Below are 114,924 nucleotides of genomic sequence, written 5' to 3'. Positions count from 1 at the left end.
CCTTCAATTAACCTCTTACTAAGAACATTTTCTCTGCTCATACACCTTCAAAAACCCAAACTATTCAGAACATTTTAGGTCCACATGATACAAGGCCCAACCTATCCTTCTAGCCTTATCTCCCAGGGTTCTCCCAATGTGCAAGACGGTAGGCCATACTGGAAAAGATGGATTTTCAAGTTAGATGTCTTGGGTTGGAATAGTGATCCTGTGACTTACTAGCTGTGCATATAATCTCTAGCAAACTACTCAGCTTTCCGGCATAAAGTTTCTTTTTGTAGAGTGGGAATAATAATGCCTACCTCATAGGGTTTGGAGGAGAATGAAATAGAATAAAGCAACCAAAGTACTTCACAAGAGTATCCAATACATAAAAAAAAAAAAAAGAAGAAAAGAAAAGTTTTTGCCTTTGGCTGGGTGCAGTGGCTCACGCCTGTAATCCCAGCACTTTGGGAGGCCAAGGTGGGCGAATCACCTGAGGTCAGGAGTTCAAGACCAGCGTGGCCAACATAGTGAAACTCCGTCTCTATTAAAAATACAAAAATTAGCTGGGAGTGGTGGCATGTGCCTGTAGTCCCAGCTACTTGGGAGGCTGAGGCAGGAGAATCGCTTGAACCAGGGAGGCAGAGGTTGCATTGAGCCAAGATCACACCACTGCACTCCAGCCTGGGCAACAGAGCAAGACCCTACCGCAGAAAAAAAAAAATGTTTGGCCTTAAACTCCCTGACATACCTTAAATTCTGTTTACAGAGGAGTGAATGACATGTCCAGTGCTTGCTCTGGATAATGCCATTGGCTAATCCTACCTTTCAGACCCAGAAAAATCTGAGAGATTGGCTGATGAAGTTACTTCCTGAGGGAGAGGTTCCTGGAGTCAAGTCTAACCAAAAGGGCAGTTACCCGAAGCATCCAAGGATGCATTTGTACAGATGGAAAAAGAGTAGGGTGAAATCATGATAAGCTTCAGATGCTGTGCTGAGTAGATTTCACTGTAAAATCCTAAGGCAAAGCCAAAACACCTCAGAAGAACAAGTGGTTAATCAGAGGCTCAGAGAATCCAAAGAGGTGTGCAGAGCAGAGCAGTCTGGCCTGTGCATTTCAAAACATTGTGGGTAAACTAAGGGCCAGATACTATGCTTGGTCTGGTTCTAGATTCTTCTCCCACACCAGCTGTATAAACCAACAACCTTGGATCAGTCCTGGAATTCTCCTTTTCAACTCCTGCAGAAGGAAGGCAGAACCACTGGAGAAAAGAACCATACAACTGGTGTCACCACAGATTTCAGCCTCTGGTATTTTCAAAGCTGCTTCTCATCTCTTTATGCCCTCGATCCACCTCCTCTCCCATGTACATCAGTGGTTATGACAAAGCTTTATGACTCAAACTCTTACAACATGTGAAGCCTTAGGAAGACACCTTTGAGCATCAAGGATACCAAGCTGTGACACCCTGGGGCAACTTCCCTGGACCATAAGAACAGGTCTGGTCACCCAGCCTCACCCTAAAGGTGGCAGAATGAATCCCCCTATACCTTGTTTAAACCCCAGTCATTGTCAGGAGTTCAAGTCTTTAAGGCCGGATCCTCAGCCTTCCCTCCCCTCTTTCACTAGGCTCTCAAGTCTCCTGCTCTGTGATCAGCAAATTCCTCTATGTCCTCAGCATCTTTTCTGAAACTATCCATCACCCTCTTTGCCTAAATTGAAGACTGGCTCTCCTCTGAGCACACTGCTTTCCAGCCAGCTTCTCACATACAGGCTCCTTTTTTCTCCCCCCACCTCAAGGTAAGAAGGTGACATTGATGTTCTCCTTACTCTCCTTGCTGCCTCCTAATCATTATTGCCATTTCTTCCTGTGGCCATCTCTCCTCCCATGAAGTGCATACTATCTAGCTACACCATCCCCTCCTTCCCATTCTCACTTATCAAGACTTGAGTCGCTGACTCACAGCCTTCTCCTCCTTCAGAACCCTGTCATCATTCTGGATGATTTCAACACCCTGGCCACTCAGCTTCCTTGACTTCATCTTCAAAGACCTTATTCTCCCTCTACCTCACCACCCTGTCATTACCAGAAATTATACTACATCTGAAACTTCAATTTTAAACTTTTTCTCCTGGCTTACTTGCTCAAGTACATCTGTGGGACTGACAACAAAATGAGACCTGAGTAATGAGCCAGCCAGGTAAAGACTTGGTAGGGAGGTCCGATTTAAAAATCGTTTTTGTAGAGACGAGGTCTCACTATGTTGCCGAGAGTAGGGAATAGGTAGAGGGTTCAGGCAGAATCAGCGGCTGTGATGGGATGGGAATGAGCTTTGTGCCTAAGGAACATCAAGAAGTGAGTGTAGAGAAATGCAAATTAAAACCACAGTGTGGTACCATCTCACACCAGTCAGAATGGCTATTATTAAGAAGTCAAAATGGCCAGATGCAGTGGCTCACGCCTGTAATCCCAGCACTTTGGGAGCCCAAGGCAGAAGGATCATGAGGTTAGAAGTTTGAGACCAGCCTGGCCAACATAGTGAAACCCCATCTCTACTAAAAATACAAAAAATAGCTGAGCATGGTGGCGGGCGGCTGTAGTCCCAGCTACTCGGGAGGGTGAGGCAGGAGAATTGCTTGAATCTGGGAGGCAGAGGTTGCAGTGAGCTGAGATCGTGCCACTGCACTCCAGCCTGGACAACAGAGTGAGACTCCGTCTAAAAAAAAAAAAAAAAAAAAAGCCAAAAAACAACAGATGCTGGTGAGGCTGCAGAGAAAAGGGAACGCTTATGCATTGTTGGTGTTCAGTGTATAAGCCCCTGTGGAAATTAGTTCAGCCCCTGTGGAAAACAGTTTGGAGGTTTCTGAAAGAACTTAAAAGAGAACTACTCTTTGACCCAGCAATCCCATTCTGGGCATATATTCAAAGGAAAATAAATCATCCTACTAAAAACACACCTGCACTCATCTGTCCAACCCAGCACTATTCACAATAGCAAAGACACGGAAGCAACCTAGGTGCCCATCAACAGTGGATTGGTTAATGGTAACTTGTGATGTGTAAAATAAAAAAAATATAACCCAGTGGACTGGATAAAGAATATGTGGTACATATACACCAGGGAATACTATGCAGCCATAAAAAGAATGAAATAATTTACTTTGCAGCAACAACGATGCAGTTGGAGGCCATTACCCTAAGCAAATGAACACGGCAACAGAAAACCAAATACCGCATGCTTTCATTTATAAGTGGAAGCTAGACATTGGGTGGTCACAGACAGAAAGATGGCAATGACAGCCACTGGGGACAACTGGGTGGGGGGCAAGGGTTGTAAAACTATTAAGTACTATGCTTGCTACCTGGGTGATGGGATCAGTCATACCTCAAACCTCAGCATTATCCAATATACCTATGAAACAAACCTGTTATATGTACCTCCTGAATCTAAAATAAAAGTTGAAATATATATTTCACACACACACACACACACACACACACACACACACACACACACACAGGCCAGACACGGTGGCTCACACTTGTAATCCCAGCACTTTGGGAGGCCGAGGTGGGCAGATGACCTGAGGTCAGGAGTTCAAGACCAGCCTGGTCAACATGATGAGACCCTGTCTCTACTAAAAGTACAAGAAATTAGCTGGGCATGGTGGTGCATGCCTGTAATCCCAGCTACTCGGGAGGCTGAGGCAGGAGAATTGAACCTAGGAGGTGCAGATTGCGGTGAGCCGAGCTTATGCCACTGCACTCCAGCCTGGGTGACAGAGAGAGACTCTGTCTCCAAAAATAAAAATTAAAAAAAAAAAAAAAAGATATATGTATAAACAAAGAAGAGTGTGTCAGAAGGAGAAGAAGAGGAGATGAGGTCAGAGAGGGTGGCAGGTGTTGGATCAGAAGTGACTTAATAGTTTAAAGTAAGAAGTTTTAATTTGATTGTAAATGTACTTATAAGCTATTGGAGTGCTTTAAATTAGGGGAGTGATATGATCTGATATATATTTTTGAAAACAACAGAGAATGGGGCAAAAATGAAAACAGGATACCACTTAGGAAGCTCTTACAGCAATCAGAGATATTGGTGAGCTGAGCTGGGAGCTGGGGAAAGGTAATTTATATTCTATTTGACTTTTTTTTTTTTTTTTTAAAGTAGTGATGTGGTCTCACTATGTTTCCCAGGCTGGTCTTGAACTCCCAGCCTCATGATCCTCTCGCCTGGGCTTCCCAAAGTGCTGGGATTACAGGCATGAGTCACCACACCTGGCTGGATTTACACTGTGTCTAGATAGGAATCTTTTAGAGCACCTTTTTATTACAAGCAGTTACAGTGAAAAAGAATACCTTTTCCTCCACCAAAGCTTTCACAAAGAAAAAGTGTATCTGTAACCATATGTATACACAAACTAATATATAAATACATATATTTGTGGGGAATGAGAAAACAGGAAGAAATGAGTAAGCCAGTTTATAAGTAAATAATTGGAATATTTTATGAATTAACATTATTTCCTACAATAGGCATGTTTTATAACTATCTTCTTAAAAGAAATAGCATGTTTTACTTGCTTTGGAGTCAACACAAGTCTTGGGGTTAGAGGTTACATTTCCTGAGAAACTAAGAATCTTCAATTTAAAAAACTTCATTAATCAGACAGTACTTACTTTTTATTTATTTATTTTTATTTATTTATTTTTTGAGACAGAGTCTCACTCTGTCGCCCAGGCTGGAGTGCAGTGGCGCGACCCCGGCTCACTGCAACATCCACCTCTCAGGTTCAAGTGATTCTCCTGCCTCAGCCTCCCGAGCAGCTGGGACTATAGGCACGAACTACCATGCTCAGCAAATTTTAGTATTTTTAGTAGACACGGGGTTTCATCGTGTTGGCCAGGGTGGTCTCAAATGCCTGAACTTAAGTGATCTGCCTGCCTCAGCCTCCCAAAGTGCTGGGATTATAGGCGTGAGCCACCGCACCCAACGCTTACTTTTAATTTTAATTTTTATTTATTATTATTATTTTTTGAGATGGAGTTTCACTCTTATTGCCCAGGCTCAAGAGCAATGGCATGATCTCAGCTCACCGCAAACTCTGCCTCCCGGGTCAAGTGATTCTCCTGCCTCAGCCTCCCGAGCATCTGGGATTTCAGGCATGTGCCACCATGCCTGGCTAATTTTGTATTTTTAGTAGAGACGGGGTTTCTCCATGTTGGTCAGGCTGGTCTGGAACTCCCGACCTCAGGTGATCACCCCTGCCTCGGCCTCCCAAAGTGCTGGGATTACAGGTGTGAGCAATCGTGCCTGGCCTTTACTTTTTATTTTTAAATTATTAAGATTATTATAGGGCCAGGCACGGTGGCTCTCGCCTATAATCCCAGCACTTTGGGAGGTTGAGGCAAGTGGATCACGAGGTCAGGAGTTCAAGACCAGCTTGGTCAAGAAGGTGAAACCCCGTCTCTACTAAAAATACAAAAATTAGCTGGGTGTGATAGTCCCAGCTACTTGGGAGGCTGAGGCAGGAGAATTGCTTGAACCTGGGGGGCAGAGGTTGCAGTGAGCCGAGATTGCGCCATTGCACTCCACCCTGGGCAATGGAGTGAGACTCCATCTCAAAAAAAAAAAAAAAAAAGACCTCAAGTGATCCGCCCACCTTGCCCTTCCAAAGTGCCAGGATTACAGGCGTGAGCCACCACGCCTGGCCATATTTTTTTTTTTTTTTTTTTTTTTTGAGATGGAGTCTCGCTCTGTCGCCCAGGCTGGAGTGCAGTAGCGCGATCTCAGCTCACTGCAAGCTCCACCTCCTGGGTTTACGCCATTCTCCTGCCTCAGCCTCCCAAGTAGCTGGGACTACAGGCGCAGGCCACCTCGCCCGGCTAGTTTTTTTGTATTTTGTAGTAGAGACGGGGTTTCACCGTGTTAGTCAGGATGGTTTCGATCTTCTGACCTCGTGATCCGCCCGTCTCGGCCTCCCAAAGTGCTGGGATTACAGGCTTGAGCCACCGTGCCCGGCCAATATTTTTAAATTTTTAAATATTTCCCACACAACATAGATGTATCAAGTATCCATATTTGTTATTCTATATTTCACTTCTCACAGACTTTCTAATTTCACAGGTGGTATCAGTAGAGATGAATATTAGTAAATTTAGGATTTCTTTTTTTTTTTTGAGATGGAGTCTTGCTCTTGTTGCTCAGGCTGAAGTGCAGTGGCACAATCTCAGCTCACTGCAACCTCTGCCTTCTGGGTTCAAGCAATTCTCTTGCCTTAGCCTTCCAAGTAACTGGGACTATAGGTGCCTGCCACCACACCTGGTTAATTTTTATATTTTTAGTAGAGACGGGTTTTCACTGTGTTGGCCAGGCTGGTCTCAAACTCCTGACCTCTGGTGATCTGCCCACCTTGGCCTCCCAAAGTGCTGGGATTACAGGCGTGAGCCACCATGCCCAGCCAGGGTATCTTTTGGAAGTACCACTGAAGACATTTTCTGATGGATGGAATGAGGGAGTTAAGGAAAAGGTATTATCATCTTCATTTTCAGGATGAGGAAAGTGAGGCTCATTAAGATGCCCACCATCATACCCTAATACCTACCAGAGTCAGGATTCCTATGGACGTCAGGCTCTGAAGCTCCTATTTTTCTATACTGGAATCCTAGGAGCAGTGAGGTTGGTCAGGTAAAAGCCTATTTCACATCAGAGAATTTACCCTCTAGGGTTTTCATAGAGCACATTCCTCTATCCTACCCTGAGTGAAAAGAACCACTTGTTGACTGCTTACAGGTTTCATCAAAGTGAGTTTACAAAAGTAATAATAAAAAAAATTAAATTCACAGTCAATGATGATAATTGTTATTTTGAGGTTTCTTCTTTTTAAAATAGAGATGAGGTCTTGTTATGTTGCTCAGGCTGGTCTTGAACTCCTGTCCTCAAGCAGTCCTCCTGTCTCGGCCTCCCAGTCCTGAAGTTCTGGAATTACAGGCGTGACCGATGTGAGGTCTCCCTCCCTCCCTGACTTCTTTCCTCCCTCCCTTCTTCTCTTTTTTGTTTTTGTTTTTGTTTTGAGACAGGATCTGGCTCTGTCACTCAGGCTGGAGTACAGTGGCACACGTCTCAATCTCTTGTACTGAAGCAATCCTCCAACCTCAGCCTCCCTCTCAAGTAGCTGGGACCACAGGTGCACACTACCACACCTGGCTAATTTTTAATTTTTTCTCATAGAGATGAGGTCTCACTATGTTGCCCACGCTGGTCCTTCAACTCCTGGACTCAAGCGATCCTCCTGCTTCAGCTGAGATTACAAGTAGGAACCATTGTACCGGGTCCATTTGAAGTTTCCTAACCCCTATTCTATAGTTAACTGATCCTGATGCTTTGAGCACTGTGAATAAGCACTCAGTAATTTATTCATCAAAACAGTTATAGCACCAACCATGTGTAAGGAATTGTGCTGGGCAGGGGACACTTCATTGGGGCTTTTGGATTTCTGAGTTTGTGGGAAGTGCAAAATGACTTAACACAAATAATATTCAATTATTAAATTTCAAGTTCCTGTTCTGCTTCATTGCCCTTTTCATGTGGGTCTCTGTGCCTTCCCAAACCATTTATTTTGGTTTTAGATGTTGCTTGAAATTGATGATAGGGAAAGACATATGGAATGCAGATGCTAAATGCTGTGTAACAGTTGGTGAAGGAAAAGGTGAGAATCTTAGAGTGGGGAGGATGACTTTTTAAAAAAGAAAATGTGGCCGGGCGCGGTGGCTCAAGCCTGTAATCCCAGCACTTTGGGAGGCCGAGACGGGCGGATCACGAGGTCAGGAGATCGAGACCATCCTGGCTAACATGGTGAAACCCCGTCTCTACTACAAAATACAAAAAACCTAGCCGGGTGAGGTGGCGGGCACCTGTAGTCCCAGCTACTCGAGAGGACTGGAGTAGGCTGGAGAACGGGGTAAACCCAGGAGGGGGAGCTTGCAGTGAGCTGAGATCCGGCCACTGCACTCCAGCCTGGGTGACAGAGCAAGACTCTATCTAAAAAAAAAAAAAAAAAAAAAAAAAAAGGTGAGAAACTACAGAACAGAGGAAGCATAATAATGAGAAATGATGACCCAAGGAAAGGGAGTAAAAGCACTATTCCTTTTGCTAAATAAACGGTTGGTATACGAGAAAAGTGAGAAAGAGTAAGATCATTATGTGTGGAAAAGGGAGACATTAGAAATGATTATGGAGGAAGGAGGGTCTGAGGAGTCGTAAACATGGGTTGTATAAGGAGTCAAGGCATTTGTTCTTTCCCCTACAATAGTCTCTGGGTTGACCCTTGAAAATTAAGGGTAATTGTGCCTCGTCTCTAAATCCTGAAAACCTCCCTCCCTGCCACCCCACTTTTTTTTTTTTTTTTTTTTTTGAGACAGGGTCTTGTTTTGTTGCCCAGGCTGGAGTGTAGTGACAAGATCATAGCTCACTGCTGCCTCAACTTCCCGTGCTCAAGCAATCCTCCCACCTTACCCTCCTGAATAGCTGGGACTACAGGTGTGTGCCACCATGCCTGGCTAATTAAAAAAAGAAAGTTTTATCCTCCATGACATCTGAATAAAATTGTTTTAGAGACAAGGTCTCACTATGTTGCTCCTTTTTTTTATTTAGATAAAATTGACATATTACTAAACATTTTAAAGTGGACAGTTACTGCATTTAGTGCATTCACAATGCTGTGCAGCCATCAGCATGCTCTAGTTTCACCTTCCCTTTCATTTATTAGGAAAGCTTGTATTCAAATCTTCTTTAATCCCATAGGATGCCACTTCATCCAAACTCCTGTTCCACTATTCCATCATTTCTGCTAGAACACAGTCCCCAAAATGTCCATTATTCTAATCCCTGTCACTCTCATGCTAGATATTGTCCATCATGAAACCAGATGAGGGGCCAGAACAACTTTTCCTGGTTTATTCCTGTGAGAAGAGAAGTGATAGAGAACGTTGTCAAAATGATTCATTTCATGACTTCTCAGATGTAGCTTATGTGGACCCAAGCAGATGCCTTGGATATTAAGAGCTGAATATGGGTATTGACCAGAATAGATTCTATCATTCAGCTGGACCAAACCATTCTTCCCAGCTTGTCAGTCACCACTCATACTATGAGTAATCTTGTGTAGGAACCACACAGCTTCTGCCCCCACTATGCCACTAAAACCGCTCTCTTGAAAATCAGAATCTATCTGTCTGTCTGTCTATCTATCTATCTATCTATCTATCTATCTATCTATCTATCTATCTATCTATCTGTCAGTCTATCCATCTATCTATGTATCTAATCTATCTACCTTAGAGATGGGGGTCTCAATATGTTGCCCAGGCTGGATTTGAACTCCTGGGCTCAAGCAATCCTCCTGCCTCAGCCTCCTGAGAAGCTGGGACTACAGGCACATGCCATTATGGACCAGCTAGCCGTGACCTTTCCATAAGCCCCTGAGGTATGGGGATTGTTTCCTAGAGAAGTTAGCTATCCCTAACTATTCATTTGAATAGGCAATGTACAGTGTCTGCCAAATTTCCCTATGCAAGCTTTCTCTGTTAAGGATACTCAAAAGGAGTCTTAAGAGAAGAATCTTGGTGATACCTAAGTCTTGCAACTCTGAGGAAAGGGATTAGTAGGGAAACTAAAGGGCTGACATTCATATCCAAGCATTCAGTAATAAATCATTGTGGGCCTAGTGCTCAGATCTTTTTTGTGGGGCGGGGACGGAGTCTCGCTCTGTCGCCTAGGCTGGAGTGCAGTGGCGTGATCTCGGCTCACTGAAACCTCTGCCTCCCGGGTTCAAGCAATTCTCTGCCTGAGCCTCCCAAGTAGCTGGGATTACAGGCGCCCGCCACCACACCTGGCTAGTTTTTGTATTTTTAGATGTATTTAGAGATGGGGTTTCACCATCTTGGCCAGGCTGGTCTTGAACTCCTGACTTAGCAATCCACCCACCTCGGCCTCCCAAAGTGCTGGGATTACAGGCGTGAGCCACCATGCCCGGCTCAGATCTTATTTTCTAATATAGTTCCACATTAAAGAAATAGCAATCCAGGACTCCTCAGAGAAATTGCTGATTCTGGGGCTGGGGCATGGAAAGTACAAGATGAATCTGGAGCATCCTATTTTGGAGACATGCTGAAAAAGACACAGGAGCCAACTTGAAAGGGTATCCATGACTAAATCTGGAAAATTCAAGTTCCAAAATAATTAAGGACAGTAATGAATTATAAACCATTGAAAAAAGTAGTAGTCCATAAGTCTGTATCATTAATAGATAACTAAAAAACCAACTAACTAAATAAGAGACAAGGGAGGATTGGTACAGGCAAAACACAATAGATGCTAAATCTAGAGGAAAACGTTTAAAGAGGAGCCAGATATTTGCATTGTCTAAGATGTATCCCCATAGATTGCTCATTAATTACAAGGAAAAAATAGTAAATGCACTGTGAGAAATCAGATACTTTGACAAAGTAATCAAAATTACTATCTCCAGTGAAGGACAGAGAGACATTATGTGCCTTCGGATATAATATCCTGAGGGCACAATATCATACATGAAGTATTCTGGCCAGAAATGGATAACCTGAATCTAATCATAAGTAAACATCAGACAAACATAAACAACAAACCTAAAATGAGGATATCCTAAAATGAATAACTTTTTTTTTTTTTTTTTTGAGACGGAGTCTTGCTCTGTCGCCCAGGCTGGAGTGCAGTGGCCGGATCTCAGCTCACTGCAAGCTCCACGTCCCGGGTCTACGCCATTCTCCTGCCTCAGCCTCTCGAGTAGCTGGGACTACAGGCGCCCGCCACCTCGTCCGGCTAGTTTTTTGTGGTATTTTTTAGTAGAGACGGGGTTTCACCGTATTAGCCAGGCTGGTCTCGATCTCCTGACCTCGTGATCCGCCCATCTCGGCCTCCCAAAGTGCTGGGATTACAGGCTTGAGCCACCGCGCCCGGCCTTTTTTTTTTTTTTTTTTTTTGAAACGAAGTCTCGCTCTGTTGTCAGGCTGGAGTGCAGTGGCGCCATCTTGGCTCGCTGCAAGCTCTGCCTCCGGGTTCACGCCATTCTCCTTCCTCAGCCTCCCGAGTAGCTGGGCCTACAGGCGCCCGCCACCACGCCCAGCTAATTTCTTTTTGTATTTATGGTAGAGACAGGATTTCACCGTGTTAGCCAGGATGGTCTCAATCTCCTGACCTGGTGATCCACCCGCCTCGGCCTCCCAAAGTGCTGGGATTACAGGCGTGAGCCACCGCGCCCGGCTGTGAAGAACATTTTATTACCCTTTTACCAGAAAAAGGCCTGTATTCTTCAAAAATATCAAAGACAAAGAAAAGCTGAGGAACTGTGCCAGATTAAAGAACACTAAAGAGACATGACAATTAAATGTACTATATGATCCTAAACTGAATCTTGTGCTGGAAAAGAAAAAAATGCTAAAAAAGATGTTATTGGATCAACTGACAACATCTGGAACATGGATGGTAAAGTGTTACAGCAATGTTAAATTTCCTGGAGTCAATAATTGTATGTATTTTGTTTATATAAGATAATGTACTTATTAGGATATTCAAGTATTATGTGGTAAACGAGCATGATGCATGCAATTTACTTTCAACTGCTCAGAAAAAAAAAATGTATGTGGGCCGGGTGTGGTGGCTCACACCTATAATCCTAGCATTTTGGGAGGCCAAGGTGGGTGGATTGCCTGAGCTCACGAGTTCGAGACCAGCCTGGGCAACACGGCGAAACCCCGTCTCTACTAAAATACAAAAAAATTAGCCGGGTGTGGCGGTGGGCACCTGTAATCCCAGCTACTCAGGAGGCTGAGACAGGAGAATCACTTAAACCCAGGAGACGGAGGTTGCAGTGAGCCAAGATCGCGCCACTGCACTCCAGCCTGGGTGACAGAGTGAGACTGTCAAAAAACAAACAAACAAAAAAGCATGTATGTGTGTAATAGAACTCTATCTATCTATAACTGCAAATGATAAAGCAAAAGGGGCAAGATGTTAATAATCTGGGTAACAGGTATATGGGTCCTCTTTTTGTCACTCTTGCAACATATCTGTATGTTTAACATTATTTCCAAATAAAAAGTATCCTGGGTTCTGGATTTGAAAAAAAATCATTGAAGTTCTCCTCCTGTTGGCTCAAGGGACTCTTCTGCTTTTTATCCTTTACTGCAGACCTTCACGCTAATCTGGTTTTCCCAGTTTCACAACCTGTTGATTTCTATTTAAATTCTCTTTTTTTCCTAGCCCCTAGGATTCATAATTTGTTTGAAGAGTTTGCCTAGCTTCATGGTTCAGTTTGTCTCAAGACACAGCCTTCTCGTCAGCTTCTCCTATTTGGTCTTAAGCACTGCCACTCTTGGGCAAGTGACTTCTTGCCTGCAACACTGAATCTAGGCTCTAGGTCCTAGAAGGATGTCAGACCCTGAATGAGACTTGAATGCTTCCAATTGCTAACTGCTCCATCTCCCTCTCCAGCTGCTCTGTCTTTGTTTAGGAGGATATATTTCACATATCTGCCCCTTTCTCGCCTTCTTTCTTGTTTAATCAAACCCTCATCATAGTTTTCTGATTAGGATCCCTTTCTCCAGTCTTTACCCACTCCAGCCAGCTATCTTCCTTCACCATCACTAGTTCTCTCTCACATTACCCATCTGAATAAACTTTTTTTTTGAGACAGAGTCTCGCTGTGTTTGCCCAGGCTAAAGTGCAATGGCACGATCTTGGCTCACTGCAACCTTTGCCTCCCGGGTTCAAGAGATTCTCCTGCCTCAGCTTTCTGAGTAGCTGGGATTACAAGCATATGCCACCACATCCGGCTAATTTTTGTATTTGTAGTAGAGACGGGGTTTCACCATGTTGGCCAGGCTGGTCTCGAACTCCTGACCTCCAGTGATCTGCCACCTTGGCTTCCCAAAGTGCTGGGATTACAGGCATGAGCCACTGTGCCTGGCCACCTGTGCGAATAAACTTCTAACAGCTCTACATTGCCTTTCAAAGTCTGACTCAATTTACCTTATTACTTCTATATCCTGCCACTTCTCTGCTTAACTGTAAGCTCCTTCAGGGAACAGACCATGCCTTTTCTTCTGTGTCTCCTTAATTTCTTTTTTCTTTTTCTTTTTTTTTTTTTTTTTTGAGACGGAGTCTCACTCTGTCGCCCAGGCTGGAGTGCAATGGTGCGATCTTGGCTCACAGCAGCCTCCACCTCCTGGGTTCCAGTGATTGTCCTACCTTAGCCTCCCGGGTAGCTGGGATTACAGGCATGCACCACTACACCTGGCTAATGTTTGCATTTTTAGTGGAGATGGGGTTTCACCATGTTGGCCAGGCTGGTCTCAAACTCCTGACCTCAGGTGATCTACCCGCCTTGGCCTCCCAAAGTGCTGGGATTACAGGCATGAGCCACAACACCCAGCCCCTTAATTTCTTATATAGTGCCTGGCACACAGAAGATGCTCTGTAAATAGTTACTGAATGGACAAATGATGAAACTTTGAAACTTCTTTGACCTTACTATGCTCAAATATCACTTCTGATGTTCTTCTCCGACTCTCTCGCTTATCTTATATATGTCTGCACACGTTTTTGCCTCAATAGACTGTAAGGTGCCTGAGGGAAAAGACCATGCCTTATTCATCTGTCTCATGCATACCTGACCCAGTGTCTAGAAGAGTGTATAGCACAGAGCAGGCACACAGCAGTTTGCTGGATGAATGAATGAATGATACTAAAGAGGAGAAAATACAGACTTTAAGAAGCTCCCCGTATAGTGAGAAAGACTGAGGACCTAAAAGCAATGAAAATAGAGGTTAACAAGTATAAATAAAGAAGGTACAGGTTAATTTAAGTAATCAGATGATGATGTAGAATTCAAATAAAATGAGTCAATCAGCAAAGGTTCCCGAGAGGTGAATTCTGAGAGATATTTGAAAAGAGGAAAGGGACATGCCTTGAGAGAGCAGGAGTTTAGGAACATGTCAGAGAGTTAGGTTGAACGAAGGCATGATAAACAGTGTGTTTGAAGCTTACATTTTGAGCAGGATCTGTTATACCCAGACCACAGGTTTCTGCCTTTTTTTCTGGCTCATCAAGCAGGCACGTTTACCCACTCTTTTTGTCTTCATATTTCCCAGGTTGGCCCAACGCGAGGACTTTAAGTTCTTTAAGTAGTTGAAGGAAGTTTCTGTGAAAATATGCAAACAAAACTGCCTTGTGGGATCGAACATTTTTGGTAACCCTACTTCTCTAGGGAAATAAACTTCCCTGTTCCAGATAAAATGGAACTGCTCCCCGTGTTGTTAAGCCAGAGAGAAAGTCAAATGACTTCCCTTAAAAGGTACTTTAGCACATTTTACAAAAATTATAGGTTTTTTTGGTGTGTGTATGTTATGGGGATCCAAGGAAATCAAAGATGTTAATGAGTGAGATCTGAGAAACAAAACTTGATAGTAGAATTTTGTCTTAGCCACATCTGCCCTTCTCTTCAGAGAGTATATGCAAATACCGATGGTGCCGGACAGTCACTTTCTAGGGCTCAGATCACTGCTGCCTCTAGCACTTGTGGGATGGAAAAAATGAAGAGATTACAGTTGCCTTAAAAATGTCCCCCACTTCAGGAATCTGAATATTTTACACAGCAGGAGATATATCGGAAGTCCTACAGAATCTCTTGATTTTGGGAGGTCGCAACTGCTTTTCCATTAGGATAACCTAATTTTCAGTGTCCTTTTTCTCAGAATGTTGTGCCAACGCGTTCTGTTTCCTAAATACCCAGCCTTACTTCCTTCTGGTAGAGGCAAGAAAATTATGCTAGCATTCGCTCACTGCATGTTTTGAGCGTTTAAGTTCAGATTACAGCTATTCTCTCTCTTCCTAATGTAAACACAGGTTCCCAAGGCGGCAATGGGAGACTCCCCTAAGGGGCTCTTGACGTACAGGGAGACTTCCAGATAGGGTACACAGATGTCACATTGCTAGAACGTCTCTAGACGGCAACGAAACATTAAAACCTAACCTGAGGTAATCCCTCACCGGCAGTGGAGCTCCTCTGCTAGGCACTGTCTTCCTGTACACTGCCCAGGCTCTGGGGGTGTCACACTAGACTGGTGATGTCACACTAGCTGGGATGACATTTTACAGTTGGATCCCCTACCACTGCCAGGCACCTTTAAATCACCGCGGAGTCTACGGTGCGGAGGGGGCGGGAAGCCCAGCCCCCGCACTCGATCCACGCTGGCTCCCCACGGAGGCCCACCCACTCCCACTGCGATCAGTACTATGCGGTCGTCCTAGAGAGTCCATTCATCTGCACTTCCGCCTCAGTAGGTGTCATGGCGCGGGGCGGGTGAATAGTTCCGGCGAGGCGGGGCCGTCCGGGTTGAGGGGCGGCCGCTCGGCGTTCCGCTCGTCGGGTCTGGCGACAACGGCGGCTGCGGAGCAAGGGGCCCGGCGGTAGCCCCGGACGGCAGCAGGAAGCCGAGGCGGGAGCGCGCGGGGCTGAGGCGGCGGCGGCGGCGGCGGGAAGGGGCTGGGTGGTGGAGCGGGCGGGAGGCTGAGAAGGCTCCCCCTGCGGGACGGGCGCGGGGACGGCTCCGGGGGGCGGGGGCCGGGGCCCGGGCCGGCTCGCGCGGGGGGTATGATGACCCGGCGGCGGGGCCCCAGATCTCGTCTCCTCCGCCGCCTCCTCACGGCAGCCCCAGCTCGCGGCTGAGAACCAGACACACCGGCGGTGAGTGGGGACCAGCAGCAGGGGGCCTCGGCGGGGAGGGACTTCCCCTCAGCTCCCCGAGGCGGGGCCGGCCGCCGGCTCTCTTGGGGCGCCCAGCCTGCGGGGGGCGCCTTCCTCAGAGGGCCCCTGCCCGGGACCGGGCGCCGCGTCCTGCGGCCCGGCGGCTCGCGGCCGCTGAGGGGATTGCGTTCCCAGGAAGGTGGGCAGGCTCTGGGCTGTTTTTCGGGACAACTCCCCCTGCCTCCTGCCACTTCTCGCCTGGGCGTGTTGTCCTTAAGTGACAGGGGACCGCCTTGCGTCTTCTCACTCGGCCGGTTTTTCCCCGGCTGTCGTGGCAGGTTCTCAGTGTGTGGCTTGTGCGTGTGTATTTCACAGCTCCGCTTATCACCATGATTTTGGGTTATTTGTGCTGTTTGGGACCAGGAAGCCGTGCCTGGAGCGGACGACAGTGGGATGGGTGTGGAAGCTTTTCTGCGTCTTCGCTGATGTTCTGTAGTCGTTAGGCTTGTAATTTGTAATGACGGTGGAGACTAGGTGAGACCAGCCCACCTAATGTATATCTGTGCAAGGCAGATCTAGAGGTCTGGCCCAAAAGGAAACTTTTGCTGTCACCACTTTCAAAGCTTTCGTTAAAAAAACAAAAAAGGAAAGGTGGAGAAACAACCAAAATTCTGGTAAGACCCACACTGTTCACAGGTCTGTGGGGAAGAGTCCCCTTTTTGTGCCTAGCAACCAAGACCTGGAGTTCTGTCTCCAGGAGGGTTGGTCTAACCTCCAGTTTGTTGTGGTGACGAGCAGCGAGCAATGGCCTGTGTTTATGCTGGGCGAGCTTTCTTTCCTGCTTAGGGAGGGGAGTTGAGGATGGGAGGATGGGGGTAGGGAAGAGGGGGAAAACACCCCCAGGCTCCAGTAAGTCTTGTCTTTACTTAACCACTGATTCTGTTGTAGGTAGACTCATTTAGAGGCAGTCCTAGATGCTCTTTCTTGTCTATTAGTGACACTTTGGGAATTCTCAGTAATTGCATCAAAATAATACTTTCAGCTATAGACTCTCTGTCCCAATCTGTCCTTTATCTTGTTTCTTAGTAACTGGTGAAAACAGCAGTGTGGCTTCCTGCTCCTGATGAAATGGGGTTAAATTAAGTGGCTGATGCCCTCAGCAAACCTACAATTTTCCTTTTGTTTGTGTAAAGCTATTTTTGATTTCTGGTCTGTAGGGTTTTTGGGTTTTTTTTTTGTTTTTTGTTTTGTAAGATTATAGAGAATGCAAACCATTACTAGGTTTTTAAATATAGAAGCCTAAAGCTTTCTATAAAACATTTTAAAATCTAACAAATCATTTGACTTAATTTTCATTATTCATCTGGTGATTTTGGATCTTTACATGCAATTATCTCAGGGTTCTGTGTTATAATGCTGGTATGATGAAGGGTGTCATTGACTTTTAAGATACTGTTCCTGGCTTGAAGGATATTTTAGTAAAGTACTTGCGGTTGGAACTGGAGGCAGCCAAGCCAGTAAAGCATCTTAGAATAAAATGGTGAATGAGATCTTATAAATATACTGACTCTGGTTGGCAAGTAGAACTTTTGCTGGTGATACCTTCATAAATAGTTTATCCTATCTCTCGACACTGTAGTTTTGTGGATTTTAGAGCAAGTTTGTTGGTAACTTGAGAGTTCAAACCAAACCAGAACTTCCTTCTAAAAGAAAAAGATAATCTCAAAGTTCACAATTCTTTGGAAAATAGACTTCTTTCATTCTCTGCTTTTGTTTTTATAAGCAGAGCTCCATCAATGATTTGTTGGTACAAATCAGTGAGTCATACCGGCCTTGTGAAGTTCTTACACTTGGAACTTGTGCAGCTTGTTATATATTGTAACTGGTCTTGTAATTTGAAGTAATTTTGCAAACATGAGCTGCTTGATCTGCCACCTGCATGAGGTATAACAGCAGTCTGTATTTTTTAGGTCTTTTAAAAAAAAGTTTACTATTATTCCTCCCGTTTTCTTCCCTTCCTCTCCCTTCGTGCCATTCTGAACACAAGTCATCAAGATTATTTTCCTTTGAGTACCACTTCAACAATCACTGGTTTGTCTTTTGGTTCCTTTTGTTTTTGTTCCTGATCTTCCTTTTAGTTGTTGGAACCCAGCTCCTAAATGCCTAATATATTCCTGTAGTGCGTAATTTGGCACTTCAGAAATTTATATCCTGTTTTCATATTTTTCTTTCTTTTTCATGTGTTTTATCATTTCAGCAACATTTTAAGTTCTTTGAAGGTAAGGAAACTGACATTTCTTTTAGATTCTTTAAGGGTACCTGGTACAGTGCTTTCCCAGAGTGCTTAAGGAAAAGGAATGAGAAGACCTGGATTCTTTGCCAGCATTGCTACTCATTAGCTCTGGGTAAAACTCGTTTGGCCTTTTTGGATCTGCTTTTTTTTTTTTTTTTTAATTTGAGACAGGGTCTTACTTTGTCACCCAGGCTGGAGTACCATGGTGGGTTCAGGCTGGAGTGCCGTGGTGGGTTCAAGTGATTCTCATACTTTTGCCTCCTGAGTAGCTAGGACTACAGGCACTACAGGCACGCACCACCATGCCTGGCTAATATTTGTATTTTTAGTAGAGATGGGTTTTTGCCATATTGGCCTGGCTGGTCTCGAACTCCTGACCTCAAGTGATCCACCTGCCTCGGCCTCCCAAAGTGCTGGGATTACAGGCATGAGCCACCATGCCTGGCCTGGATTGCCTTTTTCTCATCTTGGAATTAGGGGGTTTTAGCATCTTTTAAGGTCCCTTTTATCTGTAAGAGTTCCAGTACTTTTTTGCCAGTGTCTTCTGCTCCAGTTAAATATATCTCCTTACTCTACACAGCTTTTTATTTTTCCACATCCTTTGGCGTACTAGCATAGCAAAAGTCATCTCATTCTTCTGAAAGAGCCTCCTCCATCTTCCATTCTCCAAACTGCTATTGCCTTACTTAAGTCCCGTTTTCCTTCAGCTTTTGCTGGCATATTGTTTATATTTCATATTCGTCTCTGCTTTGTTAATTTTAACTTTTTTTATCCTGGAAGCTCCTCAAGGTATAGTTTTCTTAATTCTAAACTTTATAGACCTATAGACCGTCATGTGCAGGTACTAAAATATGGTACCTTTTTACTAAATACAAAGCACTTTTTTTTTTTTTTGGGATGGAGTCTCGCTCTGTTGCCCAGGCTGGAGTGCAGTAGCATGATCTCGGCTCACTGCAAGCTCCGCCTCCCGGGTTCATGCCATTCTCCTGCCTCATCCTCCCAAGTAGCTGGGACTACAGGCGCCTGCCACCACACCCGGCTAATTTTTGTATTTTTAGTAGAGATGGGATTTCACCGTGTTAGCCAGGATAGTCTTGATCTCCTGACCTCATGATCTGCCCGCCTCAGCCTCCCAAACTGTTGGGATTACAGGCGTGAACTACCACGCCTGGCCAAGCACTTTTCTTTTGTTCTGTTGCCATAGTCATTCCAAATAAATCTCAGTGAACTATTGATTTTGATACAAAGCAACAGCCTCTGCCACATTGAAGAAGTAAGCTTTAAGTACAGACTAGAAGGGTAAGTGAAAGTTAGGAAAAGAAAAGTCTAAGGGGGAAAATGAACTTCAGAGAGGAAACGTGTTGAAGGAACTAGGGCCAGAGAAGGCAAGGCATATTGTGGGAACCCAGAGAGACTTGGTAGTATTGGAAGAGAAAGTTCCTGGGGAAAAGCGCAGATGAAACAAGGCTATGCAAGTAATCATGGTCCAGATCTTGCAAGGCCTGGTAATCCAAAATAGGAATTTTTTGGTCTTCTTCCTAAGTTTTTAAGTGGGGGACAGATACACTTTTTTTTTTTTTTTTTTTTCCAGCTGTGCATTTTTAAAGCTTCAGTTGAAAGGTGAATAATGAATTGGGAGAGGGGAGCTTAGAAAAGGGGCTTGAGGATAGCATCATGGCTCACACCTGTAATCCCAGCACTTTTGGAGGCTGAGGTAGGTGGACCACTTGAGCCTAGGAGTTTGAGACCAGCCTGAGCAACATGGTGAAACCCTATCTCTACAAAAAATACAAAAAAATTAGCGGGGCGTGGTGGCATGTGCTGGTAGTCCCAGTTACTCTGGAGGCTGAGGTAGGAGAGTGGATTGAGCCCTGGAGGTCAAGGCTGCAGTGAACGAACCATGATCATGTACTGCACTCCAGTCTGGGTGACAGAATCTCAAATAAAGGGGGCAAGTTGAAAGTACAGTTTGGAGGAAACCAGTTAAGCTGTTTAAGTATGGAATTGTGCAGTAGAGGTGGAGAAAACTTAGGAGAGTAGAGAGGTGTTTGTTGGAAATAATTTTCTTCCCAAACTTGTCTCACTTTGGTTTTACAGAAGGTGTACTCTTATCATCTGTAAAAATATGTATCAGAGTATGTGATCGACAGTATGTACACCTGTGTTCATGTCATCTGAGGATAAGTGCTAGAACAAGAAATCAATATATAGTACAGTTTTTAGGTCATTTGGCTAACCGTTAAATTGTATGAAGGAGGCAAAGATGACATTGAGCAAAAGCAACAGGAATTTATTACTGGTGTGTCAGGAAAAAGGTTACTGAGGGGTAAGGACAAATCAATGGAAAATGATTACCTTGGTTGTCATATCCAACTGTTCCATTCAGGGTTATAATATTTGGATGATTTTAATAAGATTATCTACCTATAGTGCTTATAGTGTGGAGCACCCAGTAAACGATGTTAAATGAATGTGACCATGCCAGGGAGTGGGAAAGTTGTTAATCTGTTTTTGAAAGCCTTGGATTCTAGCAATTATCTTTTAGCAATAAATACAAGTACCAATGGCCTTTTGCCCATCATTGCTAATTTGGTATTAATGCACTGGGCAAATTTATCATTATATTGAGATGACTAAGTCCTTGGAAAGTCAGGTTTGAAATGTAAAGACTTCATTCATTGCTGGAGTCAAAAGGTGCAGCATTTTCAAGAAGTCAAAAATAGCTTTTTATGCCAGGTACGGTGGTTCACACCTGTAATCTCAGTATTGTGGGAGGCCAAGGCAGGGGGATTGCTTTGGAGCAGGAGTTTGACACCAGCCTGGGTAACATAGTAAGACCTCATCTCTGAAAAAAAAAAAAAAAATTAGCCAAATGCGGCATATGCTTGTAGAAATTAGCTAAGCGTCCTGGTGTATGCCTGTAGTCCTAGCTACTTGGATAGCTGAAGCAGAGGATTGCTTGAGCCCAGGAGTTCGAGGTTACAGTGAGCTGTGATTACACCACTGCATTTCGGCCTCAATGACAGTAGCGAGAACCTGTCTCAAAAAAAATAAAAATAATAAAATAAATAAATAAATAAATAAATAGCTTTTTAAAAAAAAAAAACCAAAAACTTTTAGGTTCAGGGGTACATGTGCAGGTTTGTTACATAGGTATGTCACAGGGGTTTGGTGTACAGATTATTTTGTCATCCAGGTAATAAGCATAGTGCCTGACAGGTATTTTTTCTGATCCTCTCCCTTCTCCCACCCTCCACCCTGAAGTAGGCCCTAGGCCCCAGTGTCTGTGGTTGACCTCTTTGTGTCCATGTGTTCTTGTTCTTTAGCTCCCACTTATAAGTGAGAACAGGCAGTACTTGATTTTCTGTTCCTGTGTTTGTTTAGGATAGTGGCCCTCCAGCTTCATCCATGTTGCCTGTTGCTGCAAACGACATGATCTCCTTTTTTATGGTTGCATAGTATTCCATGGTGTATATGTACCACATTTTCTTTAGTCTACCGTTGATGGGCATTTAGGTTGAATTTCATGTCTTTGCTATTGTGAATAGTGCTGCAGTGAACATGTGCTTGTGTCTTTATGGTAGAATGATTTATATTCCTTTGGGTATATACCCAGTGATGGGATTGCTGGATCTAATGGTAATTCTGTTTTAAATTCTTTGAGGAATTGCCACACTGCTTTTCACAACGGGTGAACTAATTTATACTCCCACCAGCAGTATAATTGTTCCCTTATCTTCACAATCTTGCCAGCATCTGTTATTTTTTGACTTCTTAGTAATATTCATTCCGACTGGTGTGAGATGGTATCTCATTTTAGTTTTGATTTGCATTTCTCTAATGATTAGTGATGTTGAACAATTTTTCATACGCTTGTTGACTGCAAATGTGTCAAAAATAGCGTTTTAATTTATTGGGTTGCTATTCACATTGAATTAAAAATATCTGTAATTTGCCTCATAGATTCTGATATATAGTAAGTTTTCCACAGGTGTTAATTCTGTTTTTGTTGTTGTTTGAAAGCTCTCCACCTAGGAAGAGACTTGCCCCCCGACTTGCAAAGGCAGGTTTGATGGAACATAGTATCTTTATCCTGTGTCTAGAAATTGCTATTTTAGCTGAATTTCAGAGTAGAATATAAATAAGAGTCTGTTGGTTTTTCTAGGCCATTGTGATTCTGTATTTTCTTCTCACCTTGTGTTAATTGAGGTCAGAATGAGTCTCAGCCACATTGTAAGAGCCCTGGTGGTCCGATACTGACTTTTTGTACGTCACACCCTTGCTGTGGGGAAGACCAGTGAAAGAATTCTGAGTTGTCCTTTCGCTTTGGGTGAACTAAATTTGTCCTTATGGATAAAGATTATAATCATTTAATATTAAAACATTCTGAAAAACGTCCTAGAACTTGTGCTTTTTTCAATGCGCAGTGTGAAGATCTGAAATCATAAGTAATCTTTTATTATGTTTTTTGGGTAAAAAGTTGGCAATAATGTTAGTCTGCTAAATGCAAAATTTTAGAGTATCTAGTTACAAATACTTGTTTTTTTTTTTTTTTTTTTGAGACGAGTCTCGCTCTGTCACCCAGGCTGGAATGCAATGGCATGATCTCGGCTCACTACAACCTCTGCCTCCCAGGTTCAAGTGATTCTCCTGCGTCAGCCTCCTGAGTAGCTGGGATTACAAGTGCACGCCACCACGCCCAGCTCATTTTTGTATTTTTAGTAGAGATGGCATTTCACCATGTTGGTCAGATTGGTCTCAAACTCCTGACCTCATGATCTGCCTTCCTTAGCCTCCCAAAATGAATACATTTTTAAAAATTTGGTATTTCATGAATTCTTTTCAGTATTATTACTTTTATGACCCCCCTATTCCTAGACAGTTGCTGCAAACTGCAAATTTTCTATTTAGATTCTTTCACTACTTTCAGTTACATAGAAGTCATGTTTATGTTTTTTGATAGATCGTTAAAATTAGCAGGTGAACAATATTAACATTGTTAATGGAAAACAAATTTAGAAAATTTGCTTCCTTTTGTTGTTCAACAGGTTGGCTTAATTTTATGACAAGAAATACTTATATTTTAATAGGTGCATTTTGTAAAGGAGCTACTTGGTTTCAGATTTTTCTTTTATTATGTTTGGTATTTCAGTGAAGTAGATAGAACAAGATGATTTGTAAATTCAGTCTCACAGTTAAATTGTACTGACCTTAACTTTTAATTTGTACTTTTTTTCCTCTTCAAAGTTTATGTAAATTATGGAAACTCTTAAAGTAAATCTCAACTGGGTTTTAGAAATTGAAGGCAGAGGATTTGTTCTTTCCAGCTGACTAGTCCAGTGCAGGTGGTTTCTAGTTGTATTCAGGCACAAAGAAATGCACATACTGCCTTTTGATGTTCTGTAACATCCTTTGTCATGTTTCCTTCCTTTCTTGTTGTGTGTGTTTATTCTGTTGTGATTAGTAACGTTATACTATATGGATTGGAGTAGAGACCTCCCCCATGACTCAAGGACCACACAGATAAAAGGGAGGGAAGACATTAAAAAAAACAAAACCAAGGACCAAGCATTTGAAGATACTGCATTTGAATATGAGTGGTAGGGAGTTGTATTTAATAGATAGGAGATTGGTAGGCAGGGGTCAAGTAATTCATCCAACAGATATTGAGTATGTATATATTGTCAGTCTGTAGTAGGCTTTGGTGGTATAAGAGAAGAGCAAGACAGAGATGGTACATGTCCTAGAGCTTATACTGTAGTTGGGAATGTAGCATTAAAGAAATGCTTTCAAGTTAACAGGGTGCTGTGGGAATGCATGGTAGGGGCAGGGGATGATCATAGGGAGCATTTCTGCATGTGGCAGAGGTGACAGAGGGCAGTTTTCGCAGCAGAAAGTCTTAAACATATTTAGAGGGCCTGGAGGTGAGTGGCCTTCCAAGAACTAAAGAAAGAAGGGCAGTGTGGCCAGAATGAGGGTTGGGGGAAGGGAATCAAAGTGGGGAGGTGTTGGAAGGCAGCAAGCAGATTTTGGAGTGCATTTTAAGGCAGGTTGAGACAGTTTTTTTTTTTTTTTTTTTTTTTTTGAGACAGAATCTAGCTCTGTTGCCCAGGCTAGAGTGCAATGGAGTGATCACAACTCACTGTAGCCTCAATGTCCCAGACTCAGATGATTTTCCTGCTTCAGCATCCTGAGTAGGTGGGACCACAGGCATGTGCCACTTATACTTGGCTTTTTTTTTTTTTTTTTTCTAGTAGAGATGGAGTCTCCCCATGTTGCCCTGACTGGTCTTGAATTCCTGGGGCTCAAGTGATCCTTCCACCTTGGGCTCCTAAAGTGCCAGGATTACAGGCATGAGCCACTGTGCCTGGCCTAATTTTTCTTTTCTTTTCTTTTTTTCTTTCTTTCTTTTTTTTTTTTTTAATGTTAATGCTTCCCAGGCTGATCTTGAACTTCTGAGCTCAAGTGATCCTCCTGCCTGGGCCTCCCAAAGTGCGGGAATTACAGGCATGAGCGACTATGGCCAGCCAAGTTGAGTATCTTGGACTTTATCTCCAAAGCAATGAGAAACCCTGGGCGAAGGGGAAGCAAGATGGTTAAGAAGAGAGAGCGGTTATCCGATTTGCATTGTTTAAAAGCAAAGATCTATTAAGTGGATTAAAGGAGATTAGTTTGGAAGCTACTGTCAGTTTGAACTAGAATGGTGCCAATAAGGTTAGGGGAAAAGGGCTGATTTGAAATATACTTAGGAGGTGGGGGGCAGTGGCTCACACCTGTAATCCCAGCACTTTGGGAGGCTGAGCGGGGTGGATCACCTGAGCTCAGGAGTTTGAGACCACCCAGGCAACATGGTGAAAACCCATCTCTACTAAAAATACAAAAAAATTAACCGGGTATGGTGGCGCACGCCTCTAGTCCCAGCTACTTGGGAGGCTGAGGCAGGAGAATCGCTTGAGCTCCAGAGGCGAAGGTTACAGCGAGCCGAGATTGTGCCACTGCACTCCAGCCTGGGCTACAGAGTGAGACTCTGTCTCAAAAAAAAAAAATAAATAAAATAAAGAAATAAAAGAAATATACTTGGGAGATGAAATGGATAAGATAGAGATTAGATGTGGAGGAATAAGGGAGAGGAATGAGTCGGGATAATAGTATTAAATATGTGTTAGACACTATCACTTTACAGGTATTGAATCATTTAATTCTCAGAACAACCCCATGAGGTAGGTATTGCTATCACCATTGTGTAGCTGAGGAAACAGACATCCTTGATTTTTTTCTTTTTTTTTTTTGAGAAAGGGTGTCATTCTTTCACCCTGGCTGGAGTGCAGTGGCACGATCACAGCTCACTGCAGCCTCTACCTCTGGGCTCAGGTGATCCTCTCACTTCTGCCTTCTGAGTAGCTAGGACTACAGGCATGTGCCACCATGCCTGGCTAATTTTTTTTGTTTGCTTTTTGTTGTTGTTGTGTGTGTGTGTGTTTGTTTTAGAGATGGTTTCACCATGCTGCCCAGGCTGGAGCTCCCTGATTTCTGGCTTGAGGCACTGGATGTGTAATGGCATCTCATAATTAAGATAGAAAACTGAAGGTGGGGTGGAGGCTCATTGGTTTAATTCTGAATGTATTGAATATGAGGTATTTATAAAATATCCAAGTTGCAGTGTTAAGTAGTCATTTGGATATCGGGTTTGGAGTTCAAAGCGAGAGAATTCTGGGTTAGAGATAGAGATTTTAGTCTTTTGCAGATGACTAATTCTGAGGAGTAATTATTAAAAAGGGGGAAAGTGTAGAGCAAGGAAAGAGGGATTACTATAGAGCCCCAAGGCATATGAAATCGGATGGTTGAAAATGGAGAAGATAAATATGAAATGGCTTGTATGCTATGTCAGATGTTTGGACTTTATTCTGAAAAGATAGCTTTCAGTTTAATCTTTGGGCATATTGAGCTGGAAGTGTCTGTGGGATATTCAGGGACAGAAAGCTGGACTATTATTTATCCTTTCCTCATATTTTTCTGCTAACTTTCCTTAGTTCTTCAGAATATACTCCCTAGCTTTCTCATCATCCTGGTTACTTTTTTTTTTTTCAATTTTAGTATTTTTATACTAGAGACAGGGTCTCACTATGTTGCCTAGGCTGGTCTTGAACTACTCAGCTCAGGAGATCCTCCTGCCTTGGCCTCCCAAAGTGCTGGAATTAAAGGCTTGAGCCACTGTGCCTGGCCCATGCTGGTTACTTTTTTCTCTTAAAATGTGGTAGACAGTTGAATGCATTTTATGTATGACTTGAGCAGTGTGGATAATCTTCACTTTGTCCAGCAGGTTCTGTACACTGTTTCTATGAATATAGGCCCAGATTGAATTAGTTTTTGAGGAGAACATTATTACATCATGTTTCTTTTATCAAGTAAAAGTGTGTGTGTATACGTTTTAAACCTAAGCCTTGTATCTCTTATCCTTGTGGTTTAATTCCTCCTTTCTCTCAATGTAGGTATGGCATCACAGCTGCAAGTGTTTTCGCCCCCATCAGTGTCGTCGAGTGCCTTCTGCAGTGCGAAGAAACTGAAAATAGAGCCCTCTGGCTGGGATGTTTCAGGACAGAGTAGCAACGACAAATATTATACCCACAGCAAAACCCTCCCAGCCACACAAGGGCAAGCCAACTCCTCTCACCAGGTAGCAAATTTCAGCATCCCTGCTTACGACCAGGGCCTCCTCCTCCCAGCTCCTGCAGTGGAGCATATTGTTGTAACAGCCGCTGATAGCTCGGGCAGTGCTGCTACATCAACCTTCCAAAGCAGCCAGTCCCTGACTCACAGAAGCAACGTTTCTTTGCTTGAGCCCTATCAAAAATGTGGATTGAAACGAAAAAGTGAGGAAGTTGACAGCAACGGTAGTGTGCAGATCATAGAAGAACATCCCCCTCTCATGCTGCAAAACAGGACTGTGGTGGGTGCTGCTGCCACAACCACCACTGTGACCACAAAGAGTAGCAGTTCCAGTGGAGAAGGGGATTACCAGCTGGTCCAGCATGAGATCCTTTGCTCTATGACCAATAGCTATGAAGTCTTGGAGTTCCTAGGCCGGGGGACATTTGGACAGGTGGCTAAGTGCTGGAAGAGGAGCACCAAGGAAATTGTGGCTATTAAAATCTTGAAGAACCACCCCTCCTATGCCAGACAGGGGCAGATTGAAGTGAGCATCCTTTCCCGCCTAAGCAGTGAAAATGCTGATGAATATAATTTTGTCCGTTCATACGAGTGCTTTCAGCATAAGAATCACACCTGCCTTGTTTTTGAGATGTTGGAGCAGAACTTATATGATTTTCTAAAGCAAAACAAATTTAGCCCACTGCCACTCAAGTACATCAGACCAATCTTGCAGCAGGTGGCCACAGCCTTGATGAAGCTCAAGAGTCTTGGTCTGATCCACGCCGACCTTAAGCCTGAAAACATCATGCTGGTTGATCCAGTTCGCCAACCCTACCGAGTGAAGGTCATTGACTTTGGTTCTGCTAGTCATGTTTCCAAAGCTGTGTGCTCAACCTACTTACAGTCACGTTACTACAGGCAAGTGGCAAATGCTGAAAATTGTATCTTAGGCTAGAGTTCTGTCCTTATATTTAACATATACCCCATAGCCTACATATAGCAGTGAATTTGTTTATAGATTCTGAGATAGAAATAGGATATGTTTTAGCTCATTCTGTGTGTGTGGCATTCCTATATATGACATTTTCTTATTTCTGAAATTTTATCTAGCATTGGAAAAATTAACTCAGTCTGATTCTGAAAGTTGTTACTAGTTGAATTATACTACCACCTGGTTCTTTTCTTTATTATCATTATACCTCATTTTCCCATTTTATTTATTTAATTTATTTATTTATTTTGAGACGGAGTCGCGCTCTGTTGCCCAGGCTGGAGTGCAGTGGCACAATCTCGGGTCACTGCAAGCTCCGCCTCCCGGGTTCACGCCATTCTCCTGCCTCAGCTTCCTTGAATAGCTGGGACCACAGGCACCCACCACCATGCCCGGCTAATTTTTTTGTATTTTTAGTAGAGACGGGGTTTCACCATGTTAGCCAGGATGGTCTCGATCTCCTGACCTTGTGATCTACCTGCCTCCGCCTCCGCCTCCCAAAGATCTGGGATTATAGGCGTGAACCACCGCACCCGGCCTATTTATTTATTTTTTTGAGATGGAGTTTCACTCGCCACCCAGGCTGAGTGCAGTGGTGTGATAATGGCTCACTCAGCCTCCACCTCCTGGGTTCAAGTGATTTCTCCTGCTACTCCTGTCCCGAGTAGCTGGGACTACAGGTGCCTGCTACCATGCCTGGCTAATTTTTTTATATTTAATAGAGATGAGGTTTCACCATGTTGACCAGGCTGGTTTCAAACTCCTGACCTCGGGTAATCTGCCTGCCTTGGCCTCCCAGTGATTACAGGCAGGAGCTACCATGCCCAGCCATTTTCCCGTTTTAAAGAGTCTTGAAATATACAAAGATATTTATTTATTTGTAATGAATCTGAGCATATGCTGCTGTTTTTCCGAAGCTCTTACCTTGGCAGGTAAAATAACTTGGGAATAACTCCAGCTTTAACTCTAGTAACATTTTATTCTTTTACATTTTCTTCTGTAGTAGCATGAATTGGATTAGATGATTGCTACAGTCTCTTCCTGTCTTAACATTCTCTAAATACTTTGAACTTATTGGGTTATCCTAGAATGGCCTTGACCCAAGTACCTTACACTTTAATGATATATATTTCTAGATTGATACTTTTAATGTAGTTACCGTTTTAACATATAATAATTATTGGGACAGTATGTAAATGCTGATATATATACTTTTGTCTATATCATAACCAAGGCTTTTAAAATGTGCTTTTTGTCAGCACCCATTTACTTACTTGCCTAGTTATTAATTTTAAGGAATCTAATACTTAGTTTTAATGGCCGTACATTAAATACAAATCATGTAAGCATCCAATCAAGAAGTGAAATAATAAACAAAAACATAGATAACCTATAAAATATGTTTATAAGGAGCTATACATGCCAGATACCTGTAATAAAATTTGAGGAAATAGAAATTCTGAATTAATAATTTTATATTATGTGTGAAAATAATATGAAGATAATTTAACCCATGCAAGGACTCAGAAAAAAATGTCATCTACATGTTTACTTTTTTAAAAACATTGTGGTAAGATCTTTGTAATAGGAAGTTTACAATTTTAACCATTTGGTACCACTCAGTATGTTAAGGATATTCACAGTGTTGTGTAACCATCACCACTATTTCCAAATGTTTTCATCACCCAAAACAGAAATTCTAACCATTAAGCAATAACTCCCTATTCTCCCTTCTTCCTACCACTGGTAATCTTGATTTGACTTTCTGTCTCTATGAATTTGCCTATTCTAGATACTCCTTGTAAGTGGAATCATACAATATATGTCTTTTTGTGTCTAGTTTATTTCACTTAGCATAATATTTTTGAGGCTGATCCATGCTGTAACGTGTATCAGAACTTCATTCCTTTTATGGCTGTATAATATTCCATTGTTTGTATATACCACATTTTGTTTATCCATTCATCTGTTGGTAGATATTTGGGTTGTTGCTACCTTTAGGCTGTTGTGAATAATGCCACTATGAACATTGGTGTACAAGTATCCTAGTCCCCATTTTCAGTTCTTTTGGGTATATAACTAGGAGTGGAATTGCTGGGTCACATGATAATTCTATGTTTAACTTTTTGCAGAATTACCAAACTATTTTCCACAGAGGCTGCACCGTTTTACACTCCCACCAGCAGTGGATGAACATTCCAGATTTCTCCACATTTTCTCTAACATTTGTTATTTTTTTTTTTATTTAAAAAAAATTGTTTGTTTATTTTTACAGAGACAGGGGCTCCCTCTATTGCTCATGCTGGAGTGCAGTGGTGCGATCATAGTTCATTGTAGCCTCCAACTCCTGGGCTTGAGCAATGCTCCCTCCTCAGCCTCTCAAGTAGGTAGGACTAGTCACACTCCACCATACCTGGCTAATTACTATTATTTTACTTTTTGTGGAGATGGGGTTTTGAGGGTCTCATTTTGTTGCCCAACCCGGTCTCAAACTACTGGCCTCAAGCCATCCTCCTGCCTCAGTCTCCCAAAGTTCTGGGATTACAGGCATGAACTACCACTCCTGGCCTTGTTTTGGTTTTTAAATAATAGCCATGCTTTTTTTTTTTTTTTTTTGAGCTGGAGTTTCACTCTTGTTACCTAGGCTGGAGTGCAGTGGTGTGATCGCGGCTCACTGTAGCCTCTGCCTCCCGAGATTCTCCTGCCTCAGCCTTCCGGGTAGCTGGGACCACGCGGGCACCTGCCACCACACCCAGCTAATTTTTGTATTTTTAGTAGAGATGGGGTTTTACCATGTTGGCCAGGCTGGTCTCGAACTCCTGACCTCAGGTGATCTGCCCTTGGCCTCCCAAAGTGCTGGGATTATAGGCGTGAGCCACTGCGCCTGGCCAATAATAGCCTTTTTTTTTTTTTTTTTTTTTTTTGAGATGGAGTCTTGCTCTGTTGCCAGGCTGGAGTGCAGTGGCACGATATGGGCTCACTGCAACCTCCACCTCCCAGGTTCAAGCAGTCCTGCCTCAGCCTCCCGAGTAGCTGGGACTATCGGTGCCACCATGCCCAGCTAATTTTTGTATTTTTAGTAGAGACAGGATTTCACCATGTTGGCCGGGATGGTCTTGATCTCTTGCCCTTGTGATGCACCGGCCTCAGCCTCCCGAAGTGCTGGGATTACAGGCATGAGCCACTGGGCCCAGCCAATAATAGCCATTCTTATGGGTGTGAAGTGGTATCTCACTGTGGTTTTGATTTGTATTTCCCTAATGATTAATGATGTTGAACATTTGTTTTATTTTGTTTTGTTTTGAGACAGAGTCCCACTTTGTCATCCAGGCTGGGGTGCAGTGGTGCGATCATGGCTTACTGCAGCCTTGACATCTCAGGCTCAAGCAGTCTTCCCACCTTAGCCTTTCGGTAGCTGGGACTATGGGCATGCACCCCCACACCTGACTAGTTTTTTGTAGTTTTAGTAGAGACAGGGTTTCACCGTGTTGCCCAGGCTGGTCTCAAACTCATAGGCTCAAGTGATATGCCCGCCTCAGTAACCCAAAGTGCTGGGATTACAGACATGAGCCACCATGCCCAGCCCGGCATTTTTTTATGTGTCTGACATTTGTATATCTTCTTTGGAGAAATGTCTATTTAAGTCCTTTCCTCGTTTATTGAATTGGGCTTTTTGTTGTTGAGTTGTATAGTCTATATACTAAATTTTCATCTATTCCTTGGGTTGCCTTTTTACCTGTTGATAGTGTTTGACACGGAAAAGTTTTTAACTTTGGTGAAGTGCAGTTTGTCTACTTTTTCTTTTGTTGCTTGTGCTTTTGGTGACTTACCCAAGAAGTCATTGTTAAATCAAAATCATACAGATTTTCCACTGTTTCCTGCTAAGAGTTTTATAGTTTTAGCTCTTTTATTTCAGTTTTTGATTCTTTGTTGATTTTTGTCTATGGTCCAAGTTACAAATCCAGTGTAATTCTTTGGCATGTGACTATTCAGTTCTTCAAACACCATTTGCTGAAAAGACTGTCCTTTCTGCATTGGGTGGTTTTGGCACACTTGTTGGAATCATTTGAACATATATACAAATAATTCTTATCTTCTATTGCTTTCCCATTTTCAGTTTTGGGCTGTCTATTCCATTAATCTATGTATGTCTGTATGCCAGTACCACACTGTTTTGATTATTGTAGCTTAGTAGTAAGTTTGAAATCAGGAAGTGTGAGACCTCCAACTTTATTCTTTTTCAAGATTGTTTTGGCTATTTGGGGTCTTTGAGAGTCCATATAAATTTTAGGATGGGTTTTTCTATTTTATACAAAAATCATAATTACTTTTTATTAAGGATAGCATTGAATCTGTAGATTGCTTTGGGTAGTGTTGACAGCTTAATATTAAGTCAGTCCATCCTTATTTCTTTATATCTTTTTACAGTTTTTTTTTTTTTTTTTTTTTTTTTTTTGAGATGGAGTCTTGCTCTGTCGCCCAGGCTGGAGTGCAGTGGCCGGATCTCAGCTCACTGCAAGCTCCACCTCCCAGGTTTACGCCATTCTCCTGCCTCAGCCTCCCGAGTAGCTGGGACTACAGGCGCCCGCCACCTCGCCCGGCTAGTTTTTTGTATTTTTTAGTAGAGACGGGGTTTCACCGGGTTAGCCAGGATGGTCTCGATCTCCTGACCTTGTGATCCGCCCGTCTCGGCCTCCCAAAGTGCTGGGATTACAGGCTTGAGCCACCGCGCCCGGCCTTTTTACAGTTTTATAAAACTGGTGATTTTTACTTGAGGTGAGGTAAAGAAACTCTTAGAGCCTTCGTTTTCTGGTTTTATGCTGCCCTAGGCAACCTTGGCTAACTTTAAGAATCTCATCTCCATTTATTTATTTATGCCTTGGGAGATTTAAGTTCCAACTACATTTGCTTTTTAATACTCTCCTTTGAGCAGTCTCACCACCAGCCACACCCACATACATATATATAGCATACTCTACTGGTGAACTGAAGAGTTCAGCACAGCATCCCATTTTGAGTCCTCAGGAGGGACTAGGCAGACCACAGCTGAAGGAGGAAGGCTGATCAGCTTTTCCTTTCTGTCTTCACTGTGTGTACAGGTGTTCTTTAAGTACTTGTTTGCCCTGTCAAAGACAAAGTGCATTCTCTTGTGATAACAGAGTAGTTTTTAAATTGAAAAAGAGAGAGCAATAGGAGATAAATATTTTTTGACTTTGTTATAATTGGGGCATGTTAATACAAAATAAAACGAATTATTTGACTGCTTAGCTTTCTGTAATATGTAATTCTTTTGAATAATTTTCAATGTTAGGTTGCTGATCTTTGTATTTTTTTATCCTTTTAATTTAAGCTGTCAATTGATTCATTTTGGTTTTTTTTTTATAGAAACTACAATTTTCAAATCGTCAAAGTTACCTTCGACAAAGCTTTCTTTAAATTCACTGCATTATAGTTGTTGAGTGTAATTTTAAGTGGAGCTAAGTTTGCCTCTTAAAAACAGGAGTTCATTCTGTGTGTTACTGAGTAATTACTCTGTATACTGAAGTTCAGTACCCAGGGCTTGACTGTGTTTAGGATTTAACATGAGTGTTCTGTTGTGTCACAGTAATACTTGATAATGAGCCTAAGGCAGATGGAATAGCAGCTCAGGCATTCCTTCTTTATCACTAGTTTTATCCGCAATGGTCCTCTTAAGCTTCTTTCATGTTGCTTTGTTGCTGTATTAGAGACCATTAAGTCCTCACCCTTCTGTCTTTCAAAAAACCTCTGTGAAATCCTTTTGGCTGGTGAAGCATTCTGACTCCAAAGCTAGTCCTCCTCTTACCCTCCTTTTTAGTTTACATTGCATTGTCTTTCTGATAACTTGCCAAAGTATCAGCTCACATAAATTTGCCACCTCGCTGTGTCCATTGGTCCTGGGCATGGCTAAATGATTCAGGCAGTGGAAATAATATACTTTATTCTCTGGCTCACTGTAAATGTGCACAGACTCCAAGCAAAGCTCCTGTCTTTGGGGCTTGAGTTTTAGAGACAAAGGTTTGCCATGCTTACAAGCTGAATGTTTTTCCCTACTGAACTAGCCAGCCTTTATTTCAAGCTGAATCACTTTGTTACTTATGGAAGGAAAAGGTCTAGAGAAGGAGAATGTATCTTCCATTTATCCTAGACAAACAAATAATCTAATTTCCTCTGACAGTCAAACTATAGTTTCACCTAAGCCACTGATGCAGGAAGTTAGGTTTTAAGTAACCTCTGTAATCTGGTAAGTAAGTAGGTTTGATGTCTCTGAGATAGGAAGAAAGAAATGAGAATGTTCATGGAAATAATCAGTGATTTGTGTTAAATGATTCTAACCTTAGCTTGCTCTGGGTGCCAGTGAAATTAACCTCAACAATGTTGGTTGGAAGAATTTTTCAACTTAAAGAAGTTTGAAGCTGGGGAACCAAAAGGCAGGGATTGTTGTTTCTATCACTTAACTGTAATAACTAAAGCCTGTTTAGTATTTGTTTTTTAAGGATGGGATGTGTTTCAGAGAGGAGACTTGCCGTCTTCAAAGCACAATCAATGCCATTTTCCTACTGAAGTGAACACGGCCAGTTTTAAACAGTTTCTTTCACTTTCCTGTGCTTCTGTAGATAACCTTTTTTACTGCCCAGTTGTTAGAATGTTAAAGCTGGAAAGGGACCTGGAAGAGTAATTATCTAACTCCGCTTCCTTATTATACAAATGAGGTAGAACCAGAATTTTACTTGTCTATAGAGTTTATACTGAGGGATTAAGAAATAATGAGGCCAACAGGAAAGATGTAATGAAAATAATTCTAATAATTATAATCTGGATGCACAGTTTAAAGTATTCAGTTCTTAGAGATGAACCTGCCCTAGTGATGCCTTACTGTTCAGTAAAGTAGAAAATAACTTGTCTTTTTGCTTCGTAGAGTTTGGGTAAGTCTAACATTTATAGGCCCAAATAATACAAAGCCCTCAATGAACTAAGCAGCCTTACTGGTTTTTTGTTTATTTTTGAGACAGGGTCTCAGGCTGGAGTGCAGTGGTGCAATCATGGCTCACTGCAGCCGTGACCTCCTGGGCTCAAGTGATCCTCCCACCTCAGCTTCCCGAGTAGCTAGAACTACAGGCACGCACCACCATACCTGGCTAATTAAAAAAATTTTTTTGGTAGAGATTGGGTCTTGCTGTGTTGCCCAGGCTGGTCTCAAACTCCTGCTTAAGTGTTCCTCCTGCCTTGGCTTCCCAGAGTGCTGGGATTATAGGTGTGAACTGCCGTTTCTGGCTGTATATATATATATATATATATATTTTTTTTTTTTAACTGCTTTCCTTTTTTGTTTTTCCTTTTGCTATTTGCCTTTTTATAAGGTGGATATGGTAGAGTTGCTGTTTTGACTGAGCTTTTGCTGGAAATCCTTAACTGCTTTTGTCACTCCAAAAGCAGGGTGAGACCAAATGAAAAAACTTTCAGCCAATCTTCAGTTTGTTTTTAAAAAACGGGACTTGGGGGCTGTGGGAAGTGATATTTTCCTTAATTTCCCAGAAAACTTTAAGCTCTAGACAGTTATATTATTGCTACTTCCCCCCTACCCCCCGACGCAGTTTCTCTCTTACACCCAGTCTGGAGTGAATTTATGTAATCTCGACTCACTGCAACCTCCACCCCCTCAGGTTCAAGCAATTCTCCTGCCTCAGCCTCCGGAGTAGCTGGGATTACAGGCACCTGCCACCACACCCAGCTAATTTTTGTATTTTTAGTAGAGACTGGGTTTCACCATGTTGGCCAGGCTGGATTTGAACTCCTGACCTCAGTCTATCCACCCATCTCGGCCTCCCATAGTGCTAGGATTACAGGCGTGAGCCACTGCGCCTGGCCTATTATTGCTGCCTTTTAAAAAAGGAAGTTATAGAGTGGCCTGGCCATTCTTTGTGACCTGCCTTTTGGACTTTAAAATGTCTTTCTAGTATGGTAAGAATAGCAAAATCAATATGCTGCCCTCCAATTGATGCTTTGGAATGTTCTAAACCCAGTTTTTATTTTGGCACATAGCCAGTTGTGCTCCCCCTGCCAGCTATTTTTGGCACTGTCATGAACTTGGAAATTAATGATTCTGCTCACTAGGAGTAGAAAATTTTGTTCCTTTTCAATTTTAGAAAAGCTTTTATGTTGTTTCTGGGTAGTCTTACTCACTAGCTTATTAATGCGCTTGTCAAACTTGTGCAGTGTTAAAAACATGCCCTTATGGTTGAGATTTCATTGAACTCTGAAATTCCATCAGTAATATGTGCTTTTAGCCACCTGTAACAGGAATATCACTTTTGAGGGTTACTTCTTCTCTTTTTTCTTTTCTTTTTTTGAGACAGAGTCTTACTCTGTCACCCAGGCTGGAATGCAGTGGCAGGCACCATGTTGGCTTACTGTAACCTCCGTCCTGGGTTCAAGCAATTCTCCTGCCTCAGCCTCCTGAGTAACTGGGATTACAGGCACCCGTCACCACACCTGGCTAATTTTTTATATTTTTAGTAGAGATGGGGTTTCACCATGTTGGCCAGGCTGGTCTGAAACTCCTGACCTCAAGTGATCCACCCGCCTTGGCCTCCCAAAGTGCTGGGATTACAGGCGTGAGCCACCACACCTGGCCAGTTATTTCTTTGGTAAACAAAACCACAGTTCAAATTAAATACTACAAAAACTGATGATATTGGTTGTTCCATCCATAGCTGTTAAAAAGTGTAAGCCTGAAGAGGCTTGGGTTGACTGCTATTTCTGTTTAAGGATCAGAAAAGCTTTCAGGCCCTGTGGAGTCCCCAGATTTACTATTTTCTAAGGGCCACTATTTATGTATAAATACTAGGGGGGAATTTTTTTTTCTTTCCTTCTATGCCTAGTTTGCTTAGATGGGGAGGGATATTCTTATTTAGGGAAATTATATTCTCCATGCTTAATCCTTGCCTTCCTTCCCTCAACCCCCTGCACATATACACAAAGCAACAATAAGCACATATCACTTGAAAGTAGTTTGAGAAACCTAAGTATTCTGTGAGGGGACATGGCCAGTTAGATGGTTCTTCATGGAGAGATCTGTTTTCCATTTAACTCCTGTTACATGAGGAATCTGGATCTGGATCTGGATCTGGAATGTCCTTATAGATTGTAATTCCATGACTTGTAAGAAGGAAAGGAAATTCTTTGGAGAAGATGATCAAGTGCCTAAGAGCCGAAATCTTGGATCCAGATAGCTTGAGTACCATCCTTTTTCTTTTGTTGAGACGGAGTCTTGCTCTGTTGCCCAGGATGGAGTGCAGTGGCACGATCTCAACTCACTGCAACTTACGCCTGCCGAGTTTAAGTAATTCTCCTGCCTCAGCCTCCAAGTAGTTGGGATTACAGCCGCCCGCCATCATGCCCAGCTAATTTTTGTATTTTTAGTAGAGATGGAGTTTCACCATGTTGACCAGGCTGTTCTTGAACTCCTGACCTCAAGCAGTCCACTCACCTTGGCCTCCGAAAGTGCTGGGATTACAGGCGTGAGCCACTGCGCTGGCCAAGGGCACCATCTTTTAGTAGTTGTATAGCCTTCAGCAAGTTGCTTTAACCTCTTGGTGCCCAGTTTCTTCATCTGTAAAATGGAGAATAATATTTTTATTACATAGAATCTAAGGTGCCATTGATTATAAGATACAACATTATTTTTGTATCACTTAAAAAAGGAAAAGCACTGCCATTAAACTAAAATATACCATCATTTGTAAGAATCTTAATTTCAGAGGTGCTGAAATGTAAAAAGATGTGTATCTTAGAATTGATGACGTATAATAATAATACTTTGATAGGATTGTTGTAAGGATTAAGTGACTCAACATTTATAAAGAACTTAGAACAGTACATGGCACACAATAGGCACTATTTATGTGTCATTTATTATTATTGTTATTAGTATTTACCTATTATTTTCTTTTTGAACCTACTTATTGCTTAATTACTCACAGTTTGACAATTGCCCTTGTATTCCACCATGTCAAGTATAAATTTATATATATGAGTATGTACTTTTACTTATTGAGAAACAGTGTAATGCATAATATACTCAACTCTGGAGCCAGACTGCAGGGATTCAAGTCCTAGCTCTGCCACTTATTTGACTGTGACTCTAGGCCAATAACTTAATATTTCTTTTTCTCAATTTCTTTTTATACAATGGGGATAATTCTATTTTAGTTGTGTTCATGTATATAAAGGTCTGAGTTTATGGATTACCTTAGTCATCTTTTTAAGGTTCCCTAGTGTTTTATTTCTCACTTGGACTGTTAATGAAAATGAATATTTCTAAAAAGCACACTGAAAGTTCAGAGTCTTAAAATAATGGTAATATAATAATGTTATTATATCTAACACCTATTAGTATTTACCATGTGCCATGCACTGGTGTAAAAGCTTTCATATATTTATTTAAGCTTCACAACAACTCTTGTGTGGTGGGAACTCTTACTGTCACCATTTTATAGATGAGGAACCTGAGGCACAGAGATATCAAGTAATACACCCACAACTGTTAAATGATGGTACTAGGATTCAAACCCTGACAGTCTGGCTCTAGAGAGTGTGCTGTCAACACCATGTCTCTTCAGAAGGCCTTTCTTATTTTTTTTTTTTTCCAGAAGGCATTTCTGTCATGAGGAGTTATTTATTGACCAGGGTTTTTTTTTTTTTTTTCGCTCTGTCGCCCACGCAGGAGTGTAGTTGTGTGATCTTGGCTCACTGCAACCTCTACCTCCTGGGTTCAAGCGATTCTTTTGTCTCAGCCTTCTGAGTAGCTGGTATTACAGGCGCCCACCACCATGCCTGGCTAATTTTTTTATTTTTAGTAGATTCGGGGTTCTGCCGTATTGGCCAAGCTGGTCTCGAACTCCTGACCTCAGGTGATCCGCCCGCTTCAGCTTCCCAAAGTGCTGGGATTACAGGCATGAGCCACTGTGCCCAGCTGACCAGGTCTTTTAATTGATTTTGTGTGTGTGTGTATGTGTGTGTGTGATTGAAAAGTTTCTAGGAATAATAATAAAAAAGACCTATTATCCCTTATCTGTGATTGCAAAATTCAGAAAGCTCTCATAAATGAAAATTGTTCTTTAAGTTTGGTACAAATTCATTTAATTGGCAAGGCCTGACTTGAACCATTGTAAAGCTATTTGAAGTCTTTATTTAACCAATTTAGTATGACTGTTCCATGTTTTGTTGCAGAAATATTAATGTGTTTGATTATAGGGCACTGCACTGAACTCCACTGGGATTATTATATAATATGTACTTTGTGTTCTGCATTACCTTTCTGAAATTCAAAATATTCTGTATTCCAAAACACATCTGGCCCTGAGTTTCAGATGATAGATTGTATACCAAAGATTTTTTTCCATTTCATTGAATAAATATTCCTTTAGCTAATACTAAAACAGGACTTAGTCATGTAGTTAATTTTCCCAAATAATGTTTATTTTTTTATCTGATATTTTTTGTTTTTGCTAGAGCTCCTGAAATTATTCTTGGGTTACCATTTTGTGAAGCTATTGATATGTGGTCACTGGGCTGTGTGATAGCTGAGCTGTTCCTGGGATGGCCTCTTTATCCTGGTGCTTCAGAATATGATCAGGTAAAAGTGTTTATTTGGATGGAAATAGAATGCAAGTAGTTACTTGTGAAATAGATTCTAGAGAAAGAGAAGTACTAAGTACTACTGAAGTATTTAGATAATAGGGAAAGAGTAGTCCAATTACTACTAAAGAACTTTTTAAAGAATAGTAGAATTTTCTCTTCCTGCCTTTTAGGCTAAAGTATGTTTGCAATTCTATAATAAAAAAAAGAATTTTATTTTATATTACTTAAGGTTGATACTTTGCTAGATCTGTAATGATTTATTAGAGACTTAACTTTCATTAACTAATGTGCTTTGTGAGTTAGGAAAGTAGAGTAAGGATGAGGAACTGGAATTTTAAGAGAAATTCTACTTACTCAGAGCTATTATAATTTTCCTTTACACATGATACAGTGAAGTACTTTCTTCAGACTGAAACACTTTAGGTCCCAGAAGCTGTGACATACTGGGTCTCTAAGATAGGATTTAGAAAGGAAATCATCTGAGTTGTAGTAATAGATGATCTGTATCTCAAAATAGACAAACTTTAGGAGATACACTATAATTTCCTAAGGAATTTGTCCATTAAGGGAAAATGTTTTACCGTGGAAGTAAATTGTGAGTTCTCATTTCTTGTTATTTTTTTTCTTTTTGTTTTTTTTGAGATGGAGTCTTGTTCTGTCACCCAGGCTGGAGTGCAATGGTGCGATCTCGGCTCACTGCAACCTCTGCCTCCCTGGTTCAAGCAATTCTCCTGCCTCAGCCTCCCGAGTAGCTGGGATTACAGGTGCCCCCCCGTCACGACCAGCTAATTTTTGTATTTTTTAGTAGAGACGGGGTTTCACCATGTTGGCCAGGCTGGTCTTGAACTCCTGACTTCAGGTGATCTGCCGGCCTTAGCCTCCCAAAGTGTTGGGATTACAGGTGTGACCACTGTGCCCAGCCTTCTTCTTATTTTTAAAAAATGTTTCTACCCTTTATGATGTGAGCTCCTTGAGGGTAGAGATTGTTTCATATCACTGGTATATCCTCAGCTCCTAACACTATGTCTGGTACACAGTCAGTACACAAGTTTTTTTTTGTTTGTTTTTAAGTTTTTATTTTTTTAGAGACAGTCTTGCTCAGTCACCCAGGCTGGCATGTAGGTGTGGTCATAGCTTACTGTAGCCTCTGGCTCCTGGGCTTAAACGATCCTCTCACCTCAGCCTCCCAGATAGATGGGACTACAGGTGCATGCCACCTTGCTTGGCTAATTCTTTTATTTTTTGTAGAATTGGGGATCTTGCTATATCAGCCTAGGGTGGTCTCAAACTCCCGGTCTCAAGCTATTCTCCTGCCTTGTCCTCCCAAAGTACTGGGATTACAGGTGTGAGCCCCCATGCCTGGTCTATATTGTCAAATATCTTTACATGTCCATAAATATACTTCTACCTTATTTACAATGTCTGCGTGGTATTTTGGTTTCCAGTTATAGGATTTAGAAAGGAAGTTATCTGAGTTGTAGTAGATTCCACAGATTTGAAGTATTAGAAGTCCACAGGAAAAGCAAAGATTATAGCCAAAATTTTCAAAACTGGATTTCCTTGTAAACAATGGATACAGTAGCTGTGGATGGGTTAGTATATATAGGTATTTACAGATAAATTTCAGTTGTATTGATTAAAGAATTGATTTCTTCTTTTGCCTAAAGTTAATAATGTTTTAGTGTAAAAGTCTTTAATAATTTCCCTTTTCACTTCAAATAGATGTTTAATGGTTTTGATGTTTCAGATTCGTTATATTTCACAAACACAAGGCTTGCCAGCTGAATATCTTCTCAGTGCCGGAACAAAAACAACCAGGTTTTTCAACAGAGATCCTAATTTGGGGTACCCACTGTGGAGGCTTAAGGTCTGTCTTCCCTACTATGCTTACGATTCCTGTACTCCACCCCTCATTCCCCAACTTTGAATTCAAAGTTTATTAAATTCTTCAGGTAGTGGAGGGACAGGAGAGGGGGAAACATTTTGAAAAATTATTTCTTTGTACCTGTTTGGCCTTATCCTCGGTTGAAAAACAAAACATTAAGTGCTAGTTCAGTTGGCTGAGGTTATTTTGTATGTGTTCAATCCGCAGCTGATAGAAAGTTTGGAGAGTAGTGCTCACCATTAAGTGATAGAACTGGAGACATTTAGTAATGACTGATTTTTAGAGAATTCTCAATGAACGTGATAAAATCACATAATTTTCTAACTGCCCACATTCAAGACTTCTGTATTTTTTCTTGAAACAAATACCTGCTTTTTACTTCTGAGTAATTTGACTAACTCTGTGACTGTGCCTCTAATCCTGTTGAACAGTTAGCGTTTGAGATATCAATTCATTTCAAAGTAGCTTTAAGAGAACAATGGTAGTGTCCCTTTTTACCTGACATTCTTCAGGAACTGTGCTGTATCATTACTTGCATGTTTATTTTATCACTGTTGAAAGGGTAGCTAGATATCAAGGTCACATCTGTCCACTGGAAGATTTTCTGATTGTGAATTACTTTCATGTTTTCCATCTATGGTTGGCAGGGTGACCACACTTGTCTCTTGTATTCTGGCTTTAGTTTTGAATAAAATGTGAAAATAACATACAGATGGAATTTAAGGAGGAGAATCTTTATTTTATAGACACCTGAAGAACATGAACTGGAGACTGGAATAAAATCAAAAGAAGCCCGGAAGTACATTTTTAATTGCTTAGATGACATGGCTCAGGTGAGTGCAGAAAGTTTCAGAAAGTCAGACATTTATTTTTAAGCAGAGACACACTTTTCTTGATTATACTGAAGACAAATTTAATGTTATCTTTCTAGTATTTGTTTTCAGTTTTTATAAAAAATGCATTAATATTCTGCCATGTATTAAAGGAACATTTAAATCCTAACCAAGTATATTTTTAGAATTACATATTTCTCTCTTGCTTTGCTTAACTGGTCTTGTTACATAGCAGTGTTTTAAAATATTATTGAAAGTTTCTTGTCCCATTTTCTCAAATACTTAAGAGCTATATTTATTGAGCACCTATTATGTTACAAACTCTGAACTCTTCACACTTACTTAATTTTTTCAACAGTAGAAACTTTTATATTTAGGTAGTAACAATCACTATTGCTTAACTACTTGTTCCAATTTTTTTTTTTTTTTTTTTTTTTGAGACAGAGTCTCATTCTATTGCCCAGGCTGGAGTGCGGTGGCATAATCTCAGCTCACTGCAACCTCTGCCTCCCGGGTTCAAGCGATTCTCCTGCCTCAGCCTCCCAAGTAGCTGGAATTACAGACATGTGTCACCATGCCCAGCTCATTTTTGTATTTTTTTAGTAGAGACGGGGTTTTGCCACGTTGGCCAGGCTGGGCCTCAAACTCCTGACCTCAGGTGATCCACCTGCCTTGGCTTCCCAAAGTGCTGGGATTACAGGCATGAGCCACCATGCCCAGCCCCCAAATTTTTAATGACAAGAAATTGTTTAGCTTTCTTCTACCACTAAATTTAGATGAAGATTTTAATTAAGCAGCATAAAAAGAGCTTCCTCCTGTGAAAATGATTACACTTTCATAAAAAGAATTTCCCCAGGTTTCTCTTTTGATCATAGTTTGGAGGGAAACACACACATAGTTTGGAGGGAAAGCAGCTATGTAGTGTCAGTGCTAAAGGTTAAGTGAAGAAGTATAATTCTGAATTTTCTTTGGAAGGTGAATATGTCCACAGACCTAGAGGGAACAGATATGTTGGCAGAGAAGGCAGACCGAAGAGAATATATTGATCTTTTAAAGAAAATGCTCACAATTGATGCAGATAAGAGAATTACCCCTCTAAAAACTCTTAACCATCAGTTTGTGACAATGACTCACCTTTTGGATTTTCCACATAGCAATCAGTGAGTATGGAATATTCTGGGGCTTTTGCCATGTGGTTCTTTGTTGAGTTATGCCTTAATAATAGCACTATCAAATGAGCCAGCCACTTTGGTGCTTATAAATCTGGCTCAGCAGTGCTTTTCTTTCTCATTGAAACTTCATAAGATAAAAATTAGATGTGTATTTTTCTTCCCTATGATTACACAGATTCTTGATTTATTTTATCTGAAAGTGATTGGGGAAAAAAAACTTTGATCCATGTTCATCTTGAGTTATTTGCTGTTTAAATCTCAGCGTTCATTTAATGAATCTTTAATCTCTTTTTCAGTGTTAAGTCTTGTTTTCAGAACATGGAGATCTGCAAGCGGAGGGTTCACATGTATGATACAGTGAGTCAGATCAAGAGTCCTTTCACTACACATGTTGCTCCAAATACAAGCACAAATCTAACCATGAGCTTCAGCAATCAGCTCAATACAGTGCACAATCAGGTATTCAGTAAATAATTTTGGAAACTCAAGCTTAAATGGGATAGAAACTAGTAAAAATACAGGGCAAGGTAAAGAACCAATTTTTGTTTTGGTGGTCTTGTTGCTTCTTAGAAATTCTCTACTTGACAAAAGTTGATGGAAAACAGGGTAGACTGATAATACGTACCAGGCACAGGCTAACTAAAGTTAAATATAAAGGCCTAATCCATGCCCTCATATGTTCAGCATCATCAAACAAATGGAGTCTGACTATTGTACTACTTACCGCTGTTAGTTGTACTAACTTTAGCCAAATGACTTTCTCCTTGTTAGGAGAAGGATTTTATATCTCTTGTTACTGTATTGAAAGGTTTCCAATCATTAACTTTCAGGGTGGTTTTGCATTTGTTTGCTGGCCAGTGATATTTACATTTAGGTTTGTTTCTGAAGATGTAAGCTTCCCAATTTCTTGACTGGGTGTCCTTTTTTAATGGAAGAGCCTACGAGATTTGGTGAGATCTTCCATCTGGCAATTTTTGTTCAGAAGTAGTTGGGGTTTGTGTAGCCACAGCCAGCATAGAACTATTTTTTTTTTTATTTGCTTATTTGACCTTGTAATATGCCTTCGATTTAGGGACTGGGAAAGTTTCTTAAGCAGAGAGTTATTTCAGAGGCAGCTAACATTACATTTTAAAACATTATTCTAAGTTTTTCTGGATAAATTCTCTATATGTAAAATTATTGTGTCTCTACTTAATACAAGTGTACAAATATAATCCTTTTGTTTTTAGGCCAGTGTTCTAGCTTCCAGTTCTACTGCAGCAGCTGCTACTCTTTCTCTGGCTAATTCAGATGTCTCGCTACTAAACTACCAGTCAGCTTTGTACCCATCATCTGCCGCACCAGTTCCTGGAGTTGCCCAGCAGGGTGTTTCCTTGCAGCCTGGAACCACCCAGATTTGCACTCAGACAGATCCATTCCAACAGACATTTATAGTATGTCCACCTGCGTTTCAAAGTAAGTGGGGAAACTCCTGTATCATATGGTATTGTATCAGACCTTCCTGCTTCAGGCAGCTCTAGTTGTTTAGTTCTGATCTTTACAAGTTTAAACTCTGTCTCTGATGATGAAGGTAACTAAAATTGGGTGATATCACAAAATGGGTTTTCCCTTTTTACATTGGCTATTTATCTAATTATGATGCTATCTGATGCATTATAACAGCTCAATTTATGTTTCCTTAATTGAATTGCCTCACACCAGTTTTCTTGCCCATTGAGTCCTTGTGTCAGTGTCATATGTCTTGTATAAGCATGTATCTGTCAATATGCAAAATCTATACAACTTGAAAAAAATTCGTTGTAAGCAGAATTGCTAAATATTGGATCCTATTTCCTGTATCATTCTATTATAAAAATTATGTTCCCAATAAAAAGTGATTTTATTGTAAAATGTAAATACCATGTTTAAGAATGTGGAAATGTCTTAAATTACTTAAGGATAGAAAAATCATTATTTACTGAACTAAAAAATCCTACAGGCTGAGGTGCTTGTGTGGGGCAGGCATTAAGATTATCTTCTTCAAGCTTATGAATCATACAGTTTCTTTTTTTTTTTTTTTTTGAGACGGAGTCTCGCTGTGTCTCCCAGGCTGGAGTGCAGTGGCCTGATCTCGGCTCACTGCAAGCTCCGCCTCCCGGGTTCACGCCGTTCTCCCGCCTCAGCCTCCCAAGTAGCTGAGACTACAGGCGCCCGCCACCACGCCCGGCTAGTTTTTTGTATTTTTAGTAGAGACGGGGTTTCACCATGTTAGCCAGGATAGTCTCGATCTCCTGACCTCGTGATCCACCCGCCTCGGCCTCCCAAAGTGCTGGGATTACAGGCTTGAGCCACCGCGCCCGGCCGCAGGTAGCATTTTTGCCTTTTTACATCAATTACTTACTGACTATGACTCTCTTGTTTGTTTGGTTTCTGACAGAGTTGGAGCAAGCAGAAGGAAAAGAGGGGCTAGGGAAGTCTGAAAGATTACCAGGAGGACAGGAGAGCAATAGCGATGTAAACCAGGGAGAAACCACAGGGAGAGCGGAGGAACAGATTCAAAATCCGTAAATGCACATTTAGCCTAACTTACCAAATTATTTTCTGCATATGCTTCATAATAGTAAATTCTGTAGTTGGGGTTGTCGTATGTTGAGTGATTCTTCCACTGAGCTTAGTAGATTAGCCACTTTTTTCACTACTTTTTCCAAAGAGTTTCATTGGAACAATTTTCAAATGTGGGACCCTGAAGTTTTCTGCTTCTTCTGAGATGATAAGAGATGAAGCAGAAGAACTTTTGAGTTCCTTTAACAAAACAAAATGTAAACTAAAGAAGTTAGAGGGGAAAAGTGGGATAACCCTTTTTACTATAATTAGGTAAGTATAAATTTTGACATTTTTCCTATCTAGGAAGTATAAATAACCTGAGGAGCTAGTAGAGCGTATTTAAAATTTTCCAAATGAAAAGGGAGTTTTAAAATTAAGGTGATGATGATGATGCCTGATATGTATTATTATATGCCAGATAATGTTCTAACTGCTTTTACATGTATTAATTTATCTTCACTAACAATTCTAGGAGGTAGGGTAATGTCATTATCTCCAATTTATAGATGAGAATTTTGAGCATGGTTCCTTCGTGTGCCCAAAGTCCTATAACTAATAATTGCAGAACCATGATTTGAACCCAGGCAGGGGAGTTCATAGCTTCTGTATTTTGAAGTGTTATTCCTCATTGCCCCTCAGTTCCCAGCCACCACTATTTGCTCATTTCTGTGCAGCAATGGTCTATTCCAGGTTGCCCACTTTTCTTGGGCCATCTGTTTTTTTACAAGATGCCTATACTTACAGGAGGATAGATCCTCATCAGTTAGGCAGTTTATTCTTTCCATACTTCACTGGTTCTTTATTTAAAGGACTATGTTCAATAAAACAAAATAATAACAAAAAATGAAACTATAATCCTTTTTAGGTCAGGAGCCAGGGAGAACCTTCCAACAGTGTTGCCTTTTGTTAAATTCTTTGTTCCCACTTTTGGGCTCAGCCTAAAGTACAATAGCAGTCTAATACATTAGAGTCACATTTGTAGGTCAGTACTATAAATACTACTTTCTATACTATCCTGGTTGGCCAAAATAGATACACATTTTGCTTAGTAGTAACTATTATTCTGTAATTTTGTCACTTTTGCTTTATCACCTTGGGGGCCATAGATGAACTTCTGAAGTAAACATTTCCTCCTAAATTTTACCAATTTGTAGGAGGCTATTATTATACAATACCAATGTCTTGTAGTTAGGCATGTATCCATGTCCTACTTTAGGCAAGAATTTTGTGTGGCTTAGCCTTATTAGATAACATTGCCTAATGAAGCATGGCTGGCAACTTTTTAATCTTGATATATGAATTTGTTACTTTTTATTTTTGTACAAGTAGAACTTAAAAGGATATTGTTAGTGTTTTAATTCCGATTTTACTATGCCCTCTTATTTTGTACATTGCTGGATTGTATTTTTCTTCATGACAGCCTGTTATTAAATTACTCATAAATTACTGAAGTGGAAAATTAGAAGACTGACTTGCTGAAAACAGCAGTATTAGGTCTATGAGTTATGCTTATTTGATACCTCCATAGCAATATTAAGAGAAATTAGTTGGTGATAGTTGAGAAAATGTCACTGAAGGAGTCTTTAATTAAAATCTTTATATCCTTACTTAACAAAATTGCAGATATTAGTGAGTTGGAAGTATAAAAGAAACTTAAATTCTTTATATTGCAAGTTTTGATAAAGTACAGAAGCAACTGAAGACTCTCAAGTCTTGGCAAAAAGAATTGTCTTTAGTTGTGCTTTTCCCCAGAAGGAGATCTGTTTGTAGGAAAGATTTATTCAACATTTGTTCTAAGAGCATAATGAATAAAAAAGAAGACATGATCATTGTTATAAAGGCACTGTTACAAAGAAGAATTCTTGATTTTCTTAGCTGTCCATTAACTACAAAAGAGCCCTATTAGATGTCAATGACAAGAGTAGATTTCTAAAATAAGTAGAAGAAAGTTTCTATAAACCAGAATGTCTGCTTTTAAAATATTCTTATCCTAGGCATAATTTTTTCAGTTCATGCCTGGTTAAGGATAAAATATATGTCTGATTTATGGACTAGGTTATATTTTTTGAGGAATGGGGAAAAATGTAAATAAAAAGGTAACTTAGATTATAAATTATTGAGCTTTTCATAATATTTTCTCATTCTCTAAAAGTTATATTTAAGCCTTTGCTTTTAAAGATTAGAGTTTTAAAATCAAGTTTTTTTTCCCCTAGTGGATTAAAAAGTGAATAATGCTGGGCGCAGTGGCTGACACCTGTAATCCCAGCACTTTGGGAGGCCAAGGTGGGCAGATCACGAGGTCAAGAGTTCGAGACCAGCCTGGCCAACATGGTGAAACCCTGTCTCTACTAAAAATACAAAAATTAGACGGGCGTGGTGGCACACGCCTGTAGTCCCAGCTACTTGGGAGGCTGTGGCAGAAGAATCGCTTGAACCTGGGAGGCAGAGGTTGCAGTGAGCCCAGATCACGCCTCTGCACTCCAGCCTGGGTGACAGAGCGAGACTCTGCCTCAAAAAAAAAAAAAAAAACAAAAAGAAAAAGTGAATGTAATTTACTAAGTGAAGGCTTGTTTTTGCCTGTACTGTTAATGGAGATGGGATGAATATTGTGTTTTAAATTTTGTAGTGTAAAAAAAATTTAGAATTCCTTTAAGCCAACCCTCACTATATCAAACATCTTTCTATTAAAAAACTGAGGGGAACAGTCTCCCTTTTCTTAACTTCCAAGACTTCTGTGAATGAAACTTCTTTATTTTAAGTGTCTAGGACTAAAATCTGAATAGTGGATTATTTGAACAGAAAAGCTGAAAACAAAATAATCTAAAACAGTACTCCCAGACCCAGCAAAACTATTTCACTGTGATGCTGTTTTCAACAGCTGGACTACAAGCAACAGCAAAGCATTCTGGATTCCCTGTGAGGATGGATAATGCTGTACCAATTGTACCCCAGGCACCAGCTGCTCAGCCACTACAGATTCAGTCAGGAGTTCTTACGCAGGTAAAAGCTAGAGCAATGTGGATACTCAGTATTGCTAAACACTGTTGAGATTCAGATATTTTGTCCTAGAAAATGGCATTTCGTTTGACTCTAAGATCTTTCTTGGTCATGATTCAGTGGACTTAAAATGAAACATCTCTATGGAACAATATACTCATTCCTAACACTATTGCAAGTGTGCCATCGTCTTCCCTAGACTTGCAGGGAAAAATATCCAGACATTCTTGAGAAATGGTCTTCTGAGTAAGTTTAGTTTAATTTTGCGGGATGAAGTGTTTTTTTTTTGTTGTTGTTTTTTAAATGTTGGAGCTCATATAAAGATAAGTATATATGCAGCATTTTGATTCTAAAATATAAGGTTCCACTTTTGCACCCTTTGTGTCCCTTTTGCTCACTCTTAGAATATCACAGTTGAGAGGCTGGATCACATCAGGATGCCCCTTCATGTATTACATTCCTTCATTCTTTGTGTTTAACCAGACTGTAGAAAGCTTTAAAACTTTATGCTTGCTATGGAACATTCGACTAAGATGATAGAGAAAATAGTGAAGTATTTAAATAGCAACAAACAGTATATTTTATATTTTATATATAAATGTTTGTGGCCTATGACACATAGGAAATTCTCAAATCCAAAAACCCTATTTTGTGAACAGGAGGAAGAATTCTTAATAAATGTCTTTGTTTCATAGAACTGATGCCCTGAATCTAGCCCAAGGAGGATTCCTATATTTCTTTGTTTTAGGCCATTGGCATTTGACTTTGTGGGCCAGTGCTGTACAAAGTTGAAGGGGGGAAGTCGTGTTTGGTATATGCATTTTAGGTGCTATCAAATTACTGTTCATTGTCAGTAATAACTGGGGGGAATGAGAACCCTTCTGAATCCAGATGTCCTGCCTCCGTGTTTGTTTCACTCACCTGCCTAATCTACGTTTCAGGGAAGCTGTACACCACTAATGGTAGCAACTCTCCACCCTCAAGTAGCCACCATCACACCGCAGTATGCGGTGCCCTTTACTCTGAGCTGCGCAGCCGGCCGGCCGGCGCTGGTTGAACAGACTGCTGCTGTACTGGTAATTCCCCTCACTTGATTGTGTTACTAACGGAGTTTCTTTGGTTTCTTTCTTTTTTGTTTTTTCCTGTTTGTTTTTGTTCTGTTTTTTTCTGGTTTTTTTCAAAAAAAATTTTTAGCTTAGTCTTTGCAGAGGGCATGGAAGCATGTGCCATCTTGTGGCTGTGTTCTTGCTACATCTTTTAATGTCTCATTGTTTTCCTCCCCAACATTTGCTGTAGCACTGTCTGACTGATGGTTATATGGCTCTGTAAGGAGCCAGATCCCATGATTCTTCTTTGCCAGCCTAGTGTGATAAAAGCTCTCAATATAGCCTCAGAAGAGCTTCAACACTGTTACTTGTTTTCTGCCTTATCTTTTACCCTCTGACCCTTGAGCATGAAGGAAGTGGCCTTTAATTTGGCTCAGCTACAGGTACCCGGATGGCCAAAATTGAACTCCTTGGCAAGGTAGCTTTCTCCTTTTTTTGCTGTTTTAAGGTTCTAAAACTTTTCTGCACGTGGAAATGCTTAAGATGCTCTTAATTTATTATCAGTTGATATTAACCATCTTTCTATGGGCACATGAAGATAGCTCTTTTTGCCACTCATGATCAGTGGCAGCTTATATCTTACATTTAAAGATATTCCCTTTAGAATGTAGATCATATTGGAGGTCATATTGTTGGTTGAAATTAAAAGTGAACACATTTTTAGGAGTTTTGGGAAGAATTAATTATTTTACAAATAGGTCTTTATACAAAGGTTGAAAGTATGGCCAACAAACTATGCAAATACATATGCAAATACAATATCTTTGTTATTAAAAGTCACGGGGAATAGTTACTTAATATAGCTGCAGTTGTAGTATTGGGCTTAGAGACAGAAAAAACAAACAAGACTTTGAGGTGTGTTTCAGGATTTGTAACCTTAAGAGTGATTTTTTGGATGTGTTTTGGTTTATTTGGGGAGTTAGAATTATTTATTGGATATCCAGCATTTTATCATTTGAAATTTAAAATTAGGTAAGCATCCAAAAACCTGAAAGGCACTATTGAATCCTGTTATTTCTCTGTTTTCAAAGTTGCTTTAAATTTCTTTTGTTGTTTCTTAAGTATTCATGTGAGTGAAAACACTTCCAGAAACATACTTTGGTTGGAATTTGGTTTTCAGTTTAAAAGTCTTTGTCACTTCCACATTAATTTTCTTGTGAGCATAAAACCTGAGTGTGAGGGAGTCAGATATATTTCCAACTCGATTGATCGAAGCCGCTGGTTTTAACTCACTCATCTGTAGTTTCGAGGTTGGAATGCTAGTTGACACTTCTCCTTTGCTGCTTCTCTTAAGTTTGCACTAGCCATTTGCTAAGCTTTGCATATTTTTGTTCTTCCTCTGTCAAAACAGTTCGTCGCTTGGAACGCCAGATTTCTGCCTCACATTGGAATGTTATTTCTTGCTTTGTATTAAACTACATGCTTTGTCTTGTGCAGGTGTTGGCTTATGGAAAGACGCATGGTGTGACTTAACATACTTCTTTTATTTTTTGTTTTGTTTTGTTTTGTTTTAAATTCTGCTTATGGTAGCAGACGTGTTTGCGGTTTCTCTGCTTTGAAGGCTTCTTGTTTGGAACCAGTATTTGTAACAAGTGGATCTGTTACTTGCAGAAATATTTTTAAAACAGTGTGTTGATGGCCTTGCAATTTGAAATTCAAGAAACAGAACCATATGTACCCAGGCATTGTAGGTAATCGTACTGCAGAATTCAAGTTTAAAAAGGAAACTTCCAAATCTGTTTCCATTTTTTTTTCAAAAAATGCCAGAATTTCTGTGAGGAAGAAGTACAGAAAACATTTGTTGCTCAGTTTATTGCAAGTGACATGGCTTTTTAAAAACTAGAAATCATGCTTTCTTGTAGTGATTAGTTTTTATGTGGAAATATTCCTGCAAATGATACATAAAAACATATTTTAGGTAACTATTAGAAACAAAGTATGGTGCTTTCTGCATCTATTTCACAAAGATCTTACTTTTAGCCTTATTTTGAAATTCTATTATGTGGCTATAAATGATGAGGTTAGCTTTTTCTTGCTGGCGTAAGATTTTTTTCCCAAAAGGATTAGGCCTTTGGTCATCCACATCTGGCTCCATTTTCTAAGTACTACCCTTTGAAAAAAGGGAACAGCTCTGCCCTTTGTTTTATGGGTTGAATTGATCTGATATCTTATCTGATTGGCAGTCAGATTAAAAAATTTTTAATCTCCAGGGAGTCCTCTTAAGTCTTTCTACGGATATATTTTAGAATTGTTGCAAAAATGAAACTCCAGCATTTAACCAGCTCTTATCTCTGAACCTTCAGACTCCTTTTCTCTACAGTATAATAGAAGCTCTTAACCGCAGGGATCTTCTTTTCTTTAATACCAGGGTGGTCAGGTTATGGGGGTGAGTGAAAGAAAGCAGTATGTTTTCTTTCCCCATTCATAAGACTTGTAGCTTTGAGCCCCTCTGACTTTTCTTTTTTAATCTCTGCAAGTTAACAATCTACAAGCAGCATCTTTTAAGATATGAATTTTTCTTTCTTTAAAAAAACAGAAGAAAAAGCCAAGAATGAATCAAGTCTGGATGTTTTTTGTGTGTGTTTCCTTACAGCAGGCGTGGCCTGGAGGGACTCAGCAAATTCTCCTGCCTTCAACTTGGCAACAGTTGCCTGGGGTAGCTCTACACAACTCTGTCCAGCCCACAGCAATGATTCCAGAGGCCATGGGGAGTGGCCAGCAGCTAGCCGACTGGAGGCAAGTGTCCTGTGTTACTCTGGGAGATTTGTAAGGGCAGATCCCATAGGGTGGGAGCACTTGATAATAAGGAGAGACTAGTAAGAAAATAAGGAAAATTTGACTCTGTTGGAATCCTTTAAGAACCCATATCAGGCTAGGAGACGGTGTTATAAGAAAACTCTGAATATAGGAAAGCAATAGGTTCTTAAGAATCATTTCTTCCAGATTTTTTAAAGAGAGTCTTAAGTGATTAGAAACCATACAGTGAGATCCTAAAGCCTGATAATCTAGGTCCCCAACTTTATTTTTTATAATGAAAATCCTTTTTTCTTTTTTTTAATTTTTAATTTTTGTGGTTACATAGTAGGTATGTATGTTTATGGGGTACATGAGATATTTTGACACAGGCATGCAATGTGAAATAAGCACATCATGGAGAATGGGGTGTCCATCCCCTCAAGCATTTATCCTTTGAGTTACAAACAATCCAGTTACACTCTTTAAGTCATTTTAAAATGTACAATTAAGTTATTACTGACTGTAATCACCTATTGTGTTATTAAATAATAGGTCTTATTCTTTTTGTGTGTGTGTGTGCCCATTAACCATCCCTACCTCCTCACTAACCCTCCACTACTCTTACCAGCCTCTGGTAACCATCCTACTCTCTATGTCCATGAATTAAATTGTTTTGATTTTTAGATCCCATAAATAAGTGAGAACATGTGGTTTGTCTTTCTGTGTCTGGTTTATTTCACTTAACATAATGAACTTGAGTTCCATCCATGTTGTTGCAAATGACAGGATCTCATTCTTTTTGTGGCTGAATAGCACTCCATTGTGTATATGTACCACATTTTCTTTATCCATTCATCTGTTGATGGACACTTAGGCTTCTTCCAGATCTTACTGTGAACAGTGCTGCAACATAGGAGTGCAGCTATCTCTTTGATATACTTATTTCCTTTCTTTTGGGTATATACCCAGCAGTGGGATTGCTGGATCGTATGGTAGCTCAATTTTTAGTTTTTATAGGAGCCTCCAAACTGTTCTCCATAATAGTTGTACTAACTTACATTCCTACTGTGTACAGTTGTTCCCTTTTCTCCATATCCTTGGCAGCGTTTATTATTGCTTGTCTTTTGGATATAAGCCATTTTAACTGGGGTGAGATAATATCTTATTGCAGTTTTGATCTGCATTTCTCTAATGATCAGAGATGTTGAGCACCTTTTCATATGCCTGTTTGTCATTTGTAAGTTATCTTATGGAAAATGTCTATTCAAATATTTTGCCCATTTTTTGATCGTATTATTAGATTTTTTTTCCATAGAGTTGTTTGAGCTGCTTACATATTCTGGTTATGAATCCCTTATCAGATGGTAGGTACTCAACTTTAAAAAAATAAAATGCAGCTGCATTTTGGCTAATTGCTTTTGATATCTGTTTGGTCCTGATTCTTCAGTGGTTTTGGAATTCACTCTTCTCTCTTTCTTTCTGTTGGTACAGGAATGCCCACTCTCATGGCAACCAGTACAGCACTATCATGCAGCAGCCATCCTTGCTGACTAACCATGTGACACTGGCCACTGCTCAGCCTCTGAATGTTGGTGTTGCCCATGTTGTCAGACAACAGCAATCCAGTTCCCTCCCTTCGAAGAAGAATAAGCAGTCAGCTCCAGTCTCTTCCAAGTGAGTCTGTGTTACAGCTGATAGTTAAAACTGTGCCAATTTGAGAGATATGTTGCCTTGCATTTGGAATATTTTATAGACATATCATATAGATATGAAGCAGCAGGTAGCTGCCAAATTGAGAAAGAGCAAATCATTTCATCTGCACATGTACACCAGGTGTGTCCTGGTTATGATGGTCCTTTCTCTCTGCTGCCACTTTGAATCTGGGGCATTTTATGATGCTTTTATTTTACTTTACAGAGTGAAATTTAGTCCTGGGATAAAGGACTTATAAAAGTAAAATGTCTTGTATTTTGGTGTTCTTGTCCCTGAAACTCTTGCCAGCATGGTGCTTATTTTCATTGGAACTTGTATAGTTAAATGTATTTGCTTAATGATTATGTAAAAAGGAATCAACGAGTAAATTGGAAAGCAGTCTGGGGAAAAGATGTACAATTTGGAAGGCCAAGAACTGAATCATCTTTCCATGTGAACTTTTCCTACAGGTCCTCTCTAGATGTTCTGCCTTCCCAAGTCTATTCTCTGGTTGGGAGCAGTCCCCTCCGCACCACATCTTCTTATAATTCCTTAGTCCCTGTCCAAGATCAGCATCAGCCCATCATCATTCCAGATACTCCCAGCCCTCCTGTGAGTGTCATCACTATCCGAAGTGACACTGATGAGGAAGAGGACAACAAATACAAGCCCAGTAGGTAAGATAAGTGAATGGTTCCTGGCTCTGTTGGTCTTAGACTGTTGGCTTCAGGCAAGTGGGCCCAGTTTGGCCTGTGAAAGAAAGGACCAGCAGGGCACGGTGGCTCACGCCTGTAATCCCAGCACTTTGGGAGGTTGAGGCCAGAAGATCACCTGAGGTCAGGAGTTCAAGACCAGCCTGGCCAACATGGCAACACCCTATCTCTACTCAACATACAAAAATTAGCAGGCCGTGGTAGCACATGTTTGTATCCCAGCTACTCGGGAGGCTGAGGCAGGAGAATCACTTGAACCCAGGAGGCAGAGGTTGCAGTGAGCTGAGATCGTGCCACTGTACTCCAGCCTGAGTGACAGAGTAAGACTGCATCCCCTTCCACCCCTATCCCAAAAAAAAGGGCCGAAGAAAAAGGTATTTTGGAAGCATAGCCTTCGATGGGGCTTTTGGTGTTGGGCATACAGAAGAGGGAATGACCTCTTGCTTTTACCTAAGAAGGTAGGATTCACACGTGAAAGTAACTTAGGAGACTTTACAGAGTCATACATAAATGAAGTTTAAGTGAACTTGGAAGAGAAAATTTAGAATGAATTTAGAGCCTGTTAGTTCAAAAGGACCAATTGTAAGATGGTAGAAGCAATATACAGGAAGTGTTAGAGGTGTGGACTCTGAAGTCATTCTGTCCTGGGTCTGAATCCTGTCTTCACCACTCATCACTTCTTGTGTGACCCTGGGCAAGTTCCTCATCTCCATATTCCTTAGTTCCCTCATTTGCAAAATGGTGTTAATAGTACCTACTTCATAGGATTGTTGTAAGGATTCAGTGAGATGTATGTAGAGCATGAGAGTAGTGCTTGATACATAAGTACTCAGAAGTTAACTGCTGCTAATATTACCGTTATTATTACCATCTTTATCATCATTGTTATCATGGGAGAACCAGAGACAGATCATCTAAGAAACATTGCTTAAAAGGGCAATTGAAGCTCGGTATGGTGGCTCATGCCTGTAATCCTAGCACTTTGGGAGGCCAAAGCGGGAAATCACTTGAGCCCAGGAATTTGAGACCAGCCTGGGAAACATCATGAGATCTCATCACTACAAAAGATAAAAACAGTTGGGCATGGTGGTACACACCTGTAGTCCCAGCTACTTGGGAGGCTAAGATGGGAGGATAGCTTGAGCCCAGGAGGTTGAGGTTGCAGCGAACTGTGATCACTCCACTGCACTCTAGCCTGGGTGACAGAACAAGACCCTGTCACACACACAAAAAAGAACAATTCAATTTTCATGTATTTTTCTTTTCCTCAGCTCTAGCCTGAAGCCAAGGTCTAATGTCATCAGTTATGTCACTGTCAATGATTCTCCAGACTCTGACTCTTCTTTGAGCAGCCCTTATTCCACTGATACCCTGAGTGCTCTCCGAGGCAATAGTGGACCCGTTTTGGAGGGGCCTGGCAGAGTTGTGGCAGATGGCACTGGCACCCGCACCATCATTGTGCCTCCACTGAAAACTCAGCTTGGTGACTGCACTGTAGCAACCCAGGCCTCAGGTAAGTAATATCTTCACAACTTGAGTTGAATTCTCCTTTGATGTGTGTATGCTTAAATATTTTGCCATAATCCACTTATGTTAGTGGTAGAGACCAGTGGTGTAGACATTCTTAAAGAGTCCTTAATTCAGAAATCAGTTCCCTGCACAATGTGAAATTATTTTTGGCCATCACTTTATCTTCCTGTGTTTATTTTGCTTGGATTAATGCACAAATGAGATTGTAGTCTCAGAAACACATTCAGTGCTGATGGGAGAAAGCAGACAAGACCTGTGATATTGCCAGAAGTATTAGGCAATTAGGTTTGCCATAGATGATTTGAATTTGGCAATCGAGATGTAGACAGGACTTGATAATACTGAAAATGACTACAAAAGTGTTTTGGAAAACAGTTATATTCTTAAGATTTTTTTTCTCACCCAGTGTCATAGCAGTGATGCTTTTGTTGGTTTTATTACCAACCCAATTACTTCCATCTTCTTTGCTCTGATAGATACTGGACTTAGGCTCCCTGGTTCAGTTATTGTGTTAGTTGGGTAATAGCTGCAGTAACAAATCCTAGATTTTTGTAGCATAACATAGTACAAATTTACTTCTCTCTCATATAACTTCTTGGTACAAGTGTTTGATTCCTGAGCATCCAGTCAGAAGGAGAAAGTTTGAAGGAGGCACACACATGTTTTAATCTCTTTAGCCTGGATATAAGTGGAAATAGTGAATACTTCTCACATGGCCCCACCTAGATGCAAGTGAGCCAGGCAATGTAGTCTTGTCAAGGTAGCTGCTTTTCAGTGACAACTTCATACCAAGAAAGGGGTTGGTGAAGTTTAGGTATCAACATAAACCTGGGCCATACCTGTAAAAATTATGTTTTATTGTGTATTATCTTACTGCCATAGACGTAAACAGGGTTATAATTTGAGGGTATTGTGTTACGCCTCTGTGTGATTCTTTTCAGAAGTAGACAGTTGTCCCATTGCAGACAAGGGAGAGAGCTTCCTGATGCCAGGCGACTGAACAGAATTATTAGGACCTCCATGCGCTCTTGGGTCCAGAGAATATAGGCTATCACATGAAACACTGAATAGATGCTCTGGTTTTCCTAATGGGAACACAGAAGCAAGCAAAATTTCACATTCAGCTGTCCTGTAATTTCTTAGAATTTGAAGCCAGTTAAGTGCCCAAGATATAAGTTTGCCTTCTTTTAAACCCTCTTGACACTTTAATATCCTAAGAATTACCAATAGCTTTCTCAGCTTCATATTGTCATTTCTGTGCTTGTTTAATCCCTTCCTACATAAAACTATAAACTCTTAGAGAGAGGGACGGTGTCTTAGCATATTTGTATTTCCAGTCCTTCCTTGTATATAACAATATTATACTATTGTATATAATCAATATTATAATATTTATAATATTGATTTAAGTGAACAAATCTCCTATGTGGAGATTTGTGCCAAGACAGAAAAGAAATGGGTGATACAGGTTATTTTCTTCTGGGGTAAATAGAATTGAGGAATTAAGACATACATGAGACCTTAACGCTTGCAAACTGCATACAAATGTGGACTAATTAATATGATGCCATCTGAGGTTAGCTCAGTGATGTCTACTCATAACTATTAAGCTTGATGCTTTTTTAGGTCTCCTGAGCAATAAGACCAAGCCAGTAGCTTCAGTGAGTGGGCAGTCATCTGGATGCTGTATCACCCCCACAGGGTATCGAGCTCAACGCGGGGGGACCGGTGCAGCACAGCCACTCAACCTTAGCCAGGTAAGCGCTACGGGCTACTGCCTTCTCTTTGGGCCTTGCACTGTTGTTACTTTCTGGAGAACCCTGCTTCTGGCTGGATGCTGAATAAAGCCAAATGAAGCCCCTTTTGTGTCAAACAATTTTGTGTTCTATGGCTTACGTCGTACCGCATGTGCTGCATCTCATCATTCACTTTTTGTGTTTGGGATGTACATTCTAGGTTTTCCATCAAACCTCCCTAAGTCTACCATGGAAGGTTAGAGAAACGTCTGGGATTTAGAAAGAGCGTGGGAAGTTTAACCATGTCAGTGATAGGCGTATGCTTTGAGACCAGATTCTCTTTATCCCTCAGGCCATAAGTAAGCTGATCCTTACCTTGTTTACTTGAGTCAAGAGACTGAAAAGCTCACTGGCCACCAAATTCAACTGGTTTTAGGTCCTGCTTGTTGCTGAAGTCTGGGATTTGGGACTTCCCCACTCTCCGAACATCCCCTGCCCCAACCCACCCTTCTACTTCTCTCATTACTTTATTTGTGTTCATTCTTAGAGGCTAAAATTCAAGTGCTTGTATGATGTCCACCAGTAGTGAGAAAGTTCAATATGAGAGAGAGAGTGTGAGAGCACATGCAAGTGAAAATGTAAGTTTGAGTTAGTGTATGTATTTTAGGCTCCACATTTCAAGAGGGGTATGAAGAACTTAGAGGAGAAGAACAAAAGAAAGCAATGGTAAGAAATAAAGGTTAGGAAAAATTCAAATTTACTGATGCCAGAATAGGGTGAGTTGAGTCACCAGTTATTAAATTGCAGGAGTGGGGAACCCTGTGATCTCTTGATTCTCCCTCTTCCTGTCATACTTATAAGCAAACTGCTGTTACCTGAGCCAGGTTAGGATCTATCTTGCTAAGAGGCAGAGGGAGGGGTGGCTGATTTCTGACAGCATTCAATGCCAGTCTGGGAGATTATGTGTTATACCCATTCGGAAACAGTACAAGTCAGGACCTGAGCTCTTAACTTGGCCTTTCGTGCCCTGAACCAGAGTGACCTCAAGATTCCTCACTTCCTTCTTTCTTCCAGAACCAGCAGTCATCGGCGGCTCCAACCTCGCAGGAGAGAAGCAGCAACCCAGCCCCCCGCAGGCAGCAGGCGTTTGTGGCCCCTCTCTCCCAAGCCCCCTACACCTTCCAGCACGGCAGCCCACTACACTCGACGGGGCACCCACACCTTGCCCCAGCCCCTGCTCACCTGCCAAGCCAGGCTCATCTGTATACGTATGCTGCCCCCACTTCTGCTGCTGCACTGGGCTCAACCAGCTCCATTGCTCATCTTTTCTCCCCACAGGGTTCCTCAAGGCATGCTGCAGCCTATACCACTCACCCTAGCACTTTGGTGCACCAGGTCCCTGTCAGTGTTGGGCCCAGCCTCCTCACTTCTGCCAGCGTGGCCCCTGCTCAGTACCAACACCAGTTTGCCACTCAGTCGTACATTGGGTCTTCCCGAGGCTCAACAATTTACACTGGATACCCGCTGAGTCCTACCAAGATCAGCCAGTATTCCTACTTATAGTTGGTGAGCATGAGGGAGGAGGAGTCATGGCTACCTTCTTCTGGCCCTGAGTTCTTAATATTGGGCTATGGTGAGATCCTCCTTTACCCTCTTGAAACTTCTTAGCCAGCAACTTGTTCTGCAGGGGCCCACTGAAGCAGAAAGTTTTTCTCTGGGGGAACCTGTCTCAGTGTTGACTGCATTGTTGTAGTCTCCCAAAGTTTGCCCTATTTTTAAATTCTTTATTTTTGTGACAGCAATTTTGGTACTTGGAAGAGTTCAGATGCCCATCTTCTGCAGTTACCAAGGAAGAGAGATTGTTGTGAAGTTACCCTCTGAAAAATATTTTGTCTCTCTGACTTGATTTCTATAAATGCTTTTAAAAACAAGTGAAGCCCCTCTTTATTTCATTTTGTGTTATTGTGATTGCTGGTTAGGAAAAATGCTGATAGAAGGAGTTGAAATCTGATGACAAGAAAAGAAAAATCATTACTTTTTGTTTGTTTATAAACTCAGACTTACTTGCCTATTTTACTTTAAAAGCAGCTTACACAAGTCTGTATTTTTACTATCAGGCATTTCTCCTCAAAATCTCATCTTCGTTTATTGGACATTTAAACTTACAGAGTTTCAGTTTTGTTTTAATGTCATATTATACTTAATGGGTAATTGTTATTTTTGCAAAACTGGTTATGTATTACTCTATGTTACTATTGGGATTCTCTCAATTGCTCCTGTGTGTGTTATAAAGTAGTGTTTAAAAGGCAGCTCACCATTTGCTGGTAACTTAATGTGAGAGAATCCATATCTATGTGAAAACACCAAGTATTCTTTTTAAATGAAGTACCATGAATTCTTTTTTAAATTATTTTTTAAAAGTCTTTCTCTCTCTGATTCAGCTTAAATTTTTTTATTGTAAAAGCCATTAAGGTGGTTATTATTATATGGTGGTGGTTGTTTTATTATATGCAAAATCTCTGTCTCTTATGAGATACTGGCATTGATGAGCTTTGCCTAAAGATTAGTATGAATTTTCAATATTACACCTCTGTGTTTTGCTCATCTCTCCCTTCTGTTTTATGTGATTTGTTTGGGGAGAAAGCTAAAAAAACCTGAAACCAGATAAGAACATTTCTTGTGTATAGCTTTTATACTTTAAAGTAGCTTCCTTTGTATGCCAGCAGCAAATTGAATGCTCTCTTATTAAGACTTATACAATAAGTGCATGTAGGAATTGCAAAAAATATTTTAAAAATTTATTACTGAATTTAAAAATATTTTAGAAGTTTTGTAATGGTGGTGTTTTAATATTTTACATAATTAAATATGTACATATTGATTAGAAAAATATAACAAGCAATTTTTCCTGCTAACCCAAAATGTTATTTGTAATCAAATGTGTAGTGATTACACTTGAATTGTGTACTTAGTGTGTATGTGATCCTCCAGTGTTATCCGGGAGATGGATTGATGTCCCCGTTGTATTTAAACCAAAATGAACTGATACTTGTTGGAATGTATGTGAACTAATTGCAAGTATATTAGAGCATATTACTGTAGTGCTGAATGAGCAGGGGCATTGCCTGCAAGGAGAGGAGACCCTTGGAATTGTTTTGCACAGGTGTGTCTGGTGAGGAGTTTTTCAGTGTGTGTCTCTTCCTTCCCTTTCTCCCTCCTTCCCTTATTGTAGTGCCTTATATGATAATGTAGTGGTTAATAGAGTTTACAGTGAGCTTGCCTTAGGATGGACCAGCAAGCCCCCGGGGACCCTAAGTTGTTCACGGGATTTATCAGAACAGGATTAGTAGCTGTGTTGTGTAAATGCATCGTTCTCAGTTTCCCTGCCAACATTGAAAAATAAAAACAGCAGCTTTTCTCCTTTACCACCACCTCTACCCCTTTCCATTTTGGATTCTCAGCTGAGTTCTCACAGAAGCATTTTCCCCATGTGGCTCTCTCACTGTGCATTGCTACCTTGCTTCTGTGAGAATTCAGGAAGCAGGTGAGAGGAGTCAAGCCAATATTAAATATGCATTCTTTTAAAGTATGTGCAATCACTTTTAGAATGAATTTTTTTTTTCCTTTTCCCATGTGGCAGTCCTTCCTGCAAATAGTTGACATTCCTAGTAAAATATTTGCTTGTTGAAAAAACATAGATGAGTTTATACCAAAGAGCCTATTGTATTGCTTACCATGTCCCCACACTATGAGGAGGAGTTTTGTGGTGCCGCTGGTGACAAGGAGCTCACAGAAAGGTTTCTTAGCTGGTGAAGAATATAGAGAAGGAACCAAAGCCTGTTGAGTCATTGAGGCTTTTGAGGTTTCTTTTTTAACAGCTTGTAGAGTCTTGGGGCCCTTCAAGCTGTGAAATTGTCCTGGTACTCTCAGCTCCTGCACGGATCTGGGTCAAGTAGAAGGTACTGGGGATGGGGACATTCCTGCCCATAAAGGATTTGGGGAAAGAAGGTTAATCCTAAAATACAGGTGTGTTCCATCTGAATTGAAAATGATATATTTGAGATATAATTTTAGGACTGGTTCTATGTAGATAGAGATGGTGTCAAGGAGGTGCAGGATGGAGATGGGAGATTTCATAGAGCCTGGTCAGCCAGCTCTGTACCAGGTTGAACACCGAGGAGCTGTCAAAGTATTTGGAGTTTCTTCATTGTAAGGAGTAAGGGCTTCCAAGATGGGGCAGGTAGTCAGTACAGCCTACCAGGAACATGTTGTGTTTTCTTTATTTTTAAAAATCATTATATTGAGTTGTGTTTTCAGCACTATATTGGTCAAGATAGCCAAGCAGTTTGTATAATTTCTGTCACTAGTGTCATACAGTTTTCTGGTCAACATGTGTGATCTTTGTGTCTCCTTTTTGCCAAGCACATTCTGATTTTCTTGTTGGAACACAGGTCTGGTTTCTAAAGGACAAATTTTTTTGTTCCTTGTCTTTTTTCTATAAGGGACAAGATTTGTTGTTTTTGTAAGAAATGAGATGCAGGAAACAAAACCAAACCACATTCCTTCCCCTAGTCCAATAAGCAGATACCACTTAAGATAGGAGTCTAAACTCCACAGAAAAGGATAATACCAAGAGCTTGTATTGTTACGTTAATCACTTGACTAGCAGTGTGTGGCTTTAAAAACTTTTAGAGATTTTTCAGTCTTAGTGTGCAAACTGGCATTTCCGATTTTCCAACATAAAAATCCACCTGTGTCTGCTGAATGTGTATGTATGTGCTCAATGTGGCTTTAGATTCTGTCCCTGGGGCTTAACATTGTTGGCCCTGACAGGAAGGGAGGAAGCCTGGTGAATTTAGTGAGCAGCTGGCCTGGGTCACAGTGACCTGACCTCAAACCAGCTTAAGGCTTTAAGTCCTCTCTCTGAACTTGCATTTCCAGCTTCTTCCTTTCCAGGTGAGAGAAGAAGCGGGGAAGGGTTCAGTGTAGCCACTCTGGGTTCATAGGGACACTTGGTCACTCCAGAGTTTTTAATAGCTCCCAGGAGGTGATATTATTTTCAGTGCTCAGCTGAAATACCAACCCCAGGAATAAGAACTCCGTTTCAAACAGTTCTGGCCATTCTGAGCCTGCTTTTGTGATTGCTCATCCATTGTCCTCCACTAGAGGGGCTAAGCTTGACTGCCCTTGGCCAGGCAAGCACAGTAATGTGTGTTTTATTCAGCATTATTATGCAAAAATTCACTAGTTGAGATGGTTTGTTTTAGGATAGGAAATGAAATTGCCTCTCAGTGACAGGAGTGGCCCGAGCCTGCTTCCTATTTTGATTTTTTTTTTTTAAACTGATAGATGGTGCAGCATGTCTACATGGTTGTTTGTTGCTAAACTTTATATAATGTGTGGTTTCAATTCAGCTTGAAAAATAATCTCACTACATGTAGCAGTACATTATATGTACATTATATGTAATGTTAGTATTTCTGCTTTGAATCCTTGATATTGCAATGGAATTCCTACTTTATTAAATGTATTTGATATGCTAGTTATTGTGTGTGATTTAAACTCTTTTTGCTTTCTCCCTTTTTTTGGTTGTGCGCTTTCTTTTACAACAAGCCTCTAGAAACAGATAGTTTCTGAGAATTACTGAGCTATGTTTGTAATGCAGATGTACTTAGGGAGTATGTAAAATAATCATTTTAACAAAAGAAATAGATATTTAAAATTTAATACTAACTATGGGAAAAGGGTCCATTGTGTAAAACATAGTTTATCTTTGGATTCAATGTTTGTCTTTGGTTTTACAAAGTAGCTTGTATTTTCAGTATTTTCTACATAATATGGTAAAATGTAGAGCAATTGTAATGCATCAATAAAATGGGTAAATTTTCTGAATCGTGGCTGTTTTTGACTTCTGTTATAGGATATAAAGGGGATCAATAAATGACGTCTTTGAAAGTGGCTAAGCATATTATATTTGAACATCAGTAGAGTACTAGAGACAATTTCATTCTTCATACAAATCTCCATACTGGAAATGAACAGGGTTTGGCAGGGAATACTTCCCAAGAATGCAGTGTCCAGGGCCCTTACTTCACATCATCTGGATCTGACACTTGAAAGAGGTAGAAGACATCTGAGACAGGCTAATTAAGCTTTGTTTCCTAGTGTATTTTGCCAAATAGCAGTAGCAGAATGAAAAGATGAGTCACCACAGGAAGCTGCTATTTTTCCCCTCCTTTCAAGCTGTACCGTTAAGAGTCATGGTCCTTTTTAGAGAAGGAACCTCTCTGTCAGATTCTCTTGATTCTAAAGTGAGTAGAATTTCTCCCGATAAAGAAATAGGGGGTTGTTTGGATCAACGACTGCAGGTCTCTGAGTAAATGCTCTCTTTGATTTTTCTTTTTTTTTTTGACCTGTGTGTCAGGCCATGTCTACCTTATGGTGGCCATTAATTCATTTCGGATGCTCCTGCAGCCTTAGTTGGGGTATGGAAATGAGAAACACTCAGAAATACCCTTTTGGACCCCAACCGAGAGAAATAACCAACAGTCTTTTCTCCCAGTAGTAAGGGGGTCAGAATACACTGATTTAGACTGCAACAACATACATATATGTATATGTATTTCAGATTCCGCCCCCCCCCCCGCAATAAATGAATGTATAGTAAATTAATGTGAACTCATTGAACACTCCTCAGTTTTGGTGAGAGAATATACCTGGCCTCTTTCAAGCAAAGGAAAGCCATGAAAAACAGCGCTGCTCTCAGCCTTACTTCCAGACAATCAAGAGTTAATTTACTAACTTCTCAGTGACCTCTTTTTTTTTTTTTTTAAATCTCAGTTATATTTTCTTCTTGGGCTAAATCAGAGAGATATTTGCATAGCCAATCCAAGCCTATCCAAAGTAGTAATTGGATAGTCTTGGGGGAAATCTGCATTTTAGTGGTGAAAACCCCTGTAAATTCAATATATTTGGCTTTTGTGGAAAATTTTCCTCGTGGGGTGAGTCTAAGCCTTAGTTTCTATATTAATCATGAGAGATGACACTAGGTGCTTAGCACAAGGTGGCGCCAATGAGCTTTAGAATAAGTTGGGCTTGACCACTTGGGCCTTTTTTTTTCCTGCTTCCTCCCCTCAAATCTCACCTCCCCAGCTTCGAGCTTCTACTGAACAAGGCTGAAAACAACCCACTCATTGCAGGGAAGGGAAGGATTAATGAAAGATGTTAGTTTCTTAAGAAGTCAGCACTGGTGAAACTTTCCTGAAACAGGAATGGCGTTTGCTGAGTTTTCTCTGGGGTCTCTGCTTCCTGCAGCTAGCTTTCCTGCTTGACTGCCCAGAGGCCTCTGCCTTTGGGTTTCCATCTCTTTCCCCTCCAGGGGAGCCTACAGCCTAGGCGGGAGGTGGTTAAGGCTTCTGGCTGCTGTGCAATGGGGCCATCTGTGTTTGATCAATCCTGGCGGAAAGGAGGGGGTGGGGATTGTAAAGAGACTGAAAGCATTCCAGAGTAGTGAGAGAGACCCAGAGATCAGAAAGAGAGAAGGCACCGCCCCCACCCCGCCTCCAAAGCTAACCCTCAGGCTTGAGGGGAAGAGGCCGACTGTAAGTTCCTTCTACTCTGGCACCACTCTCCCGGCTGCCATGGGGCCCAGCACCCCTCTCCTCATCTTCTTCCTTTTGTCATGGTCGGGACCCCTTCAAGGACAGCAGCACCACCTGGTGGAGTACATGGAACGCCGACTAGCTGCTTTAGAGGTGAGGGACCCCCTTCTAGCCCAGCCTAGAAGGATTCCAGGTCTATTGGTTCAACCAGTTTGTTAGGGATCTGGGGATAACAAGAAAGGGCTCTGTAAGACTCTACAGAAAATTCTCCCTTAATAAGAGGACCTTCAGAATGACAAGCCCTCCTCTTTCCCCACATAGAAGAATTCCAAAGCAAATAGACTTTTGCGTTTTAACTCTGGGATTAGACAGAATAAGGGGGCAGAGTGGAAACGAGAACCAAGATTGTGGGGCTGCATCTCCGGAGAAGCTGATGATTCTGTTGAAGTTGGAGTTTCCCAGGGAATCTATAATTTCCTGTCTTTTTAACAGGTTGAGATCTGTAGCATTTTAGTTCCCAGAGGATAATTGCTAAGGGAGCAGAGACCTCTTCACACCTTCATGCGCTTAGACCTGCCTAGAGGCTCAGGTGACTCAGTGGCACTGCTCACAGAGAACGCGGGCTGGAGGACATGGAGTCGGAGTAGGGGCCTAGGTGAATCTCAGTTAGGCTCTTTACACATTTAGCACCTCTGCACATCTGGTTTCCTTTTCTGCAGGAATGGAAGGGGATATTGAAGCCTGGCTGAGTTTTCTCTTTTTTTCCCATTCCTGACTCCCGAGTTGGGCCTCTCCCTGCCTGGGAGTTGTAACCCTGCAGCCTCCCTCCTGATCCCCCATCCCTTCAGGAACGGCTGGCCCAGTGCCAGGACCAGAGTAGTCGGCATGCTGCTGAGCTGCGGGACTTCAAGAACAAGATGCTGCCACTGCTGGAGGTGGCAGAGAAGGAGCGGGAGGCACTCAGAACTGAGGCTGACACCATCTCCGGGAGAGTGGATCGTCTGGAGCGGGAGGTGGACTATCTGGAGACCCAGAACCCAGCTCTGCCCTGTGTAGAGTTTGATGAGAAGGTGACTGGAGGCCCTGGGACCAAAGGCAAGGGAAGAAGAAATGAGAAGTATGATATGGTGACAGGTAAATGATCTAAAAGCAGGCCCCTAAATCTCTCAGAACTGATACTCTTCCTTCCTAGCTTCTTACTCTTTTTTTCTCTTTGTCCCAGTCCATTGTGGCTCTGTCTTCTGGAATCTGTTTCAGGGAAACCTCTGTAATGCCAGGTCTATTAAGGAGAGGTTCTGGGGATCCAGGCCGCTGTGGTACCCGCTCTTTCTCAATTCTCCCTAAGAGTGGAGGCATCCACTGGGCAAATGCTCACTATTCTCCAGATCGCCCACCCTGGGGGAGTTCCTGCTGGAGGCATCTAATTCTTGCCTCTATTTCCTTTTCCTGTGCTTTTCTCATCAGACTGTGGCTACACAATCTCTCAAGTGAGATCAATGAAGATTCTGAAGCGATTTGGTGGCCCAGCTGGTCTGTGGACCAAGGATCCACTGGGGCAAACAGAGAAGATCTACGTGTTAGATGGGACACAGAATGACACAGCCTTTGTCTTCCCAAGGCTGCGTGACTTCACCCTTGCCATGGCTGCCCGGAAAGCTTCCCGAGTCCGGGTGCCCTTTCCCTGGGTAGGCACAGGGCAGCTGGTATATGGTGGCTTTCTTTATTTTGCCCGGAGGCCTCCTGGAAGACCTGGCGGGGGTGGTGAGCTGGAGAACACTTTGCAGCTCATCAAATTCCACCTGGCAAACCGGACAGTGGTGGACAGCTCAGTATTCCCAGCAGAGGGGTTGATTCCCCCATACGGCCTGACAGCAGACACCTACATCGACCTGGCAGCTGATGAGGAAGGTCTTTGGGCTGTCTATGCCACCCGAGAGGATGACAGGCACTTGTGTCTGGCCAAGTTAGATCCACAGACACTGGACACAGAGCAGCAGTGGGACACACCATGTCCCAGAGAGAATGCTGAGGCTGCCTTTGTCATCTGTGGGACCCTCTATGTCGTCTACAACACCCGTCCTGCCAGTCGGGCCCGCATCCAGTGCTCCTTTGATGCCAGCGGCACCCTGACCCCTGAACGGGCAGCACTCCCTTATTTTCCCCGCAGATACGGTGCCCATGCCAGCCTCCGCTATAATCCCCGAGAACGCCAGCTCTATGCCTGGGATGATGGCTACCAGATTGTCTATAAGCTGGAGATGAGGAAGAAAGAGGAGGAGGTTTGAGGAGCTAACCTTGTTTTTTGCATCTTTCTTGCTCCCATACATTTATATTATATCCCCACTAAATTTCCTGTTCCTCATTCTTCAAATGTGGGCCAGTTGTGGCTCAAATCCTCTACATTTTTAGCCAATGGCAATCAAATTCTTGCAGCTCCTTTGTTTCATACAGAACTCCAGATCCTGAGTAATCCTTGTAGAGCTCAAAGAGTCAAAACCCTCAATGTTCCCTCCTGCTCTCCTGCCCCACGTCAACAAATTTCAGACTAAGATGACCCAGACCCGGAGCACTGACCTTGTATGGGGGCAGGCCCCAGGAGCAGGCAGCAGTGTTCTTGCCCTCAGAGTGACTTGGGGAGGGAGAAATAGGAGGAGACGTCCAGCTCTGCCCTCTCTTCCTCACTCCTCCCTTCAGTGTCCTGAGGAACAGGACTTTCTCCACAGTTTTGTATTGCAACATTTTGCATTAAAAGGAAAATCCACTACTCCTCTCCTGTGTGTGTTTGGGTAGCCCTCAGATCCAACTTCCCCCTGACCATCCATTTTCTCCCTCCCAACCCATCCGCACTCCTTGAGCCATATTAAGGACTTGGCTGGGCTCACTTTGCTGAGGAAGAGTTTACAGTGAGGCGCCTGGGGGAAGCGGCAGAATCCCGCCACTTTAGGAGGCTGGGCGAAAGGTCTCCTTCCACACCCACTGCCATCCGCAGCAGCCAATCCACAGCAGCCATCCCAGAACCTCAGTGGCACCGTGCCTCTCACTGTGAGACACTGGGGCCCAGGGCAGAGCTTCCAATTCCGATTCTCAGAGGATTTTGAAGTACAAAATGGATGTTAGTTGCATTGCAGTCTAGGGTGGAAACCAGAGCCCTGAATGCCTGCCTGTGTTTTTAGTAAGAACTGAAGTTTCTCCTCTAAAGCGGACTCTGCCCCGCACCCCAGACCTCTCCACTCCCACCTCCAGCGTTGCGCTCCTGCAGGGCCAGGTTGCACAATCGTTCTTGGTCTACACTGCTCTGATTTTCCTGCTGCCACAGCGTCTGCGGTTTGGGCAGGGAGGAGGGGCAGTGACCGTGTCCCAGATGTTGGCCTTACCCGGTCCGCAGCCTATTCCTGCTTTCCTCTTCTCCACCCACATCACCCTCACCTACCCACTCCAGCCCTGAACCTGGCCGGAACCCGTCAGGACTTCTGGAAACTTAACCCTCTCTGGCCCATACCCTGGCCTCTGGGGTTGGATTGTAGAGGGTAATCTGGGGAAGGGAGAAGGGAGAGGAGGAGGAAGGCTCCGGGCTTTGGACTCCAGTCTCCAGGAATCTGCTGATTTCTGCACCAGGCTCCCACCCGGGCCTCACCCTCACTGCTTCGTGCTCAGCGTGCAGGGGCAAGGCTGGCTGATGGGCAGGATCCACTGCTTTTATGAGGAGTCCACCTCAGGCAGCCCTGGGGGTCCTCTTGGTTATTTGCCCTAGCCAAGTGCGGGGAAGGGGCACAGCCTTCTCCCCAAAGCACAGCCTGCCTTCCCGCCCCAGGTGGGGTGGCTCCGTCAGGGCCCTGTGAGCCTCCCTTTGTCTTTTTTTCTTTTCTCCTCAGGCAGAGCTGCTCCAGATGTAGGTTGATGAGGAAGGGGAAAGAAAGACAGTGAAGCACCTCACAAAGGCGCTATTGTAGGGAGCCCGGGGCAGGCAGGGGCTCTCTCCCATTCAATTCTCTTCTAATGTGGGGCTGGCAACAGTAATCACCACCTGTCAGCCCACGGAAGGGTCTGCCCACGGAACAGCTGGCTGCGGCGCACGTGGTGCACAGGGAGGGGCTGAGGGGGAAGGGCATTCTGAGCGCAGGCCTGGAGAATGGGTCCTGGGCCACAGGGCTGGCAGCGCAGCGTGGGGACTGTGGGTGCCCCAGGTGGAAGGAAGGGGAGCTTGTCTGCTCCCTGGCGTGACTGTGTGTTGTGGGTGAGGGGTGCTTGTGTGTGGCAGAGGTCCCTGTCTGCTCCCTGGTGTGACTGTGGGGTTGGTGGGGGTGGGGGGCACTGACAGTGTGTAGTAGAGGTGCTTGTCGTCTCCCTAGTGTGACTGTATGTGTATGTGTGCCCGCGTGTGGCAGGGGAGCTTGTCTGCTAGCTGTGTAGCTGTGTGTGACGGGAGGCTGTAGGGTCGGGTTGTGTCTCTGGAGTGACCTTGTTAGAGCACCAAACACCAGGAGCTGCTCTGATGCCCTTGATGAGAGCATAACCTGAGACTCCGGGTGCATAAGTGATGTCAAGGAACGTGTATTTGAAGTACATTCTTAACGCCTTGTCACTTCCATGAAAACCAGGTAACCAGCTTCTTCCGCGTTACATGTGTGTGCTCGTCTTTGTGGCATCTATCTTTGCCTGATTCCACCTCCATGAGAAAGAAAAAAAAAGCAAAAAGCATCTTTTCTTTTTTTTAGGCTTACAATTTCTCTGGAAAAGTTCATTCAGGCTTTTCTGAAAGGGCAGAAATCTCTGGGGCCTTGTCATTTATTACTTTTCTCTTCTTTCTTTTTGGCTTCTGTGCAACAGCTAGTGCTATTTTGGAAGAATTTTGGAAGGTGAGTAGAACTGTGTGGGCGGATCCAGCGAACTGTCCAAATTCATTAAACGAAATTATCTGCTGCTTCAGGAGACAGCACCAGTGGCTAAATCCTATCATCCACAAGTAGCCTCAGAACCACCTCAGACCCTCCACAACCCATCACTTGGCAGAAATAGGTTATGACCTCTGATTTGGTTGAACGAAAGACAGTGGAAGGCAAAGGGCCTAGGAGAGGAGAGGGGTTAAAAGCCCAAAGAGAAGTCCCACATATGCCCCAGTGCCTGGCCCTGATACAGTAAACACCCAAGGATGGGGATGTGGGAAGGGCACCAAGAACCAGGAGGGGCTGCTGTGGTGGAGGCAGCTGTCTGCTAGGTCTTAGGTCCAGATGTTGCTTCTCCTTCACAAGGCAGTATTGAGAGGGTTCCCCTCTCCACCACACTGGGCCTCAGGGTTTCCTGCTTTACCTCCTAAGCTCCCCTCTTTGTTCTCAATATCCTCTCTTCTCCAGTGCTGGTCTCAGCATCTGCCTGCCAGAGAATCCAAAGTGTTTGTCTTGTTCATTCTAATCAAGGAAGCTGAGCCAGTGTTGTGAGCGCCCTGGATGGTGGAGAGGGACAGGGCAGAGATGGACAGGATGAAGTTGTTGATTCAGCTGTCAGTGTTTCTTCTGGGATGGGCTCTGAGCTAAACAGAAACCAAGCCCTCCTTTTCCTCCTCCTCCAGTCTCAGATTTTCTGGGCCTCTTCTCATCTCTCCTTGAACAGGCACCCCTTCCCTGAGGCTCCTGGGGGCCTCCCCTTCCACTGCTCCCCACTCCTCTACCTGGTTTAGAGGAAAGCATGCGCATTTTGAGAGCTGCTGAGACTGTCCTGGTATTTCTCAGGGCCTTCAAGATAGGTCTCTTGAGGGCCTGCTGCCCAGCCTCTCTGTGTCTGCCTTTGCAGTGTAGTGTGGTCTCTGGTCCAGGAGAACTTTTCTATTTCTCCGGCTGGAGAGCAGGGGCTGTCCTGTGGCCTTAGCTCCTGTTGGCAGCTGTGGCCTCCACAGGCCCTGTGGACCCCTCAGCCTGGCTGGCGAGCTTTCCTTTGCCTGGTCTTTAACTTCTGCTTTTACAATGCAGAGCTTAAAAGATTAAATCTTTATTTCTGGATTTAATAACTCCACAGAATTATAAATGTGGAAGCCAATGTATTACTTTAAAGGGCAGAATGAGAAACTAAAAGTGCAAAACTCTCAGCACTGTCTCCCCAGAACTTGGGTTCTGACCATGCCTGTAACCGGATACCTCTCCAGGACTGCTCGGTAGGGAAGACCCTAACCCAGTGGTGCTAGAGGAATTAGAGGAATTAAAGGCACACACACAGAAATACAGAGGTGTGGAGTGGGAAACCAGGGGCCTCACAGCCTTCAGAGCTGAGAGCCTCGAACAGAGATTTACCCACATATTTATTAACAGCAAGCCAGTGATAAGCATTGTTTCTATAGACTATAGATTAACAAAGTATTCCTTATGGGAACCAAAGGGATGGGCTCAAATAAAGGGATGGTTTGGGCTAGTTATCTGCAGCAGGAGCATATCCTTAAGGCACAGATCGCTCATGCTATTGTTTGTGGTTTAAGAATTCCTTTAAGTGGTTTTCCGCCCTGGGTGGGCCAGGTGTTCCTTGCCCTCATTCCGGTAAACCCACAACCTTCCAGCATGGATGTCATGGCCATCACAAACATGTCACAGTGCTGCAGAGATTTTGTTTATGGCCAGTTTTGGGGCCAGTTTATGGCCAGATTTTGGGGGGCCTGTTCCCAACACAGGTCATTCCTGCATGACCTCTGGGGGTCTACCCAGCTCACATTCCCCCTTCTCTGAGATGAGACAACTTTACTCCCTGGCCATAGTGGTATGCCCAGAGGGGAACACATCAGACTCCCTCCTGGGGAGTTAAAACTGCAGGTCAGAGATGTTAGATCTTAGGAAGTGTGTGAAGGCATCTTTGCCCTGCTACCCAGAGGCAGTGAAAGCCCGACTGGAGGGGAAAGGATGAGGTGGACCCCAGGGAGAAGCTGTAACAGAAGGGAGGAGGCTGCTGACCTGGGCCTGGGTTCTGGCCCTTTCCCTAGCCATCAATCCTGAGGTCACAGCACACTTCTGGCTCTTGGGTTCTGCAAAGTGCCTGTAAGTTAATATGAGTGGATTTCTGTTTCCCAAAACCCAAAGGCGGTTCCTCATCTTTACCTTCCCCACCAGAAAAATCCCCTATTCCCTGGACTGCTAGGCAAATGGCCTTGGCCCTGTAGTCAGGAGTGTCCAGTCTTTTGGCTTCCCTGGGTCACACTGGAAGAAAAATTGTCTTAGACCACACATAAAATACACTAAGGATAGCTGATGAGCTAAAAAAAAAAAAAAAAAAAAAAAAAACCGAAACAAACAAAAAAAATTGCATAAAAGCCCTCATGATGTTTTAAGAAAGTTTACAAATTTGTGTTGGGCTGCATTTAAAGCCATCTGGGCCACATGTGGCCCACGGGCCGGGGGTTGGACAAGCTTGCTGTAGAGTGTTCTTCCCTGCACATGACCTAGAAGACTCACTAGAATAATGAAAGAATCTCCCCAAAGCCTGGCCCCAATCATTCTACCAAGTCACACCTCCTCCACGACACCTTCCAGATGACCTAGTCAGTTCCACATTCCTGTTCTGTTCATTCGTGGGCTGCCGTCTCCTCCCATCAGAGCCTGTAGCACAGCGTTCTTAGAGGTAAACTTATGTATTAGAAAGAGCATCAACTCTGGGGTCAGAGCCTCTGGGATCAGAGTCTGGCTCTGCCACTTACCAAAGTTATTTAAGGCCTCATCTATAAAATAATATCTACCCAATAGGATTGTTGCCATGAGGATTAAGGATGAAATATGCAGATTCTTCAGTGGGGCACGCAATCAGTGTGTGGTAGCCCTGAAACCCCACTTCCTTTGAGAGGATTTTTTGGCCCTTTCTACTCCCAATCACACAGGTCAGGACCGTTTGCTGTGGACCCCTGTTCACCCCCAGGCATAGCCCACTTGGAGCCCGTAATGCTCTGTGCTGTTTACTCATGTTGGTGTCGCCAGGGTTGAACACAGAGCCTGACTCATCATTATTGTTGAATGTATAAATGCTATATATATCCATGCTCCTCCATCAGGCTGTGAACCCTGGGAACCCTGAGCATGTCTGTCTCCTAACTCAGGACCTTGCTCAGGAGTGGCACATTGCCAGCAAGCAGTACATGTTCTTGGTGGCATTTTTCAAGTCAGTTGGTGTATTAGTCTGTTCTCACGCTGCTAATAAAGACATACCTGAGACTGGGTAATTTATAAAGGAAGGGGTTTTAATTGACTCACAGTTCCACATGGCTGAGGAGGCCTCACAATCATGGCAGAAGAGCAAGGGATGTCTTATGTGGAGGCAGGAAAGAAATTTGTGCAGGGGAACTCCCACTTATAAAACCGTCAGATCTCATGAGACCTATTCATTCCCACAAGAACAGTATTGGGGAAATCATGCCCATGATTCAATTTTCTCCACCTGGCCCCGCCCTTGACACGTGGGGATTATTACAATTCAAGGTGAGATTTGGGTGGAGATGCATTTAAACCATATCAGTTGGACAAAGACAAGATACAGATAAAAACTGAAAACATGCACCTTTCAATTGCAGAAGGCATTGGCCTTCCCACATGATTGCAATTCGAACATCTAAGGGGAAACTCAAGCTAGGCCAGGACCTTTATGCCCTGAGGCCACAGGGGAGGAGGGTAATAAAACTGCGGGAGGTAGTGGAAGGCCTAGGTGTTCAGCACCCGGCTCATAGCAAGGGTCCTGGAGTGGTTGAACCTGTGTTTGCACCCCAGCCTGGCCACTTGCCAGAGTGTGATGTGGTGCAAGTTACTCCACCTCTGTGAGCCTGGTTTCTTCATCTATGGAATGGTTTTAATAGTACTCACTTCACAGATTGCCGTGAGCATTAAATGAAATAATCTATATAAAGCAGTGATCCCGGTATCTGGCACACAATAGGCGCTCAATATATATATTATTATTATTATTGTTACTAATGTTATCATCATTGCATAAGTCTTTTCAGTTAGCAAAGTGCTCTCACATATTTTCTGTCCTTTGATTTGCACAATAATCCCATGAGATGAGCAGGTATCAGAAACCTGAGGATTATAGAGATGAAATGATTCCTCTAAGGCCACATAACTGATAAGTATTGGAGCTGGAACTTATGCTACAGAGGCCATGTGGAGGAGTGTGAAGAGCTGGAGCTCTGAACTCAAGTTGCCTTCAAATCCTTGCTCTGCCACTTGCTAGCAATGTAATCCTGTGCAAACATGCCCTGCCTCAGAGACTTGTGAGGAATGGATGAACTAGTGAATTAGTCCATTCCTACACTGCTATAAAGAACTACCTGAGACTGGGCAATTGAAGAAAAAAGGTTTAATTGACTCACAGTTCCCCAGGCTGTACAGGAAACATGGCTAGGAGGCCTCCAGAAACTTACAATCATGGCAGAAGGGTAAAGGGGAAGCAGGAAAGTCTCACATGGCTAGCAAGAGGAAGAGAGAGCCAAGGGGGATGCGCTACACACTTTTAAACAACCAGATCTCACAAGAACTCACTCACTCTCATGAGAATAGCAAGGAGGAGATCTGCCCCCATGATCCAATCACCTCCCAGCAGGTCTTCTCTCAACACTGGGGATTACGATTCAACAGAGATTTGGGTAGGGACCAGAGCCAAACCATATCAGCTAATGTTTATAAAATATCTAGCAGAGCATCTAGAAGAATAGATGTTCAATAAATGTTCATTCCTAGGCCCATGACTCTTGCTATTTTATTTTTTTGGGGCCGGGGACAGGTTCTCACTCTGTCACCCAGGTTGGAGTGAGATCTTGGGTCACTGCAACCTCTACCTCCCAGGCGCAAGTCATCCTCTCACCTCAGCCGGGACCAAAGGCACACACCACCACAACTGGCTAATTTGACTCTTGCTATCTTGATGTGGAACAGCATGCCAGCGATCATCTCTGCTTGGCATTATAAACCATTTATCTTGACCCAGTGACCCTTCTGCTCCTTCCTTCTCCATTGGTACACTGTTCTGTAGGAAGACGTGGCACCTGTTTCCCACCACAGATCTCTGTGTTATCAGTAACAGCAGGGTTGACAGGTGCCCTGCACCAGCCATGAGGGAAGAAAGTAAGGTGCACCAAGACATCCTCCTTCTCTGTGCCTGGACCACCACTCCCAGCAGTGATATGTGTGTGTGTGTGTGTGTGTGTGTGTGTGTGTATGTGTGTGCAAGAGAGAGCGAGAGAGAGAGAGAGAGAGACATTGTGCTCCAAAGCCGCATTTTTCCTTCAATCACATTTTCTCTCAAAGATATTTTAGTTGTTCAGCCTGTGTCCCTAGAATTCATCATTATTAACTTTTTGAACTTACCTTGCTGTGGATTTTGACAGATCCTTCGGTGCCATTTTGGTGCACTTCATCTTATGGGTATTTATTACTGTCCAATTTCACATAGTTTTGGTTTTGTAGCTGGTGAATTTTGTGTTCTAGACCTGTAAATCCATGCAGTTGTCAAATGCATGAGCTGTTCTCTATCTATTCTTATTGTCCTTTTGCGGGAAGGAAGATAGTGTGGAAAGAGCATGGATGGGAGTAAGATGAACTTTCTATTTCTATGTAATTGGTCCACATGCTGACTGTCCTGACTCTGCTCCTCATTGACCATGTGACCTTGAACAAGATGCTAACCCCTCTGTGCCTCAGTTTGCTCATTTGCAAAACAGGATTATATTATCTGGATTATCATTGCCTAGGATCATTGCAGTTCAAGCCCTAATGCATAAAGCATTCAGAACTTCTGGCAAGGACTCTTAGGAATCATGTCCTTTGGCTTCCTCTTCTTACAACAGGAGAAACTGAAGCTCAGAGAGCGTTTTGAGGGTGGGGGCCATGCCTTATCCATCTTTCTATACCCAGGATCCAGACACAGTTAGGTGCATACTGGGTATCCAACAGATATTTTGTAAATCAGTTGTGTGACCAGCTCCCAGTGACATATCTGTAATTTAGCCCCTCTTGATGACTCAGAGTGATTATCCACATCAATCACTATACTGTGCATCCTGCCAGGATGCCTTTGGAACCAATTATGCTATATAGAATGTGGCCATTATGCTTTTCTACTTATGTTTCCTGCTCTCTTCTCCCTCGCTGTCAGCTGTCAGTTCTCCCTGTAGTCACTGAATCCACTTTAAGAAACCTCTGTCACTGTTTTGAATGGGCTGTCCACTGTAGTCTGGGCAGAATAGCAGTAAAAGGACTTTGAAAGATTTAAGTTTAGCACACATAGCAGGTACCTTTATTGGAGTCACAAGGATTATGGCGGAGTAGACCACAGACTAGAATCACTGACTTTTTAAAAAATTTCTTTTTTTAAAATTATACTTTATGTTCTAGGGTACATGTGTACAACGTGCAGGTTTGTTACATATGTACACATGTGCCATGTTGGTGTGCTGCACCCATTAACTCGTCATTTACATTAGGTATATCTCCTAATGCTATCCCTCCCCACTCCCCTGACCCCACAACAGGCCCCAGTGTATGATGTTCCCCTTCCTGTGTCCAAGTGTTCTCATTGTTCAATTCCCACCTGTGAGTGAGAACATGCGGTGTTTGGTTTTCTGTTCTTGCGATAGTTTGCTGAGAATGATGGTTTCCAGCTGCATCCATGTCCCTACAAAGGACATGAACTCATCCTTTTTAATGGCTGCATAGTATTCCATGGTGTATATGTGCCACATTTTCTTAATCCAGTCTATCATTGATGGACATTTGGGTTGGTTCTAAGTCTTTGCTATTGTGAATAGTGCCGCAATAAACATCATACGTGTGCATGTGTCTTTATAGCAGCATGATCTATAATCCTTTGGATGTATACCCAGTAATGGGATGACTGGGTCAAATGGTATTTCTAGTTCTAGATCCTTGAGGAATCACCACACTGTCTTCCACAATGGCTGAACTAGTTTACAGTCCCACCAACAGTGTAAAAATGTTCCTATTTCTCCACATCCTCTCCAGCACCTGTTGTTTCCTGACTTTTTAATGATTGCCATTCTAACAGGTATGAGATGGTATCTCATTGTGGTTTTGATTTGCATTTCTCTGATGAGTAGTGATGATGAGCATTTTTTCATGTGTCTGTTGGCTGCATGAGTGTCTTCTTTTGAGAAGTGTCTGTTCATATCCTTTGCACACTTTTTGATGGGGTTGTTTTTTTCTTGTATATTTGTTTGAGTTCTTTGTAGGTTCTGGATATTAGCCCTTTGTCAGATGAGTAGATTGCAAAAATTTTCTCCCATTCTGTAGGTTGCCTGTTTACTCTGATGGTAGTTTCTTTTGCTGTACAGAAGCTCTTTAGTTTAATTAGATCCCATTTGTCAATTTTGGCTTTTGTTGCCATTGCTTTTGGTGTTTTAGACATGAAGTCCTTGCCCATGCCTATGTCCTGAATGGTATTACCTAGGTTTTCTTCTAGGGTTTTTATGGTTTTAGGTCTAACATTTAAGTCTCTAGTCGATTGAGTCTTATTTCTAAGAGCTCCCAGTTAATTCTCTGGATCTAGGCTGTGCTGTATTTTTCAGTTTCCTTGATCCTCTGGTCTTTTGCCCGTAAATGAAGAACATCTGGCTCCCAAAACTGATCCTGAAGCTTTAGACTGTACTTCATATGTGTCCTCAGCCCCTTCCAGATGGTTCATGATTCTGGAATTCATTGTGTGGGAGTGTAAGTCTCTTTGTAAGTCTCTAAGGACTTGCTTTATGAATCTGGGTGCTCCTGTATTGGGTGCATATATATTTAGGAGTTAGTTCTTCTTGTTGAATTGATCCTTTTACCATTATGTCACAGCCTGCTTTGTCTCTTTTGATCTTTGTTGATTTAAAGTCTGTTTTATCAGAGACTAGGATTGCAATCCCTGCCTTTTTTTTGTTTTCCATTTGCTTGGTAGATCTTCCTCCATCCCTTTATTTTGAGCCTACATGTGTCTCTGCACATGAGATGGGTCTCCTGAATACAGCAAACTGATGAGTCTTGACTCTTCATCCAATTTGCCAGTCTGTGTCTTTTAATTGGAGCATTTAGCCTATTTACATTTAAGGTTAATATTGTTATGTGTGAACTTGATCCTGTCATTATGATGTTAGCTGGTACCGGTTATTCCTTTCTATGTTTAGTGTTTCCTTCAGGAGCTCTTGTAGGGCAGGCCTGGTGGTGACAAAATCTCTCAGTATTTGCTTGTCTGTAAAGGATTTTATTTCTCCTTCACTTATGAAACTTAGTTTGGTTGGACATGAAGTTCTGGGTTGAAAATTCTTTTCTTTAAGAATGTTGAATATTGTCCCCCACTCTCTTCTGGCTTGTAGAGTTTCTGCTGAGAGATCCACTGTTAGTCTGATGGGCTTCCCTTTGTGGGTAACTTGACCTTTCTCTCTGGCTGCCTTTAACATTTTTTCCTTCATTTCAACTTTGGTGAATCTGACAGTTATGTGTCTTAGAGTTGCTCTTCTCGAGGAGTATCTTTGTGGCATTATCTGTATTTCCTGAATTTGAATGTTGGCCTGCCTTGCTAGGTTGGGGAAGTTCTCCTGGATAATATCCTGCAGAGTGTTTTCCATCTTGGTTCCATTCTTTCCATCACTTTTGGGTACACCAATCAGATGTAGATTTGGTCTTTTCACATAGTCCCATATTTCTTGGAGGCTTTGTTCATTTCTTTTGACTCTTTTTTCCCTAAACTTGTCTTCTTGCTTCATTTCATTCATTTGATCTTCAATCACTGATACTCTTTCTTCCAGTTGATCAAGTTGGTTGCTGGAGCTTGTGCATTTGTCATGTAGTTCTCGTGTCATGGTTTTCATCTCTATCAGGTCGTTTAAGGACTTCTCTGCTTTGGTTATTCTAGTTAGTCATTTGTCAAATCTTTCTTCAAGGTTTTTAGTTTCTTTCTGCTGGGTTCGTAATTCCTCCTTTAGCTCGGAGAAGTTTGATTGTCTGAAGCCTTCTTCTCTCAACTCGTCAAAGTCATTCTCCGTCCAGCTTTGTTCCATTGCTGGTGAGGAGCTGCATTCCTTTGGAGGGTGAGAGGCACTCTGACTTTTAGAATTTCCAGGTTTTCTGCACTGCTTTTCCCCCATCTTTGTGGTTTTATCTGCCTTTGGTGTTTGATGATGGTGATGTACAGATGGGGTTTTGGTGTGGATGTCCTTTCTGTTTTTATTTTTCCTTCTAACAGTCAGGACCCTCAGCTGCAGGTCTGTTGGAGTTTGCTCAAGGTCCACTCCAGACCCTGTTTGCCTGGGTATTAGCAGCGAAGGCTGCAGAAGAGTGAATATTGCTGAACAGCAAATGTTGCTGTCTGATCATTCCTCTGGAAGCTTTGTCTCAGAGGTGTACCTGGCCATGTGAGGTGTGAGGTGTCAGTCTGCCCCTAGTGGGGGATGTCTCCCAGTTAGGCTACTCAGGGCTCAGGGACCCACTTAAGCAGACAGTCTGTCCATTCTCAGATCTCAAACTCAGTGCTGGGAGAATCCCTGCTCTCTTCAAAGCTGTCAGACAGGGACATTTACATCTGCAGAGGTTTCTGCTGCCTTTTGTTTAGCTATGCCCTGTCCCCAGCAGTGGAGTCTACAGAGGCAGGCAGGCCTCCTTGAGCTGTGGTGGGCTCCACCCAGTTCGAGCTTCCTGGCCACTTTGTTTACCTACTTAAGCCTCAGCAATGGCTGGCGCCCCTCCCCCAGCCTCCCTGAGGCCTTGCAGTTAGATCTCAGACTGCTGTGCTAGCAATGAGGGAGGCTCTGTGGGTGTGGGATCCTCTGAGTTAGGCGCGGGATGTAGTCTCCTGGTGTGCCATTTGCTAAGACCCTTGGTAAAGTGCAGTATTAGGGTGGGAGTGAATCGATTTTCCAGGGGTTGTGTGTCACGGTTTCCCTTGGCTAGGAAAGGGAATTCCCTTCCCCCTTGTGCTTCCTGGGTGAGGTGATGCCTTGCCCTGCTTTGGCTCTTGCTTTTTGGGCTGCACCCACTGTCCTACACCCACTGTCTGACACGTCCCAGTGAGATGAACCCGGTACCTCAGTTGGAAATGCAGCAATCATTCATCTTCTGTGTCACTCATGCTGGGAGCTAAAGGCTGGAGCTATTCCTATTCGGCCTTCTTGGCGCCACCCCTAATCATTGACTATTTTAAGCTGGAAGAGGTCTCACAGTCATCTGGTCTGACCTCTTTAAGTCATGCAACTATATCCTAACTCATGCCCCTGTCCAGTTCCTTCTATGCATGGGGTTAGTTTACTCAGTGACTTGTGAAGCAGGTGCATGTTTTATGCAGGTAATGGTTGATAAAGTCATGGCTCCACCCTTTGGAATTTCTACCCAGTGATCTGGATTCTTAAGCAATTTTCCTCTCAGGACAGAGGAGGTACACATACATAGATGGGAGTTTCTCCTGATTGCTAATTATGACCTAGTAACTTCCCTCTTTTTCTCCTCTGTGTTCTCTCTAGCCCTTTTTAGTCCTGATTGAGGTGAAATACTTTTTTACAGCCATATATTACTTAGAGATCTAGGGGAAACTCTAATAATGTAAACTGAAAACACTCATGGATAATTAAGTAGGGGAGGGGTGACAGAGAGAAATGGTAATTCTATCACTGGATTTCAAATTGAGATAAGAGTGATTCCATTTAAATCAAACTTCAATATTCACTCAAAAGCCTGTAAATTTCAGATTTATTGGCCATAAATTGTGATTTATGTCTTATGGGTTTTTAATGAGGGCAAATGAGGCAGAGAAGTGCTCTTATTGATTCATGGTCTGGAAAGGATCTGGCTGACTTATGCTCTCTCTGAGGGCCAAGTAGTTGAAGGGCATGGAGCAGAGGTCCAAGGTTGAAGTTGTAGTTCAGCTATTTTCTGCTTGTGTGATCTCAGTTTCCTCATCTGTAAGATAGTAATGATATTAATATCTCCCTCACGGGGTGGTGTGATGACTAAATGAGATGATGCATGTGAATGTGGTTTGTAAATCATAAGCTACCCAAATCAAATGCCAGCTGCTCTCATTATTGATTTAATACCTAGCATTGACTGTCTAGTGTCTGTGCTGGGTTTTGGGCAGCCAAGGAATGGGGTTGGCCAGCAGCCTGTCTGGCAAGGAAGAGCAGAAGGATGTGTGCAAAAGAAAAGTCTTTCTCCTTTCCCACAGGTAAACGCCATCCTTAAGTAAATATTATTTCCATGACTCTTTTTTTTTTTTAAATTTAAGACAGGGCCTCTCTATGTTGCCCAAGCTGGTCTCAAACTCCTGACTCAAGCAATCCCCTTCAGTCTCCCAGAGTGCTAGCACTATAAGCATGAGCCACCAGGCTCAGCCCCCATGACTTAAAAAAACATGTTTGTTGTGTATATCTTTACCAATACAATTTATATAATTATTTTGTATGTTTAAAAAAATTCACATCATTTATGCAGTAAAAATTGCCACATTATTTTTGAGCTTGCCCAGGATGACACATACTGCTGTGGCTCACTATTTTAACCATCTGTATATGAATAAGCCTACTTCCCTACTGCTGGTCAGTTTGGTTGTTGCCATCTCTCACTGCTTGAAATAGTGCTGAGCAAATGACCTCATCCATGTTTCCCATGCCCATGTGAGAGAGTCCCTCTAAAACCCCTAGAAGTGGAAGCTACTGCTGTGTTACTGGTGTGTCTGTCCTCTGGACATTGCTATAAGACTTTCCAAAGTGAATGTGCCACTCTGTATCCCTGATTCCTCATGGCCCATTAATACCTAGTGTTACCACGTGTGTTGATTTTTGCCAGCCTGATGAGTCTAATGTGGTATCTTATTATTATGTTAATGATCATGTGGAAGAATTTTTAGGGTAAAGGAAACATTTTAATATTTTTTCTGGGAGTGATATCAGTAAGATGGCTGGCTGGTGATGCCTAGCATTCATCCCCTTCACACAAAAGCACTAAGGCAATGAATAAACAGCTAAGATCTGACCAGAGTGTTGAAGAGAGTGGAGACGGGAAATCCAGGAGGGCAGCATGGAGGCACCCTGCCTCTGTAGCCTCACCTTCTGTATCTGAATCAGATCTGTCTGGAGTCAGGCAGGACTTTCCATTATGAGGGAAAGTGAAGCAGAAGATCTCCACTAGCCCCTGTTGCTGCTACAAACATTTATAATCCTTACTGCAGGAGAATCCCACAGTCCTCATAGGCCCTAGACCTGGTTTGGAGAGCTGCCAGGAACTCAGGCGGCTGCATCACCTAAGCTTAGGAGCACAAGGTGTACACTTCCCACCCCTCACCCACCACCGTCTGTGAGACAAGCTGCTGCAGCACAGTGCCATCCTGAGACCTCAGCCAACCTTTAGAGTACATCCTCTTCTGGGGGCCGAAAGCCACTGCACCTGCCCAGCACTGGGGCTCCATCTTTATTCCGCCAAACCGACATGGTTGGCTAAATGGCACAGCATCAGCTGCGTGGAGCCCGGGCTGTGATGCTGGTCCTGCACAGCAGGGAAACCAGACCCTCAGTCCCATTTCCAGCTGGAGAAACAGTCTGGCGATCCTGCTCAGAGTGAAATCCCCCTTGAACTAGCCAAGCTGCTGCATGCCCTCCCTCAAGCAGAAGAGGCCTCCAAGCCTCCAAGCAACTGAGAGACCCCTGGGCCAGCAGAGTGGCTACACACCCATGCACAAGGCCTGAGAAACAGCCCCACAGAGCTCCCCACCGCATGCAGATATGTCCCTCTGCTGCCAAATGGTCCTGTGCCCCCAGTAAAGGCCTGAGAAACAGTCCCACAGGGTGCCCCTGGTGTGCACATCCCCAGGCTAGCCAAACACCCAAGAGCCCACACCATGGACCTGAGAAGCAGCTCCATAGGTCGCCCCCAGCACACGTGCATCCAGGCAAGCTGAGAAGAAATGTGATCATGACCTGGGCTTGAGAAATAGCCCTGTGGGCTGCCCCTGGCAGACATACCCCCAGGCTAGCTGAGCAGCTCTGCACCTGCATCCTGAGCCTAATAAACGGCTCTGTGAGTTGCCCCCAGCAAACATCCCCCCAGGCCAACCAAGAAGCTGTGCAGTTGTGTTCTGGGCCTGAGAAATAGCCCTGCAGGCTGCTCCTGGCAGACATGTCCACAGACTGGCTGAGCAACTATGTGCCTATGCTTCCAGCCAGAGTAACAGCTCAATGGCCCAAACCTCAGTGAGCAAGACCTCAAGTTGGTCAACCCACCATGTGCACACAAGCACCCCTAACTTGAGAAACAGACTGGCAAGACCACCTGTGGCAAAGCTGCACCACCATTGCAGCTTAAGCCGCTGAGCAACTTGCAAACACCACAGTGTGAATTACAGCTGAAGAAACTACATGGAATCTACACTACTGCATCCACCTAGAATCAAGGCCAACATACTACACTGAACTGACACCCCAAGACCCATTCTTATGAATAAGTCTTCCCCTACAAAACCTACTCCATAAAATTGAAAGAGGCAACTTTTCCACCAAATGCATAGAAATCAATGTAGGGACACATCCAATACAAAAAAGAAAGGAAACGTGACACCTCCAAAGGAAAATAATAATTCTCTAGTAAAAATCCGAATCACAAGGAAATATATGAAATGCTAGAAAAAGCCGGGCGCAGTGGCTCACGCCTGTAATCCCAGCACTTTGGGAGGCCGAGGCGGGCGGATCACAAGGTCAGGAGATCGAGACCATGGTGAAACCCCTCTCTACTAAAAATACAAAAAATTAGCCGGGTGCGGTTGTGGGCGCCTGTAGTCCCAGCTACTCGGGAGGCTGAGGCAGGAGAATGGCGTGAACCCGGGAGGCGGAGCTTGCAGTGAGCCGAGATTGCGCCACTGCACTCCAGCCTGGGCGACAGAGCGAGACTCCATCTCAAAAAAAAAAAAAAAAAAAGAAATGCTAGAAAAAGCTTTCAAAATAATCATCTTAAGGAAACTCAATGAGATACAGGATTCAGATACACAATTTAATGAAATCAGGAAAACAATTCATGATGTGAATGAGAAATTTAACAGAGACAGATATAAAATGAATCAAATGGAAATTCTAGAATAATTCAATAAATGAAATAAAAAATACAATTGAGAGTTTCGAAAACAGACTAGACCAAGCAGAAGAAAGAATGTCTGAACTTGAAGGCAGGCCTTTTGAAATAACACAGGCGGATGGAACAAAAAAGAATAATGAATTATAAAGAATGAAGAGACTTGGTGTGGTGGCTCACGCCTACAATCCCAGAACTTTGGGAAGCCTAGGTGGGTGGATCACTTGAGGTCAGAAGTTCAAGACCAGCCTGGCCAACATGGTGAAACCCCATCTCTACTATAAATACAAAAAGCAGCCAGGTGTGGCAGTACATGCCTGTAATCCCAGCTATTTGGGAAGCTGAGGCATGAGGATTGCTTGAACCTGGGAGGCAGAGGTTGCAGTGAACCAAGATCATGCCACTGCACTCTTGCCTGGGTGACAGAGTGAGACTCCAGTCTCAAAAAAAAAAAAAAAATTCCTACAGGGTTTACAGGACATCACCAAGCAAACAAAATTTTATGTAATGGGTGTTCCAGAAGGAGAAGAGAAGGGAAAAGGTGAGGAAAACGTATTTAATGAATTCATAGCAGAAAATTTTCCAAGTCTTGGGAGAGAGATGGACATCCAAGTCCAGAAAGCTCAAAGAACCCCCGAATATATTCAACCCAAACAGGTCCTCTCCAAGGCACATTATAGTAAAATTGTCAAAAGTCAAAAACAAAGAAAGAATTCTAAAAGCACCAAGAGAAAAGCATCAAGTCAGTTATAAAAGAATCCCCATCAGACAAACAGTGGATTTCTCAGTAGAAACCTTACAGGCCAAGAGAGAATGGGATGATATATTCAAAGTACTAAGAGAGAAGAACTAGACAGCCAAGAATATTATACCCAGCAAAGCTATTCTTCAGAAATGAAGGAGAAATAAAAATCTTTCACAGATAAGCAAAAACTAAGGGAATTCATCACTACCAGACTGGCCTTATAAGAAATGCTCAAGGGAGTCTTACATCAAGTGAAAAGATGATAACCACTATCATGAAAACATGTGAAATTCTAAACTCACTGGTAGAGTTGATACACAAAACAGAAAAAGAATGGAGTCAAACTGTATCACTACCAGCCAAGCATGGTGGCTCACATTTGTAATCCCAGCACTTTGGGAGGCTGAGGCAGGAGGATTGCTTGAGACCAGGAGTTCAAGACCAACTTGCACAACATAGTGAGACACTATCTTAACAAACAAAAAAATAAAAATAAAAATAAGAGAAAGAAAAAGAAAGGAAAAATTAGCCAGGCATGGTGGCACACACCTGTGGTCCCAACTACTCAGGAGGCTGAGGTGAGAGGATTGCTTGAGCCCAGGGAGTGTAGGCTACAGTGAGCCATGATTGTGCTACAGGTCTCCAGCCTGGACAACAGAGCAAGACCCTGTCTCAAAAACAAAGAAACAACAACAACAAAACCCTTATATTACAGAAAACCACCCAATTGTAAAAATAAATAATAAGACAGGAAATAAGGAACAAAATTTGCAAAAAATAACCAGAAAACAATCAATAAAATGACAGGAGTAAGTCATCAGCTATCAATACTAACTTTAAATGTATATGGATTAAATTCCCTGTTTAAAAGATATGGATTGGTTGAATAAATTTAAAAAAGCAAGACCCAACTATATTCTGCTTACAAGAAACTCACCTCACCTGTGAAGACACACAGAGACTGAAAGTGAAGAGATGGAAAAAGGTATTCTGTATAACTGGAAACCAAAACCAAGCAGAAGTAGTTATAATTATATCAGACAAAATAGGCTTCAAGTGAAAAGATGTAAAAAGGGGCAAATAATGCCAAAGGAATCAATTCAGCAAGAGAATATAAAAATTACTATATATGCATCCAACAGCAGAGCACCCAGATATATAAAGCAAATGTTATTAAATCTAAAGAGAGAGGTAAAGCCCAGTACAACAGTAGCTGGGGACTTCAACACTCCACTCTCAGCATCAGACAAATTATCTAGACAAAAAGTCAATGAAGAAACATTGAATTTAAACTTCACCATAGACCAAATGGACCTAACAGACATTTACAGAATATTTCGCTCAACAGCTGCTGAATACATATTCTTTACATCAGTACACGGAACATTCTCCAGGATTGACCATATGTTAGGACACAAAACAAGTCTCAAACATTTTTTTAAAATTGAAATCATATCAACTATCTTATCTTACCACAATGAAATAAAACTAGACATTGATAACAAGAGCGACTTTTGAAACTATGCAAGTACATGAAAATTAAAGTACATGCTCCTGAAATGAATGAGGAAATGAAAAATTAAATTTAAAAATTCCTTGAAACAAATGAAAATTGAAACACAATATACCAAAACCAATGGGACACACAAAAGCAGTATTAAGAGGCAAGTTTATAGCAATAAATACCTACATTAAAAGACTACAAAAATTTCAAATGAGCAATCTAACAATGCACCTCAAGGAACTAGGCAAGCAAGAACAAACCAAACTCATAATTAGTAGAGAAAAAGAAATAATAGGCCAGGTACAGTGGCTCGTGCCTATAATCCCAGCACTTTGGGAGGCTGAGGTGGGTGGATCACCTGAGGTCAGGAGTTTGAGACAACCCTGGCCAACATGGTAAAACCCCGTTTCTATTAAAAATACAAAAGTTAGCCAAGTGTGGTGGTGCATGCCTGTAATCTCAGCTACTTGGGAAGTGGAGGAACGAGAATCTTCTGAACCTAGGATGCAGAGGTTACAGCGACCTGAGATCGCTCCACTGCACTCCAGCCTGGGTGACAGAGTGAGACTCTGTCTAAAAGAATTTAAAAAAAAAGAAATAATAATGATCAATGCAGGAATAAATAAAATTGAGACTAAAAAAATTTTTGTTCAACATAACAAAAATTTGGCTTTAGCTGAGCATGGTGGCTCATACCTGTAATCTTTCCCCACTTGGGAGGCTAAGGTGAGAGGATCACTTGAGGCCAGGAGTTCAAGACCAGCCTGGGCAATATAGTGAAACCTCATTTCGAAAACAGTGTGATTTTTTGAAAGATAAACAAAACAGACAAGCCATTAGCTAGACTAAGAAAAAAAGAGAAGACCCAAATAAATATCATGAAAAACAAAAAAGGAGATGCTGCAACAGATACCACAGACATACAAAGGATCATTAGAGATTATGATGAATAGCTACACACCAATAAATTAGACAACCTAGAAGAAATGGATAAATTCCTGGACACATACAACCTACTCAGATTGAACCAAGAAGAAACAGAAAACTTGAACAGACCAATAACAAGTAATGAGATTAAACCAGTAATTAAAAAGCCTGCCAAGAAAGAAAAGTCCAGGACTGGATGGCTGCACCACTGAATTCTATGGAATCTTTAAAGAAGAATTAATACCAATTCTCAAATTATTCCAAAAATTGAACCAGCCAGAATTCTTCCTAATCATTCTATGAGGTTAACATAACTCTGATACCAACACCAGACAATCATAGAACAAAAAAAGAAAACTTTTTTTTTTTGAAGGGAAAAGGTAGGAGCTAGGCAGAGACTAAAGATGTAATGGAGAAAGAGAATGAAAGGAGCCTGCTTAGGAGGAGGGAGGAAGAGGAGGAAGGAGAAAGGACAAGGCTTCTCAGATCTCAGAGCACGGGGACAGATAGCAAGTGGAAATGGAGTTTACGTCAGAACGAATCCCAGTCTTGTTGAGAAGGGAATAGTAAATGACCTGCAGAGGGCAAGAGGATGGGAAATGGCTCAGAGTCTGAAGAGAGAAGAGCAGGACGCGAATTTGGTGTGACGCCAGCAAGGGATCACTAAAATATGGCAGAGAGGAAGTGACGAGCCGCCTGAATCTGCAGTGCACCCACAGCCAGTCTTCTCATTGCCAGCATCTCCGTTTCCTCTTCCTTCTGGACAATATTTGTCAACGACTAACAACTAGCAGCTGCTTACTTTTTTGAGTCCTTACTATGTGCACTTGATAGGTATCTTCCCAATTCACAACTACTTGTAATTGCACGATAGGTCTGAAGCAAAAAAGAGTTAAGGATGTTGGTTGGTGTAAGTTTTCCATAAGTAGGTACCATGTGGTGTGGCTGCTCAAAATGATGATACTTTTTAGGCTGCCTTAGTAGGAGCACATTAGTGTGAAGGAAAGGAAACAGTCCTGTGTTATTCTGCTCTGGTCAGGCCAAAGAAACAATGTTCTTTCCTGTCCTAGGTAAGGGTGATAATCATAACTGCCACTCTTCATTAGGCACCTATATGTGCCAGGCTCCCATGAGATGCTTGCATGCATTCTTTTTAATCGCCAAAACAATCCCAAGATGTAGATAATACGATCTTCATTTTATAAATAAGAAAACTTAGCCTCTAGGAGTTTCAGTTACATGCCAATGTTCTTAGAGAGAGGAGAAAAATAACACCTACTAAAGAAAGACCTAAGGAATCAGAGTGCTATCTTCAAGCAGCAGAAAGGCCATCGTAAGCCAAGAGAACAGTACTCGTTTGATTAGGCCATAAAAGGTAGAAATAGGCTCAATGGATGTAAGTCACACAAAAAGAAGTTCCATTTAACAAAAGGAAGAACAGTCAGCGATATGACAAAATGTTTTGTGTTACCTTTGGTGGTAGTGAGCTCCCTGTTACTGGAGGTGTTCAAGCAAAGGTTGAATGAATGTTGGGCAAAGCTGTACAGAGAATGCAAGCATTAGATGAGGAGTAAAACTAGACGCCCTTCACGATATTTTCCAACGTTCAAATTTTGTTCCATTTTTTAGCAATATAAAAAAGAAGTCAGGTCAAAAAGGGAAGAGGTTCAAAGACACCAGAATGGCTGGCCATGTGGCAGTACTCCACTTGCTGCATTTAGAAAATGAGAGGGATTCTTCTGGCTATTGGGATGAGGAGTAGAAGTGAGGCTCTGCCTCATTCCGCCCACCCCTAGCCTGGCTTCAGGTGAAGTCTCCAGGAGAAGTTAGAGACAGAAGTTTAGGGTGCGCGTTTCTGCCTAAGCAATTCTGCATCAATTTTTCACCAACTCAGGCTCAGGCAGGTGGCTGGCTATGGTTTGAATCTGATTTGTTTGCATTTCTGTGGCAGGCAGCTGCTGTGACTGGTTGCAAAGGGAGAGATTTGTTTTGCCCCTAATTTAATCCAAGGGTTAGGTAATGAGTTTGCTCCCCCTTAGACGAGGGAAATCAACATGCTTCTTCCAATCTTATCTGTGCTTTCTTATTAGCAGGAGGGCTGCTCTGTGGACCTTGTTAGATCTCCAATGCATGTGATCACTACTCAGGGGTGATTTACTGTACTCCTGATATTAAAAACCTCTGAGTGAGACAAGAGAAATGAATAATGCTCTGTAGTGAATTTATTAATGAATTTTCTTTCTGCTCCCAAAGAGAAGAAATTGGAAAAAAAGAATGTTGGATCAGAGAAAGACCATAATTCTCTGCAAGTCAGGGTTCTTGATGATTCTGGAGAGAAAATAATCAGAAATCTTTTTTTTTTTTTTTTTTTTTTTTCCTAAATCCCATATTCCATTCTAGTTAGGGACTGTCATTAATTTCAGGGTAGAAGACGGTCTGGCATCTTTCCAATATTCTTAAAATAGAATAAATAGGCAGCCACCTCAAAAAAAAATAATAATAAGAGGTTTTGATCTAGGGTTTAAGTAATCTGGGCTGGTTTCTGATTTGTATATATATATAATAAAGTATGCCCCTGTTCCCAAGGTTGATTTCCGGGAAGCTGAATTCATGAAGAGTGAAACTGCTCAGTGACAGGTGAGGAGGCAGAGGGACTTCCTGTCAACTCCTCCGGGTGTGTACCTGTCTATAAACCCTCACCTGCTGGGTCAGGGTATCTTGCTCCAAACTAGTGACCAGGGCCAGCTTCCTGGGCATGTGGTCTGTGCAGGTGCCCAGAACCCTACACCTAGAAGGGGCTGAGCTTAGTTTAATGTTCTTCTGTTGCTGTCTTGAAATTCTTAATTTTTGAAAAAAGGACTCCTTATTTCCATTTGCACAGGGCCTGGGAATTATGTAGCCAGCCCTGCCAGTTGATCTTTCATTGTCAATGGCTCTGTCTTGCATTCATCTGCCCTTTCCCAACTCTGGCCTTTTCTCAGGGGCAAAGCGATGTTTGCCCTAAAAGCATCCGTATCATGTAAAAGTATGCGTCTGTCTTTTAGGAAGACAATTTATTGCTTTTTATCCCCTCATTAGAGAAGTGATACAGGTAAATTGTAGGAAATTTGAAAAGTACGAAGAAGAAAAAAATTATCCATACACCCACCACACAATGATATATCTTTCCAGTCTTTTAATACATACTTCTGTTTTGTTCTGGCTTTATATCGTTGGAAATATCAGAAATAATGTTTGGGAAAATGCTTTTTAAAGATTACTAACATAGCATGAGAATTTCCCCCATATCATAATTTTTTTCTTCAAAAGTTTTTTTGTTGTTGGCTACATAGCATTCCACTGCACAAAAATGCCATCATTAACTCAAATGATCCCTTCTTTTTGGGCCATTTACGTTTACTACAAATAACACTCTAAAGATAACACTTATATATGTTAAAAAGCCAAAAAAAAAAAAAAAAGGACGATGTATTTAGTTGTTTATTTATTTTATTATTCATTTTTTGAGGAATGACCAGTGTTTATTGGGCTCAGACCAGGAGTCCAGGGGTCTTGAGGACCTCTGTGTATCTGTCAGTTTTTTTCACATTCTTTGCCGCCTGTTTCTGTGGCCTCAAGAGCTGTTTTTCCTTCCCGCAGTAAATCCTGGCCTTTTCCTTCCTCTCCTCCTGCAGGTGGCTGTCGTGAGCTGGGCGCCCCAGGCAGGCAAACTTTCTTGTAGGCTTTAGACACACCACCTGGAGGGCCGCAGGAACCACCCTCAGCTGTTTCCTGTTGCAGGGCCGTGGGATCCCAGCGCACGCGTTGAGGCGGTCCTGGGAGGCTTGGCCTCGCGCGGTCCAGGCTGGATAGATGGGGGCCCGGGAAGGGTTGGTGTTCATCCACCTATGGAGGAAGGCCAGGTACTTTACCTTGTTTCTGTAGAAATTGCCAGAAAAGGGCCAACATGGTGAAACCCCGTCTCTACTGAAAACACAAAAATTAGTGGGGCGTGGTGGCGGGCGCCTGTAATCCCAGGAGGCTGAGGCAGGAGAATGGCGTGAACCCGGGAGGTGGAGGTTGCAGTGAGCTGACATCATGCCACTGCACTCCAACCTGGGTGACAGCGAAACTCCGTCTCAAAAAACCAACCAAACAAACAGAAATTGCCAGAAATGCTGATGCCCTCACTGTGCACGACCCCCACCCTCCAGTCCAACACTGCCTGCTTAACCACATGGCCCCCACGTCCCCAGAAGTGGCCTCGGCCTCAAGCCTACCAGGACCTGCCCCCCCACCCCTACGCCATTTTCGACAGTCACTTGGGGAAGCAAAACAGATTATTTTGGGGTGGTTGAATTCCTAGAAGTAAGAACTTAGACATACATTGCAAATTTGCCCTCTGGAAAACCCTTACAATTTACAGTGGCTACGGAAGGAAGGAGGTGGGCGAAGGAGACATGGAGGAAAAGTTCCGCTTGGTGCTTTGGGCTCTGTGGGCAACAGTCGACTTTCTCTTTCTTTCAGTACTGGCTGGGGTGCACTGCAGTGATTTAGAGCAGAACTGGCTCTTCCACAATCCAAAACTCTTTCCTGGAAGTGGTGTGTGTCCCTGGCGCTCTCCTGTCCCCACCAGCGCTGAGGCGGGTGGTCGGGGGAGCTCCCAGGAGCCGCCTTCACATTCAGTCTCTGCAGGATCACAGCACTGATGCCCCTGCAAAGTTGCCACTGGGAACATTTTAGTGTGCTAAGCTTGGTTTAATGTCACCGTACTCTTTCCAAAGTCTCCCGAGGGGAGAAGAACAGCATTCCAAGCGTGACAGTCTCTAGTGAGGGTCTCTCATGAGGAGAGAGAGCCGCAGAGGAGGCCCTTCCTTGCTCCTGGGCAGCTGCTATGTCTCCCAGATTCATTCCGAATGTCCGTGATCCCTGCGTTCGCAGAATGAGTCTGCTAGTGGCTGTCATGATCATTTAGACTTTTATTTAGGCTTTTGTGATGGGGGGATGTGAGCAGTTGGTCTGTTTACTACGGAGGCCTTGGCCTATCTCTGTGGGAGGAGCTACTATATGCTGCTGGTGGGGCAGGAGCTCTCCAGATCTCTTTGAAACCCAAGTTGCAAAATCTCTGGATGTTTCCACTCTGGGTCTGTGGCCTGGGTGACTCCCAGAGACTGGCTTGTGCTAGTGGGGAGAGGAGATGGGAGGAGTGTGTTGGGGGAGGCTGGATTGAGAAGTGGCATTTACAGACCAGCTGTGCAGCAGACCCCAAGGGGTCCTCAGCCCTTGCAAGGCTTCCTTTGACCCTGTGGTCTGGGGCAGGGAAGGAGGAGGGCCAGGGGTTCTCTTTACTTAGCTACCCCAGTTTTTCTTTGCTTTGGATGACCTTCTCTTGATGTGATGAATTTCCCATGTGCTAGAGATACACAATTTTTTAATTCCACCGTTTTCCTCGAACTTCTTTCTGCCTCTGCTCACGAGCCTTCCTCTTGCTATAGTCCCACTCCCCTCCATCTTGTGCAAGGCACTGCTGGCTCCAGGGCTCATGTGGGAGGTCTCGCACACACACAGGTTGGACCCACACCAGGCTAGAGCCACCAGGGTCAAACCACTGGCCTTTTGGCTCCTCCTCACATGTTCCCCTCCCACTTCCCCTACCCCAATCCCCATGGGAAGAACAAAAATCTCTGGTCTCTGCAGCCCACTGTGAAGAATGTCATCTGGAGGGAAGCCACACTGCCAGCAAAGGAAGTGGCCTCCTGCCTTCCTCCGCCTATGGTTCTGCCCCAAGTCAACTTAGTAAACAAAAACTTCTTAGATTGGAGTCTGTGGACGCAGTCTTATGTTCTGCTAGTTCTCCAAGAATTGCTGGAATTTCGACTTTTAAATTTTATGATAAGCTTTACAGAAACTCGTACCATTTATAAAGACAAAACTTAAGTCTGTGTTTTTGCATGTATATTCCCTAGGATCCTATGAAAATTTTTCTCCTTCAAAAGGGACTGAATTTTAGACAAGTTTGAGAAATACTGCACAGTGCGTCCAATGATAACAACAGCCTTTGTTGAGCCCGTAATCAACGGTAAACCCTGTGCAGTGGCTCCTTTCGCTCCTCCAGTAGCTGGACATCCCCATTTTCCAAAAAAAGGAGAGCAAAGCTAAGAGACGAAATGACTGGCCAGTACTACACAGGCCAGGAGGCCAAGATGCAAATACCAGTCTGATACCAAAGCCCATACTCTTAATTTTATAAGGCTCTCCCTGTGGGAGGCATTGTTCTAGGCAGTGTAGGGATGAGAGTGGAATGTGGTTGTAAAAATTAGCTCCAATATTCCTGGTCAGTTAGTTTGTAACCCGCAAGAGGATAGAACACATATACACATGTAACTAATAAAGATTGGACTGTGACTACTGCTGGAAACCAAGTGCAAGGAAGTGCTTAGGAACAGAGGAAAAGACAAGGTTTAGCTTAATGGATTGGATTCGAAGAGGGTAGGATCACTCAGTTTTAAAACTAACATTTGATTGAGCTTCTATTTTGTGCAAGGAATTGTGCTGAGCACTGTCCTGCCTTCAAAGAGCTCTACTAGAGCAGACAGATGAATGAATGGACAATGACATATGCACAGGATAGGGAACCTCCTGGCGGGAGATGTTCTCCTCTCCACCTCAGGGTAGTTAGGGAAGCACTTGAGCAGTAGCAGAGAGAGAAGGCATATTAGTTCATTCTCGTGTTGCTATAAAGAAATACCTAAGGCTGGGTATGTACAAAGAAAAGTGGGTTAATTGGCTCACAGTTCTGCAGACTGTACAGGAAGCATAGCACTGGCATCTGCTCAGCTTCGGGTGAGGCCTCAGGAAGCTTTCAATCATGGCAGAAGGCAAAGGGGGAGCTGGCATCTCACATAGCAAGAATGGGAACAAGAGAGAGTGTGAAGTGGGGAGGTGTCACATACTTTTAAACAACCAGATTTTGTGTGAACTCACTCCTCACTAAGGGGGTGGTATTAAGTCATTCATGAGGGATCTGACATCGTGATCCAAACACCTCCTCCAAGGCCCCACCTTCAATGCTGGGAATTACATTTCAACATGAGCTTTACCAGGACACAGATCCAAACCATATTAGAGGGGAAAGGGGACATATGCTGAGTGCAGAGGAAACAGCTGGAATAAAAAGGGAGTGAGAGGCTGTGGGCCGCACAGGGAATTAAAATCAGTTCTACATTACGCAGGGCAGGGGGCATTGCATGGGTAGAGGCTGTAGAAAAGTGAAGGAGATAGGCCTAAGTGCAAATCACAAAGTCTTGAAACTTTAATGGGGAAATAGGCAGTTTCTGGCAACCTGTTGAAGGCATGAAGAATAGGAATTATAAAAATTTAACAGGCTGGGCAGACACCTCAGGGAGGCCGGATAGGAGGTTCTTGCGGTAATGCAGGTGAGAAATGGGGAGGTCTTAGTTAAGGCTTCTTATTGCACTCATGGTAAAGGCCCAGAGCCATTCCAAGGACCTATCAGGCCCCACACAGGCTGACCTGTTGTCTCCAGCTAGTCTTCTCTGGCTCAGCTACACTGATCCTTAAACATGCCAGCCATGCCGATCTCAAGGCCTTTGTGCCTCTCTCTGGAATGTCTCCTTTCCAGGGAAGTCTTTCTAGCCATTTCATTTAAAGTGGTCCCCTACCCTCAATTCCCTGTTCCATTTCCATGTTGTAGTTTTCTCCATCCACCTCACTATAGCTTTTACTTCTCTGTTTATTTTCTGTCTCCTTCCAGTAGAATGGAAGCCCCTTGAGGGCAGGTATGTGTCTGTCTTGGTCACTGCTGTCTCACCAGGTGCCTTCAGCCTGGCACATAGTAAGTATCTATAAATATTGGCTAAATGAGTGAATTATTGAATTTCATAGGTGAAAAAAAATCCACAAAGGCAGGAGTAGTAGCAGTGGGGTTGAAAACAGTGAAGAGGTAGGGAGAAATTTAGCAGGGATCGTGGATGACAGGACATGGGATTGCTGAATGTGGGGGGAAGAGAGAGAGGAGTAAAGGGTTACTCTTAGGTGTCTGAGCGCCAGCATATGGTCAGTGTGGGGCCATTTCAGCAGCTAGGAGACTGGTTTGAACTATGTCCAGCTGGGTGTGGTGTCTCTTGCATGTAATCCCAGCACTTTGGGAGGCTAAGGTAGAAGCATTGTTTGAGCTCAGGAGTTCAAAGCCAGCCTGGGCAACATAGTGAGACTCCATCTCTAGTTAAAAAAGAATAGCTAGGCATGGTGACATGCACCTGTAGTCCCAGCTACTCAGGAGGCTGATGTGGGAGAATTGCTTGAGCTTAAGAGATTGACACTGCAGTGAGCTATGATCATACCACTGCAGTGAGCTATGATAGTACCAGCCTCAAAAAAAAAAAAAAAAAAAAAAAGAAAAGAAAAAAGAAAAAAGTGATATCCTTTCTCAACAAAACCAAGAACAAGTGAGATCCTGTCTCAACAAAACCAAAAACAAAAAACAAACTGCATCTGGAGGATCCCTGGGAATTTCCTGGAGCCACTTTGGGGGACCATCAAAGGGAAGAAGGGTCGAGCTGAGGAACCAGGCTCCAGTCAGAGAAAATCAGTGTTTATTTTGTTTTTGGTTTTCTTGTTTTGGTTTGGTTTAATTTTTAAGTCACTGAGATGAGAAATTATAATAACTTATAGTTATTGTGTTCTTACAATGTTCTGGATATTAGGCTAAGTATTTAAAACTAGATCTTCTCTTTTCCTCTTTATGACAGTTCTATAAGGGTGACACTATTATCCTCTTTCTACAGCCCAGGAAACTGAGGTAGAAGAGAGATCAAGTGACTTTTCTAAGGTCACAGAATTAGTAAGTGAAAAGTAGTGCAATTCCTGAATCCACCAGCTAAAGAGAGAAAATAGACAATGTGTGGTCTGGTAGAGAACAGAGTATTATCCTTATTACTGATGATAGCTGTGTCACTCAGTTTTCATACTTCTATAAAGATACTACCTGAGACTGCATAATTTATAAAAAGGATGTTTAATGGACTCACTGTTCTGCATGGCTGGGGAAGCCTCAGGAAACTTACAATCTTAGCAGAAGGAGAAGGGGGAGCAAGGCACGTCTTACATGGCCACTGGACAGAGACAGAGAGCAAAGGGAAAGTGCTACTTTTAAGACCATCAGATCTCACGAGAACTCACTATCAGAAGAACAGGATAGGGGAAACCACCCCCATAATCCAATCACCTCCCACCAGGTCCCTCCCTCAACACTGGGGATTACAATTCGAGATGAGATTTGGGTAGGGACATAGAGCCAAACCATGTCAACAGCTCTCACATCTAGAGCAAATTGAGGTTGTTAATGTCCATCCCAGAAACCAAGGTGAACAGGCTCTCAGGGTTGGTGCCTGTCTGGTTTCCAGCCAGTTGGACTCCAGCAGGAGCACCCTGCTCAGGTAGGCCCTTCTGACAGGTAATGAAATGTCACAGCAGAAAGAAGAACTCCCTGCCCCCCCGCAAGTGTGCATGAGGGTGTGCTCCTGTCGAAAGTGTGGTGCTGAGCGGGGAGAGTTACCAAAGATGGAGAACAGTGGCTTGAAACCAATAAAAACCAGCTGCTGGGAGAAACACTCACCGGTTTTTGAAGATATTAAACAAAGGACCTAAACTAGGAGACGGCAGACAAAATCGTCAAAAAGAAGTTTGTCCACTGGGGACTGTGGGGAGCCCCTGCCCCATCTGAAGGGTAGCTGCTGCCCTGGGCCAGCCAGTTTTTGCCACCAGGGAATGTCGGCTCAAGGTTGCTTCATTCTTCAATTTTTTTTGAAAGCCAGAAATCTGGATTTTTGTGCAAAATCATCTGACTTTTAAACGTTGTCAAAACTCTTCAAACCCTATGTGGTCCAAACCAGAAACCTCACAGGGCTCCATCTGGCCTGCACGCCTTTGTTTGTGTCCACTGACAAGGGAATCTTAACCTCTTTGGGCCTTGAGAATCTGATGAAAATGTTCAGGCATTTTCTGGGGAAAAGAAATGCCTGAACAAACACACAATTTTGAGTATCATTTCTGGATGTCTCTGTGCCCCTGGAATCACCCTTTTGTAAAGGTAAGAGGGCTTCCGAGTAAACCTGAGGTCTGGGAAGGTACAAGCTGACAAGGGTATCTGGGTTTGTCCCATATCTGAATGAGACAGTGGTGTTTGTTGGAGTCAATATGTCCACATCTGTGTGCTTATGAGTCCCACTTTGTACCCACCTTTCCTTGGCAGTCTTGGTTAATTCCCTCTGCATCAGTAAGGTTGGACAGGGAAGCAGAAAAGAGGCCCAAGAGGCCTGGATACTGGTCTGGAGGGGGCAGAAGAGCAGGTATGAAGGCAGTGAGGGAGGCTGGATGTGTGTGGGAGCGGTATTTTGAGCTAGACTTTGAAAGGTTGGTAGAATTAAAAAAGAAAGAAAATCTTTTTCTGCTCTTGGGCAAGGAGGAGGGGCATGGATTTAAAGTTGGAGTGTCCTAAATGCCAAGACTGTCTGCATCTAGGACAGGTATTACATGCAAGAGGCTCACCTTCCAGCCAAGCTCCTGCACTTTCACAGGAGGCTGACAGCCTATCTCCAGCCCAGCCTATTAAAGAATAAGGCTGCCTTTAATTGGTAACAGGGAGGAGCTGAACCCCATGTACTTGTCAGCATAACACTGAGCTCCCTGCAGCTCAAAATTTACCAAATGCTTGGTTGCAAAAAATAGCATTAATAGAGATAAAAGACATGCATTCCCACCATTCCTCTAGATTCCATTAGTCTTATTCACAGATAAGTCAGACCTTCAGAGAGCTGAACATATGGTTTTGGCCTCTGGCTGGCTAGCTCTATTGAACAAGGCTGAGCAGTTATGTCACTGGCCTCTCTCTTTATGTACTTATCATTAAGAGAATTAAGGATGAGGTTCAGTGTGTCAGGCAAATTTCCACTTTTTGAATACTTGCGTGGCAACCTCCCAGATAGCCCCCAGCGATCCTTGCCTCTTAGTAAGTCATGCCTTTGTGTAGTCACCTCCCATATAGAATAGGGCTGACCTGTGGAGCTATAAGATAAACCAGACATGATGGAATGTGACTTCTCAATCTAGGTCATGAAAGGAATTGTGGCTTCCACCATGTTCTTTCCTAAACTGCCCACTCAGGAGGAAGTCAGCTGCCATGTTGTGAAGACACTCAAATAGCACAACAGAGAGGTCTATGTGGTGAAGAACTGAGGCCACCTGCTAACAGCCAGCAATAACTTGCCAGTCGTGTGTGTGAGCCATCTTAGAAGCACATCCTTCAGCTCCAACTGTTGTCAGCTTTCTTGGGATATCACTTTCATATTTCTAAATAACAAGCTTATATTGCTACTTTTTTCTGTTTTAGACATTGTCTATTGATTTTCCACTTTTCCATTTTTGTAGTAACACAAATTACCACAAAACTTAGTAGATTAAAACAATAAACATTTATTATCTCTCACAGTCACTTTCTTCATCTCCTCTCAATCTGATCAACATATGTATTGATTTACAGTCACATGCCACATAACAGTGTTTTGGTCAATGATGAACCACACAGATGACAGTGGTCCCATAAGATTGTAATGAAGCTGAAAAATTCCTGTTGCCTAATGAGGTCAGAGTACAACGCATTACTCACGTGTTTGTGGTGATGCTGGTGTAAACAAACCTGCTGCCCTGCCAGTCATGTAAACGTCTAGCACATACAATTACATACAGTATGTAATACTTGATAGTGATAATAAATGTGTTACTGGCTTATGTATTTACTATGATTTTAATCATTGTTTTAGAGTATACTCCTTCTACCTATTTAAAAAAAGTTAACAGTAAAACAGCTTCACTTCAGACAGGTCCTTCAGTAGGTATTCCAGAAGGCGGCTTTGGTATCATAGGAGATGATAGCTCCATGTGTTCTATTCCCCCTAAAGACCTTCCAGCGGGACAAGACGTGCAGGAGGAAGTGACTTTGATGATCCTGATCCTGTGTAGACCTAGGCTAATGTGTTTGTGTCTAAGTTTTTATTTAAAAAGTTTAGAAAATAAAAATATTTAGAATTTTTTAAGTAGAAGAAAGCTTATAGAATAAGAATATAAAGGAAATATTTTGTACAGCTGTGCAATATGTTTGTTTTAAGCTGTTATTTTAAAAGACTCAAAAAGTTAAAAAAATTTAAAAAGTGTATAAAGTAAAAACTTACAGTAAGCTAAGGGTAATTTATTACTGAAGAAAGAAAATTTTAGAATAAATTTGGCATAGCCCAAGTGTACAGTGTTTCTAATCCTTGTAGGGTACAGTAATGTCCTAGGTCTTCACATTCACTCACCGCTCACACCCTGACCCAGAGCAACTTCCGGTCCTGCAAGCTCCAGTCATGGTAAGGGCCCTATACAGGTGTACAGTTTTTATCTTTTATGCCATACCTTCACTTTACAGTTTCTACATTTAGATATGTTTAGATCCCCGAATACCATAGTGTTACAATTGCCTGCAGCACTCGGTATGGCAACATGCAGTACAGGTTTGTAGCCCAGGTGTGTGGTAGGCTGTACCATCTAGCTTTGTGTAAGTACACTCTGTGATGTGTGCACAATGACGTAATCCCTTTTTATCTTTATGACCCCCTTGTCAACTCTCGAATCCCCTTTTGAATGAGGAGGAGCATAAGTACATGAGTTTTAGCCAAGGTAGTCAAAAGCTGGCATATCAAGGAATTGAACACAAGGCAAAACTCTTGAGAAGAAGGCAAGAATCAGAAGTCAGCAATGAAAGAAAAATCCCACAAACCAAAGGAGCATGGATGAGTTAAAAATGTAGAGGTGGATCCAGAGCTGGAAACAGGGGAAAGTTGGAACTGGTTTAGACTCTAGGGAAGCCAGCACTTTCCCCATAAGCTGGTGGGGCTTGTCAGCTTGCTTCGTGGTTCAGCGGAGGCATTGGGTTCTGAGGGGTGTTGAAGCCACTCGTGTCCTACCATAGGCTGGACTCCTTTTTCCTCTCCCCATCCCTGCTGGCTCTAGGCACCCCGTCCTGCTTCTCAGGGCACCTCACTGCTCTTGTCGTCAATGGAGGAAGTTAGGGAGAGAGGAAATGAGGTAAAGAATGAAGTGAAATTAGCTTTACAGTAATCTCATTAACAGATGCCAGTCTCATTTTACAGGGAGTATAGAGCTATGTATGGAATATTATTTTAAGAAAGCTGGAAAATGCATTGCACCCAGGGGAGGAGGTGTCCCTTCTTCAGTCCATGTGGATTCCTTCAGCTGTGCACTTTCCTCCATCCTCATATCTTTCATATCTCTCCTTTGCTAGGACCCCCTTCCATCAAATTTCCCTTCTCTTCTACATCTTCAATCTCTTCCTCTCTCCTAAATCCTTTCCTCCGTATCTACTCAAGATATTCTCATCCTTTAACAATTTCTTCCTTGATTTCTCTAGTTCTGTCTTCTTCCTTCCTTTTACAGACAGCTCTCCTGAAAGTTCCCTGCACCCACAGCTTCTCCTTTCTCTGTTTCTCACTCCGCGGTGGTGTGGGTGCACTCCCTATTGTTACCAGTAGCCTTTTGGTTGCTCTACTCAACTCAGTCTTGATGTTACTTATTTGCACTATCTGCTGACCCCTGCTTCCTCCTTCTTGAAATGGTTCTTTTCTTTGATTTCCATGATTCACTTCTTGTTTTTTGAGACAGTGTCTCACTCTGTCACTCATACTAGAGTGCAGTGGTATGATCTTGGCTTACTGCTGCCTTGAACCCTTGGGCTCAAGCGATCCTCCTGCCTCAGCCTCCTGAGTAGCCGAGACTGCAGGTGTGTGTCACCACATCTGGCTAGTTAAAAAAAAGTATATATACACATATTGCAGAGACAGAATCTTGTTATGGTTCCTAGGTTGGTCTCAAACTCCTGACCTCAAAAGATCCTCCTGCCTTGGCCTCCCACAGCCCTGGGATTACAAGTATGAACCACCACACTGGTCTCACTTATTCTTAATTTCATCTCTTCTGGTCTTTTCTTTCCTTTTTTTCTGCGGGTTACAATTCCATTGCCCGTCCCCTAAATGCATGGTTCATTCTTGAACCTCTCCTCTTTTCATCCTCTAAATGTTTCCAGATGTATCATCTCTTTCTGTGCTTTATATGGCAATGCTGCCAAATATAGATATTTCTGACCAGGGCCCTCTACCGAATTGTGTATGTGTGCACAACCACCTTCTGCATCTCTGACCCTTTACCCAAGGCTGTCCCTCTTCCTGGATGTCATTTTCTGGAGAACGGCATGGTCAGCTACTTTGATTTCTGAGTCAGGAACCTGGACATTATCTTTGACCCTCTCTTACCCCTTCTCTACTCCATGTCCAGTCAGACACTAGTCAACATAACCCTGGACTCTACTTCTTACTGTCTCACAGGCTCAGTCTCCTCTCTCCATCCCCACAGCCACTGCCTTAGTTCAGGCCTCCAGTGCTCATGCAACCTCCTGAATGGCCTCTCCCACACCAAGATTCTCTCCATTAACCCATCTCCACATTGCGGCCATGTTGGCTATTAAAGACACATATCTGGGTATGATGTTCTCCTGGGTAAAAACCACTTGGCTCCCCTGCATTTAGGGAATCTGTAAAGTCCCTGTCTTGGTCCTGAAGGCCTTTCAGAGTGGGCTGCATCTCTGGCCTCAGCCTCCCCAGGTCCCTGCTGTGGGACAGTCCATGTTAGCCTGTACTGAGCTGCTTGCTGCTTTATGTGTCAGTGCTGTTGAATTTGCTGTTTCCTATACCTAAAGCACATCCCTACCTTCTTCACCAGATTGACCCATATGCATACTTCAGCACAGCTCAAGCATCCTTCTTCCAGTCTACGCTGACACAGCCTCCTCCCTCTCCCCCAGGCTGGGCGAGGGACCTTTCCTCTAGGTTCCTTTGTCCTTACCTCTGTCAGACACTATCATACCACACTGTGATCATTTGTTTTCTTGTCTGTAAACAAAGGCAGGACTTTTTTTGGGGGGAGGCTTATAATACTGGTACTCTGCACAGTTTGGCCTATTGTAGATGTTCAACCAATGTTTATTGATTTATATTTTTCGAGACAGGGACTCCCTCTGTCACTCAGGCTGGAGTGCAGTGGTGCGATCATGGCTCACTGCAACCTCAAATTCCTGGACTCAAGCGATCTTCCTACTTCAGCCTCCCAAGCGGCTGGATCACAAGCGTGAGCTGCCATGTCTGGCTAATTCTTTCACTTTTTGTAGAGAGGGATCTCTCTACGTTGCCCAGGTTGGTCTCAAACTCCTGGGCTCAAGCAATCCTCCTTCCTTGTCCTCCCAAAGTGCTAGGATTACAGGCATGAGCCACTGCGTCAGGACCCAACCAACATTTGTTGAACAAATGAATCAAGGAATGACTAAGAAGGTGTTGTCAGTTCTCTTACTTCACAAAGCTGATGCATAATAAAAACAAACATTTTTCTTGGATCTCAGGTACACAGAATTATTCCACCCTTCATCTCATGTCACAGTGTCACCATTGGTCCATGCAAGAACTCTGCCATTCATTCATTCATTCATTCATTCTTTTATTCATTCATTTCTTTTATCCCCATCCGCTATACCCCATTGCTGTTTTAGTTTGTTTAACGTTGAATTTTGAAAAGCACATATCATTGTTGTGTGGGCACGGATTTTTAATTTATGTGAATAGGGTTGTGATATATCTCATTATGTTTCTTGTCTTCTATTCAGGACCATGGTTTTAAGACTTAGCCACGTTGCTATGTGTACATCTGGCTCATTACTCTTAACTGTTTCATTGTTCTCCTAAAGCTAAACATTTAAACAGCATGTTAGTCCTCATGATTGTTTTTGTTTTATTGTTTTGGTTTTAAAATTTAATGTTCACATCAGTAATGTGAGGAAGTCAGGGCAAGTATTAGTATCTCCATTTTACTGCAGAGGAAGCTGAAGCTCAGAGAGAGGGAGTGATTTGCCCTGAGTTATACAGCACTTTTGTGGCAGAATCTTCATGTGGGTCCCATCTTCTAACACCACGTTCAGGGCATGCTCAGGGATCACACTTCCTTCTCATGTGGGTGTGGCCAGACCTGGACCCAAGGAGGAGGAGATAGGAGACTGCCCTCATGGTCAGGGGCAGGAGTGTCTCCAGGTAAACCTCGTGAGATATCTCCCCCCACCAGTGTTCTTGCCTTCTGAAAGCATGTTAAAATGAGTGTCTGGGAAGTTGGGAATGGAGGTGGGGTGGAGGACTATGCGAAAGGCAACAGCTTTGGGGGTGGTGGGGTTCACATGAGCCAGGGTTGTGGGGTGATTGCTAATTGTGTATAATAGATAATTGCCTCTCCCTTCTTCAGCCATTGTGAGTCACCCGTGGGGAAATGGCCTCCACTCCCACAAGGAATCCCAGTTCCCCAGAATTTACCCCATCTGTCCACCATCATCATGATTGCTCTGTCTCGGGGCAGGTGTATTCTCTGCAAGTTGTGATACATGACATCTGCGCTTGTTTTTCTAAATAATGAAAATTATGTGGCTGTGCGTGAACTCCTAGAAGGAACCAGGTGAATCCTCTATAAATCCTACTTATGAGAGTTTTCAGAAGCTCAGGTCACTCACTGCCTTTTATCCTTGCACTCTTTCCATTACTGGAAAAAACCATAATTGTAATCAAAACAAAGATTCGTGATTAATTACAAACACATTGTTTACAAAGTACTCATTATCTCATTTAATACTCATTTAACACACGTTGGTACCATGATCCCATTTTAGTGAGGAAATTGAGGCTCAGAGAGGGTAAATAACTTTCCCAAAGTAACACAGCAAAAAAGTGTCACAACTGAGACTCAGATCTAGATCTTCTGATCACAGGTGCTATGCCTTATCCACTACACTCTGTCAAGGGCAGATGTCCAGTTTCTCTGTAGGAGAATTCAGGTTGGTGTCCAAGACTCAGCATGAAGATGATCCCATAAAAAGAAATGGCTCATATTTATCCAGTGAGTAACCTACCTGGGTCTGCTATCGTTCATCATTTAGCAACTGTGCCTGGAGCCCCTGCTGGGTGTGCAACCAGCTCTGTGTAAATGAGAAAATCCATGTTTTCCTTCTGTCTTCAGCGTAACAAAGCCATTTCCCAATGAATCATAGATGGCTAATTAAAATGCACACTCTCCTGGGCTCTCTGCTTAATTTTTTCCCAAACCAAGCAGGGGTAGGGGTGGGGATGAAGCTGTTGCAGGATGGAAAGAAAGCAGAGGTGAACAAAAAGGGGGTCAAAAGGAACGGAAGGGGGAGAACAAAAAGCAAAGAAAGGAAGGCAGGAAGGCAGGATGTCAGTAAGGAAGGGAGAGAGGAAAAGAGGAAGGGAGGAACATGTACCTATTTGCCTCAAGGAAAACAGGTAAATTTTCTAAGTCTCTAGCAAGTTTACATTTTCTAGTATTTTACAATATATGCTATTTTGGGTATGTGATCTTGTTGAGCCACAAAAAGATCTTTTGTTTTAAGTAAGATATTTTCATACAACTTTGTAAATGAGGAAACAGATTCTGGGAGGTTAGGAATTACTTAACCTTGGAGATACTCTAGAAGAAATGGAGAGACTAAAGTTTTGATGCCCAACAGATTTGGACTCAAATCTAGACTGTCTGTGATTTATCAACGTGACTTTAGTCAAGTTATGTAGCAACTTGGAGCTTTGGTTTCCTCTCCTATAAAATGAGGATCGTGACAGCTCCAATCCCTTAGGGTTATTTTGAGGATTAAATGAGATATTGCATGGCTGTATTAGTCTGTTCTCACACTGCTCTAAAGAAATACCTGATACTGGGTAATTTATAAAGAGGTTTAATTGGCTTATGGTTGGGCAGGCTGTACAGGAGGCATGGCTGGGAAGTCCTCAGGAAACTTTCAATCATGGCGGAAGGCAAAAGGGAAGCAGACACGCCTTGCATGGCCGGAGAAGGAGGAAGATAGAGAGGGGAGGTGCTACACACTTTTACACAACCAGATCTCGTGATAACTCACTCACTGTCACAAGAACTAGCAGAGGTGAGAGTCTTTATCAAAGGCGAAATCCACCTCCATGATCCAATCACTTCCCACCAGGCCCCACCTCCAACATTGGGGATTACAATTTGACATGAGATTTGGGCAGGGACATACACCCAAACCATATCAATGGCATACACGAAGACCTTAATAAATGCTAGCTATCTGGGTTTCTATATGATTGTTCTCATTACTACCACTACTATTACTGAAGCATCTGACAGTGCTAGTACTTCTAATAATATATATTCAACAAATATTAGTTTCCCCTACACAGTCCCACATCCCCACTTCCCTAAGGTAACATAGCTAGTAATGTTGCAGACAGGCTGACCATGGCATTTGATGTTAGTACCAGTACTCCTCCACAGTATCTTGCTGCCTACCTCTGTTTAGCACCTTAAAAATACAACTAGACCATATTGTATACCTCCATGACTCTAAAATTCAAAATGATATTCAGGGTCGGGTGCCATGGCTCATGCCTATAATCTCAGCACTTCGGGAGGCCGAGGTGGGGGGATCGCTTGAGATCAGGAGTTTGAGGCTAGCTTGGGAAATAAGGCAGAGACTCCATCTCTACTAAAAATACAAACAAAATAGCCAGGTGTGGTGGTGCATGCCTGTGGTGCCAGCTACTCAGGAGACTGAGGAAGGAAGATTGATGCTTGAGCCTGGCGGGGCAGAGGCTGCAGTGAGCAGAGATGATGCTACTGCACTCCAGCCTGGGTGACAGAGTGAGACCCTGTCTCAAAAAAACAAAAAACAAAAAACAACAAAAAAAATTCAGATATCTTAAGGTTCAGAATATTCTCTTACCTCTACTGCTTGGGGAAGGACTTGTGTGTCCTCTGTATTGTAGCCTAATATTCCAGGATATGATATGTCCTCTAATTATTTTTAAGTTTGAATATACAATCAATTCTGTACACGCAACAAGTTAAGAAGCCTAAAATAATGGACAGAGTTAGTGTTGAAATTAATCTTAAAGCAAAGTTAATCAACACATAATCATCTTTGTGCTTCATAGTGATTAGGTACAAATGAAAGCTATTTGTGTAAATGAAAGCTATTTGTGTAATGAAAAAATCAGAAATATTTTGTGCAGTCAAACCAAGCACTTGCAGAGACTTCTAGGGGAGAGCAGTGATCCCGAATGTGGGTGTGTAATACAATGATAGCTACCAGTGTGTCTAAATTGCTGGAGGAAGAGACTGGCCACTGAGCCCCTAAGATGTTTGCTACAATCCCCAAGATGTTTGCTACAATCCCCGGCAATTGTAAATGTTCATTAATTGCTAGCTCCTCTTCCGTGCCCACTTCCTCTTCTTTTTTCCTTCCCTTTTCCCATTATTATTATTATTATATTAATATCTTAGCCTTAATATCCTAATGGCCCCAGGACCACTGGCTCAGTTCCCAAGGTTGAGAGTGAATATGCATTAGGAGTTTGGAGACACCTGTTCAGGTATCTGGGAAGAAGAAAATAACAACTCTGGAAAAATGATTTTAGTATTTGTTAGAAAGTTTTATTAACAAATGATACTTTCTCAGATAAGAAAAGCTATGAATAAAGGGGCCAGACTATAGTCATTTTGGACAACCTGAGGTCACAGGAGTTAAGGGAACAGAGCAGCAAGAGTGGCAGAATGAAAAGGTGGCCATATGTATCATGGGGTCATATTATGGGGTAATGACATGGATTAGATATTTTGGGGGACAGATGCCTAGCCCTCCGTAATCCCTTTGAGAATCCTCCCTGCCTCACACTATCTACTCATTAGAGAGAAGCAGAGAAACCCCGTCTGTGGAGAGAGAAGAGTGGAAGAGAGATGCAGAGGGAAGCAGAGGTGAGAGTCTTTGTGAACCCAGAGTGAGAGAAAAACAAGAAATGGCTGATTTGGTTTCTGTAGGTTTTTCAGCTCCTGGTTTAACTCTCTCCTGACATACCTTCTCCCTGATCTTGGGTTCTGTAAGATACTCGTATATCCATATCATTCATTCTCCTATTTTGTTTAAGCTAGCTCAAATGGATTTTTGTTATTCACAACCAAATAATCTTTTTTTTTTTTTTTTTTTTTTTTTTTTTTTTTTTTTTGAGATAGGATCTCTGTCTGTTACCCAGGACGGAGTGCGGTGGTGCAATCATGGCTCACTGCAGCCTTGAGTTCCTGGGGCTCAGGTGATTCTCCCACCTCAGCCTCCCGAGTAGCTGGGACTACCAGCACACACCACCACATCTGGCTATTTTTTTTTTTGTATTTTTTGTAGAGATGGAGTCTTGCTGTGTTGCCTAGACTGCTCTTGAACTCCTGGACTCAAGCAATCTGTTTACCTTGGCCTCCCAAAGGGCTGGGATTACAGGCTTCAGCTACTGCACCTGACCTAACCAAAAGAATCTTAACCAAAACACAATGCTTAATCAGATTGCTTTCTCAACACCTTTGATTAAAGGAGGAAGAATTTGGATAGTTTTGCTGGAAGGTAACTTTGCTCAAAATATACTGCTGCTTCCTTCTTACAGGCAAACACCGTAAATAAGTTTACTTAATTCTCTTTAAATCATTTTTCTCCTCCTGCTTTCTGGTTTGGAGTAATTAGGCTGAATGGGAATGGGAGACTGTGGTGACAGCAGGGCAGGGCCAGGATACAAACTGCTGCACAGCAGACTTTATGTCCTGTGTGATGTTGTTTTCTCAGAACAGCAGCAACTGAGTCCAGGGCTTGCCATCTAAGGCTCAATCTTCCCTCAGCTATCTGCTTCTGCAGAATTTTCAAAGGCTTTAGGAACCCTACTGCTGCAGTCTTACTGCAGGATCCGGATAAACTCCCTCTCCCACCACCCCTGCCTTGGATTTTGAGTTGAGAACCACTCTTAGAGCTTAAAAGTTAATGGACTAGTGATATGGTTTGTCTCTGTGTCCCTATCCAAATCTCATCTTGAATTGTACTCCCATAATTCCCATGTGTTGTGGGAGGGACCCAGTGGGAGATAATTTGAATCATGGGGGTGGTTTCCCCCATACTGTTCTTATGGTAGTGAATAAGCCTCATGAGATCTCATGGTTTTATCAGGGATTTCTGCTTTTGCATCTTCCTCATTTTTTCTTGCCGCCACCATGTAAGAAGTGCCTTTCGCCTCCCACCATGATTCTGAGGCCTCCTAAGCCAAGTGGAACTATAAGTCCAACTAAACCTTTTTCTTCCTAGTCTCGGGTATGTCTTTATCAGCAGCATGAAAACAGACTAATACAGTAAATTGATACCAGTAGAGTGGAGGATTGCTGAAAAGATACCCAAAAATGTGGAAGTGACTTTGGAACTGGGTATCAGGCAGAGGTTAGAACAGTTTGGAGGGCTCAGAAGAAGACAGGAAAATGTGGGAAAGTCTGGAACTTCCTAGAGACTTGTTGAATGGCTTTGACAAAAATGCTGATCATGATATGAACAATAAGGTCCAGGCTGAGGTGGTCTCAGATGGAGATGAGAAACTTGTGGGAACTGAAGCAAAGGTGACTCTTATTATGTTTTAGCAAAGCAACTGGCAGCATTTTGCCCGTGCCCTAGATATTTGTGGAACTTTGAACTCAAGAGAGATGATTTAGGGTATCTGGTAGAAGAAATTTCTAAGCAGCAAAGCATTCAAGAGGTGACAGGGTGCTGTTAGAAGGATTCTGTTTTAAAAGGGAAACAAAGCATAAAAGTTTGGAAAATTTGCAGCCTGACAATGCAGTAGAAAAGATAAACCCAGTTTTTGAGGAGGAATTCAAGCTGGTGGCAGAAATTTGCATAAGTAACAGGGAGCTGAATGTTAATCCTCAAGACAATGGGGAAAATGTCTCCAGGGCATGTCATAGGTCTTCACGACAGCCTCTGCCATCACAGACCCAGAAGGCTAGGAGGAAAAATGGTTTCATGGGCTGGGCCCAGGGTCCCCATGCTGTATGAAGCCTAGGGACTTGGAGCCCTGCATGCCAGCTGCCCTAACCATTGCTAAAAAGGGCCAAGGCATAGCTCAGCCCAATGTTTCAAAGGGTGCAAGCCCCAGACCTTGGCAGCTTCCATGTGGTGGTGAGTCTGTGGATGCACAGAAGTCAAGAATTGAGGATTGGGAATGTCCAGCTAGATTTCAGAAGATGTAAGGAAGTGCCTGGATGCCCAGGCAAAAGTCTGCTGCAGGGGCAGGGCCATCATGGAGAACCTCTGCTAGGGCAGTGTGGAAGGGAAATGTGGGGTCGGAGACCCCACACAGAGTCCCTGTGAGGGCACCACCTAGTGGAGCTGTGAGAAGAGGGCCACCGTCCTCCAGACCTCAGAATCCACTGACGGCTTGCACCGGCACCTGGAAAAGCCGCAGGCACTCAACACCAGCCCGAGAAAGCAGCCAGGAGAGGGGGCTATACCCTGCACAGCCACAGGGGTGGAGCTGCCCAAGACTATGGGAACCTACCCCTTGCATCAGCGTGGCCTGAATGTGAGACACAGAATCAAAGGAGATCATTTTGGAGCTTTGAAATTTGACTGCCCTGCTGGATTTTGGACTTCCATGGGCCCTGTAACCCCTTTGTTTTGGCCAATTTCTCCCATTTGAAATGGGTGTATTTACTCAATACCTGTACCCCCATTGTATATAGGAAGTAACTAGCTTGCTTTTGATTTTACAGGCTCATAGGTGGAAGAGACTTGCCTTATCTCAGATGAGACTTTGGACTGTGGACTTTTGGGTTAATGTTGAAATGAGTTAAGACTTTGGGGGACTATTGGAAGGCATGATTGGCTTTGAAATGTGAGGACATGAGATTTGGAGGGGTCAGGGGCAGAATGATATGGTTTGGCTGTGTCCTCATCCAGATCTCATCTTGAGTTGTACTCCCATAATTCCCACGTGTTGTGGGAGGGACCCAGTGGGAGATAATTTGAATCATGAGGGCAGTTTCCCCCATACTGTTCTTGTGATAGTGAATAAGTCTCACAAGATATGATGGGTTTATCAAGGGTTTCCACTTTTGCATCTTCCTCATTTTCTCTTGCCGCTGCCATGTAAGAAGTGCCTTTGACCTCCCACCATGGTTCTGAGGCCTCCCCAGCCATGTGGAACTGTAAGTCCAATTAAACCTCTTTGTCTTCCCAGTCTCGGGTATGTCTTTATCAGCAGCATAAAAACGGACTAATACAGCCAGCAAAAAAACACTATTGAGGGAAATGGAGAAATAATTTTTTTAGTGAGGGACAGAGTCTCACTCTGTCACCCAGGCTGGTGTACAGTGGTGTGATCTCAGCTCACTGCAACCTCTGCCTCCTAAGTTCAAGCAATTCTCATGCCTCAGCCTCCCAAGTAGCTGGGATTACAGGTGTGTGCCACCACGCCCAGCTAATTTTTTTGTATTTTTAGTAGAGACGGGGTTTTGCCATGTTGGCCAGGCCGGTCTTGAACTCCTGGCCTCAAGTGATCCACTCGCCTCAGCCTCCCAAAGTGCTGGGACTGTGGCAGGCCATTTCTCCCTGACAATCGCATAGAGAGGACTGCATGACAGACAGTCACACAGACAGGCCTGCATAGCACTCCAGTTACACAGACAAATTTCCACAGAGCTGCCTTAACATTGAGCAAACAGTTAAACCTAGGGAAATCGGTGTCCAGACATCAAAGCTAGAAATGAAACATATGGTCAGTAGGAGTCTTGCATGGGCTTCTCCCCTGTTGGAGCAAATCAAAATAATAGAGACAGACTTACATGCCTAGTGCCAGGACCTGTCTCAGGTCGATGAAATCTGAGACAAGTCAAGGTAACAGAGGCAGCTGTTTGAATAGCTCCATTGGAGAGTCTAAGGCAGCTCTCCAGATCAAGCTGTAAAGTAGATAAGACAGAAATAATCACTCTGGTACCATAGTAGACAGGCCTTGAAGGTACTAGGGCCCTCACAGCTTAATCAGACTTAGCAAGCATTTTTCTGCCTCTGACCTTCTAGTTGAAACAAAATTAGTTACCAATAGATTTAGGTGAATGCTATACTACACGTAGGCACATATCCCCAACCTATATAAGCACTAAGAAAATTGTAACACTTTGAGCTGGTCTGGTGGAATTATGTCTGATCTTCTCTCTGTATCCAGTTACAGCAATAAATTCTGAGTTTATCTGCTTCTTGTTATTGGGCCATCAGAAAACACAGCCAGACCCAGCTCGGTTCCGGGAATGGGATTACAGGCGTGAGCCTCTGTGCACGGTCGAGAAATCAATTTTTAAGAAATACAAATCCACATTCATTTATTACAAATAGATTCAATGCACCTGAGAAAAGCATCAACTATGGACTTAATTAAACAATATATATAGTTCTTAGTTTTCTTCTTTGTCCCCTGTGACAGAAAAACTCAGATACCAAGCAGTTTGGCTGGAGTGGTAAGACAGGCAGAATGACTGGGAAGGAGCTCCAAATGTGTTCTCTATTCTGGAAGTAATTAACAATCCAGGAAGTACTTACATATATGAGCTTAGCTGGACAGTTAGGCCCCAAGTCTGGGGCAGGTCAAACCTTCATGCATGTGGAGGATGACTTTGTCTTGCTGCACAGAGATACCCTCTATAGAAAAAAACGGAAGACAAATGTCTGAGTCTCAGCTCTGTGCACTGTGTGATGGATTTCTGAATGTGAAATAGTGGGACCACCCAGAAACTTTTATATTTGAGAAGATCAGAAATTCTAGAAGAAAGAATTCTCTGGTCATCCGGCCAGTAAGCATTTGATGAACACGTGTCTGGGCCACAACACTGAACCAGGAGCAGCAAAAGACATAAGAGACACCAAAAGCAAGGACCCCAGGGTAAGAACCTTTATGTTTCACTCATGCAGCCTTTGTGGAGCACCTGTTATGTGTCAGACACTATTCTGGGCATCGGAATGAAGCAGTAAACCAGGATAGAGGAGGCCCCTGCTCCCATTGTCTGGTAAATACCCCCATTGTCTGATGCCACTTAAGAGAGAGATGAAAAACAAGCAAAAATGGAGATGATATAGGAGTTAAAAATGAATTATTTAGTCGGATAGTGAGGGTAAGGAAGCCCTCGGTAAGGTTTTCCTTTTAATGAAAAGCAGCCCCAAATCATTTTCTTTTCTAACAAAAAGCAGCCTGTAAAATTGAGCTGCAGACATAGAAAGGCAGACTTGATGCTTGCACAGGTGAGTGCCGGCAGTTGTGTCAATAGGAAAGGGGCTACTGGGGCTAGGCAGTTCTAACATGGCAGCTCCATCTTCTCTTTTCCTTTCCAGCCATGTGTGCAGTAGGGAGCAGACAACATGGTGCCGGCCAAGTGGAAAGTCCATTTGCATAATTAGATTAGGGTGGGGTGGCCAGCATCCCCTTGGACTATGTAAACCTCACAATGGTCCAACCACAGACTGGTCCAACCAATCTGTGGGCCCTATGTAAATCAGACACCATCTCCTCAAGCCTGCCTATAAACTCCAGTGCACTCCAGTGCACTCTGCTGCAGGCCAGAAGTCTCGCAAGAGAGAGAGCTGTTATCCTTTCTTTTGCCTATTAAACCTCTGCTCCTAAATCCACTTCTTGTGTCTGTATCCTCAACTCCCTTGGTGTGAGACGACGAACCCCTGGGTATTTACCCCAGACAATGATGCCACTTTAGAGAGAGATGAAAAACAAGCAAAAAAAAAAAAAAAAAAAAAAAAAAAAAAAAAGGCCGGGCGCGGTGGCTCAAGCCTGTAATCCCAGCACTTTGGGAGGCCGAGACGGGCGGATCATGAGGTCAGGAGTTCGAGACCATCCTGGCGAACACGGTAAAACCCCGTCTCTACTAAAAAATAAAAAAAACTAGCCGGGCGAGGTGGCGGGCGCCTGTAGTCCCGGCTACTCGGGAGGCTGAGGCAGGAGAATGGCGTAAAAACCCGGGAGGCGGAGCTTGCAGTGAGCTGAGATCCGGTCACTGCACTCCACCCTGGGCGACACAGCGAGACTCCGTCTCAAAACAAAACAAAACAAAACAAAAGCTAATTAAAATATATGTAGGCTAATTTTCAGAGAATGAAGGAAATAAAGGAGAGTAATGAGATAGAGTGGGGCTAGGGACTGGGGCTTTTTTAAATCTGGGGGTCAGGGAAGGGCCCTGAGACCTGAATAATGAGTAGGGGCCACCAGGTGAAGCTCTAGGGGGAAAGTATTTTAGGACAGAGGCCCTGAGGGATGTTTGAGGATCACAAAGAGGACAGCAGCAGTATGGTTAGAGAGTGAGAATGAGGTGAGGGAGGAGGGCAAGGGCCAGACCATCCTAGTCTGTGGACCAGGGAAGGAGTTGCTTTCATTCAAAGCCTAACAACAAGCCTCTGCAGGGTTTTAAGCAGGAGAGTAATATGAGCTGATTGAAACTGCAAAAGCCCTGCTTTGTGGGGAACGGAGCAGCAGTGGAAGCTACCAGCAGGGAGCCTGGTTAGGACTGCACAGTCTAAACCGAAAGTAGAATTCTAAGGCCCCACTGACCATCTGAATGGACCCCTCCTATTGGCCAAGGGCATTCCAAAGTTAGCATACAGGCTCACGCCTGTAATCCTGTTCCCGAAACCGAGCCGGGTCTGGCTGTGTTTTCTCATGGCCCAATAACAAGAAGCAGATAAACTAGGAATGTATTGCTGTAACTGGATACAGAGAGAAGG

The 114,924-nt window shown here is 42.8% G+C and overlaps 3 protein-coding genes across 7 annotated transcripts; 2 read left to right on the top strand and 1 right to left on the bottom strand.

Annotated features, from left to right (window-relative positions):
- Positions 1 to 8,609: 8,609 nt before the first annotated feature.
- On the bottom strand, positions 8,610 to 18,776 carry LOC144337498 (uncharacterized). Its single transcript, XM_077982851.1, has 5 exons — positions 18,743 to 18,776; positions 15,894 to 16,253; positions 15,201 to 15,789; positions 14,065 to 14,218; positions 8,610 to 8,942 (listed from the first exon to the last, which is right to left on the bottom strand). Exons 1-3 carry the CDS (start codon positions 18,774 to 18,776, stop codon positions 15,311 to 15,313), a joined length of 873 nt encoding a protein of 290 aa, XP_077838977.1. The 3' UTR covers positions 8,610 to 8,942; positions 14,065 to 14,218; positions 15,201 to 15,310.
- HIPK1 (homeodomain interacting protein kinase 1) lies at positions 15,342 to 64,232 on the top strand. 5 transcript variants are annotated; one of them, XM_015148660.3, is made up of 16 exons: positions 15,342 to 15,356; positions 26,546 to 27,623; positions 39,229 to 39,352; positions 41,105 to 41,224; positions 41,989 to 42,075; positions 43,051 to 43,235; positions 43,544 to 43,706; positions 44,477 to 44,702; positions 48,709 to 48,830; positions 49,769 to 49,903; positions 52,527 to 52,669; positions 54,161 to 54,343; positions 54,832 to 55,038; positions 56,346 to 56,587; positions 58,231 to 58,361; positions 59,415 to 64,232. In XM_015148660.3, the coding sequence occupies exons 2-16, from the start codon at positions 26,548 to 26,550 to the stop codon at positions 59,901 to 59,903; spliced, it is 3,633 nt and encodes a 1,210-aa protein (XP_015004146.3). In that variant the 5' UTR covers positions 15,342 to 15,356; positions 26,546 to 26,547; the 3' UTR covers positions 59,904 to 64,232. The 5 variants fall into 5 exon arrangements, with proteins under 5 accessions (XP_015004146.3, XP_001111238.2, XP_077806896.1 ...); XM_001111238.5 differs by lacking the exon at positions 15,342 to 15,356 and adding an exon at positions 15,495 to 15,763; XM_077950770.1 differs by lacking the exon at positions 15,342 to 15,356 and adding an exon at positions 15,631 to 15,763 and having other exon boundaries at positions 52,530 to 52,669; positions 56,427 to 56,587.
- Positions 64,233 to 65,934: 1,702 nt separating this feature from the next.
- OLFML3 (olfactomedin like 3) lies at positions 65,935 to 68,700 on the top strand. Its single transcript, NM_001261337.2, is given in 3 exon segments — positions 65,935 to 66,094; positions 66,790 to 67,075; positions 67,406 to 68,700. Coding segments are annotated over 3 exon segments (1,221 nt in total). The 5' UTR covers positions 65,935 to 65,980; the 3' UTR covers positions 68,227 to 68,700.
- The last annotated feature ends 46,224 nt before the right edge of the window (positions 68,701 to 114,924 follow it).

Source organism: Macaca mulatta, chromosome 1, assembly GCF_049350105.2.
Source record: "Macaca mulatta isolate MMU2019108-1 chromosome 1, T2T-MMU8v2.0, whole genome shotgun sequence".
In the NCBI taxonomy this organism is placed as follows: Eukaryota; Metazoa; Chordata; class Mammalia; order Primates; family Cercopithecidae; genus Macaca; species Macaca mulatta.
The sequence above is the reverse complement of the archived record's forward strand: the minus strand, read 5'-3'. Positions and strand labels throughout refer to the sequence as shown.

What these genes read in the sequence shown, in the direction of transcription:
- HIPK1 (XM_015148660.3), top strand. Translation starts at nt 26,548, where the DNA reads ATGGCATCACAGCTGCAAGTGTTTTCGCCCCCATCAGTGTCGTCGAGT. An exon ending in TCAATACAGTGCACAATCAG is followed by an intron (nt 43,707 to 44,476) that starts GTATTCAGTAAA and finishes TTTTGTTTTTAG; the next exon opens with GCCAGTGTTCTAGCTTCCAG. An exon ending in AACAGACTGCTGCTGTACTG is followed by an intron (nt 49,904 to 52,526) that starts GTAATTCCCCTC and finishes GTTTCCTTACAG; the next exon opens with CAGGCGTGGCCTGGAGGGAC.
- LOC144337498 (XM_077982851.1), bottom strand. Translation starts at nt 18,776, where the DNA reads ATGCCAGCAAAAGCTGAAGGAAAACGGGACTTAA. An exon ending in TGAAGGAAAACGGGACTTAA is followed by an intron (nt 16,254 to 18,742) that starts GTAAGGCAATAG and finishes TAACGACTACAG; the next exon opens with AACATCAGCGAAGACGCAGA. An exon ending in GACGCGGCGCCCGGTCCCGG is followed by an intron (nt 15,790 to 15,893) that starts GCAGGGGCCCTC and finishes CTCCCCGCCGAG; the next exon opens with GCCCCCTGCTGCTGGTCCCC.